The 121,896-nt window shown below is 43.0% G+C and overlaps 1 protein-coding gene across 1 annotated transcript; it reads left to right on the top strand.

The window, feature by feature from the left end:
• Positions 1–650: 650 nt before the first annotated feature.
• LOC102558953 (vesicle-associated membrane protein 2) lies at positions 651–107,179 on the top strand. Its single transcript, XM_019478702.2, has 5 exons — positions 651–850; positions 85,871–85,994; positions 90,077–90,235; positions 98,896–98,947; positions 101,357–107,179. Coding segments are annotated over exons 1-5 (354 nt in total). The 5' UTR covers positions 651–848; the 3' UTR covers positions 101,374–107,179.
• Positions 107,180–121,896: the final 14,717 nt, after the last annotated feature.

The following is a 121,896-nucleotide window of genomic DNA, read 5'->3' as shown; positions in this document are numbered from 1 at the left end:
ATCAACCTGCCAGCCTGGGGCTGTTCCCCCCCAGCTCAATGTGTTGCAGAGGGGCTGGCTGGGACATGAGTGTGCTCCAGTGTGGGGCTAGCCAGCAGGCAGCCCTTGTACTGAAGCACCTTCATGCCCCAGCCCGTCCTGTCAGCATCTACGTGTATGTTGCTGCACACTGAAGAATGCCACCCTAGGATAGTACTTGTGTTTACAAGCACTAACCTATGGCAGAGTGAATTAGTTTCCTGCAGCCTAATTAGGCCACATGTGTAGATGTTGAGACTTTATTGTGGAGCTAATTAGGCAACTAAACTAAATACACCCAGCCCTGGATAACTTAGAGGAGAGAGTAATACTGTGCCATGATAGAAATTTCCTTCCAGACCGTAACTGATATTTCATTCATCTTTCTTTCTCCCCCTTGATCTTTACCCCATAATCACTTATAGCCACACGAGCAACTTCCATTTTTAAGGAAATAGGCAAACAGGGATTTTTTTTTTCAAGTGCATCCCCACTTTGAGTCTTGTCTCCATTAACCACACAACAGAGAGCAAATGCCTGTTGCTGAATCCAGGGTCATGATCCATTTATATTGGCCAGCATAGGAGTTTCTTCTGCCTTGAATTACAGAGGATATGTTGCGGTGCCTTCCCTCTACTTCCTAGTGTGTGATGTGAGATGCAGGCATGCTCAGTTGCCTGTGCCTACCCCTCCTATCTCAGCAACAGTGCCTACAATACTAAGAGACCGGTTGCATCAGAAGGGGAGCTGGAAAGCCATCTTTGCTAGCAGCTGGGAGTGAGAGAGGCAGCAGAACCATAGCAGCTCAGCAGCCTGCCTGGAAGAAAACAATGTGAGTATCCCTTGAACGAGAGCTCAATGGCGGGAAGCAGCAGGCTGAGGATCTGAGGGTTGGCTGTGTCTGGAGCAAGGGAGCCTGGTGCACGCTTGCAGGGCGCTGTCCATCAGTTGTGGTGCTGAAACTCGGAAAACTGAGCCGTGGATGGGCGTGATTCTTACTCACAGATAAAGGGGAGCCTCATGGCTTTAAGCTCGCTGAGCCGTCCTCTGAAGCAAGGTCAAGCCCGGAATTGTACATGGCTCTGCCGCCCATTCTACTTTCAGCCTGGAAACACCTAACTCTTAAAGACTGTATCCTCCCTAAATGCTTAGTCTAGGGAAACACCTTCTGAAAGTTTGCTGCTGCTTTTGAGACATACAGAGTAGAGTTGCTCTGTGGACTTTGGAGAAATGGTTAATTCTTACCTTACCTTGCTGCATTCAAAACAAAGGAGGGATTAATTTTTACTATCAGATGTAGCCTATGTGTTTTTTTAGATGTTATGTGACTCGACATGTGCTGTGTGGGTGGGGTACAGAGCTGGGTGTGTGAATGAGACATCTGAAGCTTCTGTAGCCTCATAGGGAGGCTGGTTGTAACAGGGAAATGGCGTGGAGTAAGCAGTTTGGGACTCAGAAATGTTTTCAAAGGCTGAGGTGTGCACAGGGGGCTGGTGTGCATTGTCAGGATCCAGAGTTTTTAGGATGCAGCAACTAAGTCTGATCAAGACTGTGGCTTCTGACCTGGGAGCCTTTTGCTGTGGTGGGTGGTGCTTTTTTCTCAGATGTTGGACAGCACTAAAGTGTATTTAAGCTTTCATGAGGTGTGTAATAATGCTGGGCCAAGATCCCCAGCTGGTGTAAATCTACATTGGTATCTGCTCCTGGGAGTTGCATGTATTTAGAGCAGGTGAGAATCTGACCCTTTATACTCACTATTTAATTATGTTTTAAATAAAAAATTCAGATATCAAATGGCCTGAACAAAACCTATTTAACATCAGTCTGGTTTGATACAGCTGTGGATGACACTATGTCATCCCAGAATGATGCTTATTGCATCTATAAACAGTTAGCTCTATCTTTAACTGCAATGTGCATGACAGCAGTAAGTTTTTCTTAGTCCCCAGTGAAACCACAGAAGTCAACACAGGAGATATGGCACTGTAAATGGAGAAGATCTGGCCCACTCCCTTAACAAAATAGTTCAGAATGCTAAACTTTTAAATGAGTCCTTTGAATCTGATATTCAATATTTCATTTGAATAAATGTCCATTTATGATGAGTACTCAGTGTTGATTGGAACATCACAAAAATATAACAGTAAAATACTTCTAATGCTATACAGAAGTAGAAAATAGATTGGGCCAAATCACAAGCCAGTGCCAACTGATGGAAAAGTCTATCAGCTTTGCTAACTCAAAATACAGTTATTTCCTATTGTGGCCTATTTTTAATATAAATGTTTTTAAGAAAATTCCCTCCAATCTCTTTGAGATCTCTTTGTTTTTTTTCATTTTCTTATTCATACATTAAAATTTCAGAAAACAGCCTTTCATCCACAGCATCCAGGATGAATGTTTCCAAGCCAGAACTCTTCAGAAGCCAAAGAATAGCAATCTGAAGAAATTGCCTCCCTTAATATGTACCCCTGAACTTCAATAAATGGTGTTGAACTTGCTCTGTGAATGGCTAGCTCTTTGTACACTGTTGCCTAGTTGTATATATATCAGGAGTCAGGTAATGATATTGGATACTTTTATTTGTATGTGAGCTGTTCTTCAGTGATTAAAACAACAGTTTCCTGCTGCAAGATTATATTACCCAGATTGTTCAAACAGTCTTTCAGACTATATTTATCTTTCTAATATGTGTTTCCACCTTGGCATATTTAATTGTTCACAACCAAACCTTTTTAAGTAAAAGAAGAAAGGTTAATTTTGATGTAAGGACTTAGTTTTCCTCCCCTAGAAGACCTCCTCTAGTTTCATTAGATTAATCTAGGGAAAAATGGAAAGTCAGCCATTGTCTTTTTTAACCTTGTATCTTACTGATCGCCATGGATAAGACTGGATGAGCAACATTTCATTAAGTGGATATTAATACATTTAATATATTCAGATTATCTCGGTTTCATTGTGAAACTGATGAAAGGAAAAGTTCTTGACAAATACCACTAGCCATCAATCTTGAACAACAGGTGAATATCAGAAGATACACTTATCTTGATCAAAAAATTCTAGTAGTGCCTCTGGGTATTAATTTGCTTACAGGAACTTGTTGCTAATGACCTCTATTGTGTAATAGCTATTTTTATATTGTCCTATTATGTCCAGTTCACTATAAATGTATGCAGCACTTCACATACCAGTGAGAAGAAAAGGGACAAGATCCTCATCTGCTATAAATTATCACCTTTGTGGTGGTTTTAGAAGGGTGCCACTGATTTACACTACTAGAGAATCTGGTTTGCTGCTCTCTGTTTCATTGTGATGGGTACATTACATCCAATTATCTAGCAGTCTCAGAAGACAGTGGGGAGGGGAGACAGTGTGAAAAGGGAATCGGAATAGGAAAAATGTAAGATCAAAGGAGGGACTTGAAGTCAAAGAAGGGATCATGGCTTGTTTGGAAAGATGGAGAGACTATTCCAAGCATAAGGATAAGAAGCATGGAGTCAAAATGGAAAGAGACCAAAGGAACAATTAGGAGAGGGCTGAGTATAAGAAAATGAGCGTGGAGAGGGCACATAGATAAGAAGGGGGAGTTACTTGGAACATTTGTCCATCTATACAAAATAAAACAATGACATCAGGTGAAGTTAATGGTTTAGTTTCTTCTTTCCTTACAGTGATAACATCAGTGAATAATTATACATAATGAAAGCTAACAGCATCAAGTAACCTGTTGTTTACACATAAGTCAATGACCAGACATCTGAGTGCCTTCAATTAAATTTATCTCACACAAATTAGTCTGTTGTAGGATGCAGTTTTTCTATGACATGTAATAAGGCAAAGCACTGTACTTATTCATATGCCACATGCACCTTTCCCCCAAAAATTAGCCCCCCAGAATTGTGGTGTGGAAACAACACTTTATTTACAGGAACTTCTACAAAGAACTACTTAAAGTAAGGAAGTAAATGTTGCTACTGGGCTTGTAAGGGCATGGAGCCTAATCTAGTATGACACAAAGTAAGTCCTCATGGGGATATAGAGTGTTCAAGAAATGTGGCATCCTGGGAGACAGTCTGGGCACCGTACTTCCTGCTGCTACGTTTCTGGTCATTCTGTATTCCCCAAATGACTTATTCTATGTCATAAAGTTGGCTATAGCTCTGGAAAAATCTTTTCTTTCTACATTCTGCTATCCAAAAACAAGGTGTGTGTTTTATTTGGGGACATGTGATATGTGAGAGAATTCAGTAAGCTGATGCTTCTTGGGGCTTCACTGTCTTACTATAATCCACTGAGTAGGATTTTAGGGCTTAAGAAGTCTTGTCTTTTAGCAGCAAGAAATATTGACTGGAAGGATGGGATGAAACTAATTCTGCTAATCAAAGTGAAGCCATACTACACCCATTTTCCTTCAATTACACCAAAGGCTAAAGAGAGCCTCTGGGCTCACAATGGTAATAGAACAGCTTTAGTCCCTTGTGGGCATGTCTATATGTGTGCTTTAATGCTCAGTAGCCTATTTTACTGCACGTTAAAGTGCCACTTAAAAAAACATGCAATTATGCTAATGCACAGTAAAATAAGCTACTCATTCGTTACAGTGGGTATTCGTTACTGTGCATTAAGGCAGCCTAATGTGCATTTATTTAGTACCTCACATTGGAGGTACTAAATTTAATGTGCCTTAGAAAAAGCACCTTAATGCACATGTAGACACACCCAGTATATACTAAGTAACTTCTTGTTAACTGAGTTGTGTGAAACTTGGTTGGAAGTTCTAACCTAGTAGCTCTCAGCTTTTTCCCTGCTGTCATCATGGTGTCCACAATGCTTCTGACTTTGCTGTCAGCATGGGTTATAAAAAGTTAAATTTGAGGTTGACAGGGAGACCAAACTATGATGTTGCCTGCTGCATGTTACTTGGGCTTTCAAAGGTAGCAGATTACTGTTCTAGTCACCCCTAAAGGGAAGGAGAAAAAGGGTGGGGGGAGGACACAGGACAATTAGCCCTTTTTTTTGCTTGCGTTGGCTAACTGACAGCAGAGCCAATAAGTACTGCTCCCTGCTAAGGAGTGATGCTATGGTTTGTGCTCACCTTATGTCAAAGAACCTGTTGTCATCGAGTCCTACAGGCATATCTTTGTAGCAACATAAAAGAGTACAAAGGGGTTGAAAAGAGGTCAGTTTCAGATTCAGTCCAGGTCTTGACACTGATAGCAATGATGCTGGAATCCAGAAGGATGTTTGTATTCTTTTAGGAACAGCTTGAAGAAGCTTGTGCTGATAGGAAGAATTCAATACTTGGGAAAGATTAAGGTTTTGTGTTTTAATTTTTGCATCCGTGGTTTCTGGCACAGAAGTCATTTCTTTCACAAAGTTAATTCAGTCTCAGCATTGTTTTGCCTTCCCTACTGTCTGCCAGAGATTTTTGGATGTTGTTTTGTGGTGTGTGCTGAGGAGTGTTCTTTCCTTTAAGATACAGACTGGAAAACTGTCTTTGTATAATCAAAAGGTGACCACTCCTCCAGGCTCCTGGTTATGAGCTTGAGCATTTGTTTTCTGACTCCAAGACTAGGAACTCTGAACCAGAGTCCTGAGGGAAAGGCCATATGAACTTTTACTAAACCTGCTCCTTGTTGTTATTCTTATTGAAAAGGGGAAATAACTGGTTTTATTTGTATTCTGGCCTCCTTTTTGTCAGGGACTCTAATCAAGCAGGCCTGGCTAGGCCACACCTGCCCCTGATCCCTGAATAATGTGACTGACCCAGTTCTCTCAAACCAGATTGACTGCTGAAAGCACCATTCACCCATTTTTAAACACACCTGCAGTGTCAGAATAGACTGAGGCTGTGTCAAGACTTGTATTCACAGCTCTCCCTTGTTTTTCTGACTTCTGACCTGGCTTTGGTTTTTCCTGACCCTGATCTTGGATCTCTCCCAAAACTTGGGACTGATTTTGCTCTTTCTGATTTCCCTGGTATCCTGACTTGACTTGATTTCCTTGACCCTGATCTTGGATTTTCTCTGGAACTTGGCTGCATGCTCTCCCCATCCCAATGCTCTGGTAACCTGTGCCCCTGCCCTGCTGACCCCCTAGTTGCCCCCCCACAGGGCCTATCCACAGGCCCACCTATGTTCTGGTGGCCAAACTCTCACACCTTTGCCTTGAACCTCTACAGTAGGGTGGACTTGAACATTTTCAACTCTTGTAATAGGAGCAACTTTTTCCAGGTAGGTTGGAAGGTCTGCCTGTATATTTTACTAGCTTTTGGCTGCTGGAAGCTTAAGATCACCATAAATCTGGGCTGTGGGTATACACCTTCCAGCTGGTTTCCCTTGAGGGGAAATCCATATAGACTTTCAGACAATACAGCAAACAATAAGTTACCATTAGTCTCTTTGGTTTAACAGATGATGTAGATGGAAATGTTCTGGAATTAAAAGACCCCAAAAAACCAAAAGCCATCTGAGTTGAGGGCACTGAGAACTACCTGTAAAATCTATTTAAAACAAAATACTGTATTTACTTACTTACCACATGCACCTTTTCCCCACAAATCAGCCCCTCCCCCCTCCAATTGAGGTGCATTAGTTAAGCAGGGAAACTGATTTTTCTGCCCAGAATAGAAGTGCCCCATTTTGATTCCCGATTCACACAGTAGCAGCAGTGACATGTCTATTCAGTCAACGAAAGAGTTAATCGACTTACTAGCTCATTGTTCTTCCTCAACAGGTGTTAATGATCATTTCTGTTTTTTACTGTTCTTGATGTTCCACTAATCAAGCTAACCTTTCCGTTGGAAACCATGTTTTAGCTCTTTTCAGAATCATAGCTCCACCCATGGAGACTAGTCTTAAACAGCAGCTAAGTTACCAGTTTTTGGTAAATCAGGCGAAAGAGGGTGAGTGAGCTGAATATTAAGTTCTGTTATGGTGCAGCCATAACTGGAAAAGGTGGGGTTTTGTGTTTGTTTGTTTGTTTTTATTCTGCCTTCCCAAAAACAATGTGTGTGTGTGTGTGTGTGTCGTATTTAGGGGTGTGTGGTATATGAGAAAATATGGTATTCGCTGAGTAGGGATATGCAAGAATGCATTTATCTATCTATTACAAATACATTTTGGCAGAAGTGTATAAGTGGATACTTATATAAAGGAAATGAGAACTGAACATAATTGGAAGGATGGGCTCTCTATAATAACTGTTACTGGATCTTTGGTTGAGGCCTAAAGCAGTGGCTTATGAGACCTGGTTTGTCTAAATGTAGCTCTTCCAAGGTGATCTGTTCAAAGGATTCCAGTTACTGAGTAACCACTTTTTCCTGTGTGGTGACATCAGCCTACACAACATTAAAAGGGCTGTTTTACAAGCTTGATTGTCTGCCTCAGGTGCCTCTCTCCTTTTATTCAGATCCTAGAGCTGTTAATGACATAGATACTAAAATACCACATTTCAATCTGTAAAGGAGGTGGGTGCTGTGAAATATCATATAAATGAATAGACAGGTTACAAGAGCTCCCCCAGTATGTGTGGAAGCATTCTTAATGTGAAGATGTTAGACAACCAGAAAGAGGAACAAGACAATGATGTCACTTCTCTTCCTTTTCGTCCTCCCTCCAAATGTTTTAAAATGAAATGCAGCATCTATATAAGGAATACAACTTCCCTCGAGAGAGAGACTTTCTATCCATGTAGCAGGTACTACACTGAAAGTAAAGTGCAAGTTTTTCCCACCCTTGTCATATTGGTCTGACTCGGCTTCTGGGAATTCTGGGAGTGAGAGTGTATTTTATCTCCAAGCCTATTCAAGAACTCAGGTTATCTACTGAAACTTCTGCCATGCTTGTCAATTATCACCAGTTAACTGGAATGGTGTTTTAATTATACGATTGCTTTTTTTCTCTGTTACCTGTATTGAGCTTTCCAAAATCTTTTTACATAATCTATTGAACAAGCACCAGCTGATAGCAACCTTAAAAAATGAACTACTCCATTATGACAGCCATATGTTTTCTGTATACAATATTAATTCATGGAAATAGATCTGACTGTACATTTTATAACTGTTTTGTCACTTGCAATTATATCACCCTCATTTCTGTACCACAGGAAATGATTACAATGGAAGTTCCTGAACAAATAATTTGAAATATTTGATCAAGTTTCTTACTTTATCCATACAGAAAAATTTAACTGTAAATATGTGGAAAAGAAGTTGGCTTTTATTTCCCTCCTATTAACTGAAGATGAAGTCTGAATTATAGTCTGTATTCTAATGAAGAAGGACCATTGACTCAACAGAGATTTCTCAAGGAGTCTCTGAATTTTGAATATTAGAATATTCTAATATTGCTACAACCCTGGGGAAAAGATGTTACAGCATCTAAGTTAAAAGCCTTTGAGCCATTCATACAGTCACAAAGGCTCTCCTAGTCCTGGGTCTGATCACTGGTGTGTTGGGCAAGATAGCACCTGCCACATTGTTAGAAAGTACTGGGAAAGGAAATAGCATCACTTCAGAAAATGGGGAGATTTGCCAGGACAAGGCACCCATGTGAGCCTGTTGAACCCCTTCAGAGGATGCAGCTTTTCCCCCTGATTGCATCAGTCTTGGATTGTTGCTGAAGAGGAGGGATGGGTCTGTAACCTAATATCCTACCTTCAAGGGGAGAATTTTTTCTTTGGCAATCCCTCACATTTGGGGATGATTGTCTTATCTGCAGGTCTGAATTTGGCTGAGGCCAATCCTGGATTGACAGACTCTGCTGCAACTTGGGCAAGTGTTTTCATGTGGGTTGGTGGCTTCACATTCTTGATTTGGTCCAAGGCATGCTGTTTCTGCTGCTCCTGCTTTTCCATCTCCTGTTGTTGTTGTAAGGTTTCAAAGCATTGAGATCCTTGCAGCAGACTCTTCATCCATTTGGGGCAGTCCTGGGCAATAGTTTCCCATGAATTGATGTCAATTTTGCATTTTTTTCAAGTTGACCTTGGGGTGGTCTGTGAAGTGCTTTCTCTGCCCTCCTCTTGAGTATATGCCTCAACTGAGCTGGAGAATAAAACTTGCTTCAGGAGTCTGGAATTGAATATCTGGATGATGTGGCTGGCCCAGCAAAGTTGATGTCAGCTGATCATTTCATTAGCACTTGTGGTGTCTGCTTGTGAGAGAATGCTAACATTGATGTGTGTCATCAATGGATCAATCTCAATGGATTCAATCTCATTAGATTCAAAGGATCTCCTGCAGGCAGCATTGATGGTGCTCCTCCAATGACTTGAGGTGTCTCCTGTATGTTGTCCATTCCTCAGCTCCATACAGTAAGGGGTGGATCACAACGGCTTAATAAACCACAAGCTTGGTTTCGTATCTGATATTGCAATCTTTTTGAACAGATGTTTTCTCATGTGTCCAAAGGCTGCATTTGCACATTTGAGGCAAAGTTGGATTTCTTCATTGATTTCAGTCCCCCCTTTCCCCCCACCACCCCCAAAGCCTTCTGGCTTCCAAGGTATGGGAAATACTCAATGTTCCCCAGAGTCTCACCATAAATCTTAATTACCAGAGATGGGGACTTCTCATTAAGAGCTTGTTGATGGAGGACCTTAGTTTTCTGAATGTTAATTGTTGGTACGATTTTCTTGTATGTTTGGTAAAGATGCCGACGATTGTCTGAAGGTGTGCTTCTGAAGAATCACAGACTACAACATTGTCAGCATACTGGAGCTTGGTGATTGAGGTCAGAGTGGTCTTGGTTTTGGCTCGGAGCCAGCTGAGATTAAACAGCTTACCATCCATTTGTTTAGCACTTACCATACAGTGTTTAGCTCTACTCTGATGGGGATTTTGGTGGTAGTCGGATATAGTATCGTGGTAAGGAATATCAAGAAGAGTGTTAGAGAAATGATGCAGCCCTGCTTAACTCTGGTCTTAACCTCAAAGGGATCTGTGATAGATTTCTTACTGAGAACCAACACTTGCATACCATCATGGAGCAGGCAAAGAATAGTGATGAATTTTGGTTGGTATCCATACTTCAATAGGATTCTCCACAACGCTTCTCATTAGACAGAATTCAAGACTTTCATGGGGTCAAAGAAGGCTATGTAGAGAGTTTTATGTTGTTCCCAGTGTTTTTCCTGAAGATGGTGAGCTGTGAAGATCGTGTCAGTTGTGCCTTCAGACACTTAGACACCACAACGGCCTCCAAACATCTTGGCAAGAAACTCTCCAGTCTTAGGACTGAAGATGATAACACTTGTGTTGAGGAAGATTGGCAATCTCTAAAGGAGATTATCCATGAGGCTTGCATGGAATCAGTTGGATTTATCACCTGAAGCCATTAGAACTGGCTTGATGAAAACAACACAGAAATCTCAAAGCCCTTCTCAATTGGAAGAGAAAAGCTTTCTGTGACTGGCAAAACCATCCTATGTCCAGTCAGAAGCAGGGAACTTTTTGATGGCTTAAAGCTGAAGGCCAAAGGAAAATTCAAGAAATCAAAAACAAATGGTAGGAAGAGAAAACGAAATAAATCCACCAATTTGTTGACAACCATGGCATACGGGATTTCTTCAGTGCAATCAAGGCTGTGTATGGACCAAGCTCTTGCAGACTCACCCCTCTTAGATTGGAAGATAGTAGTACACTCCTCAAAGACAAGTCCATCAAAAACCACTGGAGGCAGCACTACCAAAAGCTCCTAAACTGAGAATCAGTGGTGACTGGTGAAACCATCCAATTGATCCCACATCATCCAGTAAGGGAAGCACTTGCCAGTCCACCAACTTCTGAAGAAGTCCACCAGGTGACAAAACAGATGAAGAACAACAAAGCATCTGGTCTTGATGGCATGCCAGCTGACATCTTCAGAGTTGATGGGGAAACTATGGCCAACAAGCTCCACACATTTTCTAAAAATGGGGAACACTGAGGAAATTCCTGCTGACCTAAAGAATTCCAACACTGTCACCATTTTTAAAAAGGGAAATAAGTGTGACTGTGGAAACTGTCGAGATATTTCCTTCCTCTCCATCACTGAGAAGATCCTCACTCTAATTCTGCTGAGCTGACTTCTCCCTCTTGCCAAGAAAATTCTTCCTGAGTCTGTGTGGTTTAAGACCATAGAGAGACATCATGGACATGATTTCTGTAGCCCAACAGATCCAGGAAAAATGCTGAGAACAACACCAGGAACAGTATATGGCTTTTATCGATTTGACCAAAGCCTTTGCCTTTATTAACCGGGAGGCTTCTTGGAAGATCTTGTCAAAGCTTGACTGCCCAGGGAAGTTTATCACCATCCTATGACTTTTACAACCAGACAACTGCTACCATCCTATGCAATAGCTATGCTACGGAGCCCTTTGCCATTTGAACTGGCATCAAACAGGGCTGCTTGATTGCACCAATTCTGTTTTCCATCTTTCTTGCAGTCATCAAGATTCTCATCCGTGACTGTCTGCCATATGGCACTGGCACCAAGTACAGGATGGACAGGAACCTTTTTAATTTCTCCTGTCTCCATGCCAAAACCAAAATTACTTCAGCCTTGATTGTGGAACTTCAGTACGCCAATGATTGTGCTGTTGTTGCATATATGGAGGAGGACCTATAAATGTCCCTTGCCTGCTTCTCTCAAGCATACCAGTGCCTGGGACTAACCCTTAACATCAGAAAAACAAAGGTGCTTCACCAGCCTGCTCTGGGCCAATCAGTTCCCCTGACAAAGATCCTTTTTGTGGACAAGAGCTGGAGAACGTTGAACACTCTGCATACCTCCACAGAAATCTCTCAAAGAAGGCCAACATTGACAAGGAGATCAAGTATAGGATTTGATGTGCCAGCTCTGCCTTTGGAAGACTGAATCATCATGTGTTCAACAATTGCAACATCAAGATTCAAACAAAGCAACTGCTATATAAGTCTGTGGTAATACCAACTCTTCTCTACAGTTGTGAAGTTTGGAAATCTTCAACAGACTCATTTACAACCCTTTACTTGACCAATGGGATTGATCATCCTCAACTATGAGGGACTGCTACCAGCACTGGCCTTTTTATGTTTTAAATCCACACTGACATCCTGGGAGAAGCTCTTCGGCAAGTGGAAGTTGATGGTTCAAGCCGTTTCTTGCAATGATCTTTCCTGTGGTGGATAGCAAGGCAAAACAGTTAGACTTGTCTCATTTCTTGAAAATTGTCACAATCATGGTGTCTGTGAGGTTATCTGGGATTTTTGTATCATTCCAAATCCTTAAGATGAGGGCATGGAGCTGTGATGTGAGCTCCTCTCCCCCACTAATTGAAAATGTTGGTGGGGATTCCAGCAGCTTCAGATGCCGTGTCATTCTTTATCTGCTTGAGGGCATTCCTTACCACATCAAGTGTTGGAGAGATTTGGAGACTCTGGCTGTTGTGGGATGGAGTTGAGAACACCCTCAACAACAACAGTCTTCATTTAAGAAGATCTTCAAAATGCTCCTTCCAATGGGGCATTGGAAGGCTCCCCTGTCCTTGATCAGATCTCCATCCTTAGGTCTCACGGGTGTTGGTCCCTGAGTGCCCAGACTGTAGTAGCTTTGGCAGCAAGATGATGAATCTCCTTTGCCTTGTCTTCCTACCATCTGTTCTTCCAATTGTGGGTCCTCCTTTGGACCTCTGCTTTGGCTTGTTGGTGATTCAATTTCTTTTGCTTGGAGTTTGTCATTCTGCCAAGCACAAAAGGCCATGGATTTGCAGTTGACTCTTGGATCTCCTGGTCATTCTCATTAAACCAGTCTTGATGTTTCCTGGTAGAGAATCCAAGTGTCTCTTTGCAGGTGCTGATGATGGTGGACTTGAAGGCCGCCCAAGCACTGCCAACATTCTTCCATTGTTGATTGGAATTGGCCAATTTTTCTTTGAGGCACTGGGGGAAGAGGTCTCACTTGATTGGGTCCTTGAGTCTTTCAATGCTGATCTTCTGTCAACACTGCTTCTGCTGCAGCTGTCATTTGGGAGCCAGTTTGAGTGACATAACTGAGGTCTTGATTTTATGTCTTCATTGACTTCAGCTGCAGTAAAGGTGATCCCACTGGGCATGGTTATCCAGTCATGAAGAAGGTAAACAGGCTTTGTTTAGGGCACTTTTTCTAGCCCCCTCCTCATGGGGTGAGCAGAGGGATCCTGAAGAGGGCTGCTCAGTTGCAGGTACAGCTGCCAAATTGCACTACTGCCTTGTCCAGGTGCTAAATGACCTTCTTATAACTGCCAGCTTCATGCCAGTTCATGACTAGGAGCTTCTAGACCTCACAATCCTGATCCTGTCATCACTAGCTGGTCACCAAATGGCTTTAAAAATGGGCCAGAAAGGACATTTTTATGGAAGACACCTGTGCATGATCTATTTTATCCTGGAGAAGCTGCTGCACATCAGCTTCTGTATGGTTCTTGACAGAATGGGGCCTTAACCCAATGACAAGGAGGCCAAGACAGCTGGAGACCTCATTCTGCTGCAGCTTTCATCTGCATTTGCAGCCATTGATATTCTAACAACATCTTCCACCTGCTCCACTGTTGACCTGTAGACCCATGGCTGGGGCTGGGCAGGCTTATTATAGTGGCAACCTGCACTCACGATGTCAGAGCACCATCAAAGGATATATGTGGCTTTTCAGGAGAGAGAACATTGCCATCTGCCTTCCTTACCACATCCTGGTGATGCTACTGCTTATTTGTCAGAGTTACCCCTGCTTATTTCACAGCTCAGCTTCCCTGAAGGTCATTCCTTTCTCCATGACCTTATGGATGTGCTGGGTTGCAGTACAGCTTTGCTGCCAATGGGGAACACTGGGATTTTGACTCTGTGGGCATGTCTACGTGTCCCTATGGCGCCTTTGTTACTGCACTATCATTTAGTATTTCTTTTTGGACATACTAAATGATGGGGCAGTAAGAGCCCACACTGCACCATGCACACTGTGCATGGTTATTTTTTGCTGCCACATCACTTTAGCAACACTCTATAATGAGGAAGCATGTTGCTACTGTGACATAGCGTCATGTGTAGATGCACCCTATGTGGCCCTTAGGGGCCAGATTTGTAAGTACTCAGCACTCCACACCTTGCAGCTCCTGCTGTTACACTTCTGTTTCACCTTTTAAAAACCTCAGTGCCCCATATGCTCTTTCGGACATTTTGGGTAATTATTTAGTTGCTTTCAATAAGGGCAGGTGTATACCTTCTTGAGTAAATTGATCCTTATGGTTTCCTACAGCATCCATGTACAGAAGTGCCAGGGCTGATTTTTGGCCCTGAAGAAGGTCTTGGGGGAGAGAGCTCAGAATGATCAAATTGCCCTGTTATCCATTTAAATGAGTCATTTATTACACATAAATGCCAGCTTTCTATAAATATATGAACTCATTAATGGTTTCCTAGAAATTATTAAATTCATTAATTATCCCCAGACTTATTTGTTATCTATTTCTGAAGGTTAATGGGTAGAAATTCCATTTATTCATTTAAATGTTAGTGCTAAAATAGCTCCTCTCTATCTTTCCAGTGAATCTGGCTAAAAACAGGGCTGTAATTACTTTAAGCTACAGGAAGGCAAGTGGCAGTGCCACTGAAAACTATGTGGCTTTGCTGCTGCTGTAACCTGACTGTACGTACCACTTAATGCATGCAAAGGTCTCCATCTTGAACAAAAGGGTTGTGAACAAAGTATTTGGAGTTTGCAAGGGTAGTGCCAGAATTGCTATTTCTTGCTGACATGTGCCACAAGCTCAGACCAGAAGCTGGCTTAGCACAGAGGTCAAAATAAAAATATATATATTTCTGCTTTGGAGTGTGGTAAAGATGTCAGAAATGTGTTGTGTGTGTTGGTCTCTGAAAGTTTCCTGCACTACTTCCAGGTTTGCTGCTGTCTCTGGGATTTTTTTTTCCTCCCTCCCTTTCAGATATTTTCCACAGCATCCAGCTCCAGGACTTTCAACAGATGAGACAATTGCAAATACATTCTTGGTGACAGCCCAGCTTGGAGGTGAGAGATGGAAAGCCCCATCACTTAGAGGCAATGGGCAGGTTTTGCAGAATTAGTACTGTAAGCAAACTTGTATCCAAACTGCAAGGTGCTGAATGTTTTGCGTTCCTGTGGATTTCAGCTAGCATTAGTAAAGTTCAACACCTTGCCCTCAGTAGTTTGACATTTTTCAGGGTCTGTTTTAGTCAAGTGTAGAAAGATTATAAAATGGGCAAACTGAGTATCAGGGCAGCAGGACTCATGGGGTTAGAAATGCCTGTCAGAAGGACCTCTATAATGTGCCACCTTGATCTGGGATCTGCTTTGCAGACGCTCTCAGCCCAGAGCTGTTCTGGCTGGGTTCTTGGTATTGCAGAACTGAGTGAGGAGGGTATCTGAGTGTTTCATTCTACTTGTGCAGGATGGTATGACAGCCATTACATCTGGGTTTGGGTATCTGGCTGTTTCTTGCAGTCGTAAGGCAGGACCATCATTGATTGTTACTTATAACTTATCTAGGGATTTCAAGGCAGAATTCTGGGGGTTGGTATCAGCATTGCTCCTTCTTGTTACATGCTTATTCTAAGTAATTTCATTGTGAATAAGGATGTCTGCCAGGATGGGGCAGCAAATACCATCCTGGAAGCAATCAACAACCAAATGTTAAGCAGAGCTCCCATAGGGCTGTAAATTTCTGATTCTGAATTACCTTTGCCTTCGCCTTTCCAATAAGGAGTCATTCAATCAACTCCCTGACAGCTCTGATGTTTTCTCTGTTGCGTTTGCGTAGGTAGATACGCATTGCATTTTCCAGCAACGATCCATCTAACAAAATATAGAAACAAAAATGATCCTCTGAGTCACCCACTCTGTGTCTGATCCTCTGAGTCACCTGGTGTGCATCTGATCTGTGTTCTTTTGGTTGGACTGGAAACTCTTTAGGGCAGCAGCTGTTTTCTGTATCTTGAACATGCTGAAATTTAACTATATTGTTAATATAATTTGTTTAATGTAGATCTAACACAAAGGCCTCTGATATTTAGTCTTTAGTCTTGAATGGGTGATTAGAATAGCAAAGGAAACAAGCTAAGTTAAAGACTTAACGAAGACACTCATTTTCACTGCCATTGTCCTGACAATAGTTTTTTATCAAGTTACACCTCTGAGGTAACATATATTTCTGAGCAAGTAAGAGATTTCCAGAACAAATCAAAATAGTAATTAATATTAATTATTGTAATTCGATAGAAACTGACAGCTGCTAAAGTTGCACCAAAATTCAGTAGGTTCACTATAACTAAGGAAAAAGGATTTGGGGCTTGTTTCTGTTTAGAAAACCTAATGAGGGTTGGAAAAACACATCTATTTTTCTTGACCTATTTGACTGTTAAAGATCTCAGGACACTTGTTGATTAAAAGTGTATGGATGGTCTCCAGGGAGCAGGGTTAAAGCTCCCCTTTCTTCTCTATGCACAGTCTAACAGTACTAATGCACAGCTTGTACGTAGGGGTCCTAAACCATAGATCTGAAAGTGATTTTCAATGGAGGAAATTATCACTTGGCTACTACCCAATCCAGATGATTGAGTAGATTTATGTACACTGTGTGTTTGCCGTAATTTGCAAAGCCCCCTGAAACTCTTGAAGTTGAGGATTTATGTAAAAGGCAAATATTTATTTCTGTTAATTTTTTGTGCTTCTCTGTAGTTCTATAAATTGCTTGTAGGGGGTCTTGTAATTAAGTGGTAAAGATTTTGGCATATAGTAACTTCATGATACCTTAAAAATAATCAAACACATTAGGGACTCTTACAATCTAGATGCTGGTAAGGAAGGATGGTAGACACAGGATTTTATTAACAATTCCTTGTGGGCATTGGGGATGCATGTGGGTATGTAGATGCATGATTTACTTCATCATGCAGCACCAACACTTTTCAAAGGATCACCGTTACACAACAGAACCTTGGCTGGCCATGTCTCCTGGGCAGTGAGTCACACTTGAGCATGACCTTCCATCAGTTTTATCCTGGCCCTTTTGTGATGGTTTACCCTGAAAATTGCCTTCTGTTGGTACACCCAGACAGTAATCTGACCTTATTCTGAACTTCATAAAGGCCAGGTTTTAAAAGCTCCAACTTGCTATCAAGCTACTTCTGGAAAACGCTCTCCTGCCTTCAAACTTTAATTGTAGCCTCTGAGTAATGGAGCATCATTATAGTAATTTACTCATAAACATTGCATCCTCTGCTTCAATACTTTCATGACTACGCTGGACTATGAAATTAATTTCTCTTCTGTGCTTCTAGAGCTTCTGCTTTGCTACCGTCAGTGCTGAGAGGAAACAAGTGTCGTAGCTCCCTTTTGTTGTTAGATGGAACAGAGGAAACCCCTTTGCTCTTGGCTGAAATTTCTAGTCCTTTAGTCAAAGTGGAGTAGCATAATCTTGGATATCTTCCATATGAGAATAGCACAGTCTGGAATACTGAGGGAGGCCAAACTTCTGAACCTTTCCAGTCAAACCCAAATCTTGACATGAATAAAAGCCACAGGATACACAACTTCCACAATGTTCATGTCCCAGTGTTAGTGATCTGTGTACAGAGCCCCAGATCAAATACTAATGTACTGTTAGATAACTTCTTAGACTAAATAGTAAGCAAAAACTAGAAAAAGTAAAAATGTAATAATACATGAACAGGGGGGGAGAGAGAATTTATTTATTTATTTACTACTTGTTTTTCAGAAGTCACATTTTAAATAGCCTTGGAGCTTCATGCCACTCATGAGCCTTGGCTAGATCACCTCTGGCTTGTTCCATCCATTCAAGAGGTTGAGGTGGGCGGTAGGGGCAGCATCAGGAGAGCATTCAGTTATGGTTCAGACTGCAGCAAGATTGTGTTGAGAGCTTTGCCTGTTCTGCTAGCTAGGGTACATCTGAAAGTTCAGAGAAAGGTTTGGTCTCTGCTGTCTTTTCAGTCCACTAATTTTTTGATGATTTTTTTGTCTTAGGAAGAACTTAAAAATGTAATAATATTCCTACTAGCTCAGCTGTGTTTCATTTAAGCTACAATCTTGTCTTTGACACTGACCAGCAGTAAATGCTTCAGAGTAAGATGCAAGAGCCCGTCTGTGGGTAAATATGATATAATTTGGACTCCAGAAAGATTATATCTTAACTCCTGATTGAGACTGATTTAAAGCCTAAAATGTTAGATTTTTATCACTTTCAAAACTACTATAACTATTTATGTTATCTGTAGATTGGTCCAATCCTTCTGAAACTTACTGACATCTTGAGCCCCCAACACTCTCCTAAAGTGAATGCTTGTTTGCCACCCTGAGCATCATTACTGCTCATAGTACATTAAAGGGATAAGCATAAATGATAGAGGAGAGGATTTATGGCTATTTGGGTGTGGTCATTTGACTGTGTGTTTGTATGTCCTTTTACTTGACCTCAATGAATATCTGTTTCCATTTGAGGTCTTCCCACTCAAAGTTCAGGGAAGGGTTTGAGCCTGGGGAATACAGGACCCTGATGAGATTCTCAGAAAAGTGGAATTTGGGATATAGTTCATGAACAAAGGGTATGTTTCACTGCTCCTTACAGGCTAACAGTCTGTCCCAGCAGTGACCATTGCAAATGCTTTGGAGGAAATCATATATACTGTACGCAGATTATAGCTTTCTCTTCTTCAGATCAACTAGCACCTTCAGTTTTCTGTATCAATGAGAACATTTCTATATGTGTGTGCTAAAACCAATCTGAATTAATTTAACTGATTTATCCAACTCCCCTTTTCCCATTACTTGGGCTGCTGTGGTCTCATTGCTGCTTTTAAAAATTACCTTTAAAATACATTCTTTGATCATTCAAACACCTGGCTCAGTCACAAAAGCAGGATATGTTAGTCATCTTGAAAGGAACTCAGGGAGATAGGGTGGGGAAAGAACTGTGCATCTTTCGTTGGCAGCAGATTTCTATGTTAATAGCTGTTGACCAAAGATAATAAGATTAAAATTGTGCTTTACTGGACTAGACTGCATGTTGACAAAAGCATTCAGGATGGTTTAGACTAGCAGAGGCAGCAGACTGTAAACCAAACTAAGTGGCATCATATATTTTTGATTTTCATGTATAATTTTTTTAAAGATAATTAAAAACCTTTGACACATCCATCAAAATTGTTTGAATTTTCTGCTGGGTTTTGATAGTACTTCTGTTTATAAAATGTTTTTTCCCCCCAAATCCAGTGTGTGTGGTTTGGAGTGGGGGTTGTTTGTTTGTTTGTTTGCTTTTAACAGGAAAAATCCAAAAATATTCTGTGAAACTTCAATCAGCTCCCCCTTTTTAAAATCATATCATCTTTAGAATCCAAAGAGACTAAGTGGATGTGAGAAACCAGCCCATATTTAACTACAGCATTTTGCAAGGAAAGCTGCACTATATAAAGTTGTGAGCTCTGTTCAGCTAACACATTTTTTTTTAAAAAGCCATTTCCCTTGTACTTGAATATAACTCTACCTTATCTAAAGGAGAAAATGTATATTTCCTCCTAACTTGAACCTTATTGATTATAAATATTGTATGCTTTTGAAGATCAACTATCTGTGGTACAGTATGTACTTTGGAGGCTGCATTAAGATACAGTTACTGTAAGCCTGTGCCTAGGGCACCTGCTGCTACATTAGACTCTCATGTTTTCCTTTTAAAAGTTTCTAGCCCACATAGTTGCAAAAAGTCTTAGAAATATGAGTCAAAATTAACTGATACAGTGGTGTTTGTCTGGGTTTGTGGAGAACCTGAATCATTAATTTTTGGACTATGCTATTCCTTTCAGTGAGTCGTTAACTTTGAAGTATACCATTTCACCAGAAGACTATGGTACATGGGCAGAACTTGCCTGTGGCCAGCTTTCTTCAATACTGGGCTTACCAAGAGCCGCAGCACACTATAGGTTGAGTCTGAATCTTTCTACCTCCAGAGCAGACCCCAAGCCCATCTGAAAGCAAGCATCAGTAATCCAGAGGGGTGTTGGTACTAGCATATACAAAAGAGATTAGAGATGGGATTCCTGTAACTCCTAACCATCTAGGCCCTGGATATTGCCATAAATGAGCCTTGGGGATAGCGGAGGTGTGATGGTTATGGCCCTAGAACTATACATGCTAGGAGGAACTTTCTCAGAAAATCTTCCTTCTGTATGAACCTTTTGTTCTGAGTAAGGGCCAGGCACATAGCAATTGCTGCACTCACAGTAGAGCATACACAACATAAAGGGGATATTTCCTCCCTGTACTAGTTTACCTACCTGTCTGGGGGACTTGGGATGATAAGATTTGCACAGTCCTTCTACATGCTGTGGAGATGACAGATAGATTGTATCTCTGGGTACAGGCCTTTTGTTGTTCCTTGGATACTGTCTCCAGAGCATGCCTGTGTAAAGAGCAAGCACAATCTGGACTCATTTGGTTTGTGCCCAAAATGTGGCTGGTGTGGCACAATACAGGAAAATAGACAGTCTCTGCCCCTAAAGATATCCGTAGGAGATTTCTGTGTAGGTAGAATTCCCTAGCATCTTATGTTAGTAATCTAGTCCATCATTGACACCCTCCAGCAGGCAAGGACTACAGAATAGAAACAGCAGTAGGATGTCACTGGGATGGAATATGAGTAGTTTCTGCATTTGTTTTTACTTCAATGTGACAAAGGGGAAAGAGACAAATCCATTTATACATTAAACAAATAGTCCCACTGATGCCACACATATAGCATAGGAAAGGAAATCAATGCTGATTGTGACCTTTGTCTTCAAAGACAAAGAAAAAGGTTGTGGCCAAGTCCAAAGAAAAAGTGGTTTGGAGTTCACATGGATTAGTAATTATGAGAACTCTGTACATTTAGAGGTTCCATTTGGGCACTGGAAATTACTCTACAGCTAATACATGCAGAGAGATGGAGGATAAAAAGCAGAATTATTTAATCCAAGTGGTCCTTTCCCTCTTCAGTGTGAGGAAAGCTTTTTCCTTCTACAAAAGAGGCAGGGCATTATATTTACAAATACAATATGGGTTCAATAAAGAGCTGCTCTTAAGAGGCTAAAAGCATCTTAAAGCTCCAAGTTTTCCTCTAACTTCAAGAGATTAAAAAGGCAAATAAGTGAACCTCACAGAGGTCACAGGATAGGATATTAATATACTGTATGATGTGTGAGATCCTGAGGTGAGAATATATTCAGTGCTTAAACCAACACCTCTGCCTGACAGCACATGGATATCTTGAAATTGCCTCATGTTGTAATGATGGCTGCTTTGTGCAAATGGAAGCAGACAAGTACCAATTAGAATTTCCAGGCTGTACTGTAAGAGCAAGTCCATGCATAGGTACTGCTAATATCGGTCATTTCCCTGTGTTCTTGGAAACAGGAACAGAAGCGTTTCTCAGAATAGCTTAAGCAAAAGGAACATCTGGCCAATTGGAAAGAGTTAAAAGTAGAAAAATGACTGAAATATTGACTATAATTTTGCTGTCTTATACCATTCATTGACTTGATCAGACCTTTTGTTTCATTATCTTCGATGGGCTTGTGATCAAGTTGTAAGAGTACTGGCCTCTACTGAACAGCATATGAGCTGATTAATTGCATTTCCTACATGGATTTGAGTGTTAGCTAACTGCTTCAAACCAGATGTCCAATCTAACATTTCACCCCAAAACATCTGTCTTAGAGGTAGCCCAGTACCAAATCTATTGGCAGAAAAATGTCAGCAAGTGTTTTAGGTTACTGAAGCACCAGATCCTCAATGTCAATTGGTATTACTCTGTTTTCTTTACTGAAGCAATGTCAGGTCATACAAGCAGAGGGCCTGGGCCACTGGAATAATGTTGCTGATCAAATAGCCATTATTATTAAGGGATAATGTTCTGTAGGTGGAATGTAATTCAAAGATTATATATAAATATATATCTACCCTTACCCATCCTCACACCAACTCCCAGGGTTCTATGGTTGGGAAGTAGCTGGGTTTCTGAAAAGGAAGCCATATAGAAGGAACCAACAGTGGTGATGATGTAGACCTGGGAGGGGAAGTCAGAGTCTTTATATGGCTGAGGAAGCCAGTATAATGGTCCCACATAGTTCTGGAGAGCAGAAGGCAGAGGCAAGAAGTTGAAAGGGAGGCCTACTCAATGTTATCAGGTAACTGTACATGATTTCTCAGAGTAGTTTGTTCTATATTGTGGTCTACTGTAATGGCAGGTGTCCCCTAGTGGAACTATTAGATGCATTTTTTCAACTTCTGAATATGTATATTTATTAGGCCTGTGCAAAGCGGCTAGTATTTGCTTCAGATTTGGTTTCAGCCAATTCGGGGGACAGTGATTCGATTCAGTGATTCAAAACACTGTCCCTAATCGATTCGGCCAAATCTGATTTGGAGATTCAGCTCCTGCTGAATCTCTGAATCGCACAGGCCTATCCCCTGCCCCCTTCCCCAGCCCCACCTGGCCCCAGCTTCTGGCCCTTTCAAAAAAAAACAACAAAAAGCACCTACTCACTAGGTGCTGCCCAGCAGGGAGACGATCCCCACTACCTCCCACTGCCCCACACTGCATGGGGGGCTGTCATGGCCCCCCCTCCTCCCCCATGGCTGCCCTGCCCACCCCAACTCTGGCCCTTCTAAGGAAAAAAAAAACCCTCCAGACTCACCAGTTCCTGCCTGGCAGGGGGTGATCCCTGCTGCCCCGCACTGCCTGGGGGGCTCTTCCACAAGCCCCCCCACCCCCAAAGCCCTGAGGCCACTGCAGGAGTCAGTGAGTCCGGGGGTTTTGGGGAGGTATTTTTCTTAAAGGGCCTGGAGCTGGGGCCAGGCGGGGCAGCCATAAGGGGGCTGATGGAGCAGGCAGGGATTGGGGGGTGCTCAGGGAGCAGGCAGGGGTTGGGGCCTGGCAGGGGTCCCCCTATGGTTCCTTCCCCCCTCCACCAGTCTCCTCTTCCCTGCCTCCTAATTACCAGCTCCAAATCCAGCTCCAGCTCCCTGTTGCAACAACCAGGGGACTACCCAAATCATCAAAGCTCTCCAAATCTTTTCTGAATCGTTTTGGAGAGCTTTGAATTGATTTGGACCTTTTTATTGGTCTCCTGATTCGATCTGGATTTGGAGATTTGACCATTGAATTGGGCTGAATCTTCTCCGAATCAAATCAGCACCCAAAGCTTCGCACAGCCCTAATTTTTATAATGTTCAATCTTAGGAAGCAGGCTACACTGGGTTTAGTAGATCAGGTTCTGTGTATGTTAGGCCCCAGCTCAAGTCTGGGTTCATGCCCAGTATGCAAAGGCCAATAAAGATACCGGGGTGAAAGTATAAAAAAGATTTATTGCTAGCAATAAAAGGTGCAAGCGGAATAATGTCACTCTACAAGCACAGCACATCCTTGTTTGCTAATTGGTTATAAAGGAGTGACGCAAGGAGTTCTTTACTGAGCATGTCTCTATACCTGTGTTTTAGCTATGTATCTCATTAACATACATATATGTTTCATTAGCATATATCTTCCCTGCCTAGGGGTGTGATTTTCAGTATTTTAATGAGCTCTTTGTTCCAGTAACTCTGATTCTGTTTTTGTTTTCAAGCTTCCTCTGTCTAAGACTGTGTCTGCTCCTTATCATTGCAGATGGGCATTCATCACATAACATTCACTTTTGCTTAGGCTTTGCATAGTAGTTTCTAGGTCGAACCTTACATTTCCCTCCTCTGGAGCATTCATAATTATTAATTATGATTGCTCCATTCAATTTGACTTAACACAAATCTAGTATTCTCAGCTTTCTTTGTTTGCAAAATCATTTGATTTACCTTAGGCCTGAAGATAGATGCGATACAAACCGGTATACATTGGATACAGAAACAAACCATAATCCCTATAAAACAAAATAGAACAACCATACAAAATAACTGTTTCAACCATCCAAAATTGGGAAGCCAGGAAGCTAACCAGGAAAAGTCTAAGCCAGATGATTCTTTCAACGTCTGTGTCAATCGTTGTAAGGCACCAATTTTGTCTTCAATTAGCACAGAATTATCAGTGAGGTTGAAGCAGCACATTCCTTTTAAGGTTTCACACCCCAGATTGTGTCGCAACAAGAGATAATCAATAGCGGCCCTATTCTCTAAGACAGCGTCCCTTAGTTGTTTTTGTTCAGCATTCAAGGCTGAGAGCGCTCAAGATGTAGCATTTAGTCCTTTTGCTAAAACACAGGCCACTGCATTAAGATTTCTGCTATTACTTACAGCAAGACCCGGAACCCCCACCATAGATGCAGCTAATGCTATGTATTCTGCCTTAGATAATAGTCCAGGGGAATCGTTCTCGTCACAATCAGCAGTGAGAGTAGTGTATGCTCGTTTAAACCTCCCACCAAGAGGGGTTTGTTCAGTGTGCATTAGGTCAGACTTCCTTGGAAGAGCTGCAGTTACCTGGGCAATGGTGCATGGTCCCCCAGTAGCATTTGCTGGAAGGTATGAATATATCATTCTCCCGCAGGCCAGAAACCATCCTCGAGGAAGGATGGTATGTGTGTATACATAGGATATTTGACTGGTCTTATTACAGAAGATTTTTCTACCTTGGTTCAATTCAAAGCAATTATTGGTACAATTCACTATTAAGAAACATTCAGAAGCATTAGCTGTTGCCTGAACCCATACAGAAAACATGTCTCTGCTTTTCTCTTTTACAATAGTCCCCCACTTATATATATCCTGATATGTATTTTCCTTCTCTACATCTTTCAGCATAGTATAATTCTGTAAAATTTTCAAAGCGGTAGGTACTGCAATTAAGCATGAGGTAAAAACCAGATGAGCATTAATCCCTCCTGCCAAGCAGAAATCTGTTCTATTTAATATTTCCCGGGCCAGATAAATCCAGACATTTTCCTGAGGGTCAAATTCTTGTGGTAAAAGATTTTCCCCTCCTATAAGTAGGAGTGGACAGATCAGGGTGCCCCACACTAAAACCTTGAACAATTTCATAATAAGGCTTGTAAAACTTGATCAAAGATTGACAAATTATTCAAAGTTCCTTTCTTTTGAATAGGAATTTTAAGTCCTTTATTGGCTCCACCTTCCACTGTTCTCTGCCTCCGGTCCCGGAGTTTGCAGGAGTTTCTTCTTGTTCTGGTTCAGCCACCGGCTTTAGGAGACTGGAATGTATACAAGTCTTGATTCCTTCGAGCTTTGCTGCCGTTGGGGTCGTTAAAAGTACTCTATATGGGCCCTTCCATCTGGCTCGAAGTGGTTCCTCGTTCCAATCTTTCACAAGAGCGTAACTTCCAGGTAATAATCGATTTTCCGGGGCAGGAGACTGGTTCTGTGTCTGTAGCACGTCCTGTACCTGCTGATGGATGAAAGACAAAACAGAAACCAAAGACCATACATATTCTCTAATCATTCCCTCTCCTAAAACATGTAACTGTTGTTCAGTACCCATGGGCAGACTCAGAGGGTAAGGCTTACCATACATTATCTCAAATGGGCTTAATCCCAATTTAGAATGTGGTGCGACCCTTACTCGCAACAGGGCCAAGGGTAGGGCCTCTGGCCATTTGAGTTGAGCTTCTTGGCAAATCTTTGCAAGGTGTCTTTTTAAGGTCTGATTCATACGTTCCACCTTTCCACTGGACTGGGGTCGCCAAGGGATGTGTAAATGCCAGCTGATTCCCAGGAACTCAGAAACCTTCTGAGTAATTTGTGCAATGAAATGTGGGCCATTGTCTGACCCTATTCCTTTTGGAAGTCTGAAGCGAGGTATGATTTCTCGTAGGAGTGCCTTGACCACCTCTAGGGCTTGGGCAGTCCTACATGGGAAGCACTCAACCCAATTAGAGAAAGTGTCCACAAAGACAAGGAGATATCTCATCCCCTGTTGCCGGGGTAACTCAGTAAAATCCACCTGCCATTCTTCTCCTGGCCCATTGCCTATTCTCTGATGTCCTGAAGTTTCTTTTCTCCCTCCCTTTGGGTTATTTCTCTGGCAGACCTCACATGTCTCTGATACCTTCTTGGCAGCCTCTCTTAATCCCACTCCAGTTACATAGTGACTGATCCACCTTATCAGGGCCCTGGGTTCATAGTGGGTGCCATGATGAGCTCTCTTCACTACCATATGAACCCAGGCAGCTGGGATGATAATGCGGCCATCCTTTGCTACTAGCCACCCGTGCTCCCCCTTCTTTGCTTGAAACTCTCTTATCAATTGTTTGTCTCTTTCCCCGTACTGTGGTGTCACAGGCTGGTATAAGTCTGGGAGGAGAGGTAACAGATTACTTACTTAGGGCAGCAAGTCTGTCTGAGGTTTTTTAGCTGCTTTCTTTGCTGTAGCGTCAGCAAATCGATTACCTTTTGTGGAGGGATCATCATTTTTCTTTTGATGTGCTTTGCAATGCATTATCGCTACCTCTTTTGGTTCCCAGACTGCCTTAAGGAGGGCTTTTATCTGCTTGCTATGCTTAATGCCTGTTCCTTTTGAATCAAGTAGACCTCGCTCTCTCCATAGCACTCCGTGAGCATGTAAAACAAGGAAAACATATTTAGAGTCAGTATAAATATTGACAGTTTTGTTGGCCGCCAATTGCAAAGCCCGAGTCATAGCAATGAGTTCAGCCTTTTGAGCTGAAACAGATGGGTTTAAAGGTCCTGCTTCTATCACATTCTGTGCAGTCACGATAGCGTATCTGGATTTTCGAATTCCATTCTCTATACTCGAGCTGCCATCAGTGTAGAACTCCAGGTCAGCTTTTTCAAGAGGTCTGTCTCTCAAATTTGGTCTTGAAGAATAAACAGTTTCCAATGTTTGCAAACAGTCATGCACAAGATCTGGTGTGTCACCCATAGATGGCAACAGTGTTGCTGGATTTACATTGCGAGAAATGGCCAATTTTATTTCAGGCTTATCTAGGAGGATGGCCTGATATCGAGCCATTCGTCCCGGAGTTAACCAGTTCCCTCCTTTCTGTTCCAAGACTGTAACTACTGCGTGAGGAACATATACAATCGTTTCATGGTCTAGGGTTAATTTTTCAGCTTCTTGTATTAGCAGACAGGTAGCAGCAACAGCCCGGAGACAAGCAGGCCATCCACATGACACAAAGTCTAATTTTTTTGAAAAATATGCCACTGGTCGTTGCCAGCTACCCAATTTCTGTGTTAAGACTCCCATGGCTACCCCACCTCGGTCATGCACAAAAAGGGAAAAAGGCTTACTCATGTCCGGTAGTCCTAAGGCGGGTGCTTCAATGAGAGCCTGCTTTAACTGGCAGAATGCTTGCTCACACTCTTCAGTCCATTCAAGTACCTTTTCATCTCCGTGTGTTGCCTCATATAGAGGTTTTGCAATAACCCCAAAATTTGGAATCCAAATCCTGCAAAAACCTACTGTACCTAAAAATCCTCGTAGTTGTTTCTTTGTTATTGGGGGTGCCAGCCGGCATATAGCTTCTTTTCTTTCAGGCAACAGGGCTCTCTGACCAGGCTGTAATTCAAATCCTAAGTATGTTACTTTCTGGTATATGGGCTGCATTTTATTTCTGGAAACCCGATATCCTTGTTGACCCAGAAAATTAAGGAGGCAAATTGTTCCTTCCAGGCAGCTTGCTTCAGTGGTGGCTGTTAAAAGCAAGTCATCCACATATTGCAAAAGAGCACAGGACAGTGGCAATTTTAGCCTGCGTAAATCCTTGCTTAATGCATTGCCGAATAGGGTTGGGCTGTTTTTAAATCCTTGGGGTAAAACAGTCCAGCACAACTGAGTCTTAATGCTAGTATCTGGGTCTTCCCATTCAAATGCAAATATTTCCTGAGATCCCCTCTCTACCGGTATACAGAAGAAAGCATCTTTTAAATCAATAACCGTAAACCAGTTATGATCTGGGTTCAAAGCAGATAGCAAGGTGTACGGATTAGGCACGGCCGGGTATATACTCACAACCACTTTATTTACAGCTCTCAAGTCTTGGACGAAACGATATTCATTACTCTTAGGCTTCTTCACAGGCAAGATGTGGGTGTGTTAAAAGCTGATGTACATTCAGGGAGAAGGCCATACTCCAGGAACCATTTAACTAATGGCTTCAGTCCTTTCCTGGCTTCCATCCGCATTGGATATTATTTCACAAGTGGAGGCTGGGCCCCTGGCAAAAGTTGAATCTTCACAGGGTCAGCATTTTTAGCCTTCCTGGGTCGGTGACCTGCCCATACCCATGGAACAACAGCATCGAGCAGGGGTTGAGGAATATCCAGTGTACTCTCCTCTTGGAGAAGGCCGAGAAGACAATCCTGTAAATGCCACCTCTTTTCAGGAGGCACTGTTAAAAACATTTGCCCATCCTGGAATGACAACGTAGCTTGTAGCTTACAGAGGAGGTCTCTCCCTAAAAGGGGAACGGGGCAGTTTGGCATTTACAAGAATTGATGGGTAACTTCGGCCTGCCCAAGATTACAGGTCATTGGCTGTAGGAAGGATCGTGTTACTGCCTTCCCTGTAACCCCTACCACCAGCACAGTCTTTTTACTTAAAGGTTTCAGTTTTTGAGTTAAGACAGAATGGGCAGCACCTGTATCGACGAGAAAATCTACCAATTCATCTCTGTCCCCTAGTTGCATTTTAACCAGAGGCTCATCAGGGGACACTGGGATCTGGGTTATCTTTCCCTCCCGGGCCTCCGGTCCCCTTCAATCTGAATCCCTTCCAAAAGCGAACAATCCACTGCTCTCCTCTTTTTTCTTTTCACCTTCCCCAACTTTTCGATAAGGGCATTCCCGCTTCCAATGTCCTTTTCATTTGCAAAAGGCACATTGATCTTTCTCTAATGGACCCCGTCTCTGCGGCTGTCTCCAGGATCCCTCATCTTTAGGTTTTCTCGTGATTGCAGCGGCCACTAGGGCTGCTTGCATTTTCATCTTTCTCTCCTCTTTCTTGTCCTGTTTCTTTTCCTGAACACTTTCTCGGTTAGTACATACTTGGTAAGCAATGTCTACTAGTTGGGAAATAGGCATACCTGTTGCTCCGTCTGCCTTCTGCAATTTCTTTCTAATGTCTGGTGCACTCTGACCCATAAAGATCATATTTACCATGTGAGCGTTCGATGCATCCTCTGGATCCTCACGAGTGTATTGTCTGAAAGTATTGTAAATTCTTTCCAAAAAAGCACTCGGGGTCTCATTAGTCTCCTGTCGAATCTCATACACCTTACTGAGATTTTGAGGTTTTTTTCACAGCATCTCTCAATCCTCGGAGGATATATTCTCGATAGGCACGGATGGAGGTCATATCTTGGTCTGGTTTCCAATCTGGCTCCTGGATGGGGACATGATCGTCTCTATTTCCTTGCAGGTTCCCTGCAGTAATTTCCTTTTCCACGTACTCACGAGCTTTGTTCACTACCATTCTCCTTTCCTCTGGTGTCAACAGGATATCTAAAAGAGACTGAACATCTGCCCAAGTTGGGTTATGGGTTTTGAAAATCATTTTAAACTGGTTTTGTACCTTTTCAGGATTCTCTCTCAAGCTGGGGTTATTGTTCTTCCAGTTATACAAATCTGAGGTATTGAAAGGAACATGCACAAAGGTTCGATGGTAGGTTGGCTCATCGTCATCTTCGAGAGGCCCGGATACCACTTGTTCTCTTAGGGGAAATACCCCATTTCCCTTCCCACGGCCAGGATCAGATTCCCTGTGATGTTTTCCCTTAACCCCGGAGTCTGCTTCTAACTGTACTCTCCACCCTCCTTCCGGGCTTATATCAGGAGAAGTCGGGGAGTCTGGAGATTGCCAAGCACCTGATGGCCATGGTTGGTGCTGTTCCAGATCCCTGGGTCGGGGAATATTCACAACTTCTGCCTCAGGGGGGGAAGAAGCAGGAAGAGCAGATGCCAACGAGGAATCAGATGAATCAGGAGGAGGAGGAAGAGGAAGAGAATAAGGTAAAGGCAGCAGAGAGGGGGGAGCCTCCGGCTCCGGACAGTCCAGGACAGGATTTGCAGTTGGTCAAGCCACAGCCATCTCACAGATCCCAACTCCCTCCCCCAATCCACATTCCTCCAAAACTTTTTTATCTCTACAAAGAGACATAAACGCTTGCGCATACAACAATTCCTCCCATTTACCATTCTGCCGGCAGAACAAAATCAATTGTAAGATGGTATTATAATTAACACTTCCCTCCCGAGGCCAATATTCTTTATCATCTAGCTGATAGCGTGGCCACGCAGTTTCACAGAAGAATTTAGCTTTCTTCTTAGTCATAGGATCCTCACCAAACTCTGCCCAATGTCCCAATACACAAGAGAGGGGGGTACATTTCCTAACCTTACTGTTAATAGTACCCATCTCAGGGCTGCCTTCCCGGTTCTGACCGTCCGACTTACCTGGGATCCAGGGATCTGTTCTTAGTCCTTGTCCTCACAGGGGAAAAAATCACTGGTCTTGGACTCGGGCCAGACAGAATACTTACAGAAATAATCCCAGGCAGATGTACTGACGGTAGGCCTTAAGCCCTTTCTACCCTCTCACCCAGGTGCCTGTTACTGATACTTTCACTCTATGGCATTGCACCGTTAGGCTACTGCCGCCTCAGCGATCCAGCTCCTCCTGAAACAAAAGTCTCACCGGGAAAAGAAATCCCGGGGCGCGCCCGACATTTGATAAGGAAAAGCAGATCAGCTGGTCGTCAGTTAGTCCGGGCAAAGCTTATCTATGGCAGTCACATCTGGGGTGCCAAAAACTGTTAGGCCCCAGCTCAAGTCTGGGTTCGTGCCCAGTATGCAAAGGCCAATAAAGATACCAGGGGTGAAAGTATAAAAAAGATTTATTGCTAGCAATAAAAGGTGCAAGCGGAATAATGTCACTCTACAAGCACAGCACATATGCAATACTGAGCCCCTTATATACAAGAGTTTGAATCTTCATAAGCATCCTTGTTTGCTAATTGGTTATAAAGGAGTGACGCAAGGAGTTCTTTACTGAGCATGTCTCTATACCTGTGTTTTAGCTATGTATCTCATTAACATACATATATGTTTCATTAGCATATATCTTCCCTGCCTAGGGGTGTGATTTTCAGTATTTTAATGAGCTCTTTGTTCCAGTAACTCTGATTCTGTTTTTGTTTTCAAGCTTCCTCTATCTAAGACTGTCTGCTCCTTATCATTGCAGATGGGCATTCGTCACATAACATTCACTTTTGCTTAGGCTTTGCATAGTAGTTTCTAGGTCGAACCTTATACGTAGAGGCAGTTGTCCTTGGAGTGGGACAGCTGAATGGTTTGTTGCCCAATTTAAAGTCCATTCTGAGGCAAAGTTGCTCTCTGAGAGCTGGACATTGGTGTTTATCCAAGCTTCATGGATGAAGGGATTGCCCTCCATGAAATTTCATCCCTAATGTTCTAGGACGCATGTACATGCATAAATAAAATGGAATGCTAGGACTCCTTGTGTAATAAAGCATTGGTTCCAGGGGATGACTGTAACAACCCCTGGTGGTCGCTCAGCCATAGCTTGGTCTGCCCTTATGGGGAACTTTCCCCTCTGCTCATCTGCCATGTCTTGATGTTCTAGTATTTTGAAGGAGGGGAGGCTGCCCCAGGGCTTCCCAAGCCTGGTCTCCCTCACTGACTTGCGAGTTAATCATGTGTCTCAGGGGACCTGTATATGCTTGTTGGAGCTCAGCCTTCCCAGCCTCAGCCCCTTCTTTCTATTGGATGGTTTCTGTTGCCTAAGCCTACTGCACCAGACCTGACTTCTGGGTCCCAGGCTTGTGCCAGCCCTCCTTGGGTCTTGTATCTGCCCTTTTTCTGAGCTCTGGGCCCGCTCCCAGCAGGGCTCAAGGTGATCATGTGCCCCTAGGGCACTAATGGGACCTCCAAAAAACACTGCCCCTCACAGTCCCTTCTACAACCACTAGTATAATATAAGATGCAGTGAGCAACTGCTTAACACAAACCCTCCCTTCTGGGCCAGCAGACATCAACTAAAGGAAAACAGCATGCTACCACTTTAAAAACAGGAAAATCTTCTACCCCTATCAGGGTAGGTAAGCAAACACCCAGGGCAGCCCTCCCTGGGTACTAGCATAACCCCCAGCTCTGGCTTATATCCTCCTCTAGGCTCTCAGGGTCTTGCTGGTATTTCCCAGGCAGCTCAGTGGTCCACCAGGCACACTCCCTTTCAATTTTCCTAGCTGCAAGCTCCTTATCCTGCCAGACTGCCCTGTTGTGGTTCAGGGTCTGTATTTATATGGCTCCCTGGCCCCTCCCACTGCCACAGGTGGTTTCTGAATTGGCTTGGTTAGGCAGCCTCAGGGAGGCCTCTTGCTACTGGCATCTGTGGTGTTTCTGTGCAAACACCCTGACCCCTGATGTTGCTGTCACTGCTGGCTCTGTGGTAAGTGTTTGCTCACATCTTTTGCACCTTAAGTCTACAGCTGGGGCTTGCCTAGCCAGCAGGCTCTAAAGTTTGCCCCCTCTTCTCAGTAATGGGGTAGGACCCCCATTCCACTTTGTCATTGATCTCTTCTCCACTAAGTGTAAGGTTGCAGGACTCTTCTATCCTCTTGGGACTGTGATGGTATCAAAATAGGAACCTGGTGTCAGGAGAAAGGGCAACATCATTTTTTCTGTTTGAAAGACTCAAGAAATGCACAAAGTTGAACAAATGTACAAGCTTGCCTTTCAAAAATGCTTGCATCTGAGACTTAAACATATTTAATAAAGGAATTAAACAGTGTCTTTCCTCAACAACAGTTTTAACAGACAAGCTAAATCAAATCAAAATGCTCCTGCCAGTACCCTTGATCTGAGTATGCATCTTGGCATGAGACAAAGAAAAACCCACACAGTTTTTGTATTATTTAAATGGTGACTAACCGGACAAAGAAGATTTAAAAACTTATACGGAAACAATTCACAATCCTAGGTATTGTATGCATTTTAGTAATTCTGCATGTTCAAAAAATACTCATCATTTCCTGGTTAAAATGGTATTAATGGAAATTTATATATGAGATGGCACATCCTGGTTTAAATCTAATAGATAGGCATAAATGGGTAAAAATGGTCCATTCTAGTTCTTTTATGTTTCAGTGATCATCTCAAATCTTAACAAATGTTTTTCATTCCTTGGTCTTTTTCCAAATTTTGCTAACAAAACTGAGTTATCACAGGATTTGTTTCTTCATCTAGATGCTTCATAGATTGATCTTTTTAAAGAAGTTAAAAATTCCACCCACTTCGTGATTTTTTTTTTTGTCCTCCCCTTTCTGTGGACACTGAAGTACACTGACATGAAACAGAATGTGTCAAGCTGTTAAACTCTGTTTTGCTAAGGAGGGAAGGCTGCCTCAAGGTGTTGGGGGTGGTTGGTGTTCATTATCTTTCTGCAACCTGTAAATGTGTGCTAGGAATTCTGTGATACATGTAAGTAATACAAGGCTGCCAAGAACCAAAGTAAGCACTGCAGGTTGTAATAGCAAAAGCTAGAGCAACAAAAGGCTAAAAGATGGGCTGATGGGTACCACCAGTCCACTACCTTTACTTAGGAGACTGGAGTTCAGTTCCCACTTCTGCTAGACTTCTTTTCTTTCCTGTCAGCCTATTGTTTGAGAGTTTTGGTGACTGTTTAAGCTGAGACAATAGTCGCTTTGTTTATTGTGGTTACAGATGTGAAGACCAAGAAAAAGCCAGAAAAATTTGGGGGAAAAAACATTTTTTTTCCAAGGACTTCTGCCCCCCCCCCCCCAATTGGAAAAATTGAATGTTTTTGGAAAATTTTTAAAAATTCTTACGAAATATTTTCTTTTAGAATGATGAATAAAATGTTTAAGAAAAGGTATTCATATATTGCTACCTTTTACTTCCCAAAAATGTTTTCCAAAAACTATGTAATAGGAAGACTTTTATGTAAGACAATCTACAGTATCAGATCATTACAACCCTTGTACACCGAGGACAAGCAGTACAGTACAACTCTCAAATGCAAGAGCAAGATGCATTTCTGCCCCCAGGGAACACTGCCATTTTCAGAAGAGAAGGAAGAAGGATTCAGTGTCACCTTTGCTTGTGGACTTCCTCTATTAACTTTTGATCTAGAGGTAGGTGAATCTGCTCCTGTCCACCTGACTAGGCCTCAAAGGACTGAGAGTGGATACTGGCAGCAGCATCCATTCGTTTCTGTAGAAAACCTGATGTTTTGTTTCCAAATCACCCAGCCTTAGCAGTGAGGTGAGGCCTGCAGGGCAGGGAAGTTGTTCACAGTTAATTCTGAGGAGGCCTCTCCACCATCCATTACTAAATTTGTATGTGCTGTAGCTTAGTGTTTATATATGCAAACTAGCCACTAACTTACATTTTTCTTTTTTCTGCCTCAGCAAAATGGTGCGACCAACTTCTAGCATATGGAAGCATTTTCACACTGCAAGTTATTCTGAGAAAAAAAAAATTGATTTGCAAATAGTATCAAATGAAATGTGTATTTCCAAATGCTACTAGGATGACCAAACACATCCTTTTATGTAAGAAGTGTCCTGCAGACATTAAAAAGTCCTTCCTGGGTGTAAGTGAGGAGGAGGTAGATCGTGATGATGAAAGTGCAAGTAGCTCTTTCCAATGTTCTCGATCCAGGAGTCTTCCTCCTCCTGCTACTGTTGCTTCTGCTTCTATAACATCAGCATCACAAAGGGTTGCCCAGTCAACACCTTCAAGTAACCAAATATTGCAGCCAACTGTATACAAATGATTTTCAATAGCTTCTTTTGTAGACAAGATGACACTTGAAGATCAGGAAAAAATTGATCAAGCTCTTGCGAGAGCAATATATTCTTCTGGGATGCTATGTTCAATAACTGAAAATGCATACTGGCAGGAAGCTTTTAAATTACTAATACTATCATACCATTTGCCCAGCAGACATTCTTTGAGCAAGCCTCTTTTGGAGTCAGAATATGAAAGTGTAATGCAATCTGTGCAAGGAAAAATCAATGAAGCATTGTGTCTTGTACAGATGGATGGACACATGTGCAGGGAGAAGGAATCATAAACTTTGTGATAACACCTCAACCAGGTTTTTACAGAAGCATTGAAACAGGAGAGAACAGGCATATTGCAGAATATATCAGTAGTAAAATATGTGAAGATTGGGAGTGGTTAAGTATTTGCTTTGCTGACTAAAAATGCAAGTAACATGAAAGCAGCATGGGAGATCAGAATGGATAAATATCCACATATTACTGCAATAGGATGTGCATCCCATGAGCTAAACTTGCCTCTTAATGACATCATGAAGTTGGACACTCTGCAAAAGATCTATAGAAAAGCAAAATAAGTTATAAAATGTAATAAAAGCTACTCATATTGTAGCTGCAGTCTTTAAGAAAAAGCAGGAAGAAAAGAATGCAAAGAATAAAATAGTGACACTCAAACTCTGTAGTAAAACTAGATGGGGTGGAGTAGTGATCTCATTTGAAAGTTTACTAAAAAACAAAGAAACTCTTCAAGAAACAGTAATAATTGAGACTCTTAAAGTATGCAGAAGCGTAAGAAGCACTGTACTTGATGAGGAAGTCTTCTGGGTCCAGCTGCAGAACTCCCTGAAGATTCTAAAGCCAATTTCTTTAGCAATCACTGCATCTGAATCAGACCAGTGCACTTTAGCAATACATTCCTTACCAAATAGCCCTGAAAAAATCAACTGTTTTTGAGAATCTAAGTGTACAAGTACAGAAGAAAGAAAAGTGAAAGACTTTATTAACAGACAGGAAGAATTTTGTTGCCAGCCAATTCATGCTCCTGCAAATCTCTTGGATCCAAGATTCAAAGGCAGAGATGTTATTGATGATAGCACTGCTACTGCATTTGACTGGATTACAGAACAAGCAACACAATTGGGACTTGATGTTGGAAAGTTACTTTCAAATGTTGTGGAATACAGAACATTTTCGGGTATTTGGTCCAGGAATGTAGTCTGGGACTCTGCCAAGCACATCTATCCTGCAACATTTTTCCCCTTTTTTTTTCTCATCTCTTTTTTTCTAAAAATGAGTGCTGGTTTATTCTATTTTCAACTTTAATTTTTGCCTGCTTCTCATAACCTGGCAAAAACTAAGAGCTCAGCAGCTTGTAGCTCCATTTGTAACAAAAATTTTAAACATTTTAAAGTAAATTCAATTAGTAAATTTGTAATTATTGTCTGAATAAATGATGCTTTTAAATTTAATAAATATACCAAACATGATAATTTTATGAGCAAACCAAGTTATACATAATACATTTTATGTTCTTAAAGTAACAAAGTGAGTTTAGATCTGTAAAAGGTGCTAAAAAAATAAGTATTGCATATATTTCAATTGTTCCTCAAAATTTCCCTTTTTTTCTGGAAAAAACAGGGGAAAAACTTTTTTTCCCCCATGGCTCCAAAGTTTCTGGAAATTGTACATCTCTAAATGTGGTTACTTGAGATGTCAAATCTTCCAAGCAGGGACTGTGTCAAACTGTCTATCTGCATAATGCCTACCACAATTGGGCTGCTTGATCAGTGAGGCCCCACCCCAGTGAACAGTAGCCATGGCTGTAAAAGCAGCAGTGCACTTGCTGTAAGGCAACTTTGATCTGTTTTATTCTCTTTTTCTCAGTTCTAGTTTCTTGGACACATTGAAGGGCACATGTGCAAAGGCAGAAAGGTTTAGCATCTGCATTTGGAGAAGGCTTCCTTCCTGGAGTGGCACAAACACTTTGCACATAGTGGCTACCAAGGACCAGCAAAACAGGTTGAGCTTGAGTGGTACATGAATCCTGCTTGTTGGTACAGGTCAAATCCTAAACACCCACCCTTGTAGCACAAGTTTCTCTTAAGCCTGTAAACAGTAATTAGTTGGCTGAAAACTTGGATATTTTAAATCTTGTAGCCAGTTTCCTATGAGGTCACTGGGGACAGAAGACATGGGAAAAGGAAGCACTGAGTGAGAGATTCTCCATGAGTCAAGTAACCTTGTTAAAGCCAACTCAAAATTGTACAGCACTGTTTCTCAAGGGAATCCTGTGCCTGGCTATGTGACATCAGCTCTGAGTAAGTGCCTAGGAACTGAGCATCTGGTAGTTTTAAAAAAGCACCATGAAAGGAGTTAACTGTAAACACTGTATAACAACCAGCAGCAAACTACACAAACAATGTAGCAAGCAAAGCAAGGAGGGAAAGAGAGAGAGAGAGAGTGTTTCTGTGGATTATACACACACAGACACTGATTGGATGATGCAGGTGCCAGAGAGAAGATGAGCAGAGTGTTTGTATCAAACAAAATTAATCCTCTGCAACCTGGAATTATACTTCTTGGTGACCGTTTCAAAAGCAACCAATTATGAATCAGGTGGTAAAAGGGTACTTGATGCAGAGGGGAATGATGCATCTCTGCATGTCTCAGCTCTGTTCTGTGTAGACTCCCTCTTGTCCAGCTTGTAGAAAATCAAAAGAGTTAGACCAGCAAGTTCAGGATTGCAAGGAACAAATTCTCTTTCCAGTGTGGAAGAGAAGTAGAGAAGTCTTAGGGTTTATGGTGGCTTTGAGAGTTAGCAACTTGAATGCAGGAGTCTAATCTTAGGTTGTCTCTGCCCTCTTGGCAGTCTGAGAAACTGCTGACATGACTCCTCAACTTGCTTCTCAACACACATGAAGACTAAAATAGTATATCTTTGGGGCTTCTGGAAATCATTCCTGCATTAACACATCTAAATTAAAAGCTTAATAGGATAAGACCCAAGGACTATCCCATACAGTATGCTATCTCTGGCAGTGGCCAACCAAAGAGGAGTTTTTTTTCAAAGGAAGGTGTAAGGATCTTGCTGTATGCAAGAGTACTTTGGGGACTCTGACTCTCCATTGGTCACAGTGTCTACTATTTAGATATTGCCTTACAACCTGAAGCCATAATCTGGTTTAATAACTCTTCCACAAAATTGGTTGTTGTTACTTACAACTGATAACACTAGTTGTTCTTGATGCCCAGATAATGCCCAATTGTGTTGAATTTTTGGCTTCAATTTTCCGTTGTACCAAGTTCCATGGTGTGTGTGTTTTGTTAAAAAAAAATAAGTGTGTGGGGGGTGGGAAGTACGGAACAATATTCCTGCTGTTGGTTTTGAATTTCCCATCTTTTAATTACAATGAATGTTGCCATATTTTTGTGTTATGAGCCAGAAGAATACAACTGAGACTCCATCCTGAGGGGGACTGAGGGGGCAATCTGCCGCCCAGACCCCTTGGCCCGGGAAGTCTGCTGCTTCCCAGGGGCCTGCATCCAAGACATTGCGGAGAAGATCCCTAAGCTCCTCCAGCCCACAGACCACTATCCCATGCTCCTTATCCATGTGGGCACCAATGACATGGCTCGGAGAGCTCTCAGCCAGGTCATGAGGCACTACAGGGATTTGGGAGTGGGGCTAAAGGGTCTGGGGGCACGGGTGATGTTCTCTTCGATCCTCCCAGTCTTGGGGTATGGGCTGAGGAGGGAGAGGAGGATCCAGGTAGTTAACCAAAGACTGCAGCACTGGTGTCATCGGGAAGGCTTTGGCTTCCATGACTATAGCCCACTCTTTGGTGAGGGAGGCAGCGAGCTGCTGGGAAGAGATGGCCTCCACCTCTCTCCACTGGGGAGGAGGCTCTTCTCAGCCAGACTGGCTGACCTGCTCCACCAGGCTTTAAACTAAGCCCACTGAGGGACGGGGGGCTACCGCCACTGCTGGCCAGCTGAACAACCCTTGCAAAGCCAGCAGGCCAAGGCACTTAAGGGAGCCCATCCCCTGGCCCAGCCCTGGTACAATCTGTGGGCAAGGCCAATCTGTGGAACTCGTCCTTCTGCTTAACACACATAATTATGACATCATAGGGATAACAGAGACCTGATGGGACTCCACCCATGACTGGACCATGGGTATAGATGGCTATACCTTGTACAGGAGAAATCAAGTAGATAAAAGGGGCGGGGGTGTAGCTCTCTATGTTAAGGAAAGCTACATGTCCCTGCAAGCTGATATTGGCAACCAGGGTGGACGACTGGAGACCCTCTGGGTTAAAATCCGTAGGGAATGAGGCACAGGGGACACAACAGTGGAAGTCTACTACAGACTACCCACCCAAAGTCAAGAGCTTTACCAGGAGTTCGCCCAGGAACTGGCTGAGGCCGCATGCTCCAGGACCATGGATGTCATGGGTGACTTCAACTACCCAGACATCTTGTGGGAGGATCACTCAGCAAGGTCCGAGCAGTCGCAAAGCTTCCTATCATGTGTGGATGACCTCTACCTGACTCAAGAAGTCTGCGGGCCAACAAGAGGTAAAGCGCTGGTGGACCTGGTACTGGCTACTGGGGATGACCATATCGGTGACTAAGTGATCACTGGGAAGCTGGGTGACCATGAGCTGATCACCTTTGCCATCCACCATAAAGCTGGCAAGTCAGTCAGCAACACTGAAGTCCTTGACTTCAGGAAAGCCAACTTTGACAGTCTCAGGAGGCTTGTCAGTGAGGCCCTGAGGGCCTCACGGCCCCAGGGGGAGGGGAGTTCAGGAAGAGTGGTTGCTCCTCAAGGGAGTGATCCTCAATGCACAAGCTAATTCTATTCCATCTCAGAGGAAAGGCAGCAAGAGGGCACAGCAGCCCCCCTGGCTTTCCAGGGATCTAGCAGACCTCCTAAGGCTAAAAAGAAAGGCCTACAAAGGATGGAGGATGGGATTCACCTCCACTGAGCAACAATCTGCACTGATCCAGCCCTGCAGGGAGCAAACCAGGAAAGCCAAGGCTGCAACTGAACTCCAACTAGCTTCGAGCATCAATGACAATAAAAAGACCTTTTTCAGATATGTGGGGAGCCGAAGGAAAAGCAAGGGCAACATTAGGCCCCTGCTAAACCAGATGGGACAACTGACAACTGACGCCCAGGAAAAAGCCAACATATTAAATGGGTACTTTGCATTGGTCTTTCATCAGTCTCATGGGACACCCATGCCCACTATGGGACAGGAAGGTCTGGGAAAGGGTGATCCCCTGCTCTCCATCAATGCTGACCTCGTGAAGGAGCACCTTGAAAGGTTGGATACCTTCAAGTCAGCTAGCCCTGACAATCTACACCCCAGGGTACTTAAGGAGCTGGAGAGCATAATAGCCCAGCCTCTGGTGTGGATCTTTGAAAACTCCTGGTGCTCTGGAGAAGTGCCCGAAGACTGGAATAAGGCCAATGTGGTGCCTATCTTCAAGAAAGGGAGGAAAGTGGATCCGGCAAACTACAGGCTCATCAGCCTGACCTCTATCCCAGGGAAGGTCTTAGAAAAGTTTATTAAAGAGGCCATCCTTAATGGACTGGCCGACGCCAACATCCTGAGGGATAACCAGCATGGGTTTGTTGCGGGTAGGTCTTGCTTGACCAATCTCATTTCCTTTTACGACCAAGTGACCTATCACCTGGGCAAGGGAGAAGAGATTGATGTCATATATCTTGACTTCAAAAAAGCCTTCGATCTGGTATCCCATGATCATCTCTTGGTGAAACTGGCCAACTCTGGCCTTGGGTCCTCCACGATCCACTGAAATTGGAGAAATTGGCTCTGTGGTCAGACCCAGAGGGTGGTAATTGATGTAAGTCAATTGTCATGGTGCCCTGTGACCAGTGGGATTCCCCAAGGCTCTGTCCTTGGACCCATATTGTTCAATATCTTCATTAATGATGTGGACACTGGAGTCAGAAGCGGACTGGCCAAGTTCGCCGATGACACCAAACTTTGGGGCAAAGCATCCACAGCTGAAGACAGGAGGGTGATCCAGGCTGACCTGGACAGCTTCAGGAAATGGGTGGATGAGAACCTGATGGTGTTTAACACGGAAAAGTGCAAGGTTCTGCACCTTTGAGGAAAATCCTGCAGCATCCTTATAGGGTTGGCAGTGCTACGCTGGCTAGCACTACGGAAGCAACAGATTTGGGGGGTCATCATTGACCACAAAATGAACACGAGCCTTCAATTCGATGCTGCGGCTAGTAAAGCGAGCAAAACACTGACTTGCATCCATAGATGCTTCTCAAGCAAATCTCAGGACGTCATTCTCCCCTTGGCGAGGCCACAGCTGGAGTACTGAGTTCAGTTTTGGGCCCCACAATTCAAAAAAGATGTGGAGAAGCTTGAGAGAGTCCAAAGAAGAGCCACGTGCATGATCAGAGGTCAGGAAAACAGATTTTACGACAACAGGCTGAGAGCTATGGGGCTCTTTAGCCTGGAAAAGTGCAGGCTCAGGGGCAATCTGATGGCAACCTATAAGTTTATCAGGGGTGACCACCAGTATCTGGGGGAACGTTTGTTCACCAGAGCGCCCCAAGCAATTACGAGGTCAAATGGTTATAAACTCCTTCAAGACCATTTCAGGCTGGACATAAGGAAGAATTTCTTTACGGTCCAAGCCCCCAAGGTCTGGAACAGCCTGCCATCGGAGCACCTACATTGAACACCTTCAAGAGAAAATTGGATGCTTATCTTGCTGGGATCCTATGACCCCAGCTGACTTCCTGCCCTTTGGGAAGGGGGCTGAACTCGATCTTTCGAGGTCCCTTCCAGCCCTAATGTCTATGAAATCTATGAAAATAACTCATTTATCCTATCTGTGGCATTCATTAGAAGTACAATGACCCCTTTTGTTCATCTCCTCTAGTTTTAAGGTAAATGATCCCTTTAGCTTGTTTAGGTCTCTTTCAAGTTCTTGACTGTTCTTTCTTCTCCTGTACTAAACTAAATATTTTTTTTCCATCTGCAAATGCTATCACTTTGCAGTTCACCCCTTTTTCAGTTTATTAATAATAATAAAAATACAGGGTCTGGTTTGGTACCTTGAGTTACCCTGATAGTAACTTTTGCCATGATGGAAATTGTCTATTTAATCCTACCATTGATTTTTTGCAATCCCTACTTGGGGTTTTGTTTCATGACAATAATTTGCATCTCACCCCATGATGACCTAGCTTCTTGAGAGGCCTCCTTTTGAGGGATCTCGTCAAAACAAGCTGTACAAGCCCTCTCTTTCCTTCTGCTATAGAGTCACACCAGGTCAAATGCTGTAACTCCATGTATCAAGGATGTAACTCCAGTAGAAGTTAATGGAGTTGCATCAGATATTAGCTTGTTCTGTTCATTTTTAGTCTTGAATGCTCAGATGATTTCCCAAATGTTTAGGAAAAGTGTTGCCTCATGCAATTTTTCTGGGCGAAACAGAGACTGTGGACTAGGGAAAACAAAGAGAAACTTCATGAGATCAAATACATTCTATCTGGTGATAAAAAAGCATATGAAAAATCAACTGAGACAAATGGGTGATGACAGAATATTAACAATATATATAGCTGCAGGAAAAATTGATTCAAACCCAAACATAAATGCTTGAGAAAAAGGAACATTTTGCATTGGGGGGAGAAGAAACTTAGGACTACCAATATTCATCTTGCTCTATACAGCTTATCTAAAGAGCCGTCAGTGAGGAACAAGGCTTTTTTTCCACCATGCTTGAGGCAATATTTATTTAGATTAAAATGAAGAAAGTGAGAAGTGTTTTCTCAACAGGGTCTTGAAATCATAAAGCAGATTCTGAGCCCCTTGATCCACTGAAATGTTCCCCACTGATAGGCAGACAGCAGTCTGCTTCTCTCTGCTGGAATTAGGCACTCTTAAAGCTATGCAGGAAAGATGCAATTGCAATGATTTTTAAAGAACCAAACTGATTTTTAAACAGGTGGTCTGACTGTTAAGTACTTGCTAAGGCTAGATATTAATGGACTTAACTTAAAGACAAGAGAGAGATGCTTTGGCAGGGTAGGCTCACATGCAGAAGATTTCTGTCTATACCTTTGTAGGCCTCTAATGTAAAAAAGACTGTTTTTCTGTTCATTGGCCCCATTAATATTCATTTGGCCCCATTTATATGGTGTCTGCGTACCTTACAATTTCCTTGTGAGGTAGGCAAGTACCATGTATCATTTTGCAGTTGAAAACTGAGGCACAAATAAGACTGAGACCTAGAACTTCAAAGGTATTCAGGCATGTAATTCAAACAGCATAAAATACATGGAAGTTAGGAACCTAAACATCTTTGAGGATCTAGACCTATGCAAAATCTGTGGCAGAGCAGGACCCTGAGGTTTGGACCCTGAGGTTTTGCTGCCAGTCTTACTGAACAACACCTATGTAGAATTCAACAGCAGTTTCTAACTTGTACATTTCATTGGCTTAATTATTAAGAAACATTAACTGTTCCCGCTGGGCTCTTCTTCCTTGGCCTTATGGATAGAAATTTGTACAAAATAATTTGAGTATCCAAGGGTGTTGACCAAGCAAAGAGGAATATCCTATACCTCATATTGTTCACACCATCACAACTCTTTTCCCTCCTTAACACACTCCAATTCCTACTGGCTATTAGGAATTTTGAAAAAGTCAGGATCATTCGGAAAAGCTGCAATACAGGGTTTGCCTCACTTCTGTTGCTCAAAACAGCTTCACAAGGCTTGGGTACATTTGGTAGTATTAGAGAAATTAGTTTAGTTCTCCTGCTTGGGGCGTGTACTTATCTTTTATGATAAAGAGGTATGTTTACACTGCAGATGCAATGACTGCAGTGTATACATACTTGAGCCAGCTTTAAACTAGTTACATTGGGAAGTAGTCTAGCCAAGGCAGCATGGAGCTCAGGCAGGCTCATTTACTCTGCTTCTAAGGCAGATTTTCTGGACAAGAAAATCCATTTCACCTACTGGCTGCAGTATCTGCAGCTCTTCTTGCACACTTGAAATTAAAAAAAAAAATTCTGATTTGGGTCCAATTAAGTCCAAAAGCAAATTTCCAAAATTATTTGATTGATTAATTGCATTTGCGGACTCCTAGAAACACTGCTATTTTAGCAGCTCTACTTAAAATTTAGAGATTTGCTTTTTTTCTTGCATAACAAAAGGAGGGTCTTGGGTCTTCAAAAGGAAGCTAAATAATCACCTAGCCACCGGTCATTTGACCCCAGCATTCTTTCCTGCCCATGGCAGGGGGTCGGACTTGATGATCTGCTCAGGTCCCTTTCGACCCTACCAACTATGAAACAGTTACAATGCCTAGTGACCAGTTCTTCTAACATCTCCCTGTGGCAAAAGCCAATTACAACTAAAGAAATAAAGCACAGTGCATTTGTAACAAAGTAATTTATGTGCAGAAATCAGTTGTAGATAGCAAAATATTCTTCACCTTTCTCTACCTGTTGAATAAGAGAGCACATACTTCTACAGGCACATAAGGATTTACCCTTCCCTGTCCTTGTTGAAATGCAACCTAGCACAAATTAGTTATTCACTGATAAGCGGAGGCCTTCTATTAAAATGTTGAAATAGTGATGCTTCCTGCAGAGTAATGTGCTGCATAAAAGCAGACATCTACATTTTCCTGTAGATAAGTGTCCCCATTCTAAGTGGAAATGTTATCGACCAGTCCAAAGATATAGTTAACAGACCCTATATAGTCATTGTACAGTCTAGTGCCTTGAATCCTGGCTTGGATGCAGGGAGCCTTGGGTTCACTTCCCATGTCTGTCTCTCTCATTGGGCTGATACGTGAACTTGAGTGAGAGACTGCTCTCTGTGTCCTTGCCTAAAGACAGAAGTTGCACATAAACCAGTTTAAGTAGTCAAAACTGCTTTAAACCTGTAATAGAACAGAAGTTCAGTGCACATAAAACAGTTTCAAAATGACCAAAACTGGTTTAAGATAAACCTGGTTGAATGTAGTGTCAGACTTAACTGATTTGGGTCAAACTGGTTTATGGAGCTTCTGTCCCAAACCCCTTCCTGGTTTAAGTTAAATCACAGTCCCCCAGCATCCCAGCATGCTTTTCACCCCTGAACTGGGCTGGCCTGGGCTGCCTGCTGCAGAGAGTAGGGCTGGCCTCGCTCCTCTCCTCCCTAGCCGGAGCTCCGGCTGGCTGAGAAGGAGGCGGAGACTGAAGGCACAGAAGCAAAATAAATAAAAACAGACAGCTAGTGGCTTGCAAATGCAAATGTACCCTGCAGATAAGAAGAGCTTGAAACTAATGAGAGAGGTGTTTCTTTTGTAGGGCTCGATGGGCTGATAAACTTTGCATTCTGATAAGCAACCTGCTGGCTGCTGGCTGCAATCTGTCAATGTTCAACAGGGGATAGAGAGAGGTGTGAGAAGTGACATGGTTTGCAAAGAATGCAACCTGTGGGTGCCATCAGTTTGCTGCAGACAGTATGAAGAAGCAGGGAGAGGGAGATTGAAAAGCTCAGTCTCATCAACAGATGCATGCAGTCCACACAAGCAGTCCTCCCTCCCTCCCAACCCCCCTCGATACCTCAGAGTGCTAGCCAGGGCTGAGGACTGACAACAGTCTCTGTCCTTGAGTGGCAAGCGGTGGAAACACCTGGTGAGGGATACTTTCCCCTCCCCCTCCAGGCACGCCCTGGCTGGGGACTGTCCAGGCCAAGGTGGGATGTTTAAACCCCTCCCTAATCAGAACATCCTGCTGGGGCCTGGCCATGCCTCCCCTCAGCTCAGTACTGTAGAAGGGAAGAGAGGGCTGCTCTAGCCAAGCCCCTGGCTTTAGCCTCAGCCACTGCAGGCATGTGCCTGCATTTCCAGAGTCAAAAATTATTGTCTATCCACTTGTAAATCAGTTCAAGCTCTACAAGTTAGACTAACCTGCAAAGATTGAATCAATTCAGGCTTGGGCTTTTTGAACATCTGTCCCTAGCTCCTCTGTCTGTCTTGTCTAGTTACACCAGGGGTGGGTAATTATTTCAGGCAGAGGGCTGCTTACTGAGTTTTGGCAAGCCATTGAGGGCTGCAAGGATAGCCCCAACCCTTGACAAGTGCCCTACCCCCTGGTTGCCATCTTGGGACCAGAAGACCTGCCCCCTAACCCCTGACCTTTGCCACCAGAAGTCCCTTCCTTTACCCCTGGAAGTATTCTTTTCAGCAAGGAGTTTGCCAATTTAGAACCAGAAAAATACCAAATTATATTCTACAAATCAAACGTACTACAACATTCATTAATTTGTTTTCAAAAAAATATTTTTTCCTGATTTACATGAGTTTGTATAGTGTACATAGAGGTGGTAGCCTAATAGCTTAAAATGAAATCTTACTCGTATATTGTGGGAGGGTGTTGGTGGGTGGGTATAGGTTTGTGGGTGTCTGGGGGGTAGATAGGTGTGGGGGTGTGGGTATGTGTGTATATGGGGTGGGGGAACATGTGGGTATGTGTGGATGTATGGGATGTGGGTAAGTATGGGGTTTGTGGGGGGCTGTGAGTGTATGGGGGAGGGTGGCTTCAAGGGTTGTGGCATGCATGGAGGATGAGGGTTTGCCCACAGCTTGCCCCCTACCCTGTGGTAGGCAGAGCCCCTGCCAGTGCTCATCCAAGCCCAGGCTATGCAGTTCTGCTGCTCTTGGCCTTGGCATGGGCCCCATGCTCCTGCTCGTTACCACTTCCACTTCCCGTATGCCACTACTACCCTTCTCATGCCACTTCCTGCCCCCCCATCCCCATGTCCCAGCTGCACGTCTGAGACCACACAATGCAGCAGGAACTGGACTGGCCCAGACAGCACCATATGGAGCCAGCCAAGAATTGTGCAGGCTGAGCCGGTTCCTGCAGCTGGAAACCATGTGGTGCCGAAGCAGTGGCAGTGGGATTCAGGGAAGCAGGGAAATGGCTGGGGTAGGCAGAAAGGGAGTGGCAGTGAGTGGGCATGTAGAGCACAGCGACAGCTAGGCAGGAGCGTGGGGTCCATGCTGGTGCACCAGGGCCAGTACCAGCAGGGGCCCAGGGTGGGGCGCAGGCCAGCAGGGGCTCTATGGAGCTGGGCTGTGCTGCACTATCAGGGAGAGGAGTGGGATCAAGCCCATCTCTATAGAGCCTCTGACAGCCTGAGTTCTACGTTCCTGCCACCCTGCCTTGGGCGGGTGCATGGGGCCAGCACTGGTGGGAGCCCATCTGTTGCTGTGCTCCGCATACCTGCTTGCTGCCCCTTCCCCCTGCCTTCTGCAGCTTTTTCCCCACTCTTCCCCTCATCCCTGCCTGCTGGCTGCTTCGGCACCATGTGGTTCCTGGCTGCAGCGCTGGGACCACAGGAGCCAATGCAGCCTGGCCCAGCCCAGCTTGGCCCTGAGGACTGGGACAATCACCCATGGTCCTCCCCTGCCTCTCTTCCCCACTCCTTATCTGAGTTTCCCTCTGGCACAAGGAGGCAGGAACAGCCCTAGGCTGCCCTAGGTAGGAACCCCAACTAGGCACAGGCTTCTGGCTGGGGGTGGGACAGGGCTGGGCCAGCCTTGCTGCTGTGGCTGCTTAGGCCTGCCACTGGCTTCCCCTGGGTCCTACTGCTGCTGGCTCCTGTCATCTTTGACAGGCAGCCAGGAGCAGATAAATATCAATTTTCTAAGTTTTTAGGGGCCCCACAGGCTGGATAGAATGGCCTGGCAGGCCAGATTTGGCCTGAGGGCTGTATTTTGTCCACCTCTGAGTTAGACTGACAGCTCTGTGGAATTAGGATTGTATCTGTACAGCACTCATCTCTGTGGTGTCAGAGATTATCATGTGTGATAAAGTTCCATCCCCTTTTACCCTACAATTATTCATATGCCCAGACCCTTAGTTGGAGCTTCTATGTATTGCTATAATACAAGTAGTAATAGATGTGTACTGGTATAGAGTCTTACAGTAAAAGTAATAGGGATGGCTTGCTGATTTACAGTGTACTCTACTTGTATCCATACTAAATTCACAATTTGCTTAATTTCATAACACAGTACCAGTCCCAGTTTATTGCCTATTGGTTATCTGCATATTAATTAATTGCATACCACATTGCACCCCCACAGCCGGCTTGGTAATGTAATTGAAATTTGTTTACCTGCATAATACCTGCCACTAAAAAGGGTAAAGTTAAAGCAACAGTAAAAGGGCTGCTATGAGCAGCCTTGATCAAGCCATTTTCAGGCTTTTCCTATTTTCAAGACTTCTAATAGCAACCTTGAAACTGACTATTAGAAACCATGAAAAAATGATGGAAACTAGTCCATGTGGGGATTGCGGTTACCATAGCACTGATATCTCTGTGTACAAAGTCAGCCTTGCTTACATTGTTGGATAGGTGCATGGTCCAGGTAAGTTCATAGTTGTTATTCAGTCCTGAATGAAGCACACTGTACTCTACCAACTTCACTGTCAACAACTGTCACTGTTGCCAAACCATGGGCACAGCTGGGGACACAAAGGTGGCCCATCAATATGCCAGTCTCCTCAATGAAGGAAAAATTTCTAGAAACCAGCACCATCAAACCTGCACTATACCTATGTTACATAGATTATATTTTCATTATCTGGACTTAATACCTGGATTCACTTACTGACTTCCACCACAGGTTTAACAACTATCATGTCTTGATCAAACGTTCTCTGGAATACTCCTACAATAACATTGACTTTCTAGATACCAGAATCCATGTCCAGAATGACACCCTACAAGCCACTATATATTGTGTAGCCTGAGTACATGAGCATGTACTCCCTTCTCCAATTGAAGGAGATTGTTAGCTGGCAGGTGTGCTGTGGATGAAACTGCAGACTACTCATAGTTTCCCTCTATCCCAAAGTAGCCAGGCCAGGGCAATCTGGAATGTAACTATATACAAATGTATTATTATTTACATACATGGATAAAAATTTAACATGAATACAAACATATGTACAGATATATATGTACAACAATATATATTCATTCATTGTGTGTGTATGTATATATATATATATATGACTTTATTCTCTACAATGGATGACCACAGGGTTTCAGGCAAGTGACAGGTAACCACAGGTAAGTGATAGCAAGGGATCCCAGAGGATTCCCTGGGCAGGATTATAGATTCTATTAAAAAAGCCATTGACATTGGCTTTCTGGAACATTATATTTCACCCAACTCCTCAGTTCTTTCCACACAGGAAATGTGAGAATGACTCTCCTCCTTTTGATATCTCCCATTATTGAGCTTCTTTTCTTTTGATAATTGTGTGTCTGCTACCTCTGGGAATTCCTTTTGCAACTCCTCTTCCCCTCTGTGCTATGCTGAGCATGAGTCCCAGTGGTGAGAGACATGGAGGAAAAAAGCCTTAAGTTCAAAAGCTTGTCTAACTTTTATCTCAACCACATAGTTGGTCTAATAAAAGATATCACCCTAACAATCCTTGCCTCTCACATATTTTGGACTATCATGGCTACAACATCAGTCTTACATTACTGTTCTTTAAATAAGTCAAAGTTACCATTGGCTTTGGGGCTGTATCCTACTCCTGCTTGAAACTGACTACAAATGTTGTCTTCTTGCTATATCTACAACCTACTCCTTTAGCCCTTAATGGTATGATTGCATTGAAGCATCATTGAAAGATCTATAAGCTGAAGGGGTCCATGTTGTTTAGTGGGCATGAAGTTGGCTGGTTTTTGCTATGGAAAAGCTGAAGATACGTTTTCTGACTGCAAAGCCATCCTATAAATCAGCGGGCAGTAGGAGGAGAGCTAATCTTGTGGTTAAAAAACTGGGTGGATCTACAGATCCAATTTCAGTCCTTGGTTTAACAGAGTGAGCCATAGCAGGCAAAGCAATATTTAGGGCCTTGTACTGACAATGGAATCTGCAGCCACAGTAATTGTTCTAATTCCTGGAAAACCTGTGGAACATGTGGGTTTTCCCCTCAAGAATTCAAATGCAGGTAAAAGCATTTTTGAGAACTGAAGTATGTTAACCTTTGAAATTTCAAAAATAGGAATGGACAGATTTGAAAAGTGAAATATTCAATTTTTTTCATTTTAGTGTGAATTTAGAAATTTTATGAAGAGTTAAATTTCCTGCCTACAAAATGGAGTAGACCAAGAAACAGAATAGTTCTTATTACTACTTTTATAGAGGCAAATATTCAGCACATTCACCCATGATTCTAAATTCTCATTTAACTTAGCCAAAACACAAGGTGGACAGCTTTCTTTTCCCCAAGAAGAAATAATGAAGTTGCTCTTGAAGATCTTAATTAAGTAGGTGGACAAAATACAAGAGGGATGTAGGAGGGGAAAACGCTCAAAAACAAATAGCAGTGATGGGGACTGATAGACTAAGACAGACCTTGGTGGAGTAACTGCTACAGCTCCAGAAAGCTAGTTTGGAGAGAACAGCTAAAGCAGTTCGGACATCTGGGGAGGAACTAAGGGGAGGAGGAGGTTCCTAGGGACCCAGGGAGGTACCCAGAGCCTAGTGAGAAGCTGAAAGTGTGGGGCAAGTGAGGGTCCAAGAGCCTTGTGAGAGGCTTAAGCAAAAGAAAACATCAATGAGGATGCTATCTGCACGGCATGGGGCATTGTGTAGGGAGGGAATGGAGCAATGCAATTAGCCCATCAGGCAGAGACCACATGTACCTGGTGCTCATTTGAAAAAACAATTTAGGAAGCCCTGGGGTAGCGTCCCTCATTAAAATAACAAACATCAGGGTGTGGTGCGGTGGGCAACTAAAAGGGATTTGCTCAGAAAGTGAGGGCTGCAGGGTGGCCTACAGGGTCTTCATGGCCACCCCTGGCGAGACATCCTGCCACACCATGCATTCATGTACAGCCATCTGAGGTAACTTGCCAATTGCCCTCCTTTCTCAAGAAGAATGAGGAGGCCTCTTTTGTTACCATTTCACCTTGTGAGGTTGTATTTTTTATGTTTGGTATTTATCCAGTTATAATTAAGATTGTCAGTTTCCTTTACATCATTTGAATTAATGAGTGAATTCTACTTCTGCATGAATCCACAGAAATCTGTCTCACAAGAAATTCCCAACAGGGTGTCAAATTACAAATGTTACATAATTAAATGCAAATGTGATCTTTGGATGAGTATCAAGTAGAAGTAGTTTTACCACTTCATAGAATGTAAATGATATTTAATACAGGACTGGTATTAGTATGTGCATTTTTTAAGGATATAGAAATTGAAAAGGATTCAGAAGTATGATGTGACTGATGGAAAATATCTTACAGTAAGAGACAATCCTCTTAATTTATCCAGGGGAAGTCTAAAGATGACTTAATTATAGTCTTTACATATGTACCTATTTTGATATGTTTGGTATCGTAGCTTGGTAAATGTTTATGGAGCAAATGGCAGTTAAATGGTGAGGGGTAATGAAACATTTGCAACTCTGTATGGAGCAAGGGCTAAGGTTGCTCTGTGTGTGGTTGTGCAATGCATAGCAGTTGTGCTTATAGCATGATGTGAGTATGTAGGTGAAGGAGCAGAAGTGGTGTGCAATTAAGTGGCTTAGCTTTTCATTGCTTTATCTATGTGGGTATATTGCAACCTGGGCTCCTTCACCACCATAAAGGTCACTGTAGTTGGCCAAGCTTGTTGAGGCCCTTATACTCTGCTTCCTGCCATTTCTCCAGCTGGTTTTATGTTGACAATTAATAGACAGCAAAGGACACATAGAGCCCCTGGCATCTGGTTAATGGAGGCAAAGTTTCAATTTCTCCTGTAATACTCCTCTGTTCAAAAAAATGGTTGTCAGCAAAAATTAACTCATTCTAGCATCCTACTACCTCTCATTTTATCTCTACCCATGCCTCAGTTGAACAGGGGTGACAGTCTAAAAACAGTAGAAGGCAAGAAGCAGAATAACTGTGGTGGTAGGAAATGAGAGGCGGGGAAAGGGAGTGGGCAGGGCACACAGAGCCCACAAAGCCCTTTGCAAAAAATGTGAATGGAAGCCACAGAATTGCACAGCAACGTATCTGCTGTGATGAAACTGTCATTAGGGTAGGTTCTTGGGTCCATGATTGAATTGAGAGAGAACCCAGAATAACCAGTAGCCCAGCAATCAAGGCACTTACCCAAGATGTCAGAAACTCAGGTTCAAGTGCCTGCTCTGGCTTGTGGGATGAAGAGGACCCAGGAGTCCCAGAATCCCTAAGACAGCTGGCTCTTAGGCTCTGGAGCACTTGTCTCAGTAGCAGTCAGTCAAGGAGCTGACAGGGGACATGCTGACATGAAAATCAGGGAGATGTCCACCTAGCCAGTAGGTTTGGTAATATGCCTGACAAGTACAGCCCTACTGGTTGTGTGTTATTCTGGGTTTTTGGAAGAAGCAGGGAAACTGTGTTCTCATTAATCCTTTATTGTAACGACTAACCCCTGATCCAAAATGGTTGATTGACCACCCAAAATGGTTGATAACATCACTCTTTAGTAAGGGAGTTAACCCTTACTACTACATCCCCCTTTCTCAGGGGATAACTTGATACACATTTAGTTACAAAATGAACCTAAACAAAGCAAAAACATTGGTAAGTGTATTTGTTCAGACCCAACTAATTCACAGATCTAATCTCTTTGGTGGAACTGAAGTGCATCCAGACCTAATGTGGTAAACAGGTGAAATTTGGCGGAGATGTTCTCGATTCTTACTGAGAAGACCACTAGGTGTCTCCACCCAGTATAAATGAGGGGTATCTGCCCTAGCCTGGATGGTGCCTTGGACCCCTGGCTCTGGGATCCAAACTTCCTGCTGGGGGAAAAGAGCAGGTACATGTCTTAAAGCATGCCAGGTGTCAGTTTCATCCTGACTGACCTTTATCTTTTTGTCTTTCTCACAAAATGCCTGTGGATTGATAAGCTTTGGCACCAAGTCATTGCTCATACTTTGGAGCATTGTATGGAGTCGACAACTCATAAGCAACTCAGCTGGACTCCACCCATCCTCCAGTGGTGTTGAATGGTAGATCGAGTGCCTTATAGAGATCTTCATTCTTCTGGAACAAATCCTTCACAGTCCGCAACATATGTTCTGCTTCTCTGTTACGACAGGGAAAATGCGGACTGCTGGTAACATGCTGAAAGTCATACTGGGCTGCAAACTGCTTAAACATGGCTCCAGAAAATTGTGGACCATTATCAGTTCTTAAAACTGAAGGTATGCCATGGTGTGCAGATATACTCTTCAATGCCATTATAACTCTCTCTGTTGTGGTGCTCTATAATTGCACCATCTCCAAGTAACAGGAATAGTAATCAATAGCAATGAGGTAAACACAACCCTTGCAGGTGAATAAATCAGGCTCCAACATCTACCACGGATGATCTAGTAAATCAGTGATGAGGCATGGCTCCACATGGACTGGTTGGTGTTGGGCCATCCATTTGTGTATGTCGTCACAAGTGGAGGGCCACCATACTGTCCAGCGAGCCCTAGCTTGACTATTTGTAATGCCCTGGTGAGCATCATGAATCTTCTCTAGGATTTCTGAGCGTAGTGCAGAAGGTATCAGTATTCTGCGTGAAACATAACTAAGTCTCTGACAACATTGAAATTGAGTCTCTCTTGTTGGTACTCTGCTAGGTCACAGTCCTTGAATCTTACTTGAGGCCAACCTTTCAAGCAGTATTTCTTTATATATTGGCAAGAGGAATCGGCTTCTTGAGCTTCCTGAATTCTTGTTTGTAGCAAAGGATATCCCGCCAGCAATAATGTCCACATAAACAGCAGTCTCTCACTCCTGATGGAGTTCCTCTGGAGACAGTGGAGTCTGTAATGGTGCCCTAGACAGAGTATTAGCTCTTTGTAACTCTTTTCCCGGGATATGTACTATATTGTAGGGAATTTCAGCATTCTGAGGCAAAATCACTGGGTTCTTGGTGGAAGTTCATCAAGAGGTTTGTCTCCTAACAGAGACACAAGGGGCTTGTGATCAGTTTGTGAAGTAAAAGTCAGGCCAACAGGGAAAGTTCTGAATCACTCACATGTCCATGTAACTGCTAGTGCTGCTTTTTCTATTTGTGCATATAGAGTTTCAGGTGGAGAAAGTGCTCTTAACACAAAAGTAGTAGGGGTCCAGTGGCCCGCTTACTGACGTTGTTGTAACATTCCTCCAATCCCGTATGATGAAGCATCTGTTGCAATACGAGTTTCTCATGTTGGATCGTATTGGGCCAGGATCAGATATGAACCGAGTATAGATTTGATCTCATTGAAGGCTGACTGCTGTAGATGTCCTCAGAGCCATATGTTCTTGCCACTTAAGAGGTCTTTTAAAGGCTTTGTTATTGTTGCCAAGTTTGGCACAAAACGGCTCAAGTATGTGGCCATGCCTAAAAATCTGTATAATTCGGGGACATCTGTGGGTTTTAGGAACCCCTTGATGGCTGCAACTTTTGATGGATCTGGCTGGATTCACGTGGTATAATCCAATGCCCCACAAACATGAGTTGTGAAATAGCAAAGGTGCACTTTTCATTAAATGTAACTCCAGCTTCTTGAAGTTTTTTGAGCGTTGCATCCACTCTTGCATCGTGTTGTGCCTTGGTAGTCCCAAAAATCAAAATATCATCAGCATGACAAAGAACTCCTTCTAGGCCATCCAATACCTGTGACATCCAAAACTGAAAGAATTCAAGAGCTGATGAGATTCCAAAAGGTAGCAGTTCAAACCGGTAGTGTCCAAATGGTGTAATAAAAGTTGTTAGCTTGGATGATTCAGTGGCTAAAGGAATCTGCCAGAACCCTGCATGAGCATCCAGTTTTGTGAAAACTTTGGCTCCTGCAAGTTGACCCAAAGTGTCTTCCATAGAAGGAAGAATATGTCTTTCTCTGCACGTGTACTTGCTCAGTTGTGTCGGGCCAACACATATCCTAATCTTACCATTGGGTTTTGTCACAACCACCATCCCAGAACACTAAGGAGTTGGTTCTTCAATCTTTTGTAATTACTCCCATTTCCTCCAGGTGTGTTAGCTCTTCTTTAACTTAGTCCATTAATGGCAGTGGTACCTGTCTTGGAGTAATTAATGCATACGGACTGGCATCAGCTTTTAGGCGTATCTGATATTCACCTGACATTTTTCCCAGACCAGAAAAAAATGATGGGTTTTTGGTTCTTTAGTACTGCTGCAAGGATTTCTGGTCTGCTATTTCATCTAGTTGATGGACAAATTGCAGAGCCCATATTGCCAGTAATCCAAGTAAAGGCACAGCAAGATTACCAATCACATAAACTTCCTGGTCTGTGTGTCTCTGATTCAGTGTCATCGTTGCATTAAAGGATCCCAGTACTTTGACAGTAGTGTCTCCGGGGCTCCATAACTGTTTAGTAGGGGTAAGGAAAAACCCATCCCTGTGTGGGCTGTAGTTAAAATAGGGGATAGCTGAGACTGCTGCTCCTGTATCTATTTTAAATGGTATTGGCTGTCCATTGATCTCAGTTTGTCATCCAGACTCCTGGATCTGATGAAGACTCTGTAACTTCATCTAAAAGTACTGTACAATCCTCTGTGACTTCACAGACTCTGGTGGTAGAGCAACAAACAGAAGCATAGTGACCTTTCTTTTTGCATCGCCAACATCTCTCTTCCATAGCAGGATACTGACCACGACTATGTCCTGGAGTTTGTCCACACCTCTGGCATTGGCCTCCTTTCCCACTTGTTTGCCTCTGTGGGCACTGGGGAGGCCACTCCCTGTATTCGTTGTGCCTGTCAGTTCTATTCGTATTTGTTTGTAGTTTCTTTACAGTGTGCATTGCATCCATATTAACTAATGCTTGACAGGACTGAGAATCATTCCAGATGTCTTGTTGTTGCTGTTTAACTAGTTCTGATTGGCGAACCTGTGTGATAGCCTTCTGGAGCGTTAAATCAGAAGCTTTTAAAGCTGTGTCTATGTCTGAATCACTGATTCTCTGAATCAGCCTCAAATCTCCAGATTTGGATTTGGCCGAATCAAATCGGGGACAGTGATCCAATCAACAAATCAAATCGCTGTCCCCAATTCAGGCCAAATCTGAATAGAATAGGGCTCGTTTCACACACCCCTAATGTTATCCTCTCTCCTTATGAATCATTTTGAGGTCACTCTTCTGTATGTAAATTATATGTCATTTATTGCACTTTTCAAGTCAGCTATACCCAAGTAGTTACAGCAAATATTTGCAGGACTGAGGTCTTAGCTTTCACTTCAGGCAGGTGGAAAGTAGGCTTGTCTTGTAGCCAGGCTGGTAACAGGCTTGCACAGTCTACAGTCTATTATGTATAGGAGTTGTTTTGTTACAGTTATCTATTCCCTTCTATTATCTATTCACTGAAAAACATAATGAAAAACACTGTTCTTTGGATCTAATTGCAGGATATGGTTTTACTGTATGGTTTCCCATAACCCAAACAATACATTGGGTGAGGAAGTGCCAGGGCTTATAGTAAAAATACAGTATGAAACTCCATCTACTCTGTATGATAGATCTGCAGAATTACAATTGCTCCCTTGGTTCCTTGAATGAACATCTTAAAACTGGGAAGAATCCCCTATACAGTGTTAAATTTATCTTCATCCAACACAATCCTGGTAATCTAACATTTTATTGTAATTTTTTTTTACAGAATGCCGATTTATGCACTTAGAGTGCAGTAAATGGTAGTAACAATTTAGAAATGGTAGAAAGCTCCTTCAACAAGCTTTAGTTAAAACACCCATGCTGCTATTTTGAAGTGTGGGGACACTGAATACACATGACATGGAGGCTGCTGGAGCATGCTAATTAGCACACTCCAACAGACTCCATTAATCAAGTCTGCTCTGACATGTGATAATTGGTATACATCGGAGCAGACATCTGGCACATGTATAGGTGCCCTAATGTCTAACTGTGTGTTCATTTCACTGTAATTTCTGCTTTTGCTTAGTAGAGTAGGTCATGAGGAAAGGGATCTCTCTCAATCAACCTTTACCTAGAAATCCTAATTACTGAACCTTCCAAATTTCTTGCCATTGACTAAATGTTCTGTTCAACCCTCTAGGAGTTTTGCTCAAGTCAGGAATGCTAAGCCTCAAAATTCCTATAGATGATCTATGTACAAAGAGCTCTGTACCCATGCTAGCTCAACAGACTTTAGTGAAACTCGCTATGTATCACATTGCAGAATGGAAGTAAAAAGCTTAAATAAAACAATCCATCTAAGGGTGGTTGAGGGGCAGGGAAATCAACACTTATGGAAATCAAATCATCAGCTCTGGCTACCAGGGAGGGAACTGCAGAATGTTGCTGACGCTTTCTCAAGGCTGTGCTCAACAGTTTCTCACAATAATCACTTCTGCAAGAGGGAAAATGCATATTATTTCCCAGATACTTCAGTTAAAAATCTTTATGAAACAAACATTTTGTTCTGTGGCCCGGACAAGTGATATGTGAAGATGATTGAAAGGAAAGCAGTTTATTTCCATTGAGAAAAGGGTTAAGGTTGAAATAAATAACATGAATTATTTAACATTCCCTTCACTTGCTTCAAAAGATCTTTTGAAAAGCTGGAACTTCTGTATGGAGCAGAGTCTAATAGCAACTGATAACTTTGCCATATAGAGCTATCTAAGAGGTTTAGTGGGGCAGTATGGTAGATCCATACTAACTGAATTGTGTTTTTCAGACTGATTGCTACCTTGTTTGCTTACATTCCCCTGCAAGGTGGGGTCAGCGGTCAAACGTTTGGGAAATGGTGTCCTGTAGGTATCAACCTTACCCAATTATACTGAGTTTTCCTATAAGAGTTCTCTGAATTCCTGGCATTGGAAGAAACTGGCAGATTTACCATTCATCTTCTCCACTTATAAAAATATATGCAAATTACAATGTAAGTACCTTGGTTATAGGATTTTTTTTTTGTCTGTGTACACCGCCTAGTTTGAGGATGCCCAGGTTCCTGGCTGGAGCTTCTACCTGATGCTGGGATGTGAATAATAAATATTTGCTGGAAGGATAAAATTGATGAGTTGGACCATTTACACCTATAGGTAGTAACTTATGGCTTATGGGCACAGAGGCTGCTTCCCAGTTTGGGTAGAAATACTGCCCAGGCTAAAAGCTGTAATAGTGACAGTGTTATGGATATTGCACAGGGCTGCACATTAGAGAACCCAGGCACTTTTTCCAGTTCTGCCATAAGCCAGTTGTGATGCAGATTTGAATTTTTATGATGGTTGTTGTTCAAAATGCTTCTCTGATGGAATTTCATACTCCCTCTCTCCCCACCCCCTTTTGTCCCCATTGACATTTCTAGTGGAAATGCCCATTTGCAATGAAAATGTTCTCATTTCTCATCAGGAAATGAGAAAGGCAAACATGTTAAATGGTTTGTGTCTGAAAACAAAGGAGAGGGTTGCTTTTATATGTGTGTTTGTGTGTGTGTATGTGTACACACACACACACACACACACACACACACATATAGTGGAAACCTGAAAAACTTCAACGCATTTCTTGAGGCAAAATTTTCCCTGATGGTAGTGCAGGGAAAATTGTCCAACAAGCTGTAGTAGCTAAGACAAGCCACTTAATTTCTCTGTGCCTCTGTCTCTCTGTCTGCCAAATGGAAGATCATAACATTTCATGGATATGTTGTGAGACAATTCATTTAATATATTTAAAGTATGCTGAGTTTCTGTGATGGAAGGAACTAGAGCAATTCAGCCTACAATCATAGCAACTGATTGTAAAAGGATATTGTGGGACTCCAATCCATTCTGCACTGAGAGTTTATTTAAGAAAAGAGGTTCTTCCTCTGTCAACTGCAATTCAGCAAGATGGAGAAGAACATTAAAAAGACCTGTGGCCCAAAGGTACTGGGTTTTTCCCTGGCTATCCCCCCAGCCCCCTGAGCCCCCCCTCCAGGCCCAGCATCCCTGCAATTAAAAACAAACAAGCTGACCTCACTGGCAGTACCAGCTGCCATCAGGTTCACTGCCCCCTCCCTGCCCCCCCGCACAGCACAGCACAGCACAGCACAGGGCCAGGTGATGGCCCCAGCCCAGGCCCCACTGCCCCATGCTGCCTGGGGTCTCTGCTAGGAGCCCCCACACCCCCTCCAAATTCCAGTTAGTAGAGGCATTTTTTTTTAAGTGCTGGAGGCTGGGGGTCCAAGCAGGGGGTGGGGTTGAGTGGGCCAGCCACTGGGGGGGGCTGCAGGAGCTGGCAAGGGATGGAGCCAGGTGGATCAGCAATCCAGGAGGCTGGGGGAGCAAGCGGGTGTGGGGCATGTGGGTCCTGAGGGGGGTAGTAGCCCCTGTGGGGGCCATTTGGCCCCTTGTGGGGGGGCAGCAGCCTCTGGGGGGGGCTGCAAAACATATAGGTATTTAGAATTCACTTTATTATGTAACTCACTTTAATTATGCACTGGTAGGCTTCCAAACTGCTTTAACACTAGATATATTAATAAAACATTGCCCAATTGATCTCTCTCTCTCTCTCTCTCTCTGTATGTGTATATATTTTTCAGTTTTCAGATAGGGAGGCCAGTGCCAGGACCCAGGCAGAGGAGCCTGCTCAGAGCTGGCACCTTGGACCCAGCTGGAGGTGGCTGACCTCCTGGCCAACTGGGACCAGGAGGGGACATGCTTTGACAGTTCAAATGGGGCAGATGCCTCTCCTGGCTGTGCAGTCCCCATCCAGGTCTGGCAGGTGAACAGCAAGTCACAGCCAGGCAGCAGCCCCCACTGCCAGACTGCTGCAGTGGGTAGAAGATGCAGGGAACTCTTAGGGCTGCTTCAGCTGTCCAGCTGGCACAAGGGGTAGTGTCCCCAGGTATCAAGTGCCTGGGTCCCAGAAGTTCCTGAGAGTGAGTAGCCCTGAGCTACTTGCCAGGGCAGTTTTTTGTACTGATGGGGCCAGGACAGGGCAGCTTTTTATACTGCTGGGGATATCACAGATGCTGGCCCCAAACTCTAGCTACCCCTGGCTGCAGATACAGGAGGAGCCAGGCAGGGTTATTTTGCCCCAAGTGGCAAAATTTGCCCCACACCAAAGTGCACAGCTTGGCACGTGCACTGAGGCAAAAACCCCCAGCTCAAATTTGCACCATTTCTATTTGAGCTGCTGCAAGAACACATGACTGCATGTGTGGACATGCCCCATGAGGCTAAAAATGAGAGGGCATGGCTGAGATTTTCAAAGCACTGCAGAGCTTTTATTCAAACTAGACTTCACGGAATCTTCTTTTTAAAAATGTATACTTTTAAAAAAATTAAAAGAGTAATAAGGAGAGGAATGTGGGACTGGAAGGGGCATCCTGGGCCACTGAGTCCTGTCCCCTGCAGTTTGAGGCAATTGTTAACTTCAGGGCTTCCCCAAGTCATCGTTTCAAACCCTGCAAAGGATAATATTCTAATGTCAAGAACACCCTATAACATGCCACAGGGAAAAGCTGGGGAGTGGCCAGTACTACCACTGCTAATGCTTTGTCACAACAATGACAGAGAAGTAGTTAATGTCTTGCCAGAGTCCTAAGCAATGGGAAGGGCTTTTTGCATACACTAGTAATCATCTGAGAAGTTTCAAATGCCCTTCTCTCTTCCTGACTCCCATGCCTGTTATTTTTAAAACCAAGGATAAGTCTTTCATTTTGCTGTTAGATAGAACAGAATTTAATAATTGTCTTCATATTATAGACTATGTAATACAAAATGTGCACATTATGCCATTTTATGGGTATAGAATCATAGAAAATTAAGGTTCGAAGGGACCTTAGGAGGTCATCTACTCCAACCCCCTACTTAATGCAGAACCATCCCCAACTAGATCATCCCAGCCAAGGCTTTGTCTAGCCAGATCTTAAAGATGTCCAAGGATGGATATTCCACAATCTCTCTGGGTAGCTTCTTCCAGTGCTTTACTACCCCCATAATGAGAGTTTTCCTAATATCTAACCTAAACTTCCCTTGCTGCCACTTGAGACCATTGCTGCTTCTTCTGAAATCTGCCACCACTGAGAACAGTCTACTTCCATCCTCTATGGGACAACCCTTCATGTGTTTGAGCCTGTTATTAAATCCCCACTCTGTCTTCTCTTCTCTAGACTAAATAAGCCCAGTTCCCCCAGCCTTTCCTCAGAAATCATGTGCCCTAGCCCTCTATCCATTTTTGTTGCCCTCCTCTGGACTCTCTCCAATATGTCCACATCCTTTCTATAGAACTGGACACTGTACTCTAGATGCGGGCTCACCAGTGCTGAACATCAACCTGGAAGCCAACCTGGAAGCGACTGTGGCATCAATGCCTACACAGTCAGATGAATTGCAGATTGGCTGAAGGGTCATACTCAGAGGGTGGTGGTGGATGGGTCATATTCGACCTGGGGGGAAGTGGGCAGTGGAGTCCCCCATGGCTCAGTCCTTGGGCCCGCTCTGTTCAATTTCTTTATCAGCGATTTGGAAAATGGGGTGAAAAGCAACCTGTATAATTTGTTGATGATACCAAAATTTGGGGTGAGGTGGGCACGCTAGTAGGGAGGGAAGGACTGCAGCAAGACCTGGATAGGCTGCAGGGGTGGGCTAACAAAAACAGGATGCGTTTCAATACTGACAAGTGCAGGGTGCTGCACTTGGGCAGTAGTAACCAGCAGCACACTTATAAGATGGAAAACTCCCTTCTTGAGAGCATGGAGGCAAAAAGGGATCTTGGAGTCGTCATTGACTCCAAGATGAACATGGGCCAACTATGTGAGGTCACGGTCGGCAGGGCTAACCGGACCCTATCGTGCATCCACAGGTGCATCTCAAGTAGGGCCAAGGAGGTGATCCTCCCCCTCTATGCGACACTGGTCAGGCCGCAGCTGGAATACTGTGTCCACTTCTGGGCACCCCACTTCAAGAGGGATGTGGACAACATTGAGAGGGTCCAGAGGAGGGCCACCTGCATGATCTGGGGACAGCAGGGCAGACCCTACAATGAGAGGCTACGGGACCTGAACCTGTTCAGCCTTCACAAGAGAAGGCTGAGGGGGGACCTGGTGACCATCTATAAACTCACTAGCGGGGACCAGAAGGATTTGAGGGAGACCTCGTTTCCCCTAGCGCCTCCCAGGATAACAAGGAATAACGGCCACAAGTTGTTGGAGAGTAGGTTTAGATTAGACATCCGTAAGAACTACTTCACAGTTAGGGCAGCTAGGATCTGGAACCAACTTCCTAGGAAAGTGGTGCTGGCTCCTACCCTGGGGATCTTTAAGAAGCAGCTTGATGCCTACCTGACTGGGGTCATTTGAGCCCAGTTTTCCTCCTGCCCAGGCAGGGGGTCGGACTTGAAGATCTACAAGGTCCCTTCCGACCCTACTTCTATGATTCTATGAACAGAGGTAAAGAATCACTTCCCTCCATTTGCTAGCAACACTCCTCCTAATGCAGCTCAGTATGCCGTTAGCCTTCTTGGCAACAATGGCACACTGTTCGCTTATATCATATTCAGCTTGTTGTCTGCTGTAACCCCCAGGTCCTTTTCCTCAGAGCTAGCTGCTGCTTAGCCCGTTGGTCCCCAGCAGTTGTACTGGTGCATGGGATTGTTCCATTCTAAGTGCAGGATAGCAGTCTTCTGTCTAGTTAGGGTGTGAAAAGATGTCTATCAATGAGTACTGGTTACTGTGCCTTTTATAAGTATATCTTTTTGAGCACTTTATGTTTCAGTGAAGATGAAGATGTTAGTTTTCTGCAAACATGATAATATCAGAACTGTTCATTGTCAAGTCATTAGTCTCTATTCTGCACTCAGACCATTAGCCACATGAGAATGAGTCATTCTCTGCAACCCTCCTGTTGCTTGGTAGCTGCTTGCAGTGTGTAAGAGAAGCCAGAAAGTAGTGGTGAGGTAACAGAGAAAGGCGGGAGGAGGCAGTGTGTTCCTGGCTGCCTAAAAAGTATTAGGAAAAAGAGAAAATGAGTGGTATTACTTGGACTTCTCATTTGGAAGAGTAACATTCTGCAGTTAATATTTGAGATGTGTGGTTTAATACTCCCAGAGACTAGTTTCGTTACATTTTAATCTACATAAATTGGACACGATTTTTTTTTAACCCTCTACAGTGCCACTTTCCTTTAAAAAAAAATTCTCATTGTTACCTAGGTAACTGGTTGCTCCATTGTATATTTTTTCCACTGTCACGTATTCGAACACTGTAGTATGTAAAGTGGCAGAGTTCACAATGGTGTCAAAAGGACTGAAAATTCAGTTGGAGAGGCTGATCCTCTCCTGTTCTAGGGTGCTGTCATCCTGAGATTTGCACAGAAGAAAGATTCACTCTTATTTTGAGATGTGGGGAACCTGGAGGAAGAGATGTTGTTGATGTCAGTAAAATAAACTGTTATGAGTAATATCATGCATCTACAATGCTTGAGGGGTTTGTGGAATGTCGCACATGTTTTCTTGAGTTGTTTTACTGATATGGCATGTGTAGTCTCAATGTATAGGTACCATGAAGCTGTCATCCTTATCCTTATGTTTATATGAATTGTGGTATATGGTATAAATGTATTTCTTAAATTATAATAGGGCCAGGATTGGGAGAAGCCTAAATGGCTGAAGAGAGGGAGGCAGTTACCCATGTTAGTATGAAGTCAGTCAGAAGGCAGAGTAGACATACACTTTTATAGACTAACTAAATATGTACCTTTATAGACTAAGTATATAGAGAGTACAACCTTTTGTGAACCCAAGTTCACATCTGACATGGGTATGCTAAATAGCCAGGCTCTCCAAACAATGACAAATTTATATTTCAAAAGAAGGTACCTACGAGAATATCCATTGGCTATTCAAGAAGGACATTTCCCACAGTGGGGAAATTAAGTGAGAAAGAGTATCTTTAGGATATTGGATGAGTAATCTTCATGTCCGAAAGGATGCAAATATTCTCCTAGTCTAAATTAAATCAGCCCTTTGTGGGGGTAGGAAGTTATATACATAATAAGTATCAACAAGGAGAAATGCAAAGTGCTGCACCTAGGGAGGAAAAATGTCCAGCACACCTACAGCCTAGGGAATGACCTGCTGGGTGGCACAGAGGTGGAAAGGGATCTTGGAGTCCTAGTGGACTCCAAGATGAACATGAGCTGGCAGTATGATGAAGCCATCAGAAAAGCCAATGGCACTTTATCGTGCATCAGCAGATGCATGACGAATAGGTCCAGGGAGGTGATACTTCCCCTCTATAGGGCGCTGGTCAGACCGCAGTTGGAGTACTGTGTGCAATTCTGGGCGCCACACTTCAAGAAGGATGCGGATAACCTGGAGAGGGTCCAGAGAAGGGCAACTCGTATGGTCAAGGGCCTGCAGACCAAGCCCTACGAGGAGAGACTAGAGAAACTGGACCTTTTCAGCCTCCACAAGAGAAGGTTGAGAGGCGACCTTGTGGCCGCCTATAAGTTCATCACAGGGGCACAGAAGGGAATTGGTGAGTATTTATTCACCAAGGTGCTCACGGGGGTTACAAGAAATAATGGCCACAAGCTAGCAGAGAGAAGATTTAGATTGGACATTAGGAAGAACTTCTTCACAGTTCGAGTGGCCAGGGTCTGGAACGGGCTCCCAAGGGAGGTGGTGCTCTCTCCTACCCTGGGGGTCTTCAAGAGGAGGTTAGATGAGCATCTCTAGCAGGGGTCATCTAGACCCAGCACTCTTTCCTGCTTATGCAGGGGGTCGGACTCGATGATCTATTGAGGTCCCTTCCGACCCTAACATCTATATGGGCTCCTCAAGAATCCAATGGGTGATCCAGGTAAATGGCCACATAAAATATTGTATAAACTTAAACTTTCCAGTGCTGTAACAAGCAGAGTTGCTCCCAGGGACAAACCCTGCTAGAGAAGCAAGGGCCTGGGGCAGCATGGGTTCTGAGAAGTAAAGGAGGAACAAGATCCAGGAGCTGTGATGTGGGAAATGGGTTCCGAAAGTGGGGGTAGGCGAAACAGGATAGCCAAGATGGGGGCGGGGGCAGGGGAGTGCACAGGTTGAGTGGGATAGGAGGCAGCACTCTTTCCTACACTGGCAGTTCCACAGTTCCAGCTGAGCTACTGCTGCCATCATGCATGCTGTGCCTACCCCAGTTGTTGCTCTTGAAGTAGCAGCAAGTAGGGACTGTTTTGGACTTCCCAGCATGGCAAAGTTGCCAGGGCATGGACTCTGCAGGGATGGGGGACAATTCAATCACTTCTCTAATTTGGCACCTAAGGTGGGTGCCTGCCTGTCTTCCCCACCCCTAGCTATGTTACTGAAACTTTGCCTTGAGGGCAAGCCTTTGCTTTTAGTTTTTTCATGGGCATAGGGAAGCACTGGAGTCCTTCAGCTAATGGGCCAAGTAAAAGCTGCATTCTTGAATTTAAATGCAGGGTAAGAATGGGTTATTGTTCTGATATTTCCTTTTGTTTGTTTGTTCATATACCTATGTCTCTATCTCAACATCTGGTTACTGATTTCTTATGTTTATTCTTGTTTTTCATAATAAATCTTTTTGCTATCTTTTATAACCTATTTTGGGGGCAAGTGTGATTTCAGAGTATTTGACCATATAGGCAGGCCTTTTCTCTAGAAGGGGAGATTAATCTTTTCTGGGTGCATGACTGGACAAGAGTGTGCTGCTTCAAGCAGGCCAGACCTGGATGAGACTGGTAAGGCAGAGGTACCACAATCCAAGGAGTTGGCCCCTGGCACATCTCAGCTGGTTCTAAGTGGTCAAGTAGCAGGTGGCAGAGAGGGATTTGGGTCACAAGGGCATCCCAGAAGATGTGATAACACCCCAGAAGTGTGTCTCAAAGGCATACCTGACTGTATCCAGGGTCAACGAGTGTCACAGGTAGGTTGAAGTTCATGGAAACTGATGGGTTTTAACCATTGCTTTTCCTATGGGATAGTTTCAGATAGAAACAGCCTTCAAACCCCAGGTATGAGATACCTATCACCACACAAAACCAAGGAATTTGGTTGAGGAAGTGAATTGCTGACTTCAGTTTTTGGGAGGGATGAGAGAGATGCACTCTGGGGCTCTCAGGAAAGAAGATTTCATACAGCTGTACAACACTGGTTGGTAGTTCTGAGAAAAGCCTAAAGAACAGGCTTTGGGGACAGGGTGCTGACTAAAAGACCCTGGGGGCTGTGAACAAAGCAACTGTCTCTGAGGCTAGGGACAGACATTACACATGAACTGGCCTAAGTGATCAGACACTGGTTTAAGCCTGTAACAGAACAGATATTCAGTGCACATAAACCAGTTTAAAAATGACTGAAACTGGTTTGAGATAAAGCTGGTTGAATGTAGTATCAGACTTGACTGATTTGGGTCAAACTGGTTTATGCAATGTCTGTCCCAGATTATGTAGGAACAAAAAGGAAAATTGTTAACGTGGTTTAATTTTAGAGAGGTCAATCTCCAGTTATCCCTTCTGAATCAAATAAATTGGTGAAATGAAAGCCAGTGGCAGGCAGAAGATATTTAGCCAGTATAAAATGTTAATGTTCTGGGGCCAGTTACAAGATACTCTTCCATACTATACACATTAAACTGGTGATTCTCAACTAGGGTGCTGCACTTCAGAGTGTGGAAATACCTATACATGGTTCACAAAATAAACCCAAAGATTTCAAATAGGAATCCATAATGTTTGAAATATTCTGACCTGTTATGGACTTTCTGAATTCTTTGCAACAGAATAATTTCTCTGTTGGGTTTTTTGTTATGTAGTCATAAAAAAGAGTAAAAGCTGGCATTTTCCAAGGGTGCTCTGAATCTAAAATGGTTGAGTACCAGTACACTGAACCTATGGAAGTATAAGGAGTAAATGCTTCAATATTTAAAATAAGGGCACTTGCAAATATTATTTTTGTTTGATGCTAATCATGTACTTAAGAAATGGATAAGAACTTTGGCTTAAAAAGTAGTGTGATAGTATGAGTCTCTATTTTGCTATTTTTGCTGCTTTAAAAAAGTTTTCTTCCTAAAGTAATTACTTATTTATACCTGTTAAAAAGCTGTTTGATTGCAAGCTAAATAAGTGAATAGAAAACTTCTTAGTATAAAACATCCAATTTAGTTACCTTGGTTAGTTGCTAGTGAGAATTTAACTGGCATATATCTCATGGTAATTAACCTCTAATTTTGATAAGGTTGGTAATTACCCTATAAAACTACCTAGCACTAGAACTGGCATCCATGAAATTAGGTGACTGTTAAAAGTATGTAGCCAAAAATATAACTTTCTTGTTCTTATCATGTTTTTACTGACAGTGGAAGACTATTCAGTAGGCTCTCTCCTTGTTTGATTTTCTCAGTTAAAATTTAAGGATGTTTATACATGTTTTCCAGGGGACGCGGGTGGAAAGGGGGAACCACTCTAATTAAAGCACCTGAAGCATCATGTGTATCAGCATCCCTGTGCTGAAATTAAGTACAGCATCCCCATGCTTTTGGAAATACTAAAGCGTGTCTCCATAGGGTGATGTGTAGATACGCCCTATGCTACCTGGCAAGAAGAGGAGTATTAAAGTGCCTCCTGCTTTCTGACTCTAGCCACCGACTCCCAGTTGCTACCTCTCTTGTTTCTTAGACCCCAGGTCCAGGAAAGGCAGACATATTGGGGGACCTTATTCCTCAACATAAGAATGAGTGTTTTCATTCTATTGCTTGGGCATAGTCCAAGTCTAGCCCTTACTGACCAATTCAGCACAGGTTTGAGGTATGTGCTTATGCCAGCTTCCATTTAGCAATGGCTTTGGGCATGTGCCAATAGCTAAGCATTTACTTATGTTGCTTTTTATCACTCAGGTCCCACTTCCATAGGCCATCCTGATTGAACAGAGGTTCAGTCAGGATGGCTGTAACAGGGTGGTTTGGCCTTTTGAGACACAGCAGAAAGCCTATGGTAGAGGCCCAGCTGCAAGTGATTAGCCACTTAAGGGCCACCTGCAAGCAGTTACGATGAAAGAGAAAAGGTACATGCAGAGGTTTGGGGAAGTTAGAGGGAGGGTAGATTACATTAAAAATAGGCACCCACTATAACTTAGTTTGCCCAGGTGCAGACTTTACACTTAGCTCCATAGCTAGGTTGATTCAAGTGCAAACTGTACAGAAGTTCCAGGAAGGATAGATCTGTTTAAAAATGACTGACCTGATTGAAGTTAACCCTATCTGAGAGAGAATTTAATTTAGATCATGTCCTGAAAGACTGCTCTAATTGAACTTCTGTACCATTCCCAGCACAGCCCCTGGGCTGGAAAAGCCCAGAGGCTGACTCTAGCCCCAGGGCTGCCCTTCTGCTGCTTGCCTCCTGGCACTGGGCTATTTATATCCCCCCAACCCCTCCTCCTACCCCCCAGACAGACAACCTCTCCACACACACCAGCCAGCCCCCAACCCCTCCCCAGGCCACCAAAAACCAAATCCTGCAAGCCACTTTAAGTGCTGGTTTTACTAGCATTCACCAGTGTTGGGAGCCAAGGAAGTAAGTCAGAGTGTGGGGAGGAGTGGGAGGGATGGGGGGGTAGGGCTGTGCAAAGCTTCGGGTGGTGATTTGATTCAGAGGAGATTTGACCCAATTCATTGGCTGAATCTCTGAATCTGAATTGAATCAGGGGACCAATTTAAAGGTCCAAATTGATTCAAAGCTCTCTGAATCTTTAGAAAGATTCAGAGAGCTTTGATGACTCGGGAAGTCCCCGGTGGTTGCAGCAGGGAGCTGCAGCTGACTCTGAGCTGGTAAGTACTAGGGGTGGGGAAAGCAGGGCTGGGAGTGGGGGGAGGGGACCATGGGGGGGACTGCTGCCAGCTCCCCCAGACCCCCCATGGCTGCCCCCACCCACTCCAGATCAGTACTTTAAAGAAAAGCCCTCGGTGCTCACCAGGTAATGCTGGACAGGGGGGGTGATCCCCACTGCCCCATGCTGCATGGGGGGCTCTGCTATGAGCCGTCTGACCACCCCCCCCCTCCAGCCTCCCCACAGGTGCCCTGCCCAGGCCAGCTCCAGCCCTTTAAGGAAAAAAAAAAAAGCAAGAAAAGCCCCAGGACTCATTGTTCTTGTAGTGGCCTTGGGGTTTCAGGGGTTCATGCAAAGCTCCTCACATGGTGTGGGGTAATGTGAGGCAGTGGGGATTGCCCCCCACCAGCAGAAGCAGTGAGTCTGGAGTTATTTTTCCTTAAATGGCCAGAGCTGGCCTGGCCAGGGTACCCATGGGGGAGCTGGGAGAGTGAAGTGGGGGGGCTCATAGAGAGCCCCCCTTGCAGCATGGGGCAGCAGGGATTGCCCCCTGCCCGGCAACACCTGCTGAGTCAGGACTTTTTTTCCCCCAAGTGCAGGAGCTGGGGTGGGCAGGGCAGCCACTGCCAGGCTGGGAGAGCAGGTGGGGGACGGGCCTGGCCTGGCTGATTCAGCCAAATTGAATCGGGACAGTGATTCAAATAGCTGAATTGAATCACTGTCCCCTGAATCGATAGAATCCAAATCCAAAGCAAATACTAACCGCTTTGCACAGACCTAATGTGGGGTGGTAGGTTTGCTGGGGTGGGGGACCAAATATATCCCTGTTCCCAGGGAATGGAGGAAAGACCCCCATCCCCGCAAGCTGCCCTGATCCTACCAAATTCTGGACACTACCAACTCCCCTGTGAACCCCCGCTTGCCCCCCAATCTTCCCTACAGATGCTGCTAGTCTCTCTGATCCTCTAAAGCCCTCACAAAGGCTCTGCTTGCCCCCCATTCCCTTCCACAGATTCCCCATGGACCCCCAGCTGTCCCCCAATCCTCCCCACTCAGAGCCTGCTTGCTCCCCTGATCCCTCCAAATCCTCCCTCACTAGCCCCGCCATCCAAACTTACCTTGGATTGGGTAGCCATTTTTAACTTGATCTAACCTCCCCAAATAATCAAGAGCGAGAGCGAACACAGGGTGTGGGAGGAGGAGCTGAAGCTAGCAAGGAGGAATATCCCCATAAGCAGGAAAGGGACTGAAACTTAAATGAGCACTTGGCCAGGAAGGGCCATGGAGAGAATCTCTCCTGCTGCCTAGAGAAAGGTTACCTGTTCTGGTTTGTTTGCATGAGCCAGGAAACTGCATTTAAAGGACAGGCTGACAGAAGTGACTTTTTGTTATGCAGCCAGCCCCCTGAAGTACTCTACAGCTGTGCCCTTACAGAAATGCATAGCTGCAAAGCACTTCCTAAGGGCCCAATTGTGCAACAATCTGAACCCTCATGTAATGAGGGTTCAGATGAAGGTTCTCCAAAGTGGAACACTTTCATTAACTTCTGTCAGTCTCTGCTGGGAGTAGAGCTGGGCTGATGCACCTGAACCCCAGGTGTCTTGCAAACTGTTTCTTCATCTGTGGCATGTTCACCTTTTGAACTCCCAAGAAGGATTTGCATTTTCTCTATTACTTAGCAGAGAAATGAAGGCAATGGCTGCAGCAGTTGTCTTGACTTGATTTTCTGTGTGATTATCACTTTATGCTTTAAACTTTTATTCATAACTTCAGTGAATAATGGAGATATCTGCACTTTATTGGGTTGTGTGTTTCTCTACAAAATCCGGGGTGGTCTTGGGGCTTTTGTGCTATAATCCAGTTCTGTTTCAATTCTCAAATTTTCTCTTTCCCTGCTTTCGGGTCTGCAATTCAGGTAGCTGGTAGAAAATGAAGGCTTCATATTTTCCAGAACTTTGATCTTGCTGGCTTTTTTTAAAGCCAGATAAAAGCAACCTTTTTTCTATTCAGGAAATTAAATCAAATTCAATTTTATTTTTCCTTATGTGTAGATATAGCTTAATTGTAGTGCATGGAGTTATAATAACTGGTGACTGTCTGGTTACTAAACGTTTTGGGTGCGTCCAGATGATCATGGCCATGTAGTATGGTGCCACAAACACATCTGCAGTGCCACATACTGCACGGTCAGGCATTCTCCACTTCACAAGGGCATGCTGCCAGTGTGTGCACTGCTCCGTTTTTTTTTTCCCCATGGGGTTTGTTTGTTGTTTTTTTTTTACCCCTGGATATCCAGGGCCACCTGGAGCCATGCTGCAGCTACCAGTCAGGCTCTGCCCAACAGGATTGCCACAACTACAGCCCCAGGAGACCCCCTCAGGTAAGGCTGCTGGGGCCAGCCCAGGGCTGGCTCCAGCCTCCCCTACCACCTGCAGAGTAACTTGTTGCATGCCAGAGGACATGTAGTACGGGCATTCCCCGGGAGCAAGTAGCTGCGGTGCAAGGTGTGCTGCTGCTACTTGTCCCTAGGGAAGCAAGTGTCCGCGCTCATGTGGATACAGCCTTTAAAGGTCTGAATCGCTTCAGATTGGATTTTGAAATCGATAACCTCTAAGGTTGGAGTACTAAGTGATAAACCCATTATCTGTTCAACTCATGTAAAAACAACAACCAAATAAAATCCCAAACGGTACTTGTTTGCTACCAAAGTTTTAAGAAGAATCAATCCACAAAACTGAGAAATGTCAGTGTTTAGGGCCAGAATTGTTTGAAGTGTCTAAGCAAGCTTTTGGCTACTGCGCCATCTCCAGTAGATGCAGAGAAAACATTTTCTTCCTTTTTAATGTAATCAGTTCATTCAAAGAAACTGGGAGTTGAAAACGAGGGAAAGTTAACTTTCTTCTTTCAGTCTCTGAGGCAAAGCTATGCTGAGATCCAATAGTTGTAAAATTTTGAGATGTGGTAACCTGAGTAACCAGTTCAATTTACTAACTATAGATAGTACTTTCTTTTTTTTTTTAACTAACTCATTTGAATTGTAATGCATCTTTTGATAACCTTCTATTATATATCCAGCACTTTTAAAGGTAGTCTTATTTAATTAATAAGACTACCTTTAAAACGAGTCGTTTTAAAGTGTAGACACAGTGCATTTGTAAATTAATTCGTTTCCATCTAATCTTTGTTTCCAGCTCATCACAAATAATAAATAATATAGTTAATCATCTAATAAATAAGAGATATTGTTCACAATAAAGTTCTAACTTAATAAAATGTAAAAATATATATTGAGCAATATAATGGTTCAAATGTGTATATGGTGTAACAGCAAGGATTTGTGTGAGTACAGTATTATCTTTTATTGGATCAAGTTAGACAAGTTTGCGCATTCTTCATGCCATTCTCCAAGCATTCTTGTCTAACTTGATCCCAAACATGCAGTTGATCCAATAAAATATATCATTCACAAAAATCCTTGCCTCTTCTGTAATTACTGGACCAACATAACTCCAACTCTACCATATGTAGTATAACCTGCTTTGCAAAAGAAAGTACAAAATTCACATAAAAGATACAGATTTTCAAATAAATGCATGTTCTAAGGGTTACCAACCAATAAGATTCTTTCTTTAGGAAAAGAACAAAAAAGTATATATGCAAAACAAAAAATAAAATTATTTGCATCAAGAATTTTTGCTTGCCAATTTAAATCACTGTTAAAATTGGCAATGTAAACCGCTCTGACTTTACTCCAGGGCAGGATGGATTGATTTACTTGTTTATATTAGAATTTCAGTTTATTTCGCCAACAGAGGACTGGAGGGGAACGGTACAATGAAGTGCAGTGGATATAGCACACACAATCAAATAGATATACTCTAGGTGGTGGAATAATACTGGGTTCCCTTTTCCCCGTGCTTGTGAAGGGAATGGAATCTACCTGCCATTCTTCTGAGACATTCTCATACTCTTGCTCTGCCTTTCTGAGAGAGGGCATAGGATCCCTATTACAGCAGATTCAAATCAGGTGAAGTAGAGGTAAGGTGGATGCATGGCAGGTTCCATGTCAGTTTACCTGGGCCCAGATTGCCTCAGTCTAGTCTTGACCAGCAGCATTTGTAGCTTGAATTTGAGTAGTAGACTGGGTTAAGCTTATAATAAAGGATGTTCCCTTCGATACCTGAATTTATTTTTGCTGCTTGCTCGTTTCATCACATTAATTGTAATGGTGAGATTTATTTTGTCTCCAGATCACAATATACCAAAGCAATTCTGTGTTCCAGGAGATCACTTTGAGACATGGCTGTTGTAATGGAATACCATAATTTTTCAGAGCAGTAGTTGTCACACTTATATCCCTATCCAGAGAGGAAGCAGTATGGTTTTGATCTCTTAATTCGTGATCCTAACATTCATGTCTCCAACGAATTTAGTCAGCTGACCCTGAATCACCCTCTGAACAAATCCATGAGGCAACTTTACAAAGCACAATAACTGATTAACATGTAAATCAATATCCCTCCTTGTTTAGAGATTATCTTAAACCCCAGTATTTGCAAATAATGACAGTAAGGGGAAATGAAAGACCTAGATGGATAATACCTCAGAAACAGAATTCTGCCTTATGTTAAGTTCCCAACCAATGGAAACCAGTCATCAAAGTTATTATAGCTGATTTTGGGAAGATCTAGTTTAAGGAAACTCGGGTATCAGTATGGCAAATTTTGTGCTCATCACAAATCATTAAGTACTGAGTTAGTATTTGTTTTAGCTAAATTGCAAGAGTGTTTGGCCTTGCAAATAATTATTTGATTTGTTCTAATAAAGCCAAATGAGAAGATGAATTAATTAGCTTTTGCTAGCATAAAAAAATTTTTTTTTAAAGTCTCAGGGTTCATCTTTTCTTCATCCACGCTCATATTTAGCACACCAGATGGTTAAAGTAATCATAACAAGCTGGTGGGAAGATTTAATTAATGTATTCTTAGTACATTAAATGCAGCCTCTCCTCATAAGGCCTGCTCTCTTGACCTCTAATCATGCATGTAGCTCTCCTCTAGACTCTCTCAAGCTTCTCCACATCCTTTCTAAAGGGCAGAGCCCAAAATTGGATGCAATACTCCAGCTGCTGCCTCACCAAGACCAAGTAAAGCAGGAGGATGACTTCTTGGGTCTTGCTTGAGATGCATCGGTAGATGCAAGCCAGAATTGTATTTACTTTGCCCGCTGTGGCATTGGTAGCTTATGTTCATCTTGTGGTCAGTCATCACTTCCAAGTCTCTTTTGGTCATGGTGCTAGTGATTATAGCATTGCCAAGCCTATAATCATGGCATGGATTTTTTCTCCCGAGGTGGAGCACCTTGCATTTCTGTGTTGAATGTCATCAAGTTTTGATCTGCCCATCTTGTGTGCCTGTCCAGGTCAGCCTGAATTGCCACCCTATCCTTTAGCATAGGGGTTTTCAAACTTTAAGGAATGTAACCCTTCTGGGTACACTTTTGACAGAGCAGAGTGAGGGGTGGCAGCAGCCAGATGCGGAGCGAAGTGGGGGTAAGCAACAGCTGGACATGGAGTGCGGAGATGGGTGGTTAGCAGCAGCCAGATGTGGAGTGTGGGGGGGGTTTTGCATGCAGCAGTGGTAATGCAGGGTGGTGGATGGCAGTGGCTGCCGCTGCGTGCAAGCTACCTCCCCGCCCCCACGTCCGGCTGGCCAGGCGGCACTGGTGCCACCCACAGAGGGGAGCCATTGCAATCGCCCCAGCCCTGCTCCTGGGAGGTGGTGGCGCTCCATCCCTGCACATCTGTGCATACCCCCTAGCCCTGATTGACACCCCCTGCTCTAGCGTGACCTCACTTCCCCATAATTTGGTGCTGTCTGTGAGCTTAGCCAGTCCACTTCTGACACCTGAATCCAGATCACTTATGAATATATTAAAGGGTACTGCTCCAAATACTGAGCTCTGGGGGATGCCACTGGTCACCATGCACCATGTTGATTTGGTTCCATCGACTGTCATTCTCTGGGTCCAACCATGGAGCCAGTTCCCCAGCCATTGGCCATAAGGTTGTTGAGGCTACAGTTCCCCAATTTTACCATAAGGACATCATGGGAAACAAAGGCTTTTTTGAAATCTAAATATATGACATCAACCTCTTCTCCTTTGTCCAGGTGATGTGTCACCTGGTCATAGAAGAAAATGAGGTTGGTCAGGCAAGACCTACCCGCAACAAAGCCATGTTGGCTCTCTCTCAGAACGTTGCCTTCCATTAGTGTACAAGGGGGCTCTCTCAGGGCCGGTCTGCCATTGGCACACCCACCTGTTTCTGGGCCAACTGCCCGCCTCCTCATCTGCCATGCCTTGCTGTTTCTTAATTGGTTCTAATAAGGCAGGAGGCTGCCCATTCTTGCCCCGATGCCAAGGGGTGCTAGCTGTGGCTTCGTTCATCCCCTACACCTCAGCCCAAGCCTTGCAGATGGCATCCAGGTGACACAATGCTCGCAGCCTACAGTCAGACCCAGCTTTGCTCTCATTGTCAGGCCTCAGACACACACATTCATACCACCCTCCTCTCACTAGGGCCTCTCACACTCCACCCCCTCTCACAGGGTCTCTTTCATGCATCAACAACTTATACCGCCTTGCTCCCTCTTGGAACAGGCCCCTTTAGCCATAGGCTTTACCTAGCACACACCTTGGGTGGCAGCTGTACCATCTTTTGGGCCTCTCCCTTGACCCTCACTGGGGTAGTGGCCAGCTAATTGCCTGACTGGGGCCAAACTTGCCCTGGCCCCTCCTGGGGCAACTCTATACACATTCTCACACACACACACACGCTGGGCTCAGCCCTCTCGTTTCCCCCTCACTGGGACTCCACACCTCCACCCCCTCTTACTGGGGCCACAGGGCTTCCCTCCCCAGTGATGGCTCAGGTGGCCATAGTCATCCCTGGCCCCATCTGGGTCTTACACCCTCTTTGGGCTCAGGTGGCCGCAGCCATACCTGGCCCCCTTGTACCCACAATTTTGTGGGGGCTAGGGGTTAAGGCATCCCAACCTGCCTTTCACCAGGGTGGTAACTAGCCTGGTATTTCCTGGGGGCTCCCATGCCACTAGGACCCCCACCAGGCCACCCATCCCCAGCAGAGTGCAGTTTTAGGTCATGCCCAGGACCAAGAGCCTCCAAACTATCCCCTTAAGCTCCTGCCCTTACCTCCAAGATGTCTCATACAGCCTTTCAGCCAGGCAATGCTGCTGCCTGGTCTGCCAGCACTGCTCTGTTTATATAGGTGGCCAGAGGTCTAAAATGGCGGCCATAATCAAGCACCTGCTGGACGTTTGGTTCAGCTCTTAAAGTGGTAGGCACCAACAGTGCCCTGCCACAATTAGCCTGTTCTTAATGGTTTCTTTGATGATTTTTTCCAAGGTCTTTCCAGGGATTGCGGTCAAAGTGTTTGTCCTGTAGTTCCCTGGATCTTCCTTCCTTCCTTTCTTGAAGATAGGCACCACATTGGCCCTTTTCCAACCTTCAGGAACCTTTCCCAAGTGCCATGAGTTCTCAAATATCCTTGCCATTGGTCTTGCTATGATATCAGCCAACTCTTTTAGCACTACTGGGTGCATTCCATCCAGACCAGCTGACTTGTGGATGTGTAGCCTCTCAAGCTGTTCCCTCACAAGATCTTCACCAATTGTAGGTGTATGATGGCCCTTACCCTGGTAGTCCTATGTCCTGTCAGGCAGGGTAAGCCCCTTGGGCTGGTGGAAAACTGACACAATGAATCGTTGAAGAGATTAGCTTTTTCCTGGGTGTCAGTTGTCACCTGCCCAATTTGGTTCAGCATGGGTCCAATGTTGCCAAGCTAAGCAAGTACAGGCTGGACAAATTGGCTGTAAGGTGAATAGAAAACTGGTTGGAGCATCGAGCTCAGAGGGTAATAATCAATGGCTTGATGTCTAGTTGGCAGCCAATATCAAGTGAAGTGCCCCATTGCTCGGTCCTTGGGCCGATTTTGTTCAATGTCTTCATCAACATTCTGGAAGATGGAATGGATTGCACCCTCAGCAAGTTCACAGATGACACCAAGCTGTGGGAAGTAGTAGTTATACTGGAGGGTAGGGCTAGGATTCAGAGTGATCTAGATAAATTGAAGGATTGGGCCAAAAGGAATCTCATGAGGTTCAAGAAGAGCAAATGCAAAGTCCTGCACTTAGTATGGAGCAATCCCATGCAGCAGTACAGGCTGGGGGCTGACTGGCTGGGCAGCAGCTCGGCAGAAAAGGACCTGGGTGTTACCATGGACAATAAGCTGAATATGAGCCAGCAGTGTGCCCTTCTTGCCAAGAAGGCTAATGGTATACTGGGAAGCATTGGTAGGTGTGTTGTCAGTAGTTCAAGGGAAGTGATTCTTCCCCTTTCTTTAGCACTTGTGAGGCCACATCTGAAGTACTGTGTCCAGTTCTGCCCTCCCCCCCCCACTATTGAAAGTATGTGGACAAATTGGAGAGAGTTCAGGGGAGGGCAACAAAAAGAGGTAGGGGCTAGGGCACATGATTTTTGAGGAAAGGCTGGGGGAACTGGGCTTATTTAGTCTGGAGAAGAGAAAACAGCTGGGATTTAATAACAGCCTCAACTACATGAAGAGTTGTCCCATAGAGGATGGAAGTAGACTGTTCTCAGTTGTGGCAGATGACAGAACAAAGAGCAATGGTCTCAAGTTGCACCAAGGGAAGTTTATGTTAGATATTAGGAAAAACTTTCTCATTAGGGAGTAAAGCACTGAAAGAAGCTACCTAGAAAGGCTGTGGAATATCCATCCTTGGAGGTTTTTAAGACCCAGCTAGACAAAGCTTTGACTGGGATGATCTAGTTGGGGATGGACTAGATCATTCATACCCAAATAGATGGATGATCTACCACCGCTTGTCCAGAGCAGTGGCCCCTGCTTTGAGAAGGGTGTTGGACTAGATGCCCTCCTGAGGTCCCTTCCAACCCTAATTTTCTATGATTCCATGAAAGTGCCTGGAAACTGCCAGTCAGTTGCTGTTATAGCCTTTACCAAAGTATCTGTCTTAGTGTTTGGTAATAATTAGGTCAAATCTAAGTGTAGATATATTTTATTGTGAAAAAGACAATATATTGACTTCCCATCTCTAGAAAATGTACTTTAGTAGACTCACTAATGAGGACTATATGAAGCCTTTTGTAGCCTCCACAGGGTATATGTGTGTCAGACAGCTCAAAAGGGTTTGTGCAAACCAGACAGCTTAGTAATATCAGATGCATGAACTTCTTTAATATATTCCTTTATTTGTGCTCAGTTGGAAATTACAATAAAATTTGGGTGCCTCTGAGTCTTTCTTTGTTTTAATTAGTGTCACAGTTCATTTTAACCTTAAAAGTTAAATGGTAAGCTGCTTTAAAAACAAAGTAGAATAGTGATACTCTCAGCTATGTAGGATGAGAAATTTCTTTGTCATGATGTTTAGTTTTAATGTCTACAGATGCAGCAGGCAAACAGAAGAACTGGACAAGTCTGTATCAGGTAGAATCATTGTACCAAATCAATAGTACAGTCTTTAAAGGTTTTCAATTAGGTTGCTCCCACACACATGCACAGAGCCAAAGTCTGTTGCTAGTTAGTGCGTTTGTACTTGTGTTGATGACTGCAACATTTGGCACTCTACACAGCATCTACATATTCAAGGAATGATCTGCAACTTGGTAGAATGCTTTAAAGTAAATGGAAAACTTTATCACATATATGGAGATGATGTCATGTAATGCATATATTTACCATAAACTTTTGACAGCCTCTTTTGCCTTAATCCATCACTCTTCGTATTGACTCCAACTTTCCAACCCCTCAGGAGTGTCAAGCAGCCTCCATTTTTTTTAAATCAACAACCTGCCGAATAAATGTTTGCTCCTTCACTCTCTGAAATTTAGACTTCCCTCCTCAAAGTATCAGTCTAGCCCAAGATCTGGGATAGATAATGTTCATCCCTTTATTAATACAGGCAGTCCTCAGACTTATGCAATTGGTTCCTGAAAACTGTCTCTTAAGTCGGAACATCATAAGTCGAAACCAATTTTTCCCGTAGGAACAGTGTTATAAATGGGGGATTGGTTGCTTTACGATGGTCAATACAACTGCTTCCAGCTGGTAAGTCTGGTGTGGTGGAAGGAGAGGGGGAAGGGAAGGGGTGTGGGGGGCAGTTCAGCACCCCCTGCCATGAGGGAGGGACTGGGGCTAGGGCTGGGACTGGGGCTGGGACAAGAGCTGCCCAGCTGGGGCTGGATGGGTGCAGGACTGAGATGTAGCTCATCAGGGGGGCATGGGGAAGGAGGGGGCAGTGGCTCCTGCTGCTGCATGCTGCTTGCCTGGTAGCTCATCTGGCAGTTCTTGTTGCTGCTCCCGCTGCTTGTCCAGGAGGATATGGGGGGGGCAAGTGCCCCTGGATCTGCATGAGGCAGGGCTGGGGCTGCCCCGGGCTGTGCTCTGGGTGGGCGGCGGTGGCACTGGGAGTGGGGGCTATGCCCTTCTTCCACTTGCCCAGCCAGAGAGGGGCAGACAAAGGGCAGAGTCACTGTGCTGCCTCCAGACAAATAGCGCACAGTGGTGGGAGCTGTCCCACCCACCCTGCATCCCCCGGATGAGCTGCAGATTCATCCCATGCCTGCCCTCCCTGGCTGGGAAAGCAGCAGAAGGGCATGGGTGGGGGGCGTGTGCCTCCAGATTGGGGTGGGGTGGGCAGTGGAGAAAGGGTATGGGGGGTTGCAGCCACCCAAAAATTCAGCGTTGGTCCTGCCACCTGTCTGGAGCGCAGTCTGGTGCAGCCCCAGCCCCGCCCACCCCACCTTGCACAGATCTGGGGGAACATGCCCCACCATACCCTCCTGGACAAGCGGCAGGAGCAGCTGCAGGAACCACCAGATGAGTCACCAGATGAGCAGCGCACAGTGGTGGGAGCTGCCTCCCTTTCCATCCCCGTGCCCTCTCCCTGAACCACAGCTCAGTCCTGCACCCACCCAGCCCTGGCTGGGCAGCACCAGCCCCAGTCCTCCCTCTCCATGGGGGGTGTTGATCTGCCCCCCTGCACCCCTTCCTTCCCCCCTCTCCTTCCACCGCTCTAGATTTACCAGCTGGATGCAGCTGTTTTGTAAAGTTGAAACCCACATCAGAATGTCGAAACAGGGTGTCAATTTATAAATGCTGTAAGTGGCGTTCATTGTAACTTGAAATGTTGTAAGTCAAGGACTGCCTATACTTAAAAATGTAACTCATTTAAAACTTGACAGCTTAGGGGCTGAAATGGGAATTGCATCCCACATACCCTTAATTTGGATTCACTGCTAGTTCTAGAACAGGGGCAGGCAAAGTTCAGCCCACAGGCCAGATTGGGCCTGCAGTAGACTCCATTTCCTAGCAGCGCCTTGCCCACATCACTGTGGCTGGTTTCCATGGAGAGTCCAGAAGTGGCGGTGCTGTCACAGCGTGGGATCAGGGTTTCAATGGAAAGTAGTGCCCGCAGCACTGTCAGGGTGGAAAGCTGGGCAGGGAGCTGCTCTGGGGCCGGGATCTTGTGGTGGTGACATCATGGTCTGGAGCCAAGGCAGAGCTGTGATCCATTGCCTGCACACCTAGGGCAGAGGCATGCAAGAAATGGATTGTAGTTCTGCCCCAGCTCTGGACTATGCTGTCACCACTGCAAGATCTCAGCCCCAACCCTGGAGCAGCTCCCCACTCAGCTGTGCACCCTGCCAGTGCTGCTGGGGCCAGTCTCCATGGAAACCCCAACCCTGCACTGTCATGGTGCCACCACCACTGGGATCTGTTCATGAGTAAACTGCTCCTGGATCTAATGAACGTGTGCACACATGGGCCTTATGAACTTAAGTAGTTTACTCACAAGTAAATGCTCTGGGGCAACAAACTGCTCTTTCTTCCTGGGGCCCTGCAATGGGCCCCTGCCAACATCAGAGGATGCTCTAGGCTCCCCCCTGGGTGCTAGCTCAGGGTCTGGCAGGGAGCACTGGGCCAGGAGACAGCTGTCTCCTGGACAGTGCTGGGTCATTGCTCCCTGCCCCTGGTGGGCTTCCTGCTGTTGGGCCAGGGACAATGTCTCCCTGCCTGGGCAGCAGGAAGCTCCCAGCTCTGGCTCCATGATTGGGGCAGGGGTCATAGAAAGAGCTTCAGGGGAGGGGCAGGTCCCATTCCCCTGCCCCGATTCACCAGTGGGGCAGCTAGCAGCAGGTCCCCAGCTGGCAAGGTTCCCTGGCTATTAGCTTCCCCACAGGCAGATTGGGGCAGGGGCCTGGGACCTGCCCCACCCATGCAGCTAGGAAACAGGCTGGAGAGCTTGTTCCCTGCTTAGCTCTGTGATTACAGAGCTGGGTAGGGAACAGGTTCCCCAGCCCCTGCCAGCAGGGAGCTCCCAGCACTGGCTTCACACTCATGGGGCCGTTGCTGGGAAATCCTTGTTGCCCAGTGCCAGCTCTGTGACAGCTGTCACAAAGCTGGCACTGGGTAATAAGGATCTCTTAGTCCCCCACTCTCCTATCATGATGATGAAGTGGGGGCTGGGAGCTAAGGATCTCCCATCTCCAATGCCCTGATCATGATTTCAGAGCCAGATGCCTTGGAGTTACCTGCTGCTAGGGCAGGGGGACATAGTTCCCATCTGGGCTCTGGTGGTGGAGCCTGACCTGGCAGCCGGCAGTTCCCAGGAGCAAGAAGCAATCTCCTGCCCCCTGGTGGCCAGCTGATTGGGAGCAGATTTGTTCCTGGTCAGGCGTTCATATGAATGCTACTGCACAGTTAGTAATCACAAGTAAGTTTTCTACTTGCATTTTACAGATAGCAAATTTACTCAGCATTAGCAAGTTTCATTGTGCAGTAAGCATGTGCATGTGTAGGCTCACATGCTTACTGCACAGTAAACTGCACTACCTCACAGTAAAGCATCCTGTGTAAATGCACCCACTGAGGACAAATCAAAATCATGGCAGATCAACAGAGAGTAGAGGACAAGCCTCTAAGGCACTGATTCTATTTGTTCCCAATCCCACAAAACTTTCCTGTAAGACTCAGTGGGCACATTTACACATGCAATTAATGCACCTGAATTAATGCACAGTAAATTCAGGCACATTATACCATTCCTGGTGCATGTGATTAGTCTAATGCATAGTAAAGCACATGTGTAGATGTGCCCAGTTTGTATCAGGATTGCTCCAAAGGCTCAGACAACAACAGTCTGTTTCTCTGCACCAAAATATTTCAGAAGGTAGGAACCAACCCCCAAAAAGACAACATAGGACTTTCTTTTGATGGTTTTGCCTGTTTCAGGTACCACATGTCAGACTCTATGCATGTAAAACTACACTGACTCTCAAACAGAAGAACTATTTACAAAGCAGCTGCAGTTATAGTTAGTAGCAAAGCCAGACTGACATACAGACTGACCACCTGGTACCTTCTCAGAATTCTTCCCTTCTGCCAATACGTGTTTCTTTGTACAAGTTACATGCAGGTTTCCACACTGATCTCTGATGAATTTTTCTCCTCTTGAGATTCTTTGATCTCAGCTGGATTAAAAGACCTTGTGATCCTGAGACTTATGCCCAAACCCCTATGCAGATTGGAAGAAACAAACTGAGCTGCTGTGACAGATAATTACACGGTCAGGTGGGAGGCAAATTGGCTTAAGGGTCACACCCAGAGAGTGGTGGTGGATGGGTCGGTATTGATCTGGAAAGATGTGGGCAGTGGGGTCCCCCAAGGCTCAGTCCTTGGACCTGTGCTATTCAATGTCTTCATCAGCGACTTGGATGAGGGCATGGAGAGCACTCTGTCCAAATTCACAGATGACATGAAATTATGGGGTAAAGTTAAAACACTAGTGGGAAGGGATTGAATCCAGGCAGACCTAGACAGATTGGAAAAGTGGACAGAAAAGAATAGGATGCAGTTTAACAAAGACAAGTGCAAAGTGCTGCATCTAGGGAGAAGGAATCACCAACACACCTATAGGCTAGGGGATGACCTTCTCAGCAGCACAGCATCAGAAAGGGATCTCAGAGTCATAGTTGGCTCCAAGATGAAGTCGTCAGTGTGGCAAAGTAATCAGCAAAGCTAACCACACTCTATCATGCATTAGCAGCTGCATCACAAACAGGTCCAGGGAGATGATACTTCCCCTGTATGTGGCATTGGTCAGGCCACAGTTGGAGTACTGCTTCCAGTTCTGGGCACCGCACTTCAAGAGGGATGTGGACAACATTGAGAGAATCCAGAGGAGGGCCATATGTATGGTTAGGGGCCTGCAGGTAAGACCCTACAAGGAGAGACTGAGGGACCTAGGTCTCTTCAGCCTCCACAAGAGAAGGCTGAGAGGGGATCTTGTGGCCATTTACAAATGCATCGGGGGGTGGCGGCCAGCAAAAAATTGGAGATGCTCTGTTTACCAGGACACCCCTTAGAATAACAAGAAACAATGGCCACAAATTGACATAGAGCAGATTTAGGTTGGATATCAGGAAGAACTTCTTTACAGTAAGGGTTGCAAGAATCTGGAATGGGCTTCCAGGGGAGGTGGTGCTGTCCCCTACCTTGGGGGTCTTTGAGAGGAGCTGGGCATCTGACCCCAGCATTCTTTCCTGTCCAGGGCAGGGGGTCAGACTCGATGATCTATTGAGGTCTGTTTCAAACCTAACAACTATGAAACAAAGGAGCCTTTAAAATACTGGGCAGAAAAGATGATAAGGACTCAGTGCTAAACTTTGTACCCTGTCAATTTGAGATGTAGGATAGTGGTAGGAAATTGCAGCTGTGTGTAGTTTGTCAACACACCCCACTAGGCTAATCAATGGAGAATACATATCCTTAATAGGCTGCACCCAAATAACCAAAGCAGGTGGCTAGTTTAAATAATTCTTCCTGCTGGAAATTATTATTCTGTAAAACCATAGATTGTAACCATACATAGCAAGGGGATAGCTGCAGTTTTTTTAACGTGGTACATGGGGTAGTATGACTTTTCTCCATATAAATTGCCTATTTGCACCATGGGAAAAAGGATATTTTCTTCTGAAGCCAGGATAAAGTTTCATAATTTCAAGTTGGTCAGGCCAGAACATACTTCCAGAACGCAAATCCTGTGAAGTATGGTGTTTGAATTAGGTGTAGAAGACAGTCCAGATTCTGATCTTTGTTGGAGCAGTGACTATCCAGAGTATACTGACCGACTTCATTGGAGTTGCTTTGGTAAGAATGAGATTGGCCTTTTGTGTTTATAGTACATGATGTGAAGTCCTCAAAGCAAGTATGAGTTTTGGTATAACTCAACCCAATTCCTTTTGATTAGAGCTTCATAGAGGGTTAGCATCAGCAAAGCAGTGTAGTAGGCAGCACCAATATCAGTCAATAGTGTAACATGTGGGGCACCTGCTCTAGGCACCGATTCATAGGGGGGCACCAGGATGCAGCCCCCATAGAGCTTATGCCACCACAGCAGCCCATTTTGGGGGAATTTGCACTGTGGCAGCAGCAGCCCATGCCACTGCCTCCACCCCAGAAGCCTGTGGGTGAGGAGGTAAGTGCTCACTTCTCCACCCTCCCACCTGCACTGCTCAGGGCACTGAAATTTTAAGCTATGCCTCTGATCTCAGTAAATGAACAGTGGCTAAATGGCTGCTTTTTGAGGCTCTCTTGGACATGACAAAAAGGTGTGAAATCAAGAATTTCATGTGACTTGAGTGCAGTTAAGAAATTGGTACCTCTCTCTAAAATGCAAGTCACTGTGGCAGGCTTTTAATGGGGACATAATTCCAGTAATGTTAATCAGGTCCTGGTGATGTAAAAGGTGTGATTCAGAGAGACACTGTGTTCCCTCAGTCTGTCACTGTGGGGGAGGCATTGGAAATGCATGAGTGGGGTTTGTGATTTTTTTTTTTTAGTTCAAACATGCAGGGATTTCCTCTTCAGTTAAAGGGAAAATTTTATTTCTCTTGTGGGAGAAATTGACTGGGGACCCTTAAGAAAATGAGTCAGGTTTCAAGCGTGGGCGTGAGGAATGGCTGTTGGAAGTCATTAGGACCTGTCAGGCCAACAGGATGAGTTGTCTCTTTAAATTCAGTCACCAAGACAGATTGGATCTGTCATAGCATTTTAAGGACATTTTTTAAAAAGTACACTGAAGAAGATTGAACCTTGTTTTATGTCTAACACAAAGATTAACAATAGGAGATCTGGGTTTTAGCCCATGGTCTTGAGGAAATTATTTGAGCTAGGTCCATTGTCCTAGGTAAGCACCTGTTTGTCACTAATGGCCAGGACATGGTGGCCAACACTTGTGTGTGTCTCAACTCTACAACCCCCATCCCAGATTTCCTCCCCACTTCTCTCTCTTATTTTCTCTCCTCACCTTTCCTAGTAGACCTCTTTTCTTGGTCCTCTTCTAATCTCTGTCCCCAAAGGAGAAGCCAGACTGACTGGAAGGCTGCACCCCACTTTGCTTATGCCTTTACCTATTCAGGCAAGCAGTTACAGTAGGGAAGTGGTTATGAAACTATTTCCTATCCCTAATCCTCCATCTCTTGTAACTGGCCATGCTGCAGTTTTCTGAATGTTTCAGTATTCCTCACCTTCCTTTTGGAGAATGCCCTTTGAATTGCAGGCCAAGCACATAATAAAAATGAATTGCACAGAGGCTAACTGGACTGATTGATAACATGCTCTTATGTTGTCCCATGAACTTTTTGAAAAGCATTTCATGCTCCACAGTCATATAGGTAAGCATAATAGATGATTTAGGGCCCTGTTTAGTACTGTTTGCTGTGGTGAGGTGCCTGTTGATTCAGATAGACTTATCTTAATAAGAAATATTTAAAAGCAGGGAGAGGGAGGACAGAAAAAGAAAGCAGGGAACTGAATGGCCTGATATTTTGATTTGGTTTCCTAAATTCAGGGATTCGGATTATATTTGGGCCTTTATGTACTTGCCTGTATACAGACTTAGGTACCTAATTTTGGACATGTGTACTTGAAAATGGAACTCTAATTGATAATATATGGAGAGATGGAGAATTCAGTTGAAAAGTTGTCTGTGTCCATATCTAAGCATTTGATTGTTAATCAAAATGAAACTGTGAAGTAATGAAATATCGGGCATGCTCAGTTAATGTCTCTGCTTCTGATTTAGGTCAGCTCCAGCTCCCATTCAAGGTACTGGAGGTACCACCAATCTTGGGGCAGGAGGTCCTCCTTCCACTGCCAATGTGACAAGCAACAGAAGGCTTCAGCAGACGCAAGCACAGGTGGATGAGGTAAATGGTTTTTGACTTACTACACAAAACAGGAGCAAAAATAGGATGTTTTTAAGATTATAAAAGAAATGTACATGCCTAGCTAATGATCCTACAGCCCAAATTCACTTGAAGTCAGGTCTGTGGAATGGGATTTACAAGAGATCTAACTTTAAATAGACCAATTGGAAAAGGGTATTACTTGGAGTACCTATACATCTGCAAGGCTGGAATAACTTTACTTATAAATAAAAACTTTAGTTTATTTATTATTAAAAAGAAAATCCACAGTCAAAGGAAGAACACAGATCATCGGTGGCAAAGAGTCCTAAACTACTTTTGAATTATTAGACCAAGTGCCAGCATGGGCTCTTTGCCAGGATAATGATTCCCTTTAACTGCCTTAGTCATAATGCCAGCATCTATCTACAACCATATTCACTGGATTAGTGAAATGATTACTAATCCTGGGTGCAGCTCATTAAGTGTCACCCATCACTAATTGCAGGGTTTAATCCTGAATGAGCTGCGGACTGGATGGCCAGTCATTTCGTGCAGTTTTTGTGTGTTGTTAAATGCCGAACATTGTTTTCCTGAAGCACTTTATTAACTAATTCTACATTTAAGAGACAAGGGGCTACAAGGTGAATAGGACTGTTTTTTACCGCCTTGAGATCTTTACATCTGGGTTAGCATTAAATGCTCCAAAAATATCCATTAATTTCATTAGGAACCACTGGGGATACTTACCTTGACTCCAGACGGTCAAAGACTGGGGATAACCCTTGAATGCACATTGCAAAAATAGGCAAAACATTTAGGGAAAGCTTGGACTTCTTTTTTATTTAGATTAATTAGATTAATTAAATTAGATTAGATTAATTTAAAAATAAATTTGAAAGTTTCTCTCTCTCAGTACTTTCTTTGGCCTTGATCTGTGGTGTTTCTGAATGTTTCTCTTCTGACATTTGAAGCAGATCAAAACAGTATCCACCTGCAGAAAAGTCTATGTCCAGTTCTCTTCTCCTTTACAGTACTTGTGTTGAACAGCAACATGACTTTTGTGCAATGATTCCTGATTTCCACCGTGGAAAGTAAGAGGAGATTCAGACTTGTTATGTCTCAGTTTCTACCAGGATCCTGTCTCTGAGCCAAATAATAAAGTTAACTTCTCTGGATATATTGCCTCAGGAGGGTGCTGTGAGCCAGAGGCAAAGCTATTACATGATCAGAGGCAAAGCTATAGCCCCAAGAGGATGAACTGTAATACTTGCATAAATGACTATCTTATTGCTTTAAAGGAACAACTCAAACAAATGAATGGGCTTCTAGAAGCAGATCAATGGACATGACTGAATTTCAAATGCAGCTCTGAACTTTCATTGCTTGAAACACTCTTTTTAGTTCTAGTTTAACTCAGACCTATAGGAGTCAAGTTTATAATGAGGAGGAATTTGAGTGGAGATGTAACATTTTTCATCTCATTGTCAGGGAAGTCACTACCTGGTGAGCTTTATAAGAGGACAGTAGGGCAACATAATTCCAAAGGTATTGAGATGGTAGGTGGCATATGGGACGTGCGGGTACATTTCTGTGCTCTATTCAGGTCTAAGAAGGATAGAATTTGGGCCAGCTAAAAATATGGCCTATCATACATCACTTTTCTTGCTCTCTGACTGCCATCTCTTCCTAGTTTTGTTTCATTGTGTCTTGTGGTAAAGTATCCTTTAGGTGGCACCAAACACCTGCACTTCAGAAATATAACAAACATTACAGTAGTCCTACAGCTACTGTTTCACTAGTGCCATTCTGTTTTAAAATTAGTCTTAAAACAGGAACAAAATTTATTTGCAAGTGAGGGTGAAACTCTGGCCTCACTGAAGTCAATAGGAATATTGTCATTTACTTCACTGGGGTTAAGGTTTCATCCCCCATATTCAAATTCTGCTTCCCCTAAATACAATGGAAAGATGTTCTCATGAAGAACCATTATCTTGTTGTTTTTTCCCCTCTAATATACTAAATACAAACTAAAGCTGCCTTTTTGGAATAATATACAGTAGTTTATTCACCAAAAATTGCAGTTTCAAGGTGACAGAAACTAATCATCAAATAAAGGTGACTAGGTTTGGGTAGGGGGAAGCTTTTGTTTCAACATTTTTAAGTGGAAAAGAAATTGCATTTGGAAAACTTTTAGAGAGACCGAATTTAGCTAAATATATTTTTAGAACGTTTAAGAATTAAATATAAATGTAATGAAAACAGACCATTTTGTTTCAGGTTAGACAAACCATTTCATTTAACCTGGGATTGAATTATAGAGTTGGGTGGTAAGGTAGATGACGGAGAGGGAGATCTTATTTAATTTAGTTTTTGCTTTTTTTTCCAGCAAGAAAACTAAAGCATTTCCATTACTATTTATGGTATAGATTTTTTGGATGAGATGGACAAACATCTATGTTATTCTCATAGCTTTAGTTATAACTAGTCAAGCATGTAGTTCCATTCCTGTGGTGTTAATAAAGATTATTTCACTTCTTAATTTCACTTCACTGTTTCCTGGCTGTGTGCGCCACTACTATTTTTTCTTGCTGATTATGCTGCTGTTGAATAGATTAAATTAGATGAAGTGCATGTGATTGTAGACTGCAGTATCAACAGAGTATAAGGAATTGCAGACCAGCACCCATCTTCACTGTTGGCCTAAGTGGCCACAACCTTTTCAGTATCAACAACTGATGTGCCTGCTTAAGATATTGACAAATTTGCACTGGGACTTTTGTCCTGGAGCATCAGTTTGTTTAAAAGGTTTTTAAAAAGGATGTTTTTGTTGAAGCAAAGTAAATATATTAAATCTGTATAAAATATGTAATTCCTGGGCCTTTCCCAGTATTTTCTATATGTCTCTCCCACCTGTGAACTTTTGGGTATCAGGCCAAGGACTAGGGACAAAAATTACACATAAATCAGTATAAGTGAGTGGAAACCAGTTCATATCTATGACACAACAGAAGTTTAATGCACACAAACTGCTTTCAAGATGGCCAAAACCAGTTTAAGATAAACCCAGATGGAGGTAGTATTAGACTTAACTGATTTAGGTTAAATCAGTTTATTGAACTTCTGTCCCAGATCCCCTCCAGATTCAAGTTAACTCCCAGTCCCCCAGTATCCCAGGATGCTTTGCACCTCCTCTGCAAACCCCTTCCCCCCTCGCAGGGTGGGCAGGCTCGCTTTGGCTCAAGCTGTCTGCTCCAGCCAAGCAGGGAGACATGCTCTAATGTGCCCGCCAGCTTCCAGCCTGGGCCACTTCAGGCATGTGGCTGCATTTCTGGAATCAAAAGTGAATGTCTGTTCACTTGCTTATTGGCTCGATATACCCAGCTTAGACTAACCTGTGAAAATTAAATCTATTTAGCCTTGGGTTTTTTGACTATCTGTACTTAGCCATGGTGAAATGAACAAAAATAAGTTTATCTAGACAAAACTCCTCTCCTTGAATGGACTACAACTGGGTGGTGTGTGTGTGTTTTGTTGGGGGTGGGGGGTGATGGTGCTAAAAGGTTAATACACTCTCACTTCTGTAAATGTGTGTAGTTCCTCTCAAATTAACCAATCAAATAGACTTGATATAGATTTCTAAGATATGGCAACTATGTTAAATCTACCCTGAAAATAGGAGCTTTGTCTTCTTTGCCTAAGTAGCTCTACCAGTTGGCACATAGTACATATATACAGGTAAGTGCTCAGAAATATGTACCTAGACCAGTCTTCAGCAGCAGTAATAAGGAAACTAAATGGGCTAAAGGGAAAAAAAAAACCCTTAATGGTGGAAATAATTATAGCACATACATTTTAATATCCTAGCATTGTATAGCTGTTAAACCTGGACACAGCATTGTTCCATGCACTTTATACTTAGATCTCCCAGGATATGCTAACAGTGCCTATTTATATAAGCATTGTCTGTATAGCAGCAACCCATCACTTACTATGAAATCAAAGGGTCATTTTCATCACGATGTAGTATTTTGGCATGGTGACTACACTCTGATCTTCAGCCTTACCATGTTTGGAGTTTAACTTTGGAACTGTCTTTTTAGGTGGTCGACATCATGCGAGTGAATGTGGACAAGGTTATAGAAAGAGACCAAAAGCTGTCACAGCTTGACAATATGGCAGATGCATTACAAGCTGGTGCCTCACAGTTTGAAACCAGTGCAGCCAAACTGAAGAGAAAATACTGGTGGAAAAACTGCAAGGTAAAGAGTACGGGTATCTTTAGTTAAGTCTAATACCTTACTTTTCACTCTGGTTTAAGCAGCCCATTTTACAGTATGTTGTCTTTCAGTTACCTTTTCTTACATGCTGAAAAGACAGCTATTTTACTCTTTAAACTTACAGGATAACATTTGTAAGTTATATTAAATAGAGATGGACTTAAATCTCCTCTTGGGACCAGAAAACCATAGTTCTTTGGGGTGGTTGCAATCTGTAGCAGAATATAAGCTTTTGTCCTTTTCAGAAGCAAGGCGTGAGAGAATATAAGAACTTCAGGAGAACATGTTAAAAATCCTGCACTAAACAGTCATGGAATAAGCTCTCTTCAGAGAGAGTTTTCTTCCAACTTTTCCCCACAGCAATTAGAAGTTACCTTCCATCACAAGAGCATGAGGAAAATATCTCTTCCAGTCTTGTTGGAAGAGGTATTTATTTATTATTTAATATTCATTATCTTGGGTAGAGCTAAATTTGCTGACTGCTGTGCAATTGCTGCCTGGGTCTGACAGTAACCCTAACAAAAGGGTGAGTCAGCCCAGGCCCAGGTATAAAAGGAGACTCCCCAGGTGACCAGGGAGCCTGTGACTAGGAAGCCAGTGAACAGGGACTGCAGACAGGGGAAGCAGCTTATAGGCCAGTTCCTAGGCCAGTTTGTGGGTAGTAGCATAGCGTCTTACCATACAATGGTGGGGACGTGTTGTACCCTGTGGCTTCCTGCCTTGGCCCCAACTGGTGCTCCCTTCCCTTGTACCACTGAAACCTCCAGCTGGATGGAATCCATGGTTCCGGCCTCCACCCAGATGGAGCCCCTGGCACCGGGCTGTGGGGGCTGCCTGGCATGGCTGCCAGCAACTGGTAATGGGAGCATGGTCAATGAAGGGTACGCTCCTTAGTGGGGTCCTTGGAGTCCCAGGTGACTGTGGGGTATACCTGTGGGGTATGCTCCTTACTGAGGTCCCTGGAGTCCCAAGTGATTGAGCTCCAGGCCCAGGTAGACAGACTTCATGCCATCAGGGCCCACAAGTAGGAGATTGATGACTACTACAGTCAGACTCTTCTCCTGAAGAATGAAGAAGAAGAGAAGATAGAGGAGAAGGTGGCCAACAAGAAGGCTGGCTGAAAAAACCCACCCAAAACTACCTGGAAGACAGTTATCTCAAGCTCTAGGACATGCAGGGATAGGGCTGCCCCTCCCCTGGCACTGCACAACAGGTATGCTCCCCTCACCATGCATGAGGAGGCTCTGATGGAGACACCAGAGGAGGAGGTGGATAGTCAGTGAACTGCCACCCCCAAGAGGAGATGCAGGGTGGTGATGGTGGGGGACTCCCTCCTGAGGGGTACCAGGGGACCCATCTGCTTTCTGGAACCCCTAGCCCTTGAGGTCTTCTGCCTCCCTGGGGCCCACATCTGGGATGTTGCAGAGAGGATCCCTAGGCTCATTCAGCCCTCTGACCACTACCCCATGCTCCTCATCCACGTGACACAGCCAGAAGTAATCTGGACCGGATCATGAGTAACTGCAAGATTCTGGGGGCTGGGATCAAGGGTCAGGGGTGCAGGTAGTCTTTTCTTCTGTGCTCCTGGTTGTGGGTCATAGACCATGGATGCATCAAAGAAATGAACCAACAACTCTGGTGGTGGTGTTCCCAAGAGGGCTTTGGTTTCTTTGACCACAGTGCACACTTCAGGAAGAGAGGACTGCTGGAAAGGGATGGCACACAAGAAAGCTCCAAAGTTGGGGGCACTAGGAGAGACACTCTTGCAAGAGCTGAGGGAATGGTTCTCCCTCAGCATGACAGGAAATGGAGGGTCTCAACTGGAGGACTCGGGTGCCTGTATGCTAATGCCAGGAGCATGGGGAACAAGCAGGAGGAGCTAGTCCTCCTACTGTCCAGTGGGCATTACAATCTAGTAGGGATTACGGAGACCTGGTGGGACTCCTCACATGACTGGAACATAGCCATAGAGAGCTACACCCTGCATAGAAAGGACTGAGTAGGGAAGAAAGGTGAAGGGGTAGCTCTCTATGTGAGGGAGCAGTACACCTCCTTGGAGGCCGACATCAGCTCCAAAGAAGAGCCACTTGAAACCCTCTGGGTCAAACTACTGGGGGGGAGGAGGGGGCAGTGAGAGAAACCTAACTGTAGGTATATACTACAGGCCACCAAACCAGGAGAAGGAGCTCAATCTGGAGTTCTCTTGAGAACTGGCAGAGGCCATGCACGCATGGGACATGGTCATTATGAGTGACTTCAATTACCCAGACATCTCTTGCGGGGGGAACACTTGGCTAAGTCAAATTGGTCACATTGCTTCCTGTCCTGTACCGAAGAGCTCTACCTGACTCAGGAAGTGCATGGGCTAACCGGAGGTAATGCTCTCCTAGACTTGGTCTTGGCCAAAGGAGATGATCTGGTGAGCAGCTTGAATATAGAAGGTAGCCTGAGTGACAGTGACCACAAAACCATCATGTTCACTGGCCATTACAAGGCAGGAAAATCAGATAGCAGGGTTGCAGTTTTGGGCTTCAAAAAAGTTAATTTCAACAGGCTCAGGGTAATAGTAGGGGAAGTGTTGCAGGACCAGGGACTGAAGGTGAAAGGAGTGCATGAAGAGTGGTTGTTCCTCAAGGACATGATCCTTGAAACCCAAAAGAACTCCATTCCCATGTGAAGAAAGGTAGCAGAAGGGCTTAACATGGTCCTCTTGGGAAAAAAAAGAGAGAGGCATCAAACAATGGAAGCTTGGGACAGTTTCCAAGGAGGATTATACAACAACGGCCCTCACTTGTAGGCAGCAGATTAGAAAACCTAAGGTGATAACTGAAAACTAGCAACAGAAATCAAGAAAGATAAGAAGTCCTTCTTTAGGTATGTTAGGGAACAGGAGGAAAGCAAATGGAAGTGTGGGACTATTGCCTAACAACTCAGGACAGATGGTTACCAACATTTAGGAGAAAACTGAACTCCTGAATGACTACTTTGCTTTGGTATTTCACCGGACTAAGGGGAAAATCATGCTAGGTAAGATTCAGAATGGGCATGGTGGGAATGACCACCTTCCTGCTGTTAACATTGAGCTGGTGCAAGATCAGTTACAAAAGTTAGACATTTATAAGTCAGTAAGACCAGATGAACTTCATCCAAGAGTGCTGAAGGAGCTGGTTGAAGTCATTGTGGACCTCTGGCAAAACTCTTCCAAAATGCGTGGCGCTTGGGGGAGATCCCTGAAGACTGGAAGAGGGAAGATGTTGTGCCCATCTTCAAGAAGGGAAGGAAAGATAACCTAGGCAACTGTAGGCCAATTAGCCTAACTTCTATCCCCGGGAAAATCCTGGAAAAATTCATCAAGAAGTATATGTGCGATATGCTTGTAGAAGGTAAGATTCTGAATGACAACCAGCATGGTTTACCATGGGCAGGTCCTGTCTTACCTAGCTCATCTCCTACAACCAGGTAACTTGCCACCTGGATAAGAGAGAGAATGCTGACACGACATACCTAGACTTCCAAAAGACCTTTGATCTGGTATCCCATGATGTTCTCACAGGAAAATTAGAGGACTGCAGGCTTAAATGCTCTACAGTTAGGGAGGTAGGAAGTTGGCTCTGGGGTAGGAACCAGAGAGTTCCAATGAATGGATCTGTGTCATCCTGGTGAGAAGTGGCCAGTGATTGTCCCTTGGGGGTCCATGCTTGATCCAGTGCTTTTCAATATCTTTATCAATTATTTGGATGTAAATAGCCAAGTTCGTGGCCATTTAGAGCTCAATGGCCAAGTTTGTGGACGACATCAAGTTATGGGGGAGCATGGTCACGCTTGAAGACAGGCTGCAGATACAAGTGGACCTAGACAGGCTAGCAAGTTGGGCAGGTCAGAACCAGATGAAGGTCAATATTGAGAAGTGTAAAATGCTCCATCTGGGGACAAACAATCCTCAACATACTTACATGCTCAGTGGTGCCAAACTGACTAGTACCATGACTAAAAAGGACCTAGGGGTAATAATAGACCATAGTATGAATATGAGCTGTCAGTGCAATGCTGTAGCCAGCAGGAAAAACAATACTCTGGCTTGCATCAACCAATGCATTTCAAGCAAAACGAAGGGAGTGATTCTTCCACATTACTCAGCATTGGTGAGACCGCAGCTGGAGTACTGCATCCAGTTCTGGGTGCCACACTTCAACAAGGATGTGGAAAAGTTTGAGAGAGTCCAGAGAAGAGCCACCCATATGATAAGAGACTTGCAAGGCAAGCCATATGAGGAAAGGCTGAGGGACTTGGGTCTCTTCAGCCTAAAAAAATAAAGGCTGAGAGGGGACTTGGTAGCAGCTTACCGCTACATCAAGGGTTCAGTGAACAACTGTTCACCAGGACACCCTTAGGGAAAACCAGGAGTAATGGCCACAAACTCCTGGAAAACTATTTCAGGCTTAACACTAGGAAAAACTTCTTCCTGGTCAGTGTCTCCAGACTAGGGAATAAACTCCCTCCAGTGGCGGTGCAATCGCTTACCCTGGAAATTTCAAGAGGAGACTGGATAGGTCACCTCGCTGGAGTCACCTGAACCCTGTTGTCTTTTCTGCCTAGTGCCAGGGGGCTGGATCTGATGATCTTGCAAGGTACCTTCCAACACCCTTACAATCTATGAATTTTGGATTTCACAAAATCTTTAAGATGTCTTGTAAAAAACAAAAGTGATGGGTTTCACAATAGCTTTGAAAATTTTGCAAGGCTTTCCCGCCTCAGCCTAAACCTCAGCCCCAGCCCACTCATTCAAACCAAATATTTTTCCAAGGAAAAGGTTTAATTTAAAAATCTAAATGGGAAAGTGTGTTATACAAATTGTGTAAATGACTACAGCATACCAAAATCCAGTTCTAATGTAATAAAAACACATTTGAGGTCATCTTCAAAGTCACTGTCAGTGTAGCAGATAAGAAGAACTGGGTGCAAGGAGCTTCTCTACTTGTGGGAATTATTTGCCTCTTCCTTGGTGAAGAAAAAAGCTGCCAGGCAGGGCATTCTTAGGCCACCATGGGAAATAAAAGAAGAGAGTCTCTAGCTGGGGAAAGTTATAGCCAATATCTTTCTTCGTATCTCCACAACAGACTTGCCCTCTCCCTCTTCATTCCTTTCTATTTTCAACCTGCCACTCTGGACCCTGCCAGCCCTCCTGCTTAATTTTCCCACACAAGACATTTGGTCACATGTTTCCCCAAGGCAGCCATCAAATCAGATGTCCAGCCTCATTTCCCTCTCCCTGCATGACAAGTGATGCTGTTGACAGTTCACTTCCTTCCCAAAGTGTACACCACATGTTTCCAGGACAGGGTCCCACAACTACTCCTCACTTGCCTCTTCATTGGCTGCCTTATGGATTATGATGCTAAGATTATGCTCAGAAAAACATAGGTCACTGATATTGGCTAGCAAAAATGTGTCCTCTGGCCCCTCCTTCCTGTTCCCTAGTGATTTTTCACTTGGCCCCATATCTGATTATGGGAATCTTCAGATCCAGAGAGCTCTGGGACCAGTGAACGAGACCTCAGGTCTGCTCTGTCCATGCCCCATAATTCTTCCCTGCTTCTCCTGAAGACAAAGTAGAGAAAAGAAAAACTTTGGTCCTCTTCTAGCTTTTAAATGCTGAAAAGGAGTGGGGTAGCTGTGTTGGTCTAAGGACATAGACAGACAAGGTTCTTTGGGTAGATGTGATATCTTTTATTAGATCAACTAAGTAGTTGGAAAAATTGTTCTTCGCAAGCACTCAGGCACAAATGCCTTCTTCAGGCAAAAGGAGAGTCTGGTGGAGTTTTGTGTGCTCTCCTGGGTAGAATAAAAGCAAATATGCAAAATGTGGGCTTATGAAAATGCAGTTGTGTGGCAGTGAGGTTCAGAGGGAAAGGGAGACAATAGGTGTGAGACAGGCAGGTGGGATGGGAAGGGGGGAATGTAAACTTGGTGATAGAACGTAGCTATGTAAAATGTAGAGAGGTTGCCTGGGGTTATCAGATGGCAGGCAGGTTGTAATGTGCCATAAATCCATTGTCTATATTTAGTCTATGATGTTTTGTATCCAGTAGATTTATGAAGTAAAGTTCGCAGGCTCATCTATGAAAGGTGTTTTGTAAATTTCCTTTGAGGATTAGAACTGAGAGAATAGGGAGAGAGTGGTTGTCTTGTGAGGAATGTGCACCCACAGGTAATTGGGTACTTTTGTCTTTGATAGATTTCTGGTATACATTCATTCTGGTACATGGTTGTTGTTTAGTTTCTCCTACATATTTTCCATCAGGGCATTTAGTGCACCGGATGAGATGTATTACATTGCTGGAGGTGCAGGTGTAAGATCCAGGAATAGTGATGGTTCTGTTGTGGGATGGAGTGATTGTGGGAGTGCTAGAGATGTGTTGGCAGATTTTAAATGTTGTGTCCTGGCATGGTCTGGAGCTATTCGGTGTGCTTTGGGCCATAGGCCATTGGATCCAGACCATAGATTGCTTGTTTAAAGGCTAGGATGGGTGATTCTGGAAAGATCTCTTTAAGAACTGGGCTTTCTTCTAGTATGGGTTGTAATTGTTTGAGGATTTTCCATATAGGTTCTAGGGGAAGGATTGTATGCCATAACTAATGGCATGTGTTTCATGAGGATTTTCTTTTTGTACTGCAGTAGTTCTTCATGTGGTATCCAGGTGGCTCTTTCAGAAGTATAATCTATGTCTCTGGAGGAGTATTCTTGTTGGGCGAAAGCCCTTTTGAGATTTGCAAGGTGATGATTGCAGGTATTTTCCTCAGTGCAGATTTGGTGGTATTGGAGGGCTTGGTTATATATTACAGCTTTCTTGGTGTGTTAAGGGTGATTGCTGATTTTGTGTAGATAAGTATGGTGTTTCATGGATTTCTTGTGTATGATGGTTTGTATTTTACTATTCTGGATATTGATCCATAATGTCTAAAAAGGCAATGTTAGTGCTGGAGTATTCCAGAGATAGTCTGATGGAGGGGTGATGGTTATTGAATTTGTGATGGAAATCAATCAGAGACTGCAGGTTTTCCGTCCAAATTATGAAGATGTCATCTACATACATTTAGGTATAGCATGGGTTTGATGGTGCAGTTCTTGAGGAATTCTTTTTCCAGGTGGGTCATAAAAAGGTTGGCATATTGTTGGGCTATTTTGGTGCCCATAGCTGTGCCCATTGTCTAGAGGAAGTGTTGGTTATTGAAACTGAAGTTGTGTGTGAGGATGAAGTGTATAAGTTCAGTAATATCTTTAGATCTGTACTCTAAGTTGCAAACTTGCTCTTGTAGATATGTGAGGCAGGCTTGGATGCCATCATGGTGTAGGATGTTGGTATATAAGCTAGTAACATCCATGATGCCTAGGAGGGTGTTACTGGGAAGGTGGTCTATGTTTTTAAGTTTTCATAGAAAGTCTGTTGCGTCTTGGACAAAACTTGGTCTTTGGGTGGCAAGAGGTTTTAGGATGGATTCGACAAAACTTGATATTTCCTCAGTTAGGGTTCCATGGTTGGATATTATAGATCTGCCTGGATTTCCTTGTTTGTAGATTTTGGGGAGCATGTAAAAACCTGGATTGAATAGTGGGGGGATCAAGCTTTGTAGTTTTTCTTGTAGTTCAGATGGAAATGATGTGATAGTGGTTTTGAGTTTTAAGGTGAAAAGGGGACTTGGATCTTCCTCTAGTTTTTTGTAGTAGGTTGTGTCAGAGCTGTCTGTTGGCTTCTTTTATGTAGTCTTTATGGTTAAGGACAACTATAGTTACCCCTCTCTATCTGCTGGTTTTATTACTATTTGGTGGTTGGATCTTAGAGGTTCTCTTGCCCTTCTCTCTGAGAGGGAGAGGTTGTTATGGTGGTGCTTGTTGTTGATTATTTTGTTGTTCATTCTTTCCCTGAAGCAGTCAATATAGCGGTCAAGGTTTGAATTTCATCCACTGTGAGGTATCCAGTCTGATGGCAAGGGGGTTGTTTGGGGCTTTTTGGTGTTAATATTTTCCTCTATGTTGTCACAAGAGGCAGTGTTGATGAAAGTAGATTCATTTTGGTTGTGGAAATATTGCTCAAGACGGAGATGTTGGAAAAATTCTTCTAGTTTTCCATATTGTAATATCTTAGGTTATTTTTCTGGACAGAAATTAAGGCTTTTAGAGAGGCCTTTAGAAAGGGAGTGGGACATAAGTAAAATCTACCATTAGGGCTGACACCTCTCTGATAGAGGGCAGTACCAAGGTGACTCTTTCTTCCTTTCACATGTGTTCAGAGTATGATAGGGCCCTTTTTGTACAGGAAAAAGTGATGTTTTGTTTCAATTATGTTAAGGCAATAAAGTTTAATATGACTGAAGAGCCCAACCAAAGCTACCTGAGCAATAGGCTGCACCATGAGCTCCGACATAAGCACCTAACACAACTTTGAGGGTCTTAGTTTGCATCTTAATAAGTGTTCTCTGTCCATGTGAATGAGTTCCAGGAAATGGTGCCTATAACAGTGATTATAGAGTGTTTGTACAAGAATTAAAAACATGAAGATACAGTATACAATCCACATTATGACACAATGTAAGTTACTTTTACTGTGTGAAGACCTGATTTCTTTCCCTAACTCTCTTTATAGATGATGATCATCCTTGGTGTAGTATGTGCAGTCATTCTTATTATAATTATAAGTGAGTAATTTATTTTCTTTTTCATTTACTGTCTAAATATCTCTGTGATTTCCAGTGAACTGATATCAAAAAACCAAAATGAATATAAAACATTTAGGAAAATTAGTTTGTGAATATCCCCTTCAAATGTCATACAGTTATGAGAAATATTGCAAACTCCACTAAATGTTTACTGATTGAGGTTGGGCAATGTCCAAATCTTAATGGAACCCAGTCTTGTTATTGCACAGTTTTCCCTGGTGTACAATTTGCTTTCCCATGATTAAGTGAACTTTTATGCAATATCAGTCTACCTCTCATTAAAGCCATGGCAAAAGTACCATTAACTTCAGTGAGGGAAGGAACAATCCTAGAGTAAGAGTTAAATATCACTTTTAAAAACCTTTTATATTTTTGAAAGGCCAGATTTTACAGGTATTTCAGGTACACACTAGGAGGATTTTTTTCAAGACTGCTTCTCTGCATTTTCAGATACCTAAATACCTTTAAAAACCTAGTCCAAAGCCTTTCTGATATTTTTGTTATAATAGGTAGTTGTGTGTAATATTCCACACATCAATAATACATGGAAATAAAAAACAAATGAAGAGTCACGATTATGTTTGAAGCAGAACAAGTATCTCAAAATAACTGCAACTGAAGTTCATATAGCATACATGCATGGAGATATTAATATTAAAAGCAAGGATTACAAAGTCTTTTTCCTTTTTAATGTATAATTTATGTATGAGCAAGAACTCTTATGAATGAAGTTGTTTATATAAAATAATTTTAATATGGCATTAGCTATGAAAACAGGGGTTACATTCAGTCAGACAATACTGCCAGTAACCCAAGAGAGATTTAACAGCAAGCTATGTTACGGATATGCATTAATCCCCTGTTCTCAGATCACATAATCACTTTCACTCTGTGTCCATTTGCTTCCATTATTTCTTTAAAGTAGATTTAAAACAATATCAGTAAACACAACATGCTGGATTTAGGTGCATATGGCAACTTATTGGTATTGCATTTGTTGGCACTACTGTGACGCAGGGAGATTTTCAGGTTTCATAATTCTGACGTTATAAAGATGGAAAATAACCGTGAGATCCATTTTGGTTATTAGTGAATTATATCATCTTATCTGACTGTCTTCATTTGACGATTAAGGATTCCTTCTGCGGTCTGGTACATCAAACTGTGAAGACATATGTACAGCCTTTAAATTGATTACACGGCTGTAATACCTAATCCTAGGGCACTCCTCATGTCCTTGCAAGGAAGTAAAAACAAGAAAAGAGGAATCCTTCTTCCTTCCATTGTCTGACCATCATACTGGTTTAATATACTTTTGTTGCCACAGCTTGATGATCTGAATATTTTGAGACAGAATAACAACATTTAAGTCCAGCATACAACAGAAAAGACAGATTTGAAATTACTTGGAGAATACTTAGGAAATATCTGGAATTTGGTGTGTATGTGATTCTAAACTCAGGAGTGTGGCATCACAGAATGAAGATCATGTCTAACACTCACAGGATCTACTGCAACATCTAACTTGATATATATAGACTGATGGCCATATACTATTTCAAAAACATTGCCTTTATAGTCCATACCCTTTCTTTACAGTCCTCACAACCCTGATACTTCTATTATTTCCCCTGAAGTATTGCTTGTAGGCCTTAGTTGTGATAATTCAGGACTCAGCATACACATATTTTGATCCAAGTTTATAATTTAAATAGGCAAAAAGATTAAAGGAAATAATAACCCTGTTTTAAGGATTAGAAACCCAGGCAGAGAGAAATTAAGGCCTAGATTTAGAAAGACATACCTATTCAGGACAACACTTAAGCATGTACCACTGAAGTCAAAGGACTTAAACATTTGCATAAAGTTAAAATTAGGCCTCAGTTTCCATAGTTAAACCCCTAAATATGAAGTAGTTTGACCAACAGGTCAGTGAACATCTGCTAGTACCATTGACTTCCACAGGATTAATTTGTGTTTAAGTGCTAATCTGAATAGGGACCTTAGTGACTTCTCTAGTGCATGATGGTACAAGTCTCTCCTCCATTTCACTGGGCTGTGTGTGCAGTGTTTATAGTCAGAACTTATCCTCCCCTTATTGATGTCAATGGGAGGTTTGCTATTGATTTTAATGGAAGCTAGATCACATACTCAGCTTTACCTACAACATTTACCCTATCACTCTGGCAGGTGCTCTTTTACCAGGAAGGAAGGTAGTCAGGGTATCTAACACAAGTAATTAAAGTGGTAGCACTATAGTGGGCTTCTTCAGGAGGGGTGTGCCAAGTAAATTTGCCTGCTCTTTGATTTCATAGGATTATATTGCAAGGTTAAAGCCTAATATTAACTCTATAGTGACTTTTGTTTTTTCTGTTCTTTCCTTTCTAGTTTATTTCTGCACTTGAATAAGCAATGACGGAAGGCTTGGCATGGCATGGCTTTGTTCATATCAACCAACAGTATCAACATTCTCTCATTGAACTCTGCTTTTTAATTCCTGGTGTCTCGGGGATTTTTGCTTGTAATAACTCGTAAGCATTCAATGTAGTGTGTTTTGGTATTATGTTGTTTCCACAAGAAACTGTACCAGCTGAATACTGCCAAGTAGTTCTATACATTGTATTATTTATTATCACTGTGTCTTAAAATGTGTCCACACTGACCTTCAGAAATCATGATATATATGAAAAACATCCTAAACTTTTTAGCATTATAAAAGCCATTATGAGAAAATGTCTTGCTTAAAGGGACTCTGTCAGGTTGATTAGCACTAAAATTAAAGTTCTGTTAAATATTGAAATAAATTATTAAACCTGGGATGCCTACACTTAGACAGCAAAATCCAAAGCCAGACACCTGATTTTCATGAGTGACAAGTACAAGCTAATTCTGTTGAAGTCAGTAGTACTTGCAGATGTTTGCCAAACTTTTTTGTCAAGCTACTTGGTACTTAGGGGCTTAAATATGGAAGCTGAAGCCTAATTTTAGTCATGCAAGTTTGCAATGTTGGTCAAAGAAAAACAATGGGAGTGTGTTCCTGAATTTAAATTCCCTTGAGGAGTTTACCATATAAATGCTATAGCATTGTGCTAGGGTATGAAAGCTGAAAGAGAACTATATATGAAGTAAGAATGACTGTGACTTGTGCATTTCAATTGTCCAAGCCAAGTTAGAAGGTAAAATTGTACAAGCATCATCATGACAAAAAATAATTAGATAGTCTGGCAAAAACTTATACATGTTTGACTTTAAGTACATGAACTGGCTTATTGAAGCTGAAGGAGTTCCACAGTAAGAGAACTGCCTATATAGATCACTTTGCAGGATGGCTGCATTTATCTCCTGGTGGCCTACAAAATGACAGAATCGGTCAGTGGGGGTGAGAATGGTGTTAGAAATAGGGCCTAGATTGTTCTCCTAAGAAAGGTTCTATAGAATGAATGAGACAAAGGAGTGCTGAACCATAGCACTATTATTAGTATGGCAGGTAAAATAGTCTACTTAAGGAGCTGTCTTCATTATGGGGCTGCCACCATGTAACTGTGCCAGCAGAACTCTGGTGGCAGATTCCCCCGCAATGGAGGCATGGCTTATGGTAGCAGAAGAGGCATTTCTACTGACTTAACCATTAGCTTCCTGAATGACAGACTCTAAGGTGCAGCTGTCCTGTCTGGATAGCTGCACACAGATAAGCTGCTTTGCCTGCATAGCTAGCTGGCTGTGCTCTCAAGCCTCAGACAAGGGAACAGTAATGCTGGCAAAATTTTGAAGTGTAGGTCTGATCTAAAAATATGTATGTATAACTTTCAAACTGATAGTATCCCCTTTAAAAAGGATTCTTCCAAGCATTTTTCATACTCAGAAACTCAGTATTTATACTACCCAGGATATAACAGTCCTTCTGCAGTGGAAGCCTGAAATTGAAATATATTTTCTTTCAAAAACTTTTTTCATTGTTTATTATTGTACAGTTACAAGGGGTTTTTGTTTGTTTTTTAAGTTCAGTTGTTTTTTAACTCTGAATAATTTGTTCTGGAGAGGGTGAGACTGCTACCCAGAAAGAAGGATACGGATGTGTTTTTTCAATCAAATAAAAATAAAAAGATCCATCAGAATTTTGAGCCTATCAGTCCTGAATGGGGTTCAGTTGACACTATGCTGGACAGTATACAAAGACAGAATCAGCTGGACCCCATCAGGACTGATAGGCACAATATTCTGATGGATCTTTTTATTTACCAAATAAAAAATAAGATTTTTTTTCTGTTAATTTTTATCTTTGGCTGCCATTTAGCTAAACTATATAAACATGGCAATACACCTATAAATAGCCTCACCGTAACCCATCTCTAGCTAAGTCAGTAAGCCAAGCAGTGTACGTATAAATGCAACACAATATATTACCATGCACATACATATAAACTGCTTAAGTATAATTCTGCAGAGAGAATAAGCAATGACTAATTGAAGGGCTCAGTTACTTTATTTTTGCTTTCTATTTATAGATTTATTTTTACATGTACCATTTGATATTGATAAATAACAGATGCCTACAGCCTTAATGAAATGGAAGTCATTTTGAGAGCTGCTGATGTATAACTGAGCTTAACGGTATATCCTGTTTATTTCAATCCTTCAGTTTAGAGAATCAGTGCACAAACAATTTAAAAAGCCTGTGGACCAAGGATAAAGCATTTTTTTCATTTTTTGAAGTTGTCATAAGCTTGATCCTGCAAAGTAGTGTTTCACCCCTGTTGAAGGGGTGACTCAGTACCTTGAAAGTCAAGACCCTCACTGAAGAGAAAAGGAAAAGCAGTTCAGCTTCAGAGGTTTTATTTTTCAATTACCAAAAAACTGCCATTATTTCATACTGGTTGGCAGTATGAAATAACTACCAGCTGAAGGCCACATTCTGTCACTCTTACTCATGTTCAGTATACCTTATCCAGATGAGAGTAGTTTGCACTAGTGAAATTATATGTATGTAGTAAGGTTGCCAACCCTCTAGGCTTGGCCAGGAGTCTACCGGAATCAGCATCAATCTCCCAGTGACTACTGAAAGCAATCCGGGAGATTTTAATAGGATATTTTAAGAAAAAAAAAATCTTGCAGAAAAACTTCAGGAAAAAAACCTCCCAGAATACCTTCAGTCAAAGTTGGCAACATTAGTATGTAGTTATGCTTTTGCAAATATCTAATGCAAGACTTGCAGCACCAAAACAAAACGGGGCTTATCAGGGTAAGTTGTCCTGGTGCAACTAGGAGCACGTACCTATGTGGTTACAAAGGTTCAAGCTCTCTTCCCCTCCTATACATACCAACTACAAACACAAGATGAATCACTGCAGGTTTTGAGTAAGGATGGCAGAACTGGGTTCTATAATGAAAGCTTAGAGTAAGTTGTCCCAGGAAAGGGCATAACCAAAGCAGACACTTTAGGCAAGGGTAGAGAGGGATTACTGGTGCTCCCTATTAGCTCATGCATGTTATATACTGATACTAAAAAATGTAATTGTAAATTGTGCCTCAAGGATGGGGGAATGCATACTCACTCTCCTATAGGAGCTTTTCTTGGTTTGCCCTCTTGCCCTCCGTCATGTTCTCTAATGAGGATGATTGCCAGACCTCAGCAAATAATTCACAAAGCAGTTTAGCCAACAAATGTAGCTTCTAGTGTCTTACAGGATGTCTGCAGACAGACAGAAATGTCCTTATGCTTGTTAATGGACTATTACATGAATGTGTTTTACTCTGTGTATTCATCACAAATAGTGGTCTTGCAGGTGTTCAACATTTGCTATTTGCACAGTACTGGTCAGTATGACTGGTAAGATAATTTATGTGGTCTTGTTTCCTTCTATAGTTTGATGAATAAGTAACCACCCCCTTCCCTGCCCAGTAGAGCTCTATCCTCAAAGTTCATGTAGACTAGACTATTAATGGTTTCCAAATGGGAAAATCATGTTACTCAGGCTGTGTAAGATGGGACTGCATGATACCATACATGTCTGTATTGTGCAAGCCCCATAATATCCTCTGTGTATAGAGCACAGCAGGTTGCAGTCTATGGAGCTACACAAAAATGTAATTGGAGTATTGGAGCCACTATTTAGATTTTTTGCTTATTAAGTTGTCTTTAAAAAAAACAGATGAAAACCTAAATCAGTGTAGAATTCAGGCTACCTATTCTAACACCCAATAGTAGTGTGTTAATTCACCCTTGTATATATTTGAAGTTATTGGTTAGAGTATAAAAGACCAATTATGGTGTTAGAAGCATATATACCCATGGGTGAGGCTGATTTACATGGCATATTGGATGCCATGTAACCCACAAAAGATGCAATGATAATTTGGCTGCTTGTGTTGATGGCCAGCATATTTTATAGTAAATAGTAGGGCTGTGTGAAATTTCACTGGCTGTTTCATTTTGATGCTGTTTCAACTCATTTCAAGCTCGAAACAGCAAAATCGAAACAAAATGAAGGGCTTCGAAACAGCCTTGAAACAAAACGAGGGCAGTCCAAATGTTTCAAAAGTTTTGAAACATTTTGAGTTTTGAAGCTAAAGCTGGGCTTGCCTGCAGGAAAACAAAGCAAGGAGAGGGAAGGGGAGGAGGGGGGAAAAACTGCTCTGATATTGACTGTTACAGTTTGGCTGCCTGAGATGCTAATGTGCTGCTTATTAAGTTATTATCTGTTGCCGTTTAAAGTGTTGGACCAGACTGAGGCTCTAGGGGAGGAGGAGACCTCATTGGGACACACTACTGTGTCATGTAGAGGCCTCAGCGCCAGTGAGGGCATGCCTTACACACACACACACACACACACACACACACACACACTCTCTCTCTCTCTCACGTTTTCACATGAGTTTTGCTTGTCAGCAGCTTGAGGTGCAGTTTCCCAAAAACCGCTGTACCTATCTCCTTGAAACCTGGCAGGCTTCATGCCTTTAGAAGGGGCTACCGTGCCTGCTGTTTTCACCCCCTTGTGCCTTCACACTTACCAATGACATGAGTTTTGCTTTCAAGACTTTGAGGTGCAGTTTCCCAGAAACCTCTAAATGCATCTCCTTGAAACTTAGCAAGCTTCATGCCCTCAGAAGGGGCTACCATTCCTGCTGTTTTCATCCAAATCAGCCACAAAATGACAAAGTTATAGGCAGTTTTGTGCTTCCCCATTATAGCCTATAGGCGAACCATCGAAACAGCGAAACAGTTTTGACAAACCAAAATGGAACAGTGCTTTCAAAACTTGAAACAAAATACTGTCTCACTGAAATGGTAAAATGGAAGTTTATACAAAATGGTGCTGCTTTGCACAGCCCTAGTGAGTAGAGCACCTCCCAAGTCAAAAACATGACTCTTTATGAGCTGAAGAGTCAGGGTCTATAGCTAAGAGTTGTAGCAGACCCAAGATCCCTGTGCATCTGGTCAGAGGGAATGCTGTAACACGGGAGCCATGGACACCTGAATAGGCTATTCCTGGAAAAAGCCAGTCCCCATGGGGAAAAGAAAGATATTGTGTCCACATAATGCAATTCTTTGAACTAAGATAAAGCTACCCAAACCCTATAAGTGTTGTACTGATTCTAATCCAGGACAGGGTTTGTTTGTTTTTTTTACCAAAGGAAGGTAATTCCTTCTGGGGCAGCTTTTTGTTTGCATGCATTTACACCAAGACAATTTCCTCCATGTTTTTCCCTTGAGGTTCCCTGTGTCAAAGCAACTCTTTTCAGATATCCATGGCTGCACTGGCCTTTAGGTTACACTTGCACAAGGTAAAAGGTTAGCTAGGACTGCTAGCAGGTTCCAGCATCCCAGAAGGAGCACAGACAGACAAAGGAGTGTCCAGGGACCTTCGCAGAGCTCCCCATATCAGTCTGCAGCTGTGGTGCTGCTCTGTACCTATTCCACTGCTGTTGTGTTGATGTTGTATGTGCCCCCAGCTCCTGTCCTGATATTGCTTCCATTTTCCATGCTCATTGTACAGGTTTCCCTCGATTTATCCCAGTTCTTTATATGAGAATTCGCTCTTATGCGTTGAGCATATTTAGATCCATAATTCATTATGCGCGAGGTAAGTTTGCTAATATGTGATCAGCATAGATGCCACCCCCCGCCCAAGCAGGTAATTCTGTGTGGAGAGGGGAAAGGGCAATGGCCCCACTCATCCCAACCCCAGCTGCCAGCTGCCTGCAGCCACTGGGCTGCACTGTGCTCCCCCTGTCCCCACCGTGCCTGGTCTCCACTTGTCCACACTCACCTCTGGTCCCAGCCTGCACCCTGCCCTGGTGCAGGCAGCTGGTGTCAGGTGCCTCCAAGGCCACTCCAGCACAGGCTGGGGTGAGTGGGAACCAGCAGAGCCCCAGGGGGGTTGGGGCATGGTGCAGCCCAGCTACTACAGGCAGCTGGTGTTGGCTGCTCCCGGGGCTGGGGTGAGTGCTGTGCCGCGACCATCCAGGGCTCTGCTTGTCCACACTCACACCAGCTGCCTGCACCAGGGCAAGGTGCAGCCCAGGAGCAGAGGTGAGTGCAGACAAGCAGAGCCCAGGTGTGGGGGGGACAGGCAGAAAGCCAGGGTTGGGGTGAGTGCTGTTCTGTTCCCTCTGCTTTGCTGCCTTGTGCAGCCTTGGGAGCAGTACCCCTCCCCCCACCCCTTCCCTAGTCCCAGCCTCCCTCCCTCACCACCATGGAAACCTATCCCTATTTGTTACATTGTAAAGTGGGTTCGCTTTATGCAAATTTGATTCATGTACCGTTCTCCGGGAATGTGTACTTCATAAATTGAGGAAAACCTGTATTTCTGAGGCTCATGTTTGTACATTATACCTTCCCCCTATTAACAAGCTAACTTTGCATGAGAATTAATTTGGCACTGAAAATAAAATATCTACAATGAGAACTGTAAATGAACTACCATGCTCTGTAAATCCAAACTCACGCATTTCCCAATATATCCAGCAAACTACAACGTTGTATTGTAGTATTTTCATTTGACAGAATTATGAAAGAGTATTGGCAAGCCAACGTAAATGGCATAATTAGAAGAAAAATCTTCTAAAAATCCCACATTTAACCCTAACCCCACAGGACTAACAGCTATTTAGAAATGCTGATGAACTGATTTTAAAGCCAGGAATTCTAATTCCCCAGGATCCTGTGGCAGTTCTAGGCTACTGAGCTCTTTTGTAGGCATGCAGAATGTTTGGCACTTATTTTTTCTTTTTTTGACCTGTGGACTGCAATGATTGGTTAAAATTCTTATGGTAATGGAAGAATGTGGTAAATGGTAATATAAACCACAGAAAGAATGAATTTTAGCAATCACAACCCAGTACATTTCTGGCTTGACACCAAAACTTATTGACATTCTCTTGAAAGCATTGGGTTTCTGCTCCTGCATATAGGACCAGAGCCTGCATGTAATTTTAACCTAATAAAATGTCTATTGATTTCCCTTTTTAGCAACATCATTCTAGCCACTAAGGGCAAGATTGTGACTTTATGCTTTTGTCTCTATGAGGGTGCAGGTTAGGGAGCAAGTATGCAATAGTGATCTTTCACAGACTAGGGCTGTGAGGAAGTGCAGATCCCAGTGGCTTCTTTGTTCTTTTACAGGGTAGACTGACCTGTGCTCTGCCTACACCAACTTAACATGGCTAACCAATGGGAAAGGTGTGTATAAAATCCCACCTTCTCCCTTGGCCTGTTTTGAGGTCCTAGTCCTTGTGCAAGATGCTGAGAACTCAGGGTCAATCCAACATTAAGACCTAGATTGCACCTGTCCTTGTGCACTGGGATCATTCCTCTCACCTTTACATGGGTTAATCCAATGCTCACTTAAATTGTTGGAAAATCTGCCATTGCGCTCATTGAGCAATAGGTCAGGCCCAAATACAAATGCTTTCTCTCCTTGTATATCTACAAAGAACAGGACACAACCGAACTTTTAAATACATTTATGTTAAAAGAGTGTACTTGAACTGGTCTATATAGCTAAATAAATGGGTCAAGTATCTTCAGATAGTGAAATAAGCATAACATGCATAGACCCTTAAACTAGAATCTGTGAATGGTCACACCAAAACCCCACAGGAATCGTGCTTTCATCTAACTGGCCTTTCCTAGCAAAGCTTTCCCATTCCACTTCAAGAAAGGTTCTTTCTTCAGCTAATTCCCCCTCTATAATTCAAGAAAGAAGTTCTTCATTGATGTACTCAGTGGCTTTATTTCTCAATTGAAAACCGGAAGAGTGCCTCCTGTAAACAAACATACACAAAAAGAGCTAAGCCACCCAAGGAGATTACATTTTTTTCTGATGCACTGACATTTAAAAGCTACATCTTACAATAAAACTGAAAACCTGAAAAAACTGTGGCAGTCCAGTTACATGCAGTTTTGGTAGAGTAAACACTTGGTTATTCAACAATGAGTCATTTCTGCAGTAACCTCATTCTGTCATGACTTTATCACATGCACTAGTTCTCTAAAGCAAGAGTCAAAAACATGAAAAGATCCTCGTGGCCAATACATAATGTTCAAGTAAACTAGAAAAGCCATGTGCCAGAAATGTAACAGGGTAGAGTGGTCCTCTTTGATGAGCAAAACGTTTTGAGGACATTAAGAAGAATAATGAAAAAGTCTGTCCTTTGTTTAGCTCTTATCACTTTTTTGTGCTTCTTCACTATTCTTCCTCTCTCCATTCCATTCCTTTTCCAAAAGCCAACAAAGGCATCTTGAATTTCTGCTTTCAGAGCATACTGCACAAGGAGAGGTTTTTAAATGCACTCTGAATTGACCTAGCTCTCCTTTTTCTAAGACAATTAGATTTTTAACATTGACTTCAGTGAGAACAGAGTTGTACCAACAACAAGTAGCTTTGAAAACCCCACCCTTCATCGCTCCAGATGCCAAAAGGATGATTCTGGTGTCCATAAGAGTAGTAATGACGTCCATAGCTTTTATTTGGGATGGAATAATGAACCATGTAGAAGGCCACCTATGTTTCCAAGGCATTGCTAGTTATCCAACATTTTTGCTAGGCCATTAATCACAGCTCTTAAATGGCAGTTTTAATTGGATATCTGGTGTACTTAATAAAGGAACCATAATCAACAGTGATGGAAGAAAAACTACAGCACAATGGTGAAAGCGCAGGTAGGACAAGGCAGTAAAATTAAAGAAGCTGCCACTACCAGTGAATTGAATGAAATAAAGCAAATGGCCTTAAAGAAACTGAAAGCGATTGAATGATTTTTTGGTAATTGACTGTATATAAATGCACCTCTCTGACATTAAATCCAGGGGAGCAGCAGCAGGACTCAGACTAATGAGTTACATAATGGACAGAATGGATAATACATGGGTCAGTACTTAAACCATCATTTAGAGCAAATGGTAATCAAATGTAGTTAAAATTTGTTTTCTGTTCAAAGTATAGGGAATATGAGCAAAACTGTAGTAAAGATCATTTTGTAGTTTTTAGAGATGCTTGTTTTGTGTATATTGAGACATACTTTTATGATTTGTGTTACAGAAGAGCCTAAGGGCCCCTTTACAGATCAGGGTCTCTTTGTGTTTGTTGTTGTAGAAACACACGTCTTTGCCACAAAAAGCTTAAAAGACCTAAATCTGCCAGCAATGGGTCTTGTAGATACAGAATTATTATTTTGTAAGCTCTCATTCTGCTCCTGTTTCTGTGCTTTTTCATCACTGTTGTACTCCAAGCAGCCTCTGTCAGTCAGTGGGCAAAGGGGAGAAAGTTGAGAAGTACTAGGAAAAAATTTACGTAGACTCACTTTACATCCTAACATGCATTTGTGAACATACATTTTGTGGTGAAGAGGGCTTGAAATAATTAAGAGCTCTGTTTATTTGAATCCATATTCTCAAATTAGTTTCTTTACACAATAAATTGCCTGTTCAACTAAAATAGAAACATGTAATAGCGCATGCTGTTGTTTACTTCCTGAGATCAGTGTATAAGAGATTGTGTGTAATGGAACCATGAATTTACAGATTCATAGAACGTCATTGCTTCTAGTACATTGGCTATTAATATTTATAGTATTGAACTGAAAGGATACAGCAGTTTTTCCATTAGTCATTATATAGTTGGCTTGATCTGAAGCTTGAGTTATAGGCAAAGGCTATGCTTAACATGGGGTTAGCAAGTGAAAGGGAATTCAAGTAAGCAAGTAAAGTGACGTATATAATTACCATAAGTGCAGCTTTGTATGGTCTTTGTGAAAATTCAAAGAAAATCATTTCTGTCTCAAGTAATTACTTTATAACAAGGATAATGAGTGTACATTTTAGCTTTCATTTCTCTGAACTGAAGATCTATTAGAGTGGTTGGTAGGCATGGTGAATATCCAATTTAGCTTCAGTAGGTTTTTTGAAAGAATCTTGTATGTTTATGAAAAAATATGTTTGTGAAAAGATTTTTTTCTTGTTTAAAATAGAAATGATAATCCTGACATGTTTCTTTATAGGTTCTCTTCCCCCAAAGAAAGGGAATAAAAAAAATGTGAAGTGCCTGAAAAATGTGCCCAAGTCTATATAATAAAATTCTACTGACATTTTAGAAGGCAGTTTGCTGCCACTAACTGATTTTTCTAAATGAAATGACCTCGCCCAGTAATATTTTATCTAGGACATTACTTTAATAATTTTTACACAGTTATGTTCTGCAGCCTCATGGGGAGAATGGAATGCTTATTCAAGTAGTGGCTTTAAAAATACACTTATCAGTGGCAAAAAGCCTTACCAGGTGAGAGCTACTGCCTGCAGAATCTAAGCTTTTAACAAAACCTGAAATCTTTGACCGTGATCGTGACAAATATTGCTGTCCACATCTGAAAGAGCAGCTGTAGGAAGGAGCACAGCAAAAAACTAACTCAAAATCTTCCTTACGTTTACAGCAAAACAGTATTCCTAAGTAGTAATGAATTTTAAACTTTCAATGAATTAAAAACTTCCAATCTCCATCTTTGGAGGTTTTTAAGACCTGGCTAGACCAGGGGCCAGCAACATTTTTGAGCTAGTGTCAAAAACTCCTGCAACCTTGACTTGTGAGATGTTGGCATGCCAAGGGTGGATGGTGGGAGAGCTGAGGGGCCCAATCCTTGCTGTGGCAGCACAGCCCCAGCCCCCTCCCCAAGGCGCATGTACCAAGCAAAATGCCTTTGCATGCCACGCTCTGGCACATGTGTTTGGGGGTTGCCTACCCCTGGGCTACACAAAGCCTTGGCTAGGATGATTTAGTTGGGGTTGGTCCTGCAGGGTTGAACTAGATGACCTCCTGAGATTCCTTCCAACCTTAATTTTCTATGATTTAAATATATTAATTTAGTATCTGTCACAGTAGCTGTTGTTTATAGAAATCTGCCCTATAATGCAATTCATCATTATGCTTCCTTTAATGCTGTAATTTATGCTAAAGTTTATGCAGAAAACTCAATCCCATGCAGTGCCTTCTAAGTGGTTCCCCCCAGTTTCAGCAATCATTAGGTTCAGGATAAATCCGGTGTGCAGTAGTTCCCACATTCAGATGCTGAATGAACAGGAAACTACTCCAGCTCAGGAAAGCACTTGAACTGATGCTGAACTTTAAGCAAGTACTTACATCCCATGCTTCAGCACATGTTTAAATGCTTTCTTAGATCAGGGCCAGAAAAAGGTACATGTGTATTGGAGATAAAACATAAAATAGTTAAAGCTAAATTGGACTATAGTATGCATATTTTATACCTCCCAGCCCTATCGAAGAGTGCTAATACTCAGAAAGGATGTTTCCACGTTAACAGATAATATCCTGCTTCATATGGAATAGTCCCGTAATGCCTGTAATTTTGGGAGGGTGGAAAAAATGGTACCTGCTACATTGCAGTGGAATAAATTGCTTGTAACACTTTTATATCTGGTTTATTCTGCACCCTTCTGTTAGATGCCTTCCCTGATACTCTGTCATTTTCCCAGTTTATGCTGATTTACTGTTAAATAATCTACACACCACTTATCTACATTATATGTGGTTTAGTCCACGGTATTTTAAATTGCGAGATGTGTCATCTTACTCTGACATAATACAGATTATGTAAAGAAAAAATATGTATCTTTTCCTGTTAGCAGCATTCTAAAATTTCCAAGGAAAAAATATCTGCAGTGTACTTCAGAGAATTCTTGTCTGTTGGCAATGTTGGCCCAGATCCTGATGTGCATTGTGTCCTTTGTACTGTAAAGAGGGTGAAATCCATGTACCCAGAGAATACCCTTGACACTCTCTGGTCTAGGGAGTAAAGTCAATACTGACATAGAGGGGTAAGGGATGCAGTGGAGCATGCTCTGCCCTGGCTATTCCCAGCTCAGCTAACAGTCCTTATTTGAAGTCACCAGTTTAGAGGAGTCTGAAGGCTAAGATGTCCGAGACCCTTAAAAAAAACTAAAAGTAATAATCCTTTTTAAAAGGATTTGCTGTGCAGAATGTGTGTTTAATAAGAAGCATTTCCCACCAGACACATTTCTCTTAAGTTCATGATAGTATGTGATTTGTTTATTGCTTCCTGTGGGATAATGACATGCCCCAAAAATCTAATGTAGCTTTTGTCTGTGACTGTTCCCTAGCCTGGATTGGATACAGGCAACCCTCGCTTAATGCTGTTTTGCTTAGCACTATCTTGCTATAATGCTTATCATAAATTGATACCTGATTTCACTTAGCGCTCAGCGAGTTTCATTATAGCTCTCGTGGTCACCATCTTGGGTCATTAAAAACACTTGCATTCACCATCTTGGGTCGTTAAATACTTTTGGTTTCGCTAACGCTTAGTTTTTTAGAAACCAATTAAGCGTGCTAAGTAGGGGTTGCCTGTAATTGTATATTTGTTTAGCCAAAATCTGTCCTTGGATGTGCTCACAGTCCCAAGACACCAAGAGCTTAGACATGCACCCAAGATTGTAGCCAGGACTATTGCTTTTTCTGTGGCATTAACATTGCCAGATTAGAGTCAAATTCAGACCTGGTGGAAGCAAATGCAACAAAACATAAACCTTCCATACTGAAGACAGCAACTGCTCTTCATATTAAGAGTCATCTGGTTAGGTCAGTTCTGAATTTGGCCCAAAGACTATACAATGTTCTTTATAGTCTATATTATCTGCATATGTAGAGTCTGATCCTTTGCCCACTCAAGTCAACTGTAAAGCTTTCAGTGGCATCTGCAGTGTATGGTCAGGATGCTCAATATGGCCACATGCCTACCAGCCTGATCCTGCACTGTTGAGATCAATGACAGAGTTCCCATTGACTTGAATGTTATTGCATTAGAGCTGAGGAAAGGAGAGTTTTTTACCATTTGGTGCTCTGCTGTAAGTCACCATTGAAAGGCCAGAGCCTTTTGAGCAGCTGAAATGGTAATATGAAATTTAAAATAATTTTTCTACCTCTCCCCATCTAATGCTTAAAATTTTGTTTTTCTAAATAGAATAACAAGGTGCCCTGTCATGGAAAAACTGCTGATAACAACTAAATCCAGACCAAGCTTTTAACCTTATTTTTTTAAAGGCCCTTCAAGTTGTATTAGGCTATACCACAGTTTTGAAAGGTCTTTGTGCCATGAGCGGCATTTCTAATATTATATACTTAACTGTACTGAGCGGAAGGTAGTGATTTGTGCCTCTGAAACATTCCAGTCATGTCTTAACATAGCTATTTTGAAAAACTGTTGTAGAGACCAAGAGTTTTGTTTCAAGTGCTTTATCTGGACGTCAGCAAAACTCCATTTCTAAACAAGGAAATTCTGCATGCAAACATTTTGTTGATTGCATTTTTGATGCTAAAATAGTGACAGTTTACAAGATTTGATATTACTGTACCTTTTTGTTTAGAGTGATTTTCTTTCAAGTGGTGAATATATTTTCCAAGGGTATGGTATACATTTGTAACATGTATGTTTGTGCCAATAAATTTTTGTTTAAGAAGATGCTTTTTGTATGTTTTATGTGCATGATACAATGATATTGCAGTCCCTATCTTTCTTTTGATTTAAAGTAATCCTGGGATGCTTTAAAGTAAGGTGTGAAAATTCTCATTTGGGATAGATATATTAAATCTAGGAGGAAAAAGCCTCTATTGCATAAGTACCAGTGAATCCAATTGTGTGTACAAGCATATTGGGAGGTAAGTAGACAAGATGACAATGGTACAAACCCAAAATCTAACGGAAGGGAACAGTTATGAGAATACAGGTTCTTCATAAAGTCCTTGTGCACTTTTAAACTTTAATAACTTAAGTTGTAGATGGTAAAAACAATCTGTAAATGGCATTTAAAAGCAAATTTATTAAAGTTTTAGGGCAACTAGACTGCACAATGCTAGACTTCGTAAGTAATAACGAATTTATTCTTATTTCAGATGCTTTGACATACCAAAAATGGCTACTGTAGACGAAAAGGTAAACTGTGTCCTATGGCTAGCAGAATTGAAGTCCATATGATCTGTGAAAAGAAAATGTTGGTTATGTTGAAGTCTAGCATTGTGTACTCTAGTTGTCCTAAACTTTTAATAAATTTGCTTTTAAATGCCATTTATAGATGTTTCTATCATACCTACAACCTAAGTTACTAACATTGAAAAGTGCACAAGGACTTTATGAAGACCCTGTACATTAATCCTGCAGCAGCTGCCTGTATTTCATTTTATTACGTGCCATTTCCGCAGTGAACTACTTTTTATTTTGAAGCCAGTGCATAATTAAGCAGTGGAATTCATTGTTGCAAGATATCGTTGCTCTCAAGAACTTTGTATAAATTATTTTTAAAAACAAGAGAGGCTTTCATAATAATGGCCTCTTTGCAGGACCACATATGACTTCCTCTAAAAGAGCTGATACAGGCCTCTGAGGGAAAGAATGGCAGAACACTGCACTGGAAGTCTCAACAGTGAGACCCTAGATGGTGGGTCCTTTGTTTATCATTACTGTACAGTAGCTGAGCTTCTTGAGTGATGGAGCAGTGAACTGAATTGTAAAAAAGAAAAAAAAAGATGTGGAATTTCCCCTCCTTTCTTCTTCAAGTAATTGTCCCATTTTTTTACAGTCCTAGAGCAGCATATAAACACCATTGTACCTCCTCACATGACTCTATGCTTCTAGTCATGGTGAGAGGCAAACTCATCCTCCCCAGCCAGCAGCTTTCATATTTTCATAGTTTTACCCACAGATCAGCCCAATGTTTATAAAGGAAACAGTAAAAAAAGAAAGGCAGACAATGCCAAGGTGTATTCTGGGATGAATACACATTCATTTTTCACAGGAGCAGGCAATGTGGAGCAGGGAGGTCCAGAGAGAAAAAGGTGATTGGTAGAACAGGCTATGTAAGAGATGAATGCATATGGTGAGCCAGAGAATGAAGAACTGGATGAGGGAAAATTACATAAAAGTGGTTACAAATATGGTTCTAAAGGGCACACATATGAGAGAGGCAATGTCAGGGTTTCTGTTAAGTCCAGCAAACTGAAGACAATGACAGTGGGATAAATTCTCTTCTGGCATAAGTTGGCTCTACTGAAGCCAGATGCTGTGTCTATCATGAGAAAATTTGTTCTTCTGGCCCACAGATGTTATAAAATAAAAAATTAAGCAATAGATGGTCCATATAAGAAGGAAATTCAAGCTAAGTTAATAGAACTAAATGTCTCATGTACCAATCTTCTGTGTTTTGTATGCTGTTCAGGTAACAGCTTTGGTATGATTCATGGAAACTCAGAGAAAGGAAAACTGCTGAATTATTTAGAAATGGAAAGTTTTATTCCCCTTCCAGAATGTGGTTGACAAGGAGTTACACATACTTCAAAGGATAAATAGATACTGAAGGTAAGTGTCTACATACCTGGATTCATGAGTTGAAAGGTAAATGAATGAGCAAAATACTTTTGAAAGTCAGTGACTGATCCAGGATTTTATTTTAATAGAAGATGTCTAACATTATAAAAACAGGCAAAGGTAAGAATGTCATTACCAAGAATTGAAAGTTGAAAAAAGTCATGTAGCCTCTGGACCTCAATACTGTACATGCAGAGACAATTTGGCAGTTCTGGTTGCTCTCACGAATAGCTTTTCTTTCACAGAGTTCTCAAATGCCTACCTAAGGACATTCACAGAGTACAGCTTAGTAGTATAGCATCTATCGCTCAGTGCATGGCTGTCACCAAAAGCTTTTATTGTCTGCAGCAATTAGAAAGAGGTAGTAGGTATGACAAGTATGTTTTAGCACAGGGCTTCCTTGATGACAATGCCCTCAGGTACACATATCTTTTAGGCAAACTCTTAGGAAAGTGGCTTGCTGCTGCAGAAATCAGTCTGTCTCAGATCTGAGCAGACTACCTAGGTTCAGTGAGCTGATAGATACCTCTGATGAAGGCAAACACATCTGGTTTCATCAGCATCTTACTGTAGAAGTCCATAATGTAGAACAATTCAGGTTCTATCTGTTGTACAGAGGAAAATTGCATTCCTAGAGGTTATCTAATGGGTGGAAAGTTGCTATTGTTACTAAAAGACGCACAGTACAGTACTACATTATTTACAGAGTGTTTTTGTTAACACTGCAGTCTCCTCAGTTAAGCTTAGGTAGCATGAAGGAAACCAGAGTAACAATCATAACAATTAAAGCTTTTCTCCTATTTTATTTTGCCTTGCGTGATGCTGTGTTCTCATTCATCTGTAGCCTACTGGACCAACACCATCTTTGGTGCAACTCTGATAAGACTTGTCCCCAAGGATGAATTTGACCCAATTCCCCAACTCCCTCTATCACTGAAATGAGGCCTATTGATTTCTTATTCATCTTCCCAGTTCACAACAGGGCTGTGAATTTTATCTAGGACAGACAATCAGCTAACACGATCGTTCAGGACACTTGTTTTCTTCAAAATCCACAATGTCTGAATCTCATTTCAAAGGATTTTCATGTACGTGAGGCAAAATCCCGGAGTTTAATGCCCTTTCTATCTTGAACACTTCTTCTGAATGAATGCCTTTCCCCTTCTTTTTAACCAGAAAAGCAAAGCTAGTTGGAAAAAGGAAGCAGCTCTCCTATATTATTTTAAAATCCTTAATGTCATTGACTAGGTGACATCTGATGCAAGAGGAGCTTTTCTTTCCTACACAACCAGGTTTAAGTCCCAGCTACACCAGAAAAAAAATACCATCCTTGATACTGAGCTCAAGTATCACTGTGCACCTTGTTCTTGTACTGTGTGTAGTGCATGGTGATAATAGGACATGTCTACACAAAATGTTTACAGCAGAGTAGATCAATTAGCTCTGCAGTAAACATCTCAGCATCTACACATGTGGCTCTATTAGGCTGCAGGAAACTAATAAACTCCGCAGAAGGATAGATAGTACTTGTAAACAAAAGTACTATCCTTCTGTGGAGTCCTTTACTCTATAGTAAATGCACATGTAAATGTTGATGTGGCTGGCTGGGACATGAGGGTGCTTCAGTGTGGGGCCTGCCTGATGGCTAGTCCCATACTGGAGTACCCCTGTGCCCCAGCCAGCCCTTCTGCAGCACGTTGAGCTAGTTTGGAGCAGCCTCGGGTTGGCAGGCTGACCTCACAGGCCCCCCTGCCAGCTGGGGCTTTTCCAACACAGCTCAACACACTGTGGTCTGGGAGCAAAAAACTCCTGTGCAGTACATGCAGGAGTTTATTGCTTTGCATCAATATGTATGTATAGACACACCCTTAGGAAGCTGGCTATGGGAAGAGAATGGATATAGCAGGGGAAATGGGAGCAGAAACACCACCCTGGAGAGACATGATCTGATTCAGAATCACAAACCTTCCTACTCGTTCTCACTTCTGCCATACCAGCACTTCATTCCCAGATTTTTATCTCTTTCTCAATTTCACAATGTGGTTTTAGTGAATACATTAAGCACCTCATATCATACAGGAGTTCTCTACCCCCATAACTGCAATAGTGACATGGAAGTATTCCACTTTCAGGGTTTAATCTAGTGTTTAACTCTAGAAGAGGGAATTGAGGGAGGAGATGATCCACTACCTGCCAGTTACATAGCAAAGTAAGCAGCAGAGGCCAATGGAAATGAGATGCCAGCTTGGTTTGAAAATGTAAACTGTACATCTGTAAGCGAACTGATTTAGAGTACACAAGGTGTGTGCGTCCCCTAGTGGGTAAGTGGGTTATTTCAAAAACAAAAGCCGGGCAACAGGTTCCCCTGTACTTAATACTGAAGTGTAGAGCCAAATTCTACCCTACATGCAGAGGAGAAATTATCTTAATTGCACACCCTTTCTTCTCTTAACAATTGATTTCCCAAAGGACATCAAACTACTGTCACTAGTTTCAGTCACAATAGATTGGGAGCATTCAAAATAGTAACCTACAGGTTAAGGGCACTATTTTGCCTTATTGCAGTCTCAAGCCAGGCAGTCTGCTGCAGTCAGTGAATTGTATATCCAAGTCTCTCAGATCCTCCCACTGTGTTCATTGGGCACTTGAGCCTTGTCTTCAAATCTGTCAGGCTCTTCCTAAGTTATGTCGGGTACCTCTTGACTCCTCTGCTACTCTGTAGGCAACCTTTAACCCATTGTATAGATCAGTGGTTTTGGACCTTTTGCACATCCCTTTGAATGGTGAGCATGAGTATTCACATACTCTTGATCGATCATAGTAATCTTTTGAGGACCCCTTAGACATAGTCGATGGATGCCCACGGGTCTGCAGATAACAGGTTGAAAATCATGGGTATAGATTGTCCATTAGCAGAGAATGGTAGTTAGCCATGTTAGTCTGAAGTCAGGCAGAAGGCAGATATGCACTTTATAGGCTAACTAAATAAGATAAATAGAGAGTACAAGCTTTTGTGAACTTGAGTTCACTTCATTAGATGCTATAAAAGGACAGAATAAAACAATGTATACAGTGGAGTGACTGATCTGAATACAAAAAGTGGAAAATGAGGAGGGAGAAGGAGAAATGGAGGGGTGGGAGGAAGAGGGACAGCTCTGGAAAAAGTCAACAAGCAAAGAAACCATAGAAACAAAGGGGCCAGAAAAGTTAATCCATTCCCAATTCCCTGATACTGAGTCAAACATCTCTTGTAAATCATTCTGCTAGGTTGAGCACCTACCTTTCAAATAATTTTTTCCCCTTCCATTCATCTCTCATGTCCCATGTTTTCTCCAAGCTATTGTCATGGCCTTTTGATTATTTCAGGGCCATCTCCTTATTTCTGCATTTCCTGCTTCCAGCTATGCTCAAACATTCTCAGATTATATCTACCTGCCTGTCTGCCTTTGTTCGCTGTTTGTTAAAGAAGCATTACCAACAGGCTGCAAAAAGATAATCATTCCTTCCTCTCAGAAAATGGAGTTACTTTTCTTAGGACTCTGAAATGGAAATGTATGACATTTCCCTTATTCCTTGCAAGTATCAGAAACACACAAGCCTGAACTGTACGGGTACATGTGCATCCCACCAAAATAATAATATGTGAATGTATGAATTGTATGGATGGATGGTGGTCCACATCATGAGGAATCATCTGAAGGATGTTTTCTGTAGTCACCTGCTTTAGTGATAATGACTTCGCTATCTGAAAGTAGTTACCAGCCCCAGTATGGAAGAAGCAGGTCTGAAAGACACAGAAGGGACATAGTGGCCATGTCTACATGAGACACTGACTGTACAGTAACCCAAGACTACTGCGCAGTAGCATCACATGGCAGAAACTGTGATGTGATGCTACTGCACAGTAGTCTTGGGCTACTGTTCAATAGTATCACAAAAAAAGCCATTTGTAGGCACTGTTTTCCAGTAACTTGGACTATTGTGCAGTCATTTAGTACTTATTTAAGGAAGTACTAAATGAGTGCACAGGAATGACTGCACAGTCAGCATCTCATGTAGATGCGGCCAGTAAACAACTCAAAGAAATGTCACGTGTCTCCTTTAATAAATGGTTTAACCATACTCTCTAAACAAGCCAAAACTCCAATGGGGAACAGGGTTTGTGTTCCTAAAACAAATAGCCAAGGTGCCCCAGACTTCATTTAACCTGTTGGCAACTATGAACAATCCTACCTCTGCTACCATAGTTTCTTTCAGTCTTTCCTCTGTGCTCATAGTTTGATTATCTTTAACAGCAATAAATATATTGCCAGTCAGCTGCACCAGTGTGTTAGCACATGAATGGACAGTTGTATCACACAGATTTTAAAATGCTTCCTTTTAAAATCTACGAGCATGTGTGCTCTGATAAGTGACTATGTCTGAGGGTGATATGTAGGGGTATGAAGTAGGTATAAAGAGCCCACACTGCTGGAGATTTTGGTTCTAGTGCCCATTGCTATCCCTTGAGCAAGCCACTGAGGGCCCAGTTCTCAAAGATGCTCAGCATTCATCAAGGCTGTGTGGTAAACCGAGATGAAGGGAGGTCAAGAACTGGACCTTATGTGCCCTGCTTTGTCTGAGTTGTGTAACCCAAAATTATGTTATATATGTTATCAGCGGTAACAGGACACCAGGACAAACCAGGATAAAGTCTACATTGAATTTATTTCAAAATTATTTCAAACACCTGACTCTATTAGAACCAATAACACTCACTGTCTTTGAATGAGTTGGGATTCCATTTAACTCTTTCCAGCCTATGCATGCCAATAACGGGGCAACGTTCTGAATGCTGGGCTCATTAGTCCTATGTTAAGTCTATGTTTACTACTTTTTTTTTGTATTGGACTGAAGCAGTACTGTATCTTGTACATGGGACTGCTTTTTAATCCATCTTGGAAAATGAAGCCTCAGCAGAATGCAATACTATTCCTCTTATGTGGTCAAAGCTACCAGCAGTATATGACTATAATGCTCTGTTATCTACACTGGCTGTGTAT

The sequence above is a fragment of the Alligator mississippiensis genome, chromosome 7 (assembly GCF_030867095.1).
Source record: "Alligator mississippiensis isolate rAllMis1 chromosome 7, rAllMis1, whole genome shotgun sequence".
Lineage (NCBI taxonomy): Eukaryota > Metazoa > Chordata > Crocodylia > Alligatoridae > Alligator > Alligator mississippiensis.
This window is presented reverse-complemented; position numbering and strand designations above follow the sequence as displayed.

What these genes read in the sequence shown, in the direction of transcription:
- LOC102558953 (XM_019478702.2), top strand. An exon ending in CGCAAGCACAGGTGGATGAG is followed by an intron (nt 85,995 to 90,076) that starts GTAAATGGTTTT and finishes CTGTCTTTTTAG; the next exon opens with GTGGTCGACATCATGCGAGT. An exon ending in ACTGGTGGAAAAACTGCAAG is followed by an intron (nt 90,236 to 98,895) that starts GTAAAGAGTACG and finishes CTCTCTTTATAG; the next exon opens with ATGATGATCATCCTTGGTGT.